This window comes from Phascolarctos cinereus, unplaced genomic scaffold, assembly GCF_003287225.1.
Source record: "Phascolarctos cinereus isolate Bilbo 61053 unplaced genomic scaffold, phaCin_HiC Scaffold_2;HRSCAF=192, whole genome shotgun sequence".
NCBI classification, from domain to species: Eukaryota; Metazoa; Chordata; class Mammalia; order Diprotodontia; family Phascolarctidae; genus Phascolarctos; species Phascolarctos cinereus.
In genome coordinates, this window is record NW_027555625.1 from 221,306,163 (window position 1) to 221,432,126 (window position 125,964).

Sequence of the window (125,964 nt, forward strand, 5' to 3'; positions counted from 1 at the left end):
GATTTAGTTCCAGAACAAATTTTGATCAAATCAAATCTGAATTTATAACCACTAATGGTAACATTTAAAATCTCCATTTTCCTAAAGGCCCACTGTTTTCAGTTAGCTCAGGTTCAAAATTTTCATGGTGGCACTATTTTTCTTTTTTTCCTTTAAAATCACCCAAAGAGTCAAATCAATTCCTTTTGTTTCCTCAACCTAACCCCACCCAGACAACCTTTAGAAGTTGGATAAAGGGCAAATCTTTCTTACCCTGAGGCTTTTCACTTGTAATCCCTAGGAAGGTCAAAGATAAAAGGGCACATAGCTAGGAAAAGCTATTTGATTAAAAATTTTTTTCTTTTTTTACAAAGCTTTAGCATAATTAGTTACATCAGACCGAAAACCCCAATATTTTCTTTACCAATCAGTTAGTTAACTAGCATTTTCTAGGCTCTTGCTAAGTGTCTTATTAGATAGGATAAAGAGAAGGGGGTGAGTTCCTGGACCTATTCAAAGTCCCAGGAGTTTTCTTTTGTAATCGTAAACTGATTGAGAAATGCACTTTATATATTTCTTTCATACTCTGAACTTCATTGAATTCAGGCCACAGAAAAAAAGAAATTAGTTTAATTTACCAGGACACAGGAAAATACAGATGATGCTTGCTGGCAGTCTTGCTGTCTGATTTTAAATTAGACAGACAAGACAGGTGGGGTGTTTTGTGACAGTTCTCTGGCATAAGGGAATCCCTCCTGGGAGTACAGAGAGTTCCCTTATTCCCCTTTCTATAACTGGGATCACAGTGCCATATCCCCCGCCAGCACAGGTGTGGCTGTCAGTAGGTTAAATCCTTGCCTGGATACTCAATTTATGTCTAAGGAAAAGCCTGTGAGCTAACCATAAGTGTCAGGGAAAATAATCCCATGAGATTTTGCAAACAGGCCCTGCACAGATGTAGTCTCTAAGATTGATCTCTGGCTCAAAAAGCAGAACTAACTGCTCTTGCTATCCTGCACGTTGGAAAAGCAGAACTTACTGTAAAAATGAGACTTAAGCAGTTAGAGATCTGATCTAAATTTCTAATTCTACTCTGGGATTTATGTCTGAGGGGGGCATGTAGTTTGGCTGAGCCCCTTGGCCCTTGCTTTCCCCTGAGGCTCAGGCAAGCTGGCCAAGTTGGGTCTTTGACTAATGATCTAAGTAAAACCCAAGAAACCTTTAGAGGGAGTCCCTCCTGGGGGTCCATGGTATTACATTTAATAACCCTGGACATCCAGGCTATTATCACAGTGCTATGCTCAAGACAGTCATGGATGACTTTTACTAACTGTAGTACCAGAACATTATGCCATGGCAGGTAGCCAGTTTATGAACCAAGTTGTTATGTAAGGGTAGGTTCAGAGACTGACAAACTGAAACCGAATGCAAGATAGACAGACAAACAAATGCTCTCTGATCCCAGCACGCAAAAGCACAGATAGATACACAGAAGCACTTGTTGGCAAAGTCCTCCTCCTTAACCCTTGGCAAAGTAAGAGTTAAGTCCTTATTAGCAGGAAGAGCTATTTGGCAAACTCATCCTGAAAGTCCCTTTTTCAGGCCAAATTTGGGATCTTTTAGTAGTTATAGTCTCATTATTTTAAGAGCTCCAGACTTTACTTTTGCTTTGTGCATGATCTCTGGATCTCAAGAACCTCTTATAAACTGGTATTTTTTTGGGTCCTTCCAGCTCTCCCAACAACAATGGCAGGGGAGGTGGGGAGAAGGCCTGCTTATTCTTTAACCCTTGTAGATGTTTTCTGGGACTTACATCCAGATCCTATCAGCCTCCAGACTACTGAGCAAGAGAGTCTAATTTTTTACCCTTGAAGAGAATTCCCCAAGCCTGCCTATTGCAGGTCTTATCTTGGCTCAGAAGAATTTGGATTGGATTTAAGGGAGAGGCCAACCTCAGGGGATGGAGGACAGTCCTCTGAAGAGAAGTCTCTTGGTGAATTCTTCCTGAGGTCTGTCACAAGGGATTAGAGTCCTGCACTTGAATCCCTTTATGGTTGCCAAGTGTCGAGAAAGAAATTCTGAGAGCCAAAGTCTGAGCGCAATCTGTTTATTAGCAAGGCTAGCAATTGCCAATAAATAGGGTCAATGGTTCGTCAATGACCAAAGACCCCAAGTGAGGACTGACAGGGTCTTTTATAGTTATTAATAAAATGTTTTCTGATTGGCTAGAAAATAAAAGCCTCTCACATTGATTTGATATTACAACAATTTGGACTTCCCAGTCTGAAACCCCTTAACCACAAACAAGACATGTGATTTGGGGAATGTGCGTGAGGGGTAAAGTTACAAGGGTGGAGGTACAAGTTGCAAGAGTACAATTGTGACCCAAGTGACCTGAAGTTACCACAGTAAACTTGCAAAGATAAGGAATAGCAATGGGGAATGTTAAGTCTAGCATGATTAAATCTTAACAAAATAGAATTAAAAATCAAATTTCAGTTTTGCATGACAAAACTGGGATTTGAACCCAGTTTCTCTGACTCCAAATACAATGCTTTTTCTGTTACATGATTCCTTCTCATTGATCTCAGAGGTAGATGGCAGCTTTTACTTCTTTTAGTCCAATCTGAATAGAAATTGCCTCTGTGATGTCCCTGACAAGTGGTTATTCAACTTCTACTTGAAGACCTCCAGTGAGGGAGAACAACAAAGCTAATCTGTAAAAACTAAATTGAAAAAACTTAAAAAATACATGCCTTCTCTTTCCCCACTTCCCTCTCTTCCTACTAGGAAATAAAGAAAAAAATAAAACCATTATCTAGTCAAGCAAAATAAAATCCTTATTGTCCATATATGTCCCAAATTATTTCTCTGTTGGGAGGTAGGTAGTGTGTTTCATCATGAGTTTTTTGGAACAGTGTTTGGGCATTGTGTTGATAAGAATTTCTAAGTCTTTAAAAGTTTGTTTTTACAATATGGTTGTTGTCATTTACATTGTTCTCCTGGTTCTGCTCACTTCACTCTTCATTAGTTCATATAAGTCTTCCTAGGTTTTTCTAAAACTGTCCCCTTCACAATTTTTTTTCAGCACAATAGTGTTCATCACATCCGTATTCCTTAACTTCTTCAATCATTCTCCAATTGATGAGTGTCCCTTAAGTTTCCAATTCCTTGCTGCTGCTATAAATATTTTTGTGCATATGGATCCCTTTTCTCTGTCTTTGATCTCTTTGGAGTATAGACCTAGTAGTGGTATCACAAGATCAAAGGGTATGAACAGTTGAATAACTTTTTGGCCATAGTTCCAAAGTGCTTTCCATAGTAGTTGGACCAGTCCACAGTTCTATTATCAGTGAGTTAATGTACCTGTTTTCTCACAGCTCCTCTGCATTAGTCATTTTCCCCTTTTTATAAATTTTGCCAATCTGAAGGATGTGAGGTGGAACCTTAGAGTTGTTTTAATTTGCATTTTTCTGATTATTAGTGATTTAGACCATTTTTCCCCCATAACGGTTATTTTGCTAACTTGGATTTCTTTCTCTGAAAACTGCCCAATAAACTGTAAGTTTTTCCTTATATCAAGCCTAAATCTGTCTTTATAACTTCTACCCTTTTCCTCTTAGCTTTAACCTCTGAGGCCAAACATAACAAATCCCTCTTCCACATGACAGGAAATTATCATACCACATAACCCACTTCTCCCATTTAAGCTAAATATGTCTTTTCCTTTAGTTAATTCTACTTCTCCCCAAACTGGACCAATCAGTAATTAGTATCCTCACTGTTCCTCCATCCTGCTCTCCATTGCCACTATGCTTAAAGAGTTCTTTCTCTCCCCTATTCTCTCCCTTCCTTTGAGGACCATCGCAAAGATCTTTGATTGTCTCAGTGCCCAGGGGTTTCAGAATTTCTGTATTTGCTGATATTTACATGTATTAAGTTCAACATAAACACTTATTAGGTGTCTTCTGTATGCAGAGCTTTGTTCTAGGCGCTGGGAGAGATAAAAAGTTTGAGATAAGCAGAGCTTATAGTTTTCCTAGTAGGATATATGATGTCTATGCAAATTACTATCATACAAAATAGAGCATGGAAAGTTCCTTAGGAGAAGGTGGGAAAGGACATTATTAATTGGGGAGAATCAGGGAGAGTTTCCTCTGGCTGGTGATATTTGAGCTACAGTTTGTTTTAAAGGATAGATAGGAATTCAACAGGCAGAGATATGTGTATATGCCTATGTTTGTGTAACTGTGCTCTGGCCTCACTCTCCCAGACTGAGGATGGCTACGTGATGCCCTCAGAGTTCTGTGGTACCCCTGAGGGACAGTAGGATGGCTTTCTTTATAATGCTATAGTCAGGTAGAATTCCTATTCAAATCTGACCTCAGACACTTACTAGTTATATAATTTTGGCTTAGTCACTTAACTTTTGTTTGCTTCAGTTTCCCCACCATAAAATGGGGATAATAGTATACTTACCTCATAGGGATGTTGTGAGGATCAAATGAGATAATATTTGTACAAAATGCTTAGCACGGTGCCGGGCACATAGTAGGTACTATGCAAATACTAGCCAGTAGTAGTGGTGGTAGTAGCAGTAGTAATAGTAGTAGTAGTAGTAGTAGTAGCAGTAGTAGTAGTAGTAGTAGTAGTAGTAGCCTTCATTCTGGTATGTTTCTCTTGCTGTTGGCTGCTAGCTATTGTGCCAGTTTCATTTGACCAATTAAAATCAATTAACTTTTACAAAGGGCTTTTTATTCAAAAATATAGCAGAAACAGAAATATAAGCATCTCCCCTCAACACCTAGGAATAGCTGGTTAGTCAATAAGCATTTATTAAGTGCTTACTGTGTACCAGGCACTGTTTTCAACATTAGGGATACAAAGAAAGGTGAAAGATAGTCCCTGCCCTTAAGGAACTTACAATTGAATCAGGGAGACACATATGTACAAACAAACTATTTCAGGTTAAATAGGAAATAATCAACAGAGGAAAGGCACCAGAATTAAGAGGGATTAAGAAAGCTTCCTGTAGAAGAGGAACACACTTCTCTGTATCTTGATTTCTGAAGAGAGTGAGCTCAGGCTTAACACAGTTTCTGCATAGCATTGGTCTCACCAAGTTCACTTTCAAATGCAGCAGAACTGGTGGGTTAACTGCAACTAGTCTGGATCCCAAAGATCATTCCTTGGGGCCTCCATGATGGACTGGATGGCTGCAAAACCCAGAATAGACACATGTCCCTGATATCTGGTGGCTTGCTCTCCTGACCTTTGGAAACTCAGAAGGTCGTAGTCACTTCCAATCTCTTTTCCCTAGAAGGGAAGAATGGACGTCAGGAGAAACAGCAGGGTCATGATTTCTCTGCCTCATGCCATCTCTGGGTAAAAAAAGGCCTGAGGTCCCTCCCTGATTTGGAGGCCTTCAGTAGCTCATCCTTCTCCAAAGTCAGCAAAGGGGATACTGGCTGAGAACTGAAGCTTCTGGCTCTCACCAGCTCTGCCTGTCCCTCACATAGGGCAGGGCCTTCATCACCAGTAAGGAGAGTCCCACACCAAAGGGCTTTGGTACAGGTGGAAACATTCCTATGCGTGCATCTTGGTAAGAGAGTGTGTGTTAAATTGTAATGGGCTTGAAGGGGAAAAGGGAAAAGCCTGGGGCAGGGGCATTGGAGTGGTTGGTTGTGTTTATGAAAACCTAGAGATGAGGAGCTGGCCTGATAAGCTCTATTGTGGTCTCTCTGTGATGTGCTGGCTTTCCCAATTGTGCCATGGCCCCTTTCCTCTAAGTAATTAGCTTCTTATTTCCTAGAAGCTATTTCCTTGCCCCTCCCAGCCCTTGACTGAATGTATTAAGAGAAAGGGGAGCTAAGGTTCTTTGGAGGATTTCTCTCCCTGCCTGGCTGGGAAGCCTCTGATTCTTTGTCCAGGCATAGTAAATGCCTTGCATTGGAATGACTCAACCATGGGTAAGTGGCTATTCAGAACCAATTTCCCTGTGGGCAGGAAAAGGCTCTGGGACCTGGTGGCATGGATTGGTGGGAATTGTAGTTGCTACAGACAATGTAAGTTCTTTGCACTGCTTTCCCCCCCATCCTCCAGAAAAGAAGGACCCTGAGTTTAAGGGACAAGTAGGACAGCAGCTGAACAGAGGCAGTCAGGGAAAAAAAAGCTCCTGCAAACATTTTGCAATGAGAATTCAGAGACTAGAATCTGGGCGTTGCAGGCTTGGCTCTAATGCCTTGACCTTTTATTAAAAAAAAAAATCTCTGATGGGTGTGGCCACTGCAGACTGAATGAAGCTGCTGCTGTTGTCCCTTTTGGAGATCTGTGAAAGGACTATGAGTGTTTGGATCCCTTCTTCACTTCCCTTGTGTCTGCAGTTGGCAAGCATTCCCTACACAATTTCTCCATTTCTTAAACTTTTCTTAATTCTTGATGTTTTCATTTATAGCTATTACTATATAGGTCACAAGTGCTATATGCCTGTTCTTAACAGTATACAGGGGGTTGCAATGAAGGGATCTAATGAATGCTTGTAGTACATAGAACTAAACTGGACACAGGCATGAAACAGTCCCAAACAGGGTTTTATACTGGCTTGGGGTCTCTGAGCAAAACTTCGGGTTTTGATTTTATCAGTAATTCTTATTAACTGCTAAATGGGAGAATAAATCAGGGAGTCATAGGATTATAGATTTAGAGTTGGAAGGGAGAGGAGAGGGGCATCAAGTCCGACGCCCTCATCTTTGCAGATGAGTAAACTGAGGAACAGTTAAGTGACTTACCCAAAGTTGCATAGTTTTGTTGTTTAGTGGATTAGTTGTGTCTGACTCTTTGCTTTCTTGTCAAAGATTCTGGAGTGGTTTGCCATTTCTTTCGGCACTCTTTTTACAGATGAGGAAACTGAGGCAAACAGGGTGAAGTGACTTGCCTAGGGTCACACAGCTAGTCAGTATTTGAAGCTGGATTAGAATTCAGGTCTTTCTGACTCTGGGGCTGGCACTCTATCCACCACACCACCTAGCTGCCCAGATTTTCCTAACTCTAAGTTCGGTACCCTATATGACACGCTGCTTATCTACAATTATGTCATTTGATCTTCATAACAACCCTAGAAGGTGGGTGCTATTATTATTCCCATTTTTCAGATGAGGAAACTGAGGCAAATAGAGGTTAAATGACTTGCTCAAGGTCACAAAGCTACTTAGTGTCCGAATCCAAATTTGAACTCAGGTCTTCCTGACTCTGGGCCAACCAGTCTATCCACGGTACTACCTAGCTGCCTTAAAAAGTACCAGAAACCTGGTACAGATGCTATTAAACCAGGTGCCTCAAAATTGACTTGGGACCATTTATCCCAGGCCAGTGGTTTTCCTTTTAGGAAGTTCTTGAGGTCAGTACTATTCTATAACAATACTGAAATATTATTTGACCATGAAAATATTCCTCCCTTTTCCAACTACATATCTGTTGAGGCTACATTTTCTTTGTATACTTCTGCAAGAACAACATATTACAATAGATTGAATGCAGAAGCAGGTATGAGAATCCAGTGGTCTTGTATCAAGCCATCCATTAAAGAAATTTGCAAAAATATGTAAAACAATGCCACCTTTCTCACTAAAATTTTTTTGTCTTGAAAATATAGTTATTTTTCCTGGGAAGACTTACATGATACAAAGTGAAATGAGCAGAACCAGGAAAACATTGTACACAGTAACAGCAATACTATGTGATGATCTGCTGTGAATAATTAATTAGCCATTCTCAGCAATACAATGATCTAAGACAATTCTGAAGAACTTATGGTGAAAGGTGCTGTCCATCTCCAGAGAAAGAGCTGGTGGAGCCTGAATGCTGATTGAAGAGACTTTTTTCTTTACTTTCTTTATTTTTCTTGTGTTTTTTTGGTCTGTGTTTTCTTTTGTAGCATGACTTACATGGAAATGTATTTTGCATGATTATGCATGTACAACCTAGGTCAAATTGCTTGCCTTCTCAATGAAGGGGGGTGGAGAAAGAGGGAGAAAATTTGAAAAAAGAATGTTAAAATTACTTTTACATGTAATTGGGGAAAATAAAATATTAAATTTAAAGAAAATGGTTATTTTTCATGAAATATTTATGTTAACATGTAATAGCTTTATTATTGTTATTTTTTTAATGAATTAATAAATATTTGGCAGTGGTTATTCTCCACATGTAGCATGTGGAAGTCATTGTGTGGCTCAAGGGAGGCAGAATAGACATCTCTAGCCTCTTCTTCCCCTGCCCTTTTCCAAGGTAAACTAATTCCTACCCAGGCGGGAAAGAAGGAAATGGGAGCCAGAAACTGACCACTCTGTTTTCCTCAGGGAGAAGGAGCACCAGAATTACGTCTATCTGCTCCCTTAAATATTATTTATCTAAGGGATGTGATTTTCAGGTTCAGGTTTTGCTGTTTCATTAATAGGAGAAACTGGACTCCAAGCTTTATAAACAAAGTTTGACTCTTTTTCTGCCTATTATCAGTTCCACAATGAACACATACATGTAACACTTAGCCAAGAAACCCATTTATGTAAATTGGTAGCAAAACAGAAATCAGAGAAAGTACACAAAAGAGAGTATATCCCAGACAATACAGAGTAAAGGAGCTGTCTCTTTCATTTGGAATGAGATGACTCAGCTCAACTAAGAGAGAAAATCCTACATCTCATCCAAAGGGAAGTTCCCTAAAGGCTCTAATGTAGCTAGCTGGGGATAGAAACATGATGGAAAATGGCAGTTCCTCTCATATCAGTTTCTTGGGATTGGCATCTTCCATCTTCTCTCTCAAAGCTAGAATCCGGAAGCTCCCTAAATCTAAAGAGAACTGAAGAGAACCAAAATGCTCCCCTCTGTCTTGTTCTCACTAACTCCACCCATCCACCACACCGGTGTGGGGCATTGATCTCTATTGGGGCATTGACTCTCATTAGAGAGTCCCATACCAATGGGATTTGGGACTGGGGTTACATAGACATTTTAAAAAGCTATCAGCTTTCATTTCTAATAAGGCAAATATCAGTAGATATAACTCATAAACAAAAGCTTTTTGGGATCCTCAATAATTTTAAAAGTGTAAAGGAGTCATGAGACCAATAACTTTGGGAATTATTGCCCTAAACAATTGGGTCATGAGTTCATAAACTTAAGAGGTAAGGCTGATTTAGTAAGAAGCAGAACATTTTTCTCTGAGGTCTATAGTTCAATCCCTACATTGTTCTTTTCTTCCAAAGCTGGTCTGTTGCTTGTTTCTGGTAGAGGGGCAAAGTAGAAATCTTGATTATGGGAGAGTCATACCCTAGGGCTGGCTAAGAAGGAGCTGGGGAAAGAGTCTGACATGCCAACAAAATCCCAAAGGTGGGGCGAAGGACTTCCTCTTCCTTTTGTTTTCATTTTCTGCCTACTGTATCCAGTCAATTTTGCCAGATAGCACTGCCTCCTGGTTACATGAGCAAATGAGCAGCTTTCTTTAAACAATGTGGAATGTCTAGACTGGTCCCTGGTGTTTCATGGCCTTTGAGGCTCATGGTGATTTGAGTGATTTCAGACACTCAGATATTATGCAGCCCTCACAGTTATTGACACTTCTCCTTGCCACAGCCAATCCCTTTATATGTGTACATGATCCCATGTCTTCCTGTATTCTCCAGCAGATTTCACCCTCAATCATTCTCCTCCCCTGCCCAAAGAATCTTCAGTTTCTCCCTGTCAACTGGTTCATTCCCTACTGCCTTCAAACATTGCCAAATCTTCCCCCATCCTTAAAAAAAAAAGCAACCCCTTCATTAGACCCTACCATTCCTTCAAGCTACTGTCCTTTAGAACATTTATAACTCTTTAGAACTCTATCAATTCAATGATACAATACAAGTCCAGGAGACTGAAGATGGAACATAATACCCTCTTCCTTTCTCAACCAAACTCTGAGAAAAATCTCTCTAATTTTTTTTTATACTTTGCGCTCACTTCTCAGCCTTTTGCAATCTGGCTTCCAATCTCACTTCTAACTGAAATTGCCTTCTCCAAAGTTACCAATGATCTCTTAATTGGCCGAATTTATGGTCTGTTTTCAATTCTAATCCTTCTCACCTCTCTGCTGTTGAACATCTCTTTCTTGGTTCTCTGATCTTTCAGAGTTTTTGTGGCACTACTCTCTCCTAGTTTGCTTATTACCTGTCTACCTTTTAATTTCCTTTGCAGTTTCACCATTCACATCAGTCTCCCTCACTATGGGTGTTCCCGAAGGTTCTGTCTAGGACTTTCTCCTCTCTCTCTGCATTCTCTCTTTGTTTCCTAATTAGTTTCCATGGATTTAGTTATCATTTCTATACAGATGACTTCCAGATCTACACCTAGGGACTCAGTCTCTCTCTCAGTCACACCTCCAATTATCTATTGGACATTTGAAACTAGATATCCCATAGACATCTTAAAGTCAACTAAAACTGAACTCATTATTTCCCCCTCTAAACCTTCCTTCTTCCAAACTTCTCAATTTTTTTTTTGTTGGAGACACCACAATCCTTTTAGTGTCTTAGATTGGTAATATCAGTATTATCCTGTACTTCTCACATTTGATCACCCTAGACATCTAGTCATTTACCAGATTTTGTTGTTTCTATCTTCAAAACATCTTTCTCATGTATCTCCTTCTCTTAGCCCTAACAGCTACCATCCTAAGTTCAGGTCTTCCTCACCTCTGGCCTAAAGTATTGCAAAATCTTCTCATTGGTCTCCCAGCTTCAGTTTTCTTTCCAGTCTATCCTCCATCTAGCTGCCAAAGGGTTTTTCTTTAAGCTTTTATCTGACCATATCATTTTGCTACTTAACAGACTCTAATTACTTCCTGTTGTCTCTAGGATAAAATATAAGCTCCTCTGCTTAACTTTTAAAGACCTATATAAACTGACCTCAAACTATTTTCCCAACCTTATTGGAAATAGCCAAACTGACCTACTTTCTGTTCCTCATTCACAACACTTCATTTCTGATCTCTGTGCCTTAGAAATGACTGTCCTGGAATGGGCTTCCTTCTTATCTCCACCTAATACCCAACAGATTCTTCCTCTTCATTTAAGATACAGCTTAGGCGCTAGCTTCTTTATGAAGCCTTGCCTGATTCCTCCAAATGCTGGTACTCTCACTCCTTCCCGAACTACCTTGTGTTTAACTACTTTGTATATCTTTGTATTTATTAACTTTATACTATATATGTCTTTATATGTACTTGTTGTCTCTTCTATTAGAATATAAGCCCCTTGTGGGGAAGAGTCCATGTCTAAACAAGTAATTGAGAAGGAGGAAATCCAATCTATTAACAATCATATGAAAAAATGCTCTTTATCACTAATAATTACAGAAATGCAAATTAAAGCAATTTTGAGGTCTCACCTCATGCCTGTCAGACTAAAAAGATGACAAAAGAAGAAAATGACAAATGTTGAAGGGGTTGTGGGAAAACAGGCAAATTAGTGTACTGTTGGCAGAGTTATGAATTGGTCTAGTCATTCTGAGAAGCCATTTGGAGATATGCACAAAAAATTACTGAGCTGTGTATACTCCTTGACCCAGCTATACCATTATGAGGCCTGTACCCCAAAGAGATAAAAAAGACAAGGTCCTAAACATGCAAAACACTTATAGAAACCCTTTACATAGTACCTCCAAATTGGAAACTAAGGGGCTGTCTTCCTGTTGGCGAATGGCTAGACAACGTAATTGTGATGGAGTATTATTGTGCCGTAAGGAATAGCAAAATAGTTTCAGAAGAAGCTGGGAAGACCTTTATGAACTGAACTTTATGAACTCTGCAGTGAAGGCAGCAGAACTAGGAGAAAAATTTACACAATGACAACAGCATTATAGAGAAAAACAACTTTGAAAGGCTTTAGAATTCTATCAATTCAATGATACAACATAAGTCCTGAAGACCTAAGATGGAACATAATATTCAACTTCTTCCAAAGAGATAATGAAATTAAAATGCAAAGAGAGACTTGAGGCATGACCATGTGAGGATCTGTTTTGCTGGTCTAGGAATGTTTATGATGAGTTTATTTTTCTTGTTTTGTTTGTTTTTGATTCAAAAGGAGAGACAGATTATTAGTACATGTAAAAATAAATAATAAAAAAAAGAAATTAAGTTACCAAAAGAACAGTAAACAATACCCTAATACAGCAGAAATTTGATTTTAGAAAGAATGTAAATTCATTGTATGCAGACACTGTATCATCCTTTGTACTTGTAGAGGAAGCTAGGTGGTACAGTGGATTGAATGCTGGGCCTGGAACCAGGAGAGACCCAAGTTCAAATTTGGCCTCAGACTCACACTAGCTGTGTAATCCTGGACAAGTCACCCAATTTCTTTCTGCCTCAGTTTCCACAACTGTAAAATGGGGATAATAATAGTGCTCACCTCCCAGAGTTGTTGTGAAGATCAAATGAGATAATACTCAACATGGTGACTGGCACATAGTAGGCACTTGATAAATATTTGTTGATTGATTGACCCAACTTGATGAAAAATCACAACTCATCACAGCCATTGTTCAAATGCTTTCAGAATCTTTGGCTCCTGTAGAAAAGAGGTTGAGGGAGATGTGGGTGGGGGTGGCTGCTGGAGAATGTAGTATACTTATGAAAGTGTTGTTATGGGTCATTCAAGACAACCAGAAACCTCTTTCTGTCACTTGTCCTCACTAAATTTAACTCCGTATTTGGGGTGAGAAAGCCATGATTTGAAAATCAATTTACTGAGGATATATTCTGGGAAGCTGAGACAGTGAAGGATGGAGCTAGGAGTGGCAGTGAGAGAGACACTGGACTTACTGTGATGGCAAAAGATCAATCATTCAGGGCTGGTCCCTGGGCTGTCTTGTCATTTAAATCTCTTGTTACTCTATGTGTTTTTGTCAATGTGCCCATGCTGAGAGTGGGAAATATGTCTGTTCCAAACAACCTCAGGGAAGTAAGGAGCAGCTCCCAAGATCCCTGTCTTCCTACCTCACAGATGATCACTAAGGCCCTATCAGTGACCTTCTTCTCTAGGGGCAGGAATGAGGTTGAGCCAGGTAAGAATGAATGAATGAATGAATGAATGAATGAAAAAAATTCATTGTATGCCAGCACTTATCTATATTGCCAGACAGAGAAACAGCAATTCACATTTATGTATGGTATAAGATAGGTAGGCCCACATGAGTTGTCTAAATGTAGAGATGTGCCTCATGGATGCTATGGATAGATGTGATCTGAGGCCTGGCCAGTCTCTACAGAGGGGAGGAAAGATAATGGCAATGATGGCTGCTGCTAGCACACCAGGTATAGGGGGAAGGCTGTTGTTGTTTGTTCTTCGTTCTTGAAGAGGACCATGACATCAGGGAGGTGATGACATGACATGCAAGTGAATTGGATTTAAGTGAGGGAGGGCTGTGCAAAGTCACCTGCCTCACTTTCTCCTCCGTAGCCATCTGGATCCAGTGGCCAGATATAAATCAGGACGACTGGAGATGGCCCTGAATGCAGCGGCAGACATTGGCCTTTTCAAGCTAAGGTCTTTAACAGGTCTCAGTTTGACTGAGGTGACTGCCCATTCAGTGATTAAGGCCAGGTAAGAAATGAGGCAGATAATGGCCTCTTTACTGAGTTAAAGGAAAAAAAAAATTCATCTGGGAGGGGAAGACCTTCAAGGTTTTCGGCCAAAACAGAAACAATTGCTACTTACATTCACCCTAAGCCAATCTGGCAGGCCACAAGTGTACTTCCAGACTGGGTTCTTTTTTTCTCCAGTCTCTGAGAAGGGTATCAAGCTAGAATGATACCTACCTGTCACACCTCAGATATCTGTCTGGTATAGGAGTATGAGTCTGGGTTTAGAAAGAAATCCATTTTCCTGGTCACTCTTAAATGGGGAGAGTGGCCCTTTACTTACCTCACCAGTTTAGTGTTTTCTTACCAAACACTAGTTACACAAAATACAGTCATAGATAGTAAATATTGAGTAAATCCATTTTCTTAGTCAAACAGCAAACAGAAAGCAGAGAAGTTATGCAGATCATATCCCAAAGAATACACAAGAGGGGCAACTAGGTGGTGCAGTGAACAGAGCTCTGGCCTTGGAGTCAGGAAGACCTGAGTTCAAATCCAGCCTCAGGCACTTAACATTTACTAGCTGTGTGACCCTGGGCAAGTCACTTAACCCCGATTGCCTCACCATAAAAAAAAATACACAAGAGTGAATGAGTTCTTTAGCTGGGAGGGAGTTAAGAACTCATTTCAAACAATGGGAGAAAGAACAATCTCATCCAAAGGAGGTCCATTCTGTCACCTCTAGAGATGAGGCTGGCTCCCCATGCGTGCCTGCCATTCCGAGGTCTTTTTCTTTCCTCTCTGCAGTGTCCTCCATCCACATGTCTCTGAAGAAGCTCTGGAATCCACTCAATTAGTCCCTTCAATAAGTTCTAACAAACTCAAGCATTCCCTCCACCAATCAGGAATCCTATCTCCTTCCATACTTGTCGCCTGCCGCTCCTCTCCTGCCTCACTTGGGTGGGAACCGAGTTGCAAGATCTTTAATGTTTGCAAATCACTTCCCATACGTTATCTCAAGGAAGCCTCACAAACCACTCTCTGGAGGAGGTGCTACTGATTATGTCCACTTTACAGATGAGGAAACTTCACTCAGGGAAGTAAGTGACTTGCCCAGGGTCTGATAGCTAGTAAATGTCTGAGAAGAGATTTGATATTTGAGATATCTAAGAAGAGATTTGGGCCTAGATATTCCTGACTCAAGTCCAGCACTCTATCTGTTATGCTCTACCACGTCCTAATGCTTAATAGCTTTCTGACATGATGACTGAGGGAACTTGTCTCAATACTCTCTCTAAAAGCAAAGGTGATATGGGTTAGTGATGGATTCAATGGTTAGAAACTTCACTAGTGGAGGCAGAAATAAAATAAAGGAAGTAGGAGAACTTTATTCCAGGAATGAATTTCCTCTGTGATTGTATCATATGGGTATCCCTCTGTTAGGTAAAGACTAAGAGGTGCTGGGAATGTGCTGGGTGCTTGATCCCAGGGCAGAAGAAGTACCAGGTGGAGTAAGTAACTCTTTGGCTGGATTGACCTTGAATTAAGTCTGTTCAGCACATGATTGTTTGCTTGGAGCAGCAATTCTTCCAGTGGTTCTCAAACTGTGGTCTGTAGACCCCTGGAGGTCCCTGAGACCCGTTCAGAGGATTCTCAAGGTCAAAACTACTTTGCTAATAATACTACATTGTTATTTGCCTATTAAAATACCTTTCAAACTATATAGCTCTGTGAGGCTGACTTTTCTTCAGATCTTTCAACCAAAATAACACATTACAACAGATTGAATGCAGAAGCAGATATGAAAATACAGCAATCCTATTAATCCAGACAGTAAAGAGGTTTGCAAAAAAGAGGTGAAATAATGCCACTGTTCTCACTATTTTTTTCTGTTTCAGAAAACATATTTTCATTAAAAGTTATGTTGACATGTAATTGATTTATTATTGTTATTTTTAAATGAATGAATAAATTTTTTTAAAGTTCACAACTTTTGGAAGTAGTCATTTCATGGTGTTGTTGGAAAATAAAACTCCTGAGAGACAATTTTCAGGTAATTAATAATCAATTAATTAGGCTAACTGCAGCCCATCTCCAGTCATCCTGATCTGTATCTTGCTCTGGGACCCAGATGGCTCACTCTGGAAAAGAGAGTGAGGCTGGTGACTTTGCACAGCCTTTCCTCACTTAAATCCAATTCACTTGCAAGTCATGGCATCACCTTCCTGATGTCCTGGTCCTCTTTGAGAACGAAGGACAAACAACAACAATAGGGTGTATATAACCAGAGGTATGCTGATAAAAGTTTAACAACTAGCTCTCCAAAACAAAACAAAAAAGTATGTGTGACAATTTTGAGTTCAATTTGCATCGTTAATATTTCCTCCATCACTTTCTTAAATCTAGAAATTGACAAAAAAAAATAAATCAAGTCCTAGGTTTCACCAATTTCCAAGGTGTAGATGCTCACACTGAAAATTTAACAATTAATCTGGCTTCATCACAGCCTTGGATATAATCCACACAAGCAAAAGCTCTTTGGAGTTCTCAATAATTATTAAGAGTATAAAGGGATCCTGAGATCAAAAAGTTTGAGGACTGTTGGCCTAGAGACCCCATTCAGCTCATATCACACCCTCCCCTATACCTTGAACAGACACCCAAAATAATTCATAGCAAAGCTCTTGGTTCAGGCTTTCCCTTCCTTAGGTTGTAGAATTCACTGGGTTGTGAATATGCTGGAAAATATATGAAAATGGCTGCGATGAAGTATGGGTATCTAGAGAATGCTAACTTCTCTTTTTATGTATACTTCAAAAAATCTTTCCCATAAGCCCACTAAGAATACACTCCACTGTACCAGAGCCCAGGGAGCCTTTGATATAAGTACTAATACACTCTCCCTGTTATGACTTCATTTCCTCATGCATACCCCACCAAGGGAGGAAAATGTTAGTTCCCTGTCTTTGTCCTTGCTGTCAGGTAATATCCTATGAGGCTTTCTCCTATGTGAAGAGGAACAAGGGGCAGATTGGACACTTCCTTGAATCCGCTGTATCAGTGATTAGAACCTATTGTCCATTTATTAGGCTTATCTGGTAAGAATGGGCAGAGAGTAGCCATGGAGACACAGTCTCTCATATTTTCCTTGTGGACAAGTTGAAGAGATGTGGGTTACATGATAGCAGTTGGGTGGTTTTGGAACTGATTGAATGAGTAAATCATTAATGGATCAATGTCAGCTTAGAGGGAAAGGCCTAGTGGAGAGCTCCAGGAAATCTGTCCTTGGCTCTGTGTGGTTTAATATTTTAATCAATGGCTTGGATAAAAACATAGATTCCGTGCTTATCATATTAGCATATGACATAAAGCTGGGAGGAATAGCTAACACATTGGATGACAAGAGTCAGTATCTAAAAAGATCTCAGTAAGCTAAAATGTTGGCATGAATCTAATAAGATGAAATTTAATGTGGATAAACCACATAATCTGAGTTGGAAGGGATCTCAGAGGCTATCTAGTCTAACTGATGGCTGAACTTGAATTCTCTCTAACAACATAACTGATGAATTTGTGTCCAGCTTTTGGAGAGAACTCTGGGGAGGAGGAGAAGAGATTGTGGAGATTTGGAGTGTTTTACAAGTGTGAAAAGATGGTCAAGGATGAAAATCTGGGAACCTGGAATTGGGGAGGACTGGAGGAGAAGAATACTTACAAGCTGTATGAATCCTTACAACCAGGAGAGGGAGAGGGAGAGGGAAAGAAGGAGAAGAAGAAAAGGTGAGGGAGAGGGGGTGAAGGAGATGGAGAGACAGAGAGGAAGAGGAAGAGAAAGATGGAGAATAGAGATCAAGAGAAAGAGAGAAAGAGAGGGAGAGAGAGAAGGAGGGAAAGAAGGAGGAAAGGGGGAGAGAGAGAGAGTAAAAAGAATAAGAATAAAAGAATGAAAACAAGATAGAGCAGTGGTAGTTGGGAGGGGGCTGACTCTCAAAGGAAGAACCAAAAGATGAGTCAGGAAAGGAGCAAGAGCCAAGGGAAGAAAAAGCCAGCTTTGCTCCATTTGCATTTCAATGAAGACCTGAGTTGGCCATTACTAACAGGCTTTTAGAAAGAATTCCTATAACCTTGTACCATCCTCCTGCTTGTTATTTTTATCTCTGGCCTGTTTCCCTGTATTTCCTGGCAGTAAAAAGCTGGAAAAAACTTGTAGAGGGGGATCAGTGCTCAGAAAAGACCAAGGCACCATGGTGCAACAGAACACACTGGCTTTGCGCTTTACTTCTTGTGTGACTTCAGGGGAGTGTCTGTACCTCTCTGGGTCTCCATTTCCTCATCTGTAAAATGGGAATGTTAGACCAGATGACATCTAAAGTCCTTTCCCAACTCTAAATCTATCCCTTAAGCTAAAGCCTTACTGACTGTGGCTTCTTCACATCTGAGGGGCCAAGATACCAAGCCTTCTGACCTAGGCAGCTAGATGGAGCAGTGGACAGAGTGGTTGGCCTGGAGTCAGGAAAGCCTGAGTTCAAATCTGGCCTCAGATACTTACCAGCTGTTTGATTCTGAGCAAGTCACTCTTAACCTCAATTTTCTCATTTGTAAAAAGGGGATAATAATAGCACCTACTTCCCGGGGTTGTTGTGAGGATCAAATGAGATAATAATTGTAAAGAGCTTAGCACAGTCCCTGGCACATAGTAAACTCTATAGAAATGTTACCTAGCATCATCATCATCAGCATCAGCATCATCATCAGCATCATCATTCTATAGACCCTTGTACTTTCCTCTAATCCCCAGTGACTGACTTTCCTTCTGCCACTCCCCTGTATAGGAGAGGTAGGGCGATTTAATTGAATCGATGTTGAATGGGGAGACACAGGTACTATTCAAATCGTTATGTGATCTTGGGCAAGTCACTTTATTCTTTGGGCCTCAGGCTCCTCATATATAAAATGAGATTGAACTAGATGACCACTGAGATCCCTTACAGCTTTAAATCTCTGACCTTGGAACTTTGCTTTTGTGCCCTTATCTTTTCCCTTTCTTGCCCGTACCATCACATGGTACATATTATAAGAGTGTATTCTCTAGGGTTCATTCATTCACAAAGAAAGAATAGGAAGCACATCCAAACAAAGAACTATGGAAGTCGAATTGCTATCACTTATTTTTACCTTCTGTTGAGTTTTGTTTCTTCTTTCTGATGGTTCCTCCTATTGGGTTTAACTTTTACTTACAACTTCACTAATGTAAAAATATGTTTAATAGGAATGTAAATGTAAAGCCTAGATCAGATTGTGCGCCATCTTGGGGAGGGTGGGGGAGAGGAAGGGGGAGAAAAATTGTCAACTCGAAAGCATATGGAAGTGATTGTTGATAAATCAAAATAAATTAACAAAATTTTTAAAAAAGAATAGGAAGCCCAGGTATTTAGGGGGCCAGGGAATGAGAAACACAAATAGAAGCGACTACTCAGTACAAACTGGGTAGTAAAAACTCTGCTAAGCTATTTTCTGGCTAAGGTTCTGCGGTCAACCTTGGGCCTATGCCTGGAGCTTAGGACTGGATGTTCTGTTTGAAGGACGGAAGTGTCTGTCTGCTATGTCTATTGTTAGAGTTGTATCCTTGACCAAAAATGACTATGTATTTGCTTTATATCCGTTTATCTGTGCATATGTTATCTTCCCCAATAGGATGTAAACTCTTCGAGGTGAGGGACTGTTGTTTTTGTCTTTATTTTCCTAGCACCTCGGACAGGGCCTGATACATAATAAGCTTTGAACTGAATTAAGTTAAACTGGCATTTGCCTGTGGATTGAATTCTGAGAAGTGATTGGGAACTTTTCTTTTTTAAAAAAGGGGGGCATTCTTAAGCTTACTTTCCCATCTCTAAAAAAAATTTGGAAGGCAGGATGGTACTGTGTGGAAATAGCAGTAAACTTGGCATCAGGGGAATGTCAGTCCAAACTCCCACTTTGTCCCTTACTACCTGTGTGACCTTGGGCACATTGCTTCATCTCTGTCCTCAGTTTCCTCATCTGTAAAATGAGGGAGTTAGATTAGATGACCTCAAAGTTGTCTTCCAGTTCTAGAACCATGATCTCATTTAAATATTTGCATTTCTTTGTGGGTCTGAGTAGGTTATAACACCTGACCACAGATGATTTATGTGAAAGATAGAGTCTAAAAACAAACATCAACTTATATGACAGGAAAATGAGGTGACCACATCTTGGAGTGAAAGTGAAGAATAACAGATGGACAGCTAAAGTAATGTACTGGTGCCCATGGAATACTAAAATGATAAGAAAAAAGGCATCCAGGATGTTGGGAGAATCCTCTATGGATTACGGCATCCTTCTATGTCATCTTGGAACCTGGACAGCTGTATTCTATCCTCCAATAGTCTTCAATAAATTCCAAGTGGATATGGTGTATTGGTCTCTGCTTTTACTTTTTACTGGTATGGTAAAAATGTTTAGTATGTAACTATGTATTTATAAAGCATTTGCTACTAAATGTTGAGCAATGATGGGGAGGCTGATCAGAATAAAAAGCATGGATTATAATCTGTACAAGGGGAGAGAGGACCCACATCAGTATCAAAAGATCTTAAGCATTTTCTTGTTCATCTCTTGGTGGAGGGAGGTGAAGTTAGATACCTATTTAGCTAAGTCTTATAGTTTTGGTACTATGATGCCATGAGTCTGCTGTGCTCTAAAGCAGGGTTTCTTAGCTTGGGGGCCATGAGATGGAAAAAATACACTTTTATTTCAACATAAGTGGCTTCCTTGATAATCCTATTTATTTTATGCATTTTAAAATATTATTCTGATAAGAAGTCTATAGCCTTTATAAGATTATGATAAAGAGGACTATAACATTAAAAAAGGATTAAGAACCATTCTCTAAGAAGACTTTATGATAAGCTGAGAATGAACCTGGGAGTGAATGGACCAGTGGCCTTAGTCCAGAGTGCCTGTGTAGATAAGTTGCATTTTCAATGTGAGTAAGTTCTAAACAAAAGATGTATTTCTTGGTTTGTGCCATAAGGCAAGCAGGTAAAATGTCCAATTATTCCTAAACCAGAGAAGATCAGGATAGCTAGGGTAAGCTGTAGCCATGTGTGGTGGAGGATTCAAACATAGACTAGCTTAGGATATCTGCTTTAGGACTAATGTTATAGTTGTTGTTGTTGGTTTGTTTGGTTTTTTGTGAGTGTCTTATGTGAGTATTGCAATCCATCTCTTGATTCAAAATGTCACTGGTGATATCCTGAATCTCTACCTATAGAATTAAATTTAAGTGATGACCTAAGCCCCTGAATGGGATTGAATACTTTTATTGCTTATTGAGTTTTGAAATTGCCAGTACAATGCCCATTTTGGGAGCTTTCCTTCCTCATTAGATGAAACACTTGTATTGTGTAATATGTTGTACTAATTTCTATTTGCAATTGGGCATTAATAGTTTTCTTTGAAGTGTACCATAGCCACTTTTAGTTTCTTGACTTACCCTTTAAAAATTCAATTTTCTTTTCTCTCTTTTGTAACTTTTGTGAGAAGCCTTACTGTGCAGCATTTGTCCTCTATTCTAAGATAATAACAGTTTCTTGGAGGACATTCTTAGGCGATTATGAGATCGTGAACTAGACAGTTATGAAATCATAGCCACCTTCCAAGATTGTTGTGCGTGTGCCAACACTGAGCTGCCCAAAAGTCCAATCAAGAATTCAGAAAGACTCTTCGTGAGTTCATCCATCTCTACCCTGGCCAAGCAGCACCCTCAAAATATTTAAGATCAGATTAACATGAGATTTTGCTGATAATCCCACTTAATATGAGAAAGAACAATCCAACCTCAAACGGCACCATTGCTGGAAATTCACTACTGCCTGTTCTTCCCAAATGTAGGAACTCAGTGCTATTGTAGAGAAATGAAGACTTATCGCAGGCCTAAGAGGAACATCAGAGGCAATAGCATTATGGCACCCTTCTATGTCATCTTAGAGCCTGGACAGCTACATTCTATCCCCCAATAGTCTTCAGTAAATCCTAAATGGATATGTTAGCTATGTACTGGTCTCTGCTTTTACTTTTTACTGGTATGGTAAAAACATTTAGTATGTAACTATCTATTTATAAAGCATTTGCTACTACATGTTGAGCAATAATAGGGGAGGCTAATCATCTTTCTGACCTCTGAAATTAGTCCCTGAATCCAGGACAACTAAGTAGACTTCTCTTTTAAAAATACTCCTGGTTACAATAGTCTGTTGTATTATTTATGAACTTTTATATATTCTTTCCATAGTTAATAAATCCTAGTAAAAGCTACCCAAGGATGATGAGTGGCAAAAAGTACTCAAGGATGATAGTGGCAGAGAAAAGGAGGCAAATAATTAATGTTCATATGTGACAAGTCTCTGAACTCAGAAAGCCAACTTTGTTCAGGGCCAGGAAGATCCAAATGGCTCATTCGGATTTCAGGAATTAGCTCTTCATCTAAAGCTACTTGCTTTGGATACCAGTACTGGCTCTGGATCATTGAAGGAAGGAAAGAAGGAAATAAACATTTATTAAATGCCTACTATGTGCCAAGCACTGTGCTAAGCACTTTACAAATATTAACTCATTTGATCCTCATAATTACCCTGTGAGGTAGCTACTATTTTTATCCTCATTTTTACAGTTGAGGAAACAGAGGCAGATAGAGGTTAAATCACTTGTCCAGGGTCACACAGCTAGTCATTATCTGCTGTCAGATTTGAACTTGGGGCTTCTTGACTCCAGGCCCAGTGTATTATGCATCGAATCATCTAGTTTAGTTCTGAAATTAATAACCTGGGCCAGGGGTGGGAAGCCTGTGGCCTCAAGGCCACATGTGGCCTTCTAGGTCCTTGGGTACAGCTTTTTGACTAAGTCCAAATTTTACAGAACAAATCCTTTTATTAAGGGGATTCTTTCTGTGAAGTTTGGATTCAATAGCCCAGGTCCTGGGCTATTGACTTTGACATCTGCTGTCAACAGCACTTCTATAGGATCGTAGATTTAGAGATTGAAAGGGGTCATCTAATCCACACTCCCATTTTACAGGTAAGGAAACTGAGGGATAAAAGGAGGAAATGATGTGCCCAAGGTCACATAGATAGTAATTAGAAGATCTGGGTTTTGAACCCAGGTCCACTGACTCCAAACCTGCCCACTGTGCCACTGTTTCTATGTGAAGACTCCTTTTGGATTTCAGCTGCAGATATCTCCCCCGGTTTTGGCCCCAACAGTGAGAACATTATCTCCCTGCCCTGCTTTATACATGGGGCCACAAAGGTGAGGGTGAGACTTTCCTGTCTGTAGCAGTAGCAAGGAAGGGAAGAAAAGGAAGGCACGGAGAGGATTTTCTGGCAGCGTTGTATTTTGGCATGGAAATGTTGTTCATAAGGTGAATGTTTTTTTAACCACAAAGCTTTCTGTTATTAAATATGTTGTTACATTTCAGTAAAAAACAAACAAAAAATGGAGAGGGAGAGGTGTGTCTTGAGGACAGCCTCAGACTGTGTGGGCCTAGTGGGGACAGGGAAGCCCTTTGAGGTATCTGAGAGGGGGAAGGGTCCTTCAAAGAACCAAGAGACCATATCCCCTGCTCCAGGACCTCAGAATTGGCTCTCTTTAACCAGGCCTTGCTGGAAGACTCCCTAAACTCAACCTTGTCCTTCCTCTTTTTCCCAAGTTCATCACCCGAGGGTAGGAGGCCAAGGAATCTTCTGCCATCCACAGACTAGAGATGGAGCACATGCAGCAGCAGGTCGCCTGTATAAACCCTCATCCTGCTCTTCCTTTCTCCTTTCCATATCCAAGGAGGCAGAAAGTGAATAAGCTGCCTGTGCTCTAGTGAGCTCTGTTTCTAGGAATACTCATCTTCTTGATTTTCTAGGGGAGAATCACCAGGGAAAGGGACCTGGAGAAGAACTATAGTCTGGACTACGAAGAGAAATCCCAAGGACATCTTGTCTCAGAGGAGATCAATATGACTAGGGCCACGACCAAAATGGAAGTAGGAGACTAAGCTTGTTCTATTTGGTGACCCCTGGTGGAGGCAGCAGGAGCAATGGCTGAAAGTTGTAAAGGGGCAAATTTGGGGTGGAGTTCAGGAAAATCTTCCTAACAAGGAAAGAGCTATCCGAGAATAGGACGGGCTGCCTCCAGGGGTGAGGGGGTTTTCCCCTTCTCTAAAAAGGCTTCAGAAGAGGCTGGAGTGCCACTTCTCTGATATGTGGTAGTGAAGATTCCTTCTCAAATACCAGCTGGATTAGATGGCTGCTCAGGTCCCTCCAAACTCTGATGTTCTATCACTCTATGACAATGATGGGGAATGGTGTTTGAAGTCTCCGTGGAGGATAATATCTCTGAGAAGAAGTAGCTAGGTGGTATAGGGGTTAGAGTGCTGGGCCTGGAGTTGGGAAGACTTGAGTTCAAATCTGTCCTCAGACACTTACCAGCTGTGTGACTCTGGACAAGTTGCTTACTCTCTGTTTGACTCAGTTTCCTCATGTGTAAAACGGGGATGATAATAATAGCACCTACCTCCCAGGATTGTGGTGAGGACCAAATGAAATCATAATTGTAAAGCACTAGCACAATGCCTGGCGCATAGTAGGTGCTAGAAAAATGTCAGCTGTTACTATTACCAGGAGTTTAGCTGAGATGAGAGGAAATAAAGACTAGACGCCCCAATCTCCATAAAGCTTAGCTAGGTCAGACCACCTGGTGGGAACACACATAGAACTTAGACGGTATTTGGGTTCAGAAAGGCACTTCAGGTGGTATGGTTAGAAAGAATCAGAAAAACCAAGTTCAGGTTATGTGTTCATGTCTCTGCCACTGGATAACCTGGCCCCAGTGGAGAAATCATTTCTCTTTGTTGTACTTAGTTTCATCATCTGTAAAGTGGGGAAAATAATCCTTATACAATCTCTGTAAAGAGATGGGACTGGACCTGTGATTTCCTTGGTTCAGAGAATGACCAATGAGGAAACTCCCTCTACCAGGGCCAATCAGCGCCTCTGTAATTTGCATAAGATACTCATTCTACCTGGGCCAATCAGCTTCTGTAACTTGCATAGGATACTAAGAGGTTAAGCGACTTTCTGAGAGTCACATAGCTATTGTATGTCAGGCATAGGACTCAACCAAGGTCTTCTTGGTTCCAAAACTGGCTCTCTAGCCTTTATCCTACACTGTCCCTTCAATATATATAATAGTATATGTAAAAGGGTTTACCATGACAAAGGAATAGGGATACGGATAGGAATTGGAGCTGCAATTTTAATGGTAGAGGGAACTCCCAGGGGAGAAAGTTCCTTCTATAGATACAGTGCATCATCACTTCAGTGTAGAGTCTTAGGAGTTGCCTAGAGCATTGAGATGGTGTTTAAATTACAGTTAGAAAGGCTACACAAATATGAGTCATTACTCTTTTTTTTTGGTGGGGGAGCTTTTTTTTTTTTTTCCCAGTGAGGCAATCAAGGTTAAGTGAGGCCCAGGGTCGCACAGCTAGGCAGTGTCAAATGTTGGAGGCTGGATTTGAACTTAAGTCCTCCTGACTCCAAGGCCTGAGCTCTATCCACTGCTCCACCTAGCTGTCCTCTGAGTCATTATTCTTCTGATCATGATTGTACCGTGGAGTCTTCTTCAGCAGCAAGGGGGGCAGGCCATATTACTTTGATGTAGAGTCAGTGTGCTTCGGTGAATTGGGACCAGGGAAGAATTGGGAGTCAGGAAGGTATGGGTCCTAATCCTGACTCAGATACTTATTAGATGTGAGACCCTGGGCAAGTCACTTTACCTCTACCTGTCTCATTTTCCTCCTCTATAAAATAAGGATAATAATGCCTACCTCCTAGAGTTGTGAGGATAAGATGAAATAGTATTTGTAAAGTGCTTTGCAAACTCTAAAGCCATATGTAAATGCTAGTTATTGTTATTGTCATCTTGTAAGGAAAAAAGCTGCTGGAGAGAAAAGAAGGGCATAAGGATGGAGCAGCTCAGCTTTGGGCTTTGGTAGGGCATCAGGGGATTAAGTAGCAGAATATTAGCACTACTTTTATCACTGAGTCCCTTAGTCACTTCCCCTAAAGCAGGGCATCAGAGCACTTCAGTGCAAGAGGAAGTCTTTGGTGGGTCATGGTGTCCTCACATTCCACACCACCCACCTTGCCAGTTGGAGACCAATTTGTGACATGGAGTGTGGAGGTACTTAATGACCTCAGTGTGGAGAAGACAGCTGGCATGTGGATGTGTATTGTTTATGTTTTCGGGTAGGGACTAAGGAGATGGACTATGGTCATAATGTCATAGGTTGTAAGAGGCTGGAAAACATTGTCAGAAGACTTGACCTGGTTTGAACTTGAGAGGTTGTCATCTGGAAGAATATTTAGATCTAACTTTATTTATTCTTTTTATGTTTATTCTTTATATACACATTGTCTCCCCTGATAGAATGTCAACTTCTTGAGAGTATGGGTGTTTCTTTTCTTTTTGTTTGTATCTCACAGGACGCACTTAATAACTGTTTGTTTGTTGATTGATTGACTCCAGAAGGCAGAACCAGGATGATGGGGGTAGAAGTTACATGGAGGCAGACCAGCTCAGTGTAATTAGGAAATGTCTAAGTAGTGAGATCTGTCAAAATAGGGAGTGGGCCACTTTATGAAGTAGTGAATTACTCATTGCTGGAAGTATTCAGGCTGAGGCCAGCAGATCACCTACCAGGATGTAGAAAAGATTTCTCTACCAGATAAGGTCAGATGGCCTCTGAGGGTCCCTCCCCCCTTTTATTTTGACTGGGCAATGGGGCTAAGTGATTTGCCCAGGGTCACACAGCTAGTAAGTGTCAAGTGTCTGGTCTGAGGCCAGATTTGAACTCAGGTCCTCCTGACTGCACTGCACCACATAGCTGCCCGTTGAGGGCCTTTCTAACTCAGAAATTCAATGATTATATTGGGAGGCAGTGTGATATTGTGGAAAGATCACTGACCCTCAAGGCAGAGGACTTGGGTTCAAATCACACCTCTGATGCTCACTGCTTGTAAACCTTAGATAAGTCACATAAGCCTTGGTTTCCTCATCTGTTAAGATGAGGGGGCTTGTTCTAGACGACCTCTAAGAGCCCTTTCATTTCTAAGTCTATGATCCTAATTCACTGGCCCTGGTTACTGTCTTCTCTGCCTGTCTCCATGTCTATCAGTGGAGAGGCAGATTGAATGGTAGTCCCTCCAGACATCCTTCTAAGGGATATATGGTGGAAAGAGTCAGTTGTCCTTGCTGTCAGAAGACCTGAGGCTGTGCAGTATCTTTTATGACCTGTATGACTTTAAGCACATTAGTTAACCTCTATGAGCTTTGTGTGGATCTGATCTGTTTTGGGCAAAGTACTTGTGAACTAAAAGTGCTCTAGATGTGAAAGGTACTAACATCTGAGAACTTCTGAGACTGAAGCTGCTTCAGGAGGCATCATGAGGTCTGTCTAGCTTTTCTCCACAGCCTACCTGGAGGTAGAAAGACCACCTTGGGAGGATACCTGGAAGTCACAGTAGTCTTACACTTGAAGTAGTTTCCCTGTTGGGTGTGAATGGAGGAGCAGGTTGAAGAATGTAAGAACTGCCTAACAACTTCGTAAGACTTGAGAACTTTGATCAATGTCATCACCATCCATGATTCCATATGACTAATGATGAAACAGGCAATCCACCTCCTGACAGAGATATACAATGCAGAATGAGATATACATTTTTGGACATGGCCAATGCAGAAATGTATTCTGTTTGATTATGCACATTTGTGACAAGGGCTCTCCTCCCCTTCCCACCTTAGGAGGCAGAGAGAGAGAAAATAAATGCTTATCAGTGGAAAATTAAATTACATTTTAAAAAAGTTAGGAATAACCCTGGGGTTTAGGAGTTGCCAGTGAGACAACCCAGCAGCTTGATCTAGGGTGTCTCATCCTGGCACAAGAGCAAATGGGGACAGCTGAGGAAACATGCCATGTTCCCACTCTCTCTCCTCTAGAGAGGATCTTCCTTGTTTCCTTGGTCACCCTGCTATGTTTTTTTTTTTAATGAGGTTGATTGTCAGGCAGCTCACCTCTGCCTTGGGAGTCCAGACAAGTGAGAAGAGGGGAAGATCCCAGATGGCAGGGATCTTGTCAGGTAAGCCCCACTGTTCACCATGCAGGAAAGGATGCTCAGTCAGGAGCATGCCAATGGATGAAACATACCATGAGAAAACCTGGGGATCCTGAGTCCTCAAAACAAGTGGGTTGTCTTGTGTTGGGTTAGATTAGTGGGCCTAAGGTAGTCAGCAAGAGAGCCCTGGGCTGTGGGGTGAGTGTGGGGTCATCCTGTTCCCTCTGCCAAACCTGACTGGAGGTCTAGCCTCCAGGGTAAAAGTGACACAAGTAGCCGGAGGCTGTCCCTGGTCTGAACGTACAGAATTTATTGGTTGCCATTCTTAGTGTGAAGATGGATAGGTAGGGAGAGTTGAGGGGATGCCTCTATGAGTCTCCAGCCTTCGGGAGGTCAGTGGTTTCAGAGGCTGGGAAGGGGACTAAGGGTGAGAATGGGGGGATTTTCCTATATGTATTGCATATTTAATTGGCAGTGTGCCTAGGGATAAGGCATCAGGGAAGCAGAGAGGCTACCTGCAAAAAGAGAGAAGTTTGAGGAGGGGGAGGTAAAGGGGGCAGGGGGATAGGAGAGAGGCACCATCACTTATCCATGTCTCTTTCATTCCTGGTTGAGGACCCTTGGCATTCTGCAGTTGCTCCCCTTCTCATCTGTTTTTCTTGTCCCATCATTTCCCTGAATTTGCCGGTCCTACGTATCTGGTCCTCCCTAGCGGAAAAGCGGGGTGCTCCACACGTCTGCTGTGCTGCTGGGAAGTAGTGGCAGCTTTCAAGGACCTGTGGGACAGGGCATCTCACAGAATGTACTATGCCCAGGATAGACACAGCCAGTCTTATAGATGAGACAAAGGGAGAGGCAGGAGTACTCAGGAGGGAAGGGTATCTCCCTGTGTAGCCCTCAGACACCCAATCCTTTCCTCACCATTTATTCTTGTGTCTCCTACAGGCATGTGGATAGCCAGCCTGGTAACAGTCACTACACACAGAGAGATTGATCCTTTGCACTGAGGAACGGGACAAAAGCTTTACCTTTCTCCTAAGCAAGGACCTGAGGGGCTCATGTGGACCACCTCCAACTTCCTGACTAATGCTTTCTTCCTGCCCCCCTCCACATCTGGAGGCACCTGTTGGTACTAGACTGTTGAGGCAGGGGGCTGTGGTCTCATTTTTGCCTCTTTTCCTTTCCCTGGGGCTCTGGTGCAGGCTGCTGTTGTAAGCAGACCAGTAGCCTCTTCCAACATATATGGTCAAAAACTTGAAAGAAATAAATCCTCAGCCTCTGACCATGGCCATCCGTACTAGATGTGCAGCCTGGGGCAAATCCTGCCTAATTTTTATCTAGAGGTCAATGTTGGTGACAATACACCCAGACTGGAGGCCTTGATCGTTGGAGTCAAGAGCTGCAACATTAGGAGTAGTGGTGGAGAGAGAGGTGGTGGAGAGAGAGGCTACCGCACAATCAAAAGGGAGAAAAAGATGCAGAAGGGGAGCACTCATGCTGAGGGTGTCTGCAGAAGAAAGGGAAGAACAAAGCTTCACTGCCAGGCAGGAGCCAGATTTATCCCAACTGCCCTGGGGAGGGGGGAGGGTCAGCAGCAGTCATGTGCTTACATACCGCTTGGATGTGAGTGCCTTGGGTCATTGCTGGTACCAGCAGACTGCTCCATCTCTGTCTCCTCCTACCTGCTGGTGCCCTGAGTCACCACATAGCTCTGCTGTCATTTGCTGAGATTCGTTCTATTCTAAGGTAAGGTACTGATTGGGATGACTACGTCGGAAAAAGCCTGCAGTATCTGGAGGCAGCAGGGAGGCCAGCCATGCTGGGGAGGTGCACACCCCCTCCCTGTTTGGCAGCTCTTCTCTCTGTTGAGCTTGAACAATTTTTCCTCCCCTGTCACTGGACAGACGGGCATCTATTCTGTACCTGAGGGAGCAGATGTGTCCACCTGGGCAAAGGCAGAGCCAAACTTTGCCTGCCACACAAAGGCTACAATCGACTGAATGATGAATCTGCCTCCTTCTCAGGTTTCCACTGCTATCCCTCCCATGGTCCCAGATCTCTGATTCCTGGAATCAAGATATCTCCTGGCTTGGTCCCATGTCCCTGCTCAGAAGCTGCTACAGCCTTTTCGGCTACATTGATTTGATCAGGAATTAGTGTGGGAAGTAGCTCAGTCCCAGGGAAAGAGGTCCTAGGCGGACTCCACTCTCCTGTTTCTGTTGTTCTCTGCTTTCCCCTTTCCCCTGTTTCCTTGATTGTAGATCAGCAGCTCTGCCTCTAGAATAGTTGGAAGACACTAAGGTCCCCTCACTGAGGGCTCCCCCACCACTATCAGCTTCACATGTGGATGTTCCAAAGGTCCCGTGCCTACAGAGGTGCTGCTCGGACCTGGGGAAGGGCCTCAGGAGCCTTGCTGACTGGCCAGTAGCTGCCTGCTCTTCAAAGGATAGCAGTGGTCAGGTCCCAGGGCCCCGAAACTGAATCACATCTTTGGGTTTTTGCTCCAGAATTGGTGACATGGGGATATAGGAGGTACATATAGGAGAGTGAGCAAAGAGATTCAGGAGAAATGGTTGGCTGAGTTAGCAAGGGACAGGCAGTGTATGGGTTTTGAGAAGGTATTGAAATGGGGATCACTACCCATTCCCACCTCCAAGGAAACACACTAACCCATTGCACTGTGAGAAATGGGACTGAGTTTTTCACTCAAAAACCTCAGCTTGGGTCTCAGACATAAGCACTGGAAGACATTCCCTTCGATTACTCTCTTTTCTGCCTCCTCTCTGCTGTATGTTCCTTCTTTGCAAAGCCATGCAAAAACAATATAAAACAAGGCCTGGGGTGGGGAGATTGTGAGGTGTAACTCAGAGCAGGACAGAGGTGACAGGGGAGCTGGGCAAACTGGAGAGTCTGAGGGGTGCGGCAAAAAGTCACTGGCCCAAGACAAGGAGGCAAGGAAGGACTTCACAGATAGGACAACTGTAGGACATTAATGCTGAGAGGTATAAATAGAGATGCAAACAAACACTTAACACAGAGAAGTCCCATTCCAGGAGGGTGGTAGTGAGGGAGGGGTAGGTGGATGGGCCTCTGAGAACAGCTGAGCCTCAAGGACCAGGCCCACAGCTCCTCAAATTTCCAAAGCTATCAAAGGTTTCCTCTTTGGACCCCTTCTGGTTCCCATCCCCCACCAATTTTCACATTTCTTGGAATTTTTCAGAGCATGGAGAGAGTACAGAAAGGTCTCGGATGCAAGAAGCCCCTAGGCATAGGCCCTAGGCCCTGGGCAGGCTGGTGGGGCAGTCACAGTTGGAGATCTTAGGAGAAGCCTAGATGCCCCCTACTCCAACACTGACTAATGGTGGGTGAGCAAACCTCTGGGCCAATGCCTGCCGATCCACCCAGACTGTGGGTACATAGATCCTATGGCCTCTTTGCCCACATAGAGACATGGAGCTTATTTCTTTAATAGATGATTTGAAGCAAACCTTTGTGGGTCCATCTTTTCCTACTGCTCCCTTACCCTCCCTCCCCACTTTCAAGGCCTGTGTGAGTGGGTTGGCTCCTTAGCCTGACCCACAACCAGCCCCCAGTCACACTGAGCTGCGGCGTTTCATGAGGCCACGGAATGTGGACAGGCTGTGCAGACCAGTGGAGACAGAACTGATGGCCGAGCGCTGGGCCGTGCAGAGGCAGCGGTGAGAAGGAGTGTCGACATAGCGGCCACCCCCGGGGGATGACTGGCTCTGCTCCACACAGGTGTCAGAAGTGGACAGGTCCCGGGGGATGATCATGGGGATGGAATATTGTAGCTTCTCCCGACTCTTGTACCACAGGCAGGAGCACATGGACTGGAAATGAAGCACCTCAGCATAGACATTGCGGAAACCTCCGCTCCCGGCGATGGTGGAGGATGCAGTGTCTGTGGTGTGGATGCTGCCTCCTGCCTGCCCGTTGCGGGTCAGTAGGGCCCGGTGCTCGGCGTCCCGCTTCTCATCCTCCGCGTTCATCGTCATGAAGCGTAGGACCACAAGGTTGAGGAAGGCTCCAATGACTGTCAGCCCCGTGAGGATGTACACGAAACTGAAGGCCACGTACTGGGGCTGAGTCTGCAGAGCCTGGTCCTTCTGCAGGGCCACATAGTCCCCAAAACCAATGGTGGTCAGGGTGATGAAGCAGTAATAATAGGCCTGGAAGAAAGTCCAGTGCTCATAGTAGGAGAAGGCAGCTGCTCCGATACATAAGGTACTGATGCAGGAGAAGAAGCCAATGATGACCATGTTGGCCATGGAGACATCCGACCGCCGCATCCCCAGCCCCTTCTTGGCTCTGTGCAGCAAATACTTCACAAAGGTGTTGATGCGTTCACCCAGGCTCTGGAACATAACTAGCGTGAGGGGGATGCCCAGCAGGGCGTAGAACATACAAAACACCTTCCCACCATCCGTGCTGGGGGCTGCGTGACCATAGCCTATAAGAAAAGAGAGAACAGACTGTGGTTTCTTCCTGTCTCTCCTGAGTCCTCCACTTTGCCCAACTTGAGCTGCCTGCTCCCCACCTGCACAGAGAAAGGAAATGGCTTGTGGATGGATGGAAGGAACAGAGGGAGGAAGGGGACAGTTTTATTCCATCTAGTGCTTTTTGTGGATGTGGTCTATTGAAATAAAAAGAGGGAAACTGAGGCCTGGAGAAGCTCCCAGAGGATTTTCCTTACTAGGATCCTCAATCTAAAAGGGACTTCAGAGGCTAGTTAATCCAACTCCCTCATTTTACAGGTGAGGATGCTGCCAGGGAGGTTCATAGGGTAATAGATTGGGAGCTAGAAGGGACATTTGAGGACATTTAATTCAACTACTTCATTCTACAGATGAGGAAACTGAGGCCCTAGAGAGGGGAAATGACCCCCCTCAGGTCACATAGTAGCAGAGCTAAGATTTGAGCTCAGTTCCTCTGCCTCAAATCACTTACTCTTTCTGCTTTACCACTCTTCCTCCTAACACTTAGAAGGAAGGTCCTTTTGGGAAATCCCTAAAAAAAAAAAAATTAACAAATGATACATCAGGAAAAGGTTCCGTGAGATTTGACAGGGACCTCAGATTTTCGGAGAAATGGGGAGAGGAGATTCGTGCTGCTGGAACTGGCTTCCTATAGTCTAGGAAATTCTCTCCCCTTCCCTCCCCCCATTAATAGCCTCCTCCCCCTACTTTAAGCACCGGTTCCAGGTTCTGTTCCCAGATGGGAGGTGACCATAGATTTCAGTCCTGGGGCAGGATCCCAGACTCTCACAAGACATTCTAGGTTCTGTAGGAAGCAGCTGGGCCCCCCTCCATCCCTAGCATTAAAGGCAGAGACCTCAGGAGGATTGGCTTGGGGCAGCCACAGCTGGGATGACAGCCAATCACAAATAGTCATAATCAAGAATTCTGCCTGACTCATGGGAAATTTGGGACTCTCTTCCAGGCTACTTCTTCCCAAGCCTTCCTTGATTTTCATGCTGTTTTTAAAGCCTGATCTTTGGCGTTTTAAGCCTCATTAAGAAGAAATGAAAATGCCGAAAATACCACCACCTCAGAGAAGCCTTCTCTGATCAGCTGAATTGAAGGGTCTCCTTGCACTTTGCTGAGACCCCTCCTATTCTACCCTGCTTTCTATTATACCCTGTACTGAGGCAGCTAGATGACATAGTGACTAGAGCACAGGAATTAGAGTCAGGAGTTCAAATCCTTAAACCCTCTCAAACTCAGTTTCCTCATCTGTAAAATGGGGATAATCATAGCACCTACCTCACAGGGTTGTGAGGCTCAAATGAGATAACATGTAAAGTGTTTTACAAATTTGAAAGGCCTATCCAGAGTGTTTCAAGGCTTTTGGAACATCCTGTTTAAATGTTCATTACTACTACTAATACTACTGCTACTGCTGCTGCTGCTACTACTACTTTGCTAGAACTTGAGCTCCTCAAGATCAGCATGATTCTCCCCTTCCCCTCTCACCTTTTCCTATCTCAGCCCAGAGAGCTAATGGGTCTTGTCCAATCAGCATCTTGTATCACTAGAATGAGGTGTAGTCCTTCCCCACTGGCCTTCTCCCAAAGGCATCTGAATCACAGTTAACATTTTCCCCAGTGCTGACCACAAAGCCTTACACATAGTGGGTACTTAATAAATATTTCAATCAGTCCATAAACAAACATTTTTCAAATGATTAATGAGTGCTAGTACCAGGAATCCAAAAGGCAAAGGTGAAACATTCCCTGCCCTCTAGGGGCTTCTACATTCTGAATAAGTGAATGATACTGCTAGGTCTCTAATCTTGGAGCTGGAAAGGGATCCTGAAGCTATCCATTTCACTTTTAGATAGTCTCGCTCCAGGAGATGGCTTTCCCCTCCCCATGCTTTATATGGGCCTTCAATTTGCCTCTCTGAAGATCTATTCATTGTTTCTAGTTCAGCCCTCTGGCACTAAGTCAAACACATCAGTCTTGTTCTACGTGAAAGCCTTGAAGGCAGCTATCAAGCTAACCCTTAATGAAAGAGCACGTGCCAGAGATCTTAGACTTAGAACTGGCACCTTAGAGGCCATCTAAGCATACCCCCTCATTTTGTAGATGAAGCAACTGAGGCACAGAGTGCTGGTGTTTTCACCAAGGTCACACTGGTTGGTAGGTGAAAGAGGAAGGATTTGAACCCGCTTTTGCTGACTCCAAGTTCAGTGTTCTTTTCCATCAGTGTACCACACTGCCAGAACCTTCTCTTCTCATGGCTAACCATCCACAGACCCTCATCTGGCACGATCTCTAGCCCTCCTAACTCTTTCATGGTCCTCATTCAAACATACTCCCGTGGATCTCTGGCATCCCTAAAGTGAGGCCACTAACTGTTACATTGTAGTCTCTTGACTTGTGGCCAGCCTGGCTTCTCTGGATCTGTGATCCTTGGGCAGCCTCTTGAATCTTAAACACCAAAAGGAGCCGGACAGCAGTCGCACCTGTGTGTTGGAGGGCCAAGGCAGTTGTGAAAAGCCTGTTTCAGCCATCCTGGACAGTCAGTGAAACAGGTGGCTGCTGTAGCTTCTCTTCCCTAGGTCTAGCCAAGCCCAGGAAAAGTTCAGTGTCTCTGATCTCCTTGTCTGGCTCACCTACAGCAGGGGAGAATGAGAACATATTGTGCCTACCAGCTCTTCGCCCTTTCAGCCAAACTACAGTTCACCTTGACAGCTGGGCTGAGCAAGACAGAAACTAAATGGCTCGTTCCTGCCCTTGGCCCTGGCCTTCCTCTTTGTTCTGGGCACCAGCACTGGGAGGGTTACGCATGTTCTGAGAGCTGGCAGCTAGCAATTCTGGTGTCTGAGGAGAATTCAACTGGAGGAAGAAAGAAGACCCCAGACCTCAAGACACAAGACCCTACTGGGGGAAAGACCCCATGATAACACTCAAGGATGCAAAAACAGAGAACAATATCTCTGGGAGGTAGGTGCTATTATTGTCATCCTCTTTTTATAATTGAGGAAACTGAGAAAGACAAAAGTTAAGTGACTTGCCTAAGGTCATGTAACTCGAAAGGATTTGAGGCCAGTTTTGAACTCAGATTTTCCTGACTCCACAGTCTATCCACTGAACTACCTAGCTGCCTCTAGGTAGAAGGAACATCTTCAAGAGGAGGTGTCCTAACTCAATAAATTGCAGATCTAAGAAATTCTTGCTAAGTACAAAACTCACCTGCTTCTATCTGCTAAAGGACTGCAAGTGTCATCATTGCCTTCTAATTTCATAATTCTAATTTCATGAAACAAAGCCCTGGTTATCCCACCATAGTTCATGCTGTGAAGAACCTATCTTCTTTCTATTTAAAAACCTGTGTCCTATCTAAATGTGTTTTAAAAAGTTAAATTCTGGTATTGGCTGAACTCGCACAGCACTTACAAGCGCTCAGTGATGCTGCTTTGTACTGTTAGTCATCTGCTTATGTGTATCTGGGTTCCCCAACTAGATGATTCCTGGGCAGTCCCAAGCTGCCTTGAGGCTTACAGGCCAAAGAGAGCTGGACAGCAACCAGACCCAGTAGTTATGAATGCTAGCTAGCTTACAATACTCCACATGCGTTTGATTTTCACAACACCCTCCTGAGGTAGGTAATGCAAATATTATTATTTCAGTTTTATAGATGAGACTGAAGCTAAGCAGTCAAACGAATAGCCTGAAGTTAATTAGTGGCAGAGCTAGACAGGAATCCAGGTCTTTCTACTACAGCAGACTATTTCTCAATACTTTTTGTGATGTAGGAAGTTCCAGACCCACCAAACATTTTCCCACCAGAGGCAAGTACAGTGAGAATAAAAGAGAAAGAGGTGCAATGGCCATCTTTAGGCTCATTTGAGAAATTAAACTCTACCACTGAGACCATGACATGGGTGAGCTAAAACAAAACCTATGGAGTTGTCCAAGCTGTGTCTTGGGAGCCTGCGGAGAGGCAGCAGGGGAAAACCCATACAGAGCAAGGTCCAGGCACTGGCTGACCTCCCACACCTGATAACTCTGGTATAGATAGACATGACTGACAGCTATTAGGCCTTGTTGGCCTCTGCAGTTTACCTGGGCTGCAGATGATGCTTTGGGCTGGTTTACTCTAGAAAGGGGACCGAGGAATCCTCCCCTTGGTCAGCAAGTCTGCAGCCATCTAACAGAAGTTGGCAGGGGTGAGAGTAAGAGTTGTGGGGGAAGAGATCCCTAGAGTTGTGGGGGAAGAGATCCCTAGAGAGGAAGAATTTCTGAAGGACTATGTCTAGATTCTCTGTCTCTGTCTCTGTCTTTGATGTTTAATTCTAGCTGTTTTATTCACAAGGTCTCTCTGGCTTACCACTTACTGAACATGTGCCTTCTTTCTTTTTTTATATATAATATTCTAAATTATCTTTTGAGAAACCAGAAGAGAATCCATTAGTGGGGGAAAGAGATACCATTCATAAGGAGCAAGTAAACTTTTCTGTTACTCCTTGGATTTTAACCCAAATCTTTGACCCTTGTATAGGGAGTCTAAGTGGGCAATGGAGGCCTCTTCTGGAAGATCCTGGTCATTCATTCGGCGATATTGTTTCAACAAACATTCATTAAGCTCCTACTGTGTATGAAGTATTTTCTAGGTGCTAGGAGAGATACTAAGTTTGATAAAACAGGATTACTGCCTTCATGAGGCTTACAGTCCAGTGTGTGTGTGTGTGTGCGTGTGTGTGTGTGTGTGTGTGTGAGAGAGAGAGAGAGAGAGAGAGAGAGAGAGAGAGAGAGAGAGAGAGAGAGATGGGGAGTAGGGGAAAGAGTCAGACATTTATACGTGTGTGTGTGTATGTGTGTATATATATATATATATATATATATATATATATATATGTATGTATGTATGTATGTATTATATATATAATACTCCAAGAGAAGTGCATTAGAAAATTGGAACTCAGAGCACCTAGGATGTTGTGTGTCATCATGTGCCACTACCACACAGTTTTTCTCTTCATTTCTTGTTGGTCATAAGAAGAGAGCAGGACTCTTAAAGGATCCAAGAGTGTCCTACCCACAATGTGACTTATTATAAGCTGTGAGCAGGTAAGTAAAGTTTTCTCTTGCTACAAAGAAATCAAAGACCGGATGGAACTTGCTTGCAAGAGTTCTTTGACGGAAATCTGTTCTGAAGCACATGAGAGCTCTGACTAAGGCTGAAAAGGATTTATTTCTGAGTAAGGAGAGTAAAGGAGAGTTAGAGCTTCTCAAGTCTATAGAAAAGCGGCAGTCATTGCTAGTTGAATATTCAAGAGAAAGATACCCAATTGTGCCTAGCTCATTTGTTTTTCTTTAAGTGTTTAAAATTGTGAATCGTGTGTTTAAAAATAGCCTTATTTAATATCTATACTACAGTTCTTTGCAGAACTCCCTAGAAGAGATGTATAACCATTCAAAAGAATTTGGTTGGAACATCTACTGGAGGAGGGAGGAGGGAGAAAAGAAAGGTAACAAACATTTATTAAGTGCTTACTATATATCAGGCCCTGTGCTCTGTGCATTTTCCAAATATTATCTCATTTGATCCTTGCAACAACCCTGAGAAATAGGTGCTATTATTATCCCCATTTTATAGTGAGAAAACTAAGGCAGACAGAGGTTAAGAGACCACTTGCTCAGGGTCACACAGTAAGTGTCTGAGGCTGGATTTGAACTGAGGTCTTCCTGACTCCAGGCCAGTGCTCTATGCATTGCATTACCATCCAAATTTTGCCATGAAGCAAGAGGGATAGTTTATAGAGTAGTCCATCTATTTAGGGCAGACAATGCAAATAGATGGTGGGTTGGACCCAGAATGAGAAAAGAGGAAAGGAATGGTTTGGTTTGCCTTCAGGAAATGGCACAACTCCTTTCACTATCCCAAACTTCTTCCATGAATAAAGGTCCATATTTTTAATATCAATATTCTGCTGGCATCATTCTATGGCTGAAAGTCAAAAATTCTCTAAAGAATTAAAGTGTATTGTAGAGGACAAAGGAAAGGTGAATGGTGGGGTGGATGTGAGCAGTCTGCAATATATAATCAACAAGGACCTTCAAAGAGGACCAGAAATTAAAGGATATAACCACAGAAATAGATGACAGGAAAAGAAGATGGGCATGTGCTTCACTGATATTCTTTAATTGTCAGGAGAAATCAAGGAATGCCCCCCAACACACTGGGTGAGCCTCCTGTGTCTAACTTAGGGGACACATGGACAAGGGCTGAACAAGATGGGCAGGCATGAATGGGTTGCAATCTGTATTACTGGAGCGAATACCCAAATCAAGGAGGTCATAGCTCTATTAGAGCCCTTTGAGCACTACTGTCCTTTAATAGTTATGCTGTGTTGATTCAGTATTTTCTATCTGAAAAAACAAAAACATCATCACAACAAGACATTGTCTCAGTCTCAGTTAACCACATCTTTGATGTCTGGACCTATTTTTTGTTGTTGTTCAGCCATTTCTCAGTCATATCCAACTCTTTGTGACCCCATTTAGGGTTTTCTTGGCAAAGATACTGGAGTTGTTTGCCATTTACTTCTCCAGCTCATTTTACAGATGAGGAAACTGAGGCCAATAGGGTTAAATGATTTGCCCAGGGTCACACAGGAAGTAAGTGTCTGGGGCCAGATTTGAACTCAGGAAGATGAGTCTTCCTGACTCCAGGCCCAGTACTCTATCCACTGTGCCACCTGGTTGCCCCTCCCCCCACACTCTAGAAACTAATGCCCCAGTGGTGGCAGCTTATTCAAATTTCAGGTGTAGCACCTAAGTTTCAATAAATTCTTATGGCTACTAGCCTTGCAAAGCCCAATTTTGTGAAGTGATAGTAAAGTCCTACCCGTGAGGCCTTTTCCATCTTTTCCAGGGCTAGCTCAACTCTAGGAAAATGGTTCTGTCTTATTAACTTTGTTTCTCTAGTTATTTCCTCCCACATATAGACGTATTATTTCTTTGCTCTTAGACTGGATGAACTTTAAGGATCTTTTTACCCTTAAGATCAAGATTCAAAGACCCCAGTTCATAGAATTTAGAGTTGAATAGGACCTTAAAGAGACCCCATCATTTCAGAGAGAACGCTGAGGCATGGAGAAGCTACAAGATATGTGCCTAAGATTGAACAGGTATAATGGAAGAAAGCTGGACTCTGAGCCTAGGGCCTCTTGTGCCAAATCCAGTGTATTTCCCATTATATCACAGTACGGTCCTGCAGCTGGCTCTGGTTCCTATGGCCCCTAACCCCAGCATCAGTCAGCTAGAAGGGCAGTGTCCCCTTTCCTAGAGAAAGGTTTATTAAGTAATGTCCATTTAGATTATCAGCTTGTCTACTTTTCAGCATCTTGTGTCTCAGGCTGGTCAGAAATTGGCAAGATGGATGAAATAAACAGGATGTACTCACCAGTAAGGCGACATAGTCTATTAACAGAGGAAAGAGGTTTTTTTGCCCTTGTCCTTGAATGTCAGATAATCAAAGTGTGTCCTTAAACATCCAGTGCTGGCACCCAAGGACAACAAGATGACATGTTTTCCTTTCTGTTTACTGTACCCCAGCTAATAGTCCTTCCTTTTACAAGAACTATCTCTCTCCTCTTCTATCCCAGTACAAACTGCTGTTGCCTTTATTCCTGCCTCCCATTCTCCCGTTGCTGTTTATTTCCCTATATGCCATATTAATTCTTGTATCATTTCTTAGTATTATTTCCTTTTGCTGCCACCATCATCATGCAATTCAATTGAACAAACAGTTATTAAGCACTTCCTATGTACCAGACACTGTGCTAAGTGCTTCTAACAGAGACAAAAATAATAATAGTCTCTGGGGAGATACAAGATGTACACAGATTAGCTAATGCACAGTCATTTGAAGAAAAAAATATTAACAAGTGGGTAGGATCAGGGAAGCCTTTGTGTGGGAGGAGGCACCTGTGTTGAGGATTTTTGACTGCAAAGGAAGTTAGGAATTCTAAGAGGAGGAGGTGAGGAAGACGCGGATTTCAGGCCACAGAGGTGGGAGATGGAATGTAAAATTCAGGCAACAGCTAGTATGCCAATTTGGCTGAAACGTAGTGTGTGAAAGGGAGTAATGTTTAAGAAGTCTGGAAAGGTAAATCAGAGCCACAATGGGGAAGGTTTTAAATTCAAGGTTGAGGATTTTGTACTTTATCTTAGAGGGAAGAGGGAGCCTTTAAAAACTGTTGAGCAAAGGAGTGACAAGACACCCTTATTAAGATTATCTTGACAGTCTATATAGATTTGGGGTATAGATTGGGGTGGGAGGGGGAGAAAGGAAATAGAGAAAACCATCAGGAGACCATTGCAGTAATCCAGGTGAGAGGTGATGAAGGACTGAACTAGGGAAGTGACTCTGAAAGTGGAGAAAGGGGGGCAAAAATGCAAGAGATGCTGTGAAGGCAGAGTCTACAACAATTGACAACTGATGGGATACAGGATGGGAGAGAGAGGGAAGAGTCAGGGATGGCTCAGAGTTTGCAAACTCTGGTGAATGATAGCGCTCCCTCATTCTATAAGGAAATTTGCTGGAGGGGCAGGTTTAGGAGCAGAAGATAATTAGAACTATTTTGGACATGCTGAATGAAATGACTAAGGACAGTCAGGGGAACCCGTCCATCAGGATGATGATGATGACAAATAACAGGACTGGAGTTCAGGAGATATATTAGTAGAGAGGTCTATATTTATATATAGCTCAACAAATTTGTCATCTATATAGAGCCATCCATATAGAGGTGATAATTAAACCCAGAGGAGATAATGAGATCACCCAGAGAGCTTGGAGAGACCCAGGACAGAACCCAGGATAGAGTTGTGAGGGGACATTCATGTTTAGGGGAAAGGAAATGAATGATGATTCAACACAGTGAATAAGGAGAGATCATATAGGTAGGAAGAAAATTGGGAGAGGGCAGTGCTATATAATCAGGAAGGATAGGATATTTCTGAAGAGGAAGTGGTCTGTAGAATCCAAAGCTGCAGAAAGGTCAAGAAGGATAAAGAAGGTGAAAAGACCATTGGATTTATCAGCTAAGAGATCACTGGTAATCTGTTAGAGAGTGGTTTCAGGAAAGGAGTGACATCAGAAACCAGTCTGAAAAGAATAGAGAAATAAGTGGGTGGTGAGAAAATAGTAGGCAGTGAGGGCAGACAATTTTCAGAATTTGGCAGCGAAAGGGAGAAGAGACACAGGATAGTAGCTGGAATGGATGGCAGAAGGGCAGAGGCATATATATATATATATATATATTTTTTTTTTCTTTCTTTTTTTTTCTTCAGTGAGGCAATTGGGGTTAAGTGACTTGCCCAAGGTCACACAGCTAGCACATGTCAAGTGTTTGGTCTGAGGCCGGATTTGAACTCAGGTCCTCCTGACTTCAGGACTGGTGCTCTAGCCACTGCACCACCTAGCTGCCCCGACATATATATTTTTCACTTAACAAGCATTCATTTTTTTTTCTCCCTCTTCCCTCCTTCCAACCTCTACATCAAAAAAAAAAAAAGACCAGGTATGTTTGTAGGCAGAAGGAAGGAACCAATAGAGAAAGAGATATTGAAGATAATAAGAATGCATAAGATAAACTCCCAAAATTAGATGAGATCATGGGCACAGGTAGAGAGGCTGGCCTTGGCCAAGAAACTGGAGCAAAAGAGAGAATAGGTTAGGGTATTATAGGATTTGAGATGTGAAGCAGAGGAGAAGAAAGGAGTGGATGGGATCTATTTTCTCAGGAGATGAGGGAAACAGAGAATAGATGGGGTGGGAAACCTGAGGAGAGAGGAAAAGCCTTAGAATGTCTGCTATCAGGAGTATGATAAAGCCAATCTGGGAAGTGCAAAAGTAGTAGGGCACAGGGGAGATTAGACAACATGAATTTATAATGGACCCATTTAGCTTAATTGCATGGTTTCTGGTAGCAGTGTTGAGCAACATCGAGTAGGATTGGAGAAGGTGGATGGTGGGGCTAACCTAGGGCTCAGATTGGCAAGATATGAGCTTCAATAGTACAAGAGGGCAAGGGATTCAAGGGTAAAGGACAGAGTAGTTGAAATGGCCAACCAAAGTGCTGAGGTTGTGAAGGGAGGAAAGTGGGGTCCAAGAAGATGAAACGGAAGAGGAGAAAGGGCTGGTGGGATTGGAGGTCACAGTAAACGTAAAGAATAGGTTCAACCAGGCTCTTTGACTCCAGAATCAGGGCTCTTTCCTCTTCACCACATTGCCTTTTATTATAAATGTGGAGTTAAGTTCAACGTATTGGTCTATGGTTATAACTGAGAAAGAGCCATACTAAGCCCATAGCCAGATTACTTTAGGAATCAGAGCCTGGAGTCTCAGGATACTTGTATGGCCCTCTGGACTTTTCAAAATGCTTTCCTGTGTATTAGCTCATTGAAGGCTCACAACATACCCAGGAAGGAAGGAGGCTTTGTCATAACTCACTGTGTGACCTTGGGCAGGTTCCATCTCTTCTCTAGAGCAAGCATTATTATGTTCATGTTACAGACAGAGAAACTGAAGCCGGGATAAGGGGAAAGCACTTGCCTAAACTTCCACAGCAAATTAATGGCAGGGCTAAAAATCTGAATAAAAGTACCTTGACTCTCAAAAAAAAAAAAGAATAGGTTCAAGAGGGGTGAAAGGGGGAAGAGAGGGAAGGACAAGAATTTATTATCAGTGTGGAGATTCTTAGATTTCTGGATCACAGAGACAGAACACACATGGTTGATAGCAAGATATAAGTTGTAGCGATTCCCATGGATAACTGAAGTAAAATGAAAATATAGATCAGCAGAGTGGAGGAAGTTGATGAACCAGGCTGCCAGGGAGTTTTCAGGGAACAGACTACCCTCCATCTTAGACCTGCACCCCCTTTGTGGAAATTACTTCTCAAATGTTTTGTATTTACTTATATGTGAATATGTTGTTTCTTCCCAATAGGATCCAATTTCCTTGAAGTGAAGGGTGTTTCATTTTTATCTTTTTGTCTTCAGTTCCTAGGATACTGCCTGGCACATAGTAAGTGTTTAACAAATGCTCATTGAGTTAAAGTATATGTTGAAATCCCTGAGTATGAAGTCAGGAGTTGTGGTGGAGAGGAAGACCATAAACCAGATGCTGAACTCTTTGAGCATGGAGGGAGAGTGACCTGGGGATCAGGAGGCAACTGTACCACATTTTGATCTTGGTAGACACCAAGGGCTGAGAGGCGCAGCAAAAAACTCCTTTCAGAGCCTTCATTTAAAGAAGCTTCCCAAATCAGCTATTTCTTCATTTCCCTCCCACCTGTACTCCTTTGGACTAGACTTCAACATAAGCGACAGGGACCTCTTCTCAGCATCCTTTTATGTGTGCTCCACCTTATTGGATTGTAAGCTCCTTAAGGGCAGGTACTTTCTTTCTTTCTTTCTTTCTTTCTTTCTTTCTTTCTTTCTTTCTTTCTTTCTTTCTTTCTTTCTTTCTTTCTTTCTTTCATATCCCCAGCACTTAGCATAGTGCCTGGAACATAGTGGGCACTTAATAAATGTTTATTGACTAACACTGTCATAGTTCTCAGTTTTTTATTGTGATCTGGAGGGGTGACATACAGGGTTGAAATGAATCTCAAAGAGAAGATATTGCTAAGTAATGCTCTCAGAGGATGGGTCTGGAAATGGCAGTGAGGAATAGGAAGCATGTTTCCTTCTCCTCCTCCAATGTGTTATATGAGAGAAGTACCTGGTATGGTACTCCTGGTATGGTACAGTGTGACCAGGGACGTAGTGTCTTCCAGAGGGAGCCAGATTTGCATGAATGCAGTAAGGTGGAAAGAGTGTGAAAAGAGGAGATTGAGGATGAGGAAAGTTACTTAGTAATGAAAAAGAGATTTCAGAGGGTACAGTGGAAGAATATAGGGACAGGAGGTATGGGTATAGTTAAAGTGGAGGGAGATGAGAAATTAGAGAGATGGTGGCAGTGGAGAGAAGATAGTGTTTGTTTTGGCAGAAACAATTATGCTTTCAATTATTTATCGGTGTAGGATTACAAAACACTTTATATACATTGTTCCATTTAATTCTCACTACAGCCTGTGAGGGCAGCTAGGTGGCACAGTAGATGGAACGCTAGACTTGGAATCAGAAAGATTCATCTTCATGAATTCAAATCCAGCCTTAGACATGCACTAGCTGTATGACCCTAGGAAAATCACTTGGTCCTATTTGCCTCAATTTCCACATCTGTAAAATGATCTGGAGAAGTATCTTTATCAGTATCTTTATCAAGAAAACCCCAAATGGGGTCACGGAGAGTTGGACATGACTGAAAAATGACTCAACAACAGTCCTGTGAGGTAGTTAGTGTAACCTAACTTTACAGATGAGATCGCTGAGGCTCAGAGAGATGAAATGAACTATGGAAGATGACACATTGATAAATACGAGTGCTGCACCTCAAACCTATGTCTTCAGATTCCACGTCCAGTGCTCTTTTCCCCTTCCCCATGCGTCCTCCAAGGACTTTCTGTCTGCTCCTCTTACTGTTGCCCACGGCGCCCCTCACACCTGGCCCTCACCCTCTGAGCCCATTCTGTGATTAACTCACCTTCAGCCCAACACTTGCCTTTGATCTCTTTACCCATCCTTTCCTTCTCTTGGCAGAGCCTCTGCGTGTGTGTGTGTTAAGCACAGACCTTGGCCCTGAGCCACTCTCTGGAGAAAATAACAGCTCTGCTGTCATTGCCTCTGGGATGACAAGGGAGAAAGAGCAAAAACATCTGCCCACTCCAGGGTACCTAATCCCTCAGAGGTGAACAGATGTAGGGTGTGAGGGGCGCCCCAAGTAGATACAGTGGGAGCTGGAGAGTCCAACCTTGTTAGCTAGCACTGCCAACAGACTCCTCAACTTTTGCTGAGAAGGCCTTGCCAAAAACCTCAGTTTCCCTCCAAGTATATTGGGAGGTTGTATCAACTTTGCTGACAGTATGCATAGGGCAAGAGAGATATGCAGCATTGATGACCAATAATCATCCCTGGTATTTGCACATTTCTTTATCATTCAGAAAGTACTTCCATAAACTATTCTCTTTTCTGATCGTCACAATAGCCTTGCAAGCCAGGAAAGTACTACTATCCTAACTTTATAGCTGAGGAAACAAGTTCAGAAGTTGGTTGATTTGCCCAAAGTCACACAGCTGGCCAATGACAGTAAGCTAGGACCCAGGTCTTCTTCTGACTCTTAGACTAGTGCTCTTCCCATTGCATCATGTTTCATGTCCTAAGGAGAAGTCCCTCTGATCCACTCCCAGAGCTTTTATCAAATGTCATGACTCTTGGTTGCTAAACATTCCAAGAAACAAGTTTTCAAATGCAGGCATCCCCAGACAAGAAACTGAGTCCTCAAAGTGGGACATTCTTTCCATTCAGGACCATAAATTGGGGCAGTGGCTGGGCATGAATCATAGGATCCTTCCCTTCAGCTACCTAAATATGTCTATTTCCAGCCCTGGGCCTCCTTCCCTTAGAGACCACTGTCTTCCTCCTCCCTTAGGCAGGATAGAAAGAAATAGTGGTGGCTGGATACAAAGATCCCCGCAGCGCCCCGCCCCCCCCTCCCCCGGGACATTCCACCAGCTGCCGGGCCTGGGATCTGGGTCAGGGTCAGAGTTCTACATTCCCTCCTTCTTGGACCCTTGCATGTCACTTGGGGAGAATCTGAGGGAGGGCCATGAGGAGTTGCTGACGTCCATTTGCTGCCTAGAATGACTCTAGTCAGAGCTGAGTGGTTCCCATGAGGACTCATGAACTTCTGAGAAGTCACTGGGAATGCGACAAATCCCACTCCACTGCCAGCAGGCCAGACACCTCCCTGGTCTCTCATCACAAAGGACTGGGATTTATGAGCTCAAGTCAAGTGAAGGGTGTCCATGGTCTTTGCTTGAGGAGCAGCTCCCAGGACATTCCACCAGATGCTTGGGTCAGGGATCACTCAGGGATCGGTGACCTTTCCCCAGCCCCTAGTCCTTCCTCCCTTCCTGCCTGCTGCAATATTCCACTGCGTGAAAAGCCCAGGGGGACTCTAACAAATCCTCCGTAAGAGCTGATCTTTGGAGTAGCTTCTCTACAGATTTCACCATCCTGAATCTTCATCTTTCACTCCAAGCTCCAGGAAATGATTCCCTGCTGCCTGGTTTGTCTAGCCTTCTGTTCCTTGACCTTAATACTCATTCTTGCTTCTTATGGATAGCAAAGACCATGGACACCCTTCACTTGACTTGAACTCATAAATCTAGATCTAGAGCTGGAAGGGACCCCAGAGGACAGCTAGTCCAGTCCTCTCCTTTTACAAATGATTTGCTCAAGGTCATCCTGGTAGGAAGTATTTGGAGGGGTATTTGAACCCACAGTCCCACACTGCAACTGTGCCTATAGCTAGGTCTCTGGACTGCCTTTCACAGACATCACCCATGATGTCATTGTTCTTCTTGAAAGGACCACCACCACCACCACCAACAATGACAACAATTCTAGGATTTATTTAAAGACTTGGTTATCTTGGCCTGACTTCCATTTACTACCTTGAACAAATCATTTCAATCTCTCTGGGATTCAGTTTCTTCACATGTATGTAAATAGTTGCCTACCTCCAAGGATTTGTGAGGACTAAGTGAGAACTTTAAATGCTAACAAAATATAAGGAATTGATGTTAGACAACAAAAATGGGCAGGTTACTTAGGTCTTCTAAGCCTCATTTTCTACATCCGCGAAATAAAGACAATATTAAAGTGAAGAGGCAAGATGGTACATTGGAAAGAGTGCTATATTTGGGGTCCAAAGTCCTGGGTTCAAACCCCTGGCTCTGTCACTTACTACCTGCGTGACCTTGGGTAAGATACTTAACTTCTCTGGCCCAAAATGTCCCAATCTTTAAAAAAGGGGAGGAATTGGCAATCTGTAAGGTCCCTTCCATTTCTAAATCCTAAGCCAACTGTAGCCCCATTCTGTCACAAGTATAAGGTATAGAGAAAGCTACTATCTATTGCTATCTTCCATGGGGTAAAGATGTATATATGGGGGAGACTCGGAAGATGGGCTGGAGATGGGGAAGAGTCACCTTGGAGAAAAAAAATAGAACTAGGTTTGAGAGGAGTCTGGCCCCTAGAGGGCAGAACTTGGAAATTGGAGAGGCACATTTCAATTCAGCGAAAACAAAAGCTTTCTAACAAAGTTGTCCAAAATTGAAATGGGAAGGTTAAGATTGCAAGCTCCTTGAGGGCAGGGCCTGTCTTTTGCCTCTTCTTGTATCCTGGTGCTTAGCACAGGGCCTGGCACTTAGTAGGTGCTTAATAAATGTTGATTCATTGATTAATAGGGGGTCCCATCCTGCCCCCCTCACTGGAGGTCAAGCAGAGACTGGATGATTGAGTATTCTGGTTGACACAAGTAACTCCAGGATAATCATAGCTGACATCTATCTACCATTTTGAGGTTGCCACCATCCAGATGTTGACCATATGGTGAAGGGATTTCTTGTTCTTAATTTGTTGATTCTGATTCTTTGACCCTCTCTCCCCTTCTGAGAAACACCTCTCTTAGTACTGGGCAGCTAGGTGGTGCCATGATGAGTGTTGGACCTGAAGTCAGAACGACCTGAGTTCAAATCCCGCCCCCCTCCAGATACTTACTGTGACTAGGCAAGTTACTTAATCTCCCACTCTGTTTCCTTATCTGGAAAATAGGGATAATAATAGCATCCACCTCCTAGGTTGTGGTGAAGATAAAATGGGATACTTGTAAAGCTAAGAAGTGCTATATAAGCACTAGCTGTTATTATTTAGTATTGTATATTGTAACTCCTTAACCGTAAGACAAATTTATAAAATGTAAACGTGAGCTTTAGATATGCTAATGTTTGTGTTCAAATCAGTTCAAAAAAAAAAACAGCTGTTAAGAAGTGGAGAGGGGATTAGCAGCTACCTGAAAGGCCAGAAGTTAGCTGGCTTTTGTGGACTGGGATGTGGGGTGTGAGACGTGATTGAGTGAAAATGGAACCTGATGAGAGTAAGTTAGGAAGGGGTGAGAGAAGTGGGCGCAGGGATGAGTCTGAATTGTCCTAGCTTTTGAGTCTGCAGGCACAGCTGAAAAGGGTACCAACTGACCAGAGGTGAGAAAAGACTTGTCACTGAAGGAAACATATAATAATAATAACTAGCAATTATGCAGTGCCTTAAGGGATGCTATTGTTGGGTCATTTTTCAGTCTTGTCTCACTCTTTGTGATCCCATTTGGGGTTTTCTTGGGCAAAGATACTGGAGTGGTTTGCCATTTCCTTCTCCAGCTCATTTTACAGAAAAGAAAACCAAGTCAAATAGGGTTTGTTCAGGGTCACACAGCTAGTAAGTGGCAAAAGCTGTATTTGAACTCAGGTCCTCCTGACTCCAATTTCAGTGGTTTATCCACCATGCCACCTACCTGTCTAATTTTTTAAAAAAATCTGAAATTTATTCTAGGAGATAGGAAGTTCTCAGGAAAGAAAGAAGCTGGTTGTGGGAGGCAAGAGTGTAGCTGGATGAGAAGCAGATTTGAAATAAAAGACCTGGTTTTGAGTGCTTATTCTGACACTGTGAGTCATTCAATTTCCTGAGTCTCAATTTTCTTATCTATAAGATGAGGATAACTGTATTTGCCATTGGAAGAACTACATGAAAATGTTATGATAACTTCCATTTATACAGGTGTGAAGCACAGGTGGTGGTAGGGAATGAAGCTTGAGGTGATTATAAATGCCACCTCAGGGCATTAAGCCAGGACTGAGGGCATTAACGTGCCCCCCCCCGCCAGACCCACATAAAGCAACAAAATAGCTCTGCACACTAGGTGGTTGACTGCCTCCATCTTGTCCAGGCAGACCCGCATGAGTGGCTGTGTGGTGTAGGGCACAGACCACTTAATTTGGCCTCAATATTATTGTTGTTCAGTTATTTCAGTCTTGTCCAACTCTGTGACCCCATATGGATGTTCTTGGCAAAAATACAGGAGTGGCTTGTCATTTCCTTCTCCAGCTCATTTTACAAATGAGGAAACTGAGGCAAACAGGGTGAAGTGACTTGTCCAGGGTCACACAGCTAGTAAATGTCTGAGGCTATGTTTGAACTCACGAAGATGAGTCTTTTTGACTCCAGTCCTGACACTCTAGTCACTGCGTTCTAATTCCATAGCTAACCCTTAATACCTGTGTAGCCAAACAAAAGGCAAGTCACTGACCTTTTAGAGTCACTTCTATAAAATAAGGGTGACGATATCTATGATCTGACAGAGTTGTTGTGAGGCTCAGATGGGATTGCAAACCTCAAAGCACTGTAAAACCACCAGCTATTGTTATATACAGAAGGCAGCTGGGACTAGAAGACCTGCCTTGTCATCTTACTTGTGACTGTACTAGATGGGAGATCCTTAGCAAGTTCCCCTTCTCTCCCTCACCCCCACTGTCTTAAGACCATAAATTACAGAGCAATTACCGTCTGTACTATTGAAGGGAACCCCCATACTGGGAGTTCCATTCACAAATGAAATCTTCAATCTGGGCTAAAAGACCCCATTTATACGAAGACAAGGCCCTTTTGAGAAGTAAAAGAGGAAAGACTTCCAAGTTCTTTCCAAAGAAAGAACTTCCAAGGACATAGCCTCTGGAAGAGAATTCCTTGAGTTCTATGGTGGCTACTGTTTTCCCTCCATGGTGAATCAGTCACAAATCAGCAAATAGCACCACGTGCCTATTATGTACCAGGTACTGGGGATATAAAAACAAAATGGAAACCGAGAAGCTTTTTTGTTTGGGAGGTGCTGCAGGACCATTCTGTCATTTTTTGTGCCTCCAGAGCTAAGCCCCTAGACCATATGCTTAGCTTGACTCCCCGAAGTTATGCCACTGCCTACATTCTTTCCCTGTAACCCCACCCCCCTTGGCTTTTGACCCCTTCCCTCCCATTCCCTGGGAAATCTTGGGCTAGTGATTGTTCTGGCTAGAAGAAAGGCCCAAGAGAACCAAAGCCTGATATTTCTTCCCCACCCCAGCCTCTGGGATTGACTGCTCAAAACCAGAGGCCTTCCCCTCCTCCTCCCTTTCCCACTTAACACAGTACCCCTTTCTCTGGCCTCTTCTATCCTCTTTACAATCTCATCTTTTATCTTCCTCAGCTCCACTCTCTGTCACACTGCCTGTTCCCCCCCTCTTTCTTCCCTTGCCCCCTTTCACTAACTGATCTCTCCTGTGTCTACAGGTGTCCTGAGTCCCAGGCTTCCAGGGCCTTAGGGTGTAGGCTAGCCCTTCCCCCCATCACCCACCCTCCCTAAGCCCATGTGGGGCTGCAGAGGGAGGGTGAGGGGATGGTGCTGGTGTCATGGAAAATCCCTCCAGCAGCCAAGGTCAGTGTTTGCAGACATAGTCTGGCCCTGGGCCAGGCCCAGCCTCTCTCCACCCAGCTCCTTCCAAGCCCTTTCTTTCCGCTGAGCTCAGAAAACCTCCCACTGGTCTGGGATTCACAATTTGCACTTGAGTCCTCAGGGCAATTTACAAGGCCAGTCCGCTTTGCCCAGGGAATGATGGGAAGGGATCTGAAAGCATGAAAATCAAACTCCAAACCTGGAGGAGACCTTAGAGATAAGCTTAGCCCACTTCTTTACAGGGGAGGAAACTGAGGCCTAGAAAGGTGTTGCTTGAGGTCACCCAGGCCGAGTTGAGATAAGAGCTCAGCCCAGCTTTCTTTCCAATAGACCTGTCCTGTTGTCTGCCTTTCCTGGTTTCAAATAAGATTCCAGCCTTCTAACTGGCTTCTCTGGCAAATCATCCACACCCTGACAGCCTGTGACTGATCAGCCCAGCTAGGTATTGTAATCTACTATTCTATCAGCAGTGGACAGCTGCCTTCAATGCTCTTTGACTTTTGTGCCCATCAGTCATTAGGGGATGCCCTGAAGCTTCCTTCCACTGTCTCTGGTTTGTGGGTGAAGCTTTTTTGTGTGGTATTTTGGGGAGTCCTATACACTAAAAATTAGGAGACAGGTAGTGCAGTGGATAGGGCACCTGGACTGGAGTCAGGAAGACCTGGGTTCAAATCAGGCCTCAAATACTAGCTGTGTGACCCTGGGCAAGCCACTTCACCCTGTTTGCCTCAGTTTCCTCTTCTGTAAAATGAGCTGGAAAAGGAAATGACAAACCACTCCAGTATCTTTGCTAAGAAAACCCTATACAGGATCATGAAGAGTCAGACGTGACTAAACATCAAACACTCCCCGGTTTAGTTGCAGCAAAGGCTGAATCCAAGGGCCTTAGGGTATGAGTTAAGGACTCTCTATAACTTCCAGGATCATATGTCAAGTCCTCTGGGTATTAGCTCTTCAACACCTGGCCTTTTCCCACCTTTTCAGTCTTCTCCCCTCTGGTACTTTAGGAGTCAGCTATAATGGCCTTCTTGCCGTTCCTCCAACATGAACCTCTGTACCCAGACTCTATACCTTTGTCCTCTTGTGTCCTCACACCTGGGATGCTCTGCCTCTTAGCTTCCCTGGCTTCCTTCAAGACTGTGCTCAAATCCCACCCTCCAGCGAGAAGCCTTCTGCGTTGAGATGACCTTTTATCTACTCTATATATCCTGTATGGTGCTAGTTAATTATATGTTGATTATATGTTATCTCCTGCATTAGTATGTAGGTTCTTTGAGGGAAAAGACAGCTCTTTTTGCCTTCCTTTCTAGCCCCAGCTCACACAGACACAGACACAGACACAGACACACACACACACACACACCCCTACAGTATATGTAGTTCTATATAGTATTTGTATGTATATAGTATATATATAGTGTGTGTATATATATATATAGTGTATATATATGTATGTGTATATATGTGTGTATGCATATATATATATAGTGTGTGTATATATAATATCTATGGTGTGTGTATAGTATACATAATGTGTATATATAGTGTGTATATGTATATATGTGTGCATATATATAGTATATATACAGTATGTATGTATGTGTCTATAGTGTATGTATAGTATATATAGTGTGTATATATAGTATGTGTATGTATGTGTATATATGTATGTGTATGTGTGTGTATATAATATCTATAGTGTGTGTATAGTATGCATGGTATGTGTGTGTGTATATATATATATATATATAGTGTGTGTGCATATATGTGTATGTGTGTGTGTGTGTGCATAGATATAAAAATCCCTTAATAAATGCTTGTCTATAGACAGGGTCAAGGCTGACCTGTAAGCTGGGAGGGAGGACACAAGTAAAATCAGGGGAAAAGGAGCACAGAGAATATAGGGGAGAGACTGGAGATGAGAGAGGCCCAGGGAGAAGTGGTAAGGGATTCTGAGGTGCTAGAGGGGGGCCTGGGATGGGCCAGGAGCCCAGAAAAATGGAGAGGGATGCAGAAGCTATGGGAAAGGCTCTGGAATGGAGGGGGCAGGGTCTCAGAGAAAGAGGGTGAACAGAGATGGGTGGAGGTAATGGAGAGGGGACTGGGGTACAAAGAAGATGGAGTTAGATCCCAGAGAACTGAAAAGGGATTCAAAGGATTGAGAAGGAGCCACTGACAGGCGGGAAGACCAAAGAGAGTGGGAGGGGGGAAAGGGGGGGAACCCGAGGCCCTGAGAGAGGTAAGGGGTGGATTTGGGAGGAGAGGGTACAATGAGCGTATGAGGTTTGCTCATCTCCAGCTACCAAGCATTTGTTTGTAGCAGCACTGGTATTGAAGGTTTGTGGGTGTCATGGTAAGCAGATTCTGTAAATACCCTGATGTCTGAGCAAGCTTCTCTCTCTGTACCCAACATAGATGAAGTGGGACAGGCAGCTCCAGCTCATAAGGGTTCCTTCCCTTCCAGCTTCTCCATCTTCAGGACTGCTCGTCCCGGGCACAGAAAATACTAATTAGGTCTGGACTGCAATAAAAAACAGTGGGGCAGGGTGAATTCTGCTCTCTGGGGAGCTCTGCTTGGTCACCCAGCGGGAACTCACAGTTCCATTTGGCTAGGAGGGTGAGGGGCTGCTACAGCCGGCTAGAATGAAACCTCCTGCCTCTGGACAGAAGGTGGGGCTGGACATCCTGAAGGCAGCAATCCCATTCTCCAGGGGATTCAATCAGGCCCCCTCAGAAGCAGCTTCTTTGTGAGTCACAATCCAGAACGAGGCAAGGGAGGGCTGCTAGCAGCCCTTCTGTCCAGGCAGGGCAGGGCCGGGGGCTGAGGGGAGTTGCAGCTCTCTTTAATATCCCTGCATGTGATACGGAAGTCAGCAGCATGCTAACAAAACACTTCAGAGGGATGCTAAATATTAAATCATCTTTTGTTGAAAACAGACCATGAGACCAAAAAGGAAGTTGACTTTCAGACAGAAAAGTGTGAGGTTAATGCAGTGCTTAGAGTAGTACCTGGCACATAGGAAGTGCTTAATAAATGCTTTTTGATTGATTGAGGAACATGGATCTGGATGTCCTTGCTCTGAAGTTGCCCATGTGGCTGGGTTCCCGGGCTAGCTGTGGTTTGGGAGCAGTCTTAGTAGTCGGATTTGGGTTAGATTTCTTGGGTCCATTCAAGGATTGCCACATTGAAGACCCACCCCGTGGGAACAGTAAGACTTCCCCAAATGCTTTGATCCAGAGTTAACCCTTCTATCTTTTCCCATTGGTTTTCATTCTCCCCAAAGAGGGAGTGGACAGGCCAGGTCCTTCCTCAGTTTCTTCCTCCATAAAATGAAGAGGTCAGATTAGAGTTTTGGATTTTGAGTCAGTGGAACTAGTTTAGGTCCTGACTCTGAGTGACCTTGGGCAAATCTCTTAATCTCTCTATGCCTTGGTTTCCTCATCTGTAAAATGAAGGAGATGTGGATTTAGATGGCTACTGAAGCCTCTTGGTACCCTAAATCTTTAATCCTGTGACCCCCTGCCCTGTCTTTTTAAGTCAACTTTTTTCTTCTTTTTTTGTCTTCTTTTTTTCTTAGGCAATTGGGGTTAAGTGACTTGCCCAGGGTCACACAGCTAGTAAGTATCAAGTGTTTGTTCTGAGGGCCAGATTTGAACTCCGGTCCTCCTGGCCGGTGCTCTATCCACTGCAACACCTAGCTGCCCCTTTAAGTCAACTTTTAAAATGGCTCCTGAATAGTCTTTAAAAAAAAAGTTTCATTGATACCTTTTGTTTTTTAAATCATTGTTGTTTTCAAACTCATCTGTCCCTCCCCATCACATCTCTTACCCCACTAAACTTTACCCCGTGACAAAAACAGTTCAGCAAAACCAACAGACACAGCAGCCCTGCTTTTTCTAATATAGAACATCTTTCTATAGAAGATCTTTCTAACTGCTGTGAGCTTGCAGATCTCACACCCAGTCTCTCTCCTGGCCCTCCTTCCTCCCACTAGATTTGGGGGACATGGATAGATTGGAGCCAAGTCTGGCCCAGGATGGGAAAGAGGTCTTCTCCAAGTACCAGATGCCCAATGAGGTGGAGGGAGAGTTTCAAGGCTGCTACTCTTCTTCCTGCTGAATTTTTGTTCTTGCTTGATTGGAATCCACTGTTGGCTGGGGGTGACGTAGTCTCTTTTCTCTTTATTCTTTTGACCTTCGCAATGTTCTATTTCAATAGTGGTTGGCTCCAAACTAATGCTAGCTGTCTGCTTGGCCCTGAATATAGTTACAAGCGTACACTATAGCTCTTCTGGTAGAGTGTAAACTCCTTGAGGGCAAGGGCTATTCCTTTTTTTTTGTTTGCATCTTCAGTGCCTAGTACAAAGCCTGGCACAAGTGTGCACTTAACAAATGTTTATTAATTGAATGGGAAGAGCTTATAAAACCTGCCTTCAATGCCCCTGCCTTCTACTCAATTCATTTAACATTGGTAGTCTATACCATGTGGTGCAGTGGAAATTGTGCTCAATCAGAGAACTGTGTTGGATTCCTGCCTCTGTTAGTTGCATGACTATGGACAAGTTACCTAACCTCTTTAGGCCTTAGCTCCTTATCTGTAAAATGAGTTTAACCTTTCAGCTCCAAATTTATGATATTATGATCCTAGTCTTAGCATTTATTAAGTGCTTTCTATGTCCTGGGCACTGTGCCAAGTACCAGGGATATATAGAGAGGCAAAAGACAGCCCCTGCCCTCAAGGAACTCACAACTTAATGGGGGAGACAACATGCAAGTAACTAATATCTATCCATCTATCTATCTATCTATCTATCTATCTATCTATCTATCTATCTAACTAATATCTATCTATCCACTTATCCATCTATCTAGCATATAGATATAATGGAATATGTAGAAGTAAAAACAAATATATTACATATATAATAAAATAATATAGATATATATAGAATATAATAAAATAATATACATACATATATACACACATATACCTATATATAGTTGTATTATTACCTGTCTTACATGGTACAGTGGTAGATACTTTGATGAATAAAACTCTTTTAAACCAGATCGGTGTAGGAGAGTTTTGGTTTTTTGTTTTTTTTTTGCAGGGGAGGGGGGCTGTCAGAGTGCAACACTCTCAACACTCAATATTCTCAACAGTCCTGTGTAGGCTGGAAATAACAGCTCTGGAGGGGTAGTGGTCACAGATACAGGACTCTTGCGGAGGCTGAGGCCACGCCTTTTCTTAGGGGCGGGGCCGTATTTTTGGGGACACACAGGTTGGTCAGCCCGGGAGCAGGTTGTTCTCTGGGGGAGTCCAACTCCGTTTCCTGGAAATAAGGAATGAGGAGAAACTGTGGGGAAGGAGAGCTGTTTGTAGCCCCACCTGGGGAGGGAAGTGGAGGATGTTTTTGGGGCAGCCATGGGGTGGGAGCCTTCTCTCTATGCCGGAGGAGTCTTAGCTCCCAAAAGGAGCACGGTGAGGGAGCATGAGGATAGGAAGAGGGAACCCCAGATATGAAAAAGGGGTTTTTTCTTTTCTCCAGGTCACTTTTGTTCCCTGCTCTTTTTCCTCTTCCTTTGTTCTCTCATCCCCTCTATTGTCTCAGCCTGCTGCATTGCCTTATCCCTAATCCCTTTACTCTTTCTCCTATCCCCTTACCTCTTCATCCCTTCATCCTCTTTCCACTGCCTCATCCTCTTTATTTTCTCATCAATAGATTGATCGTAGATCAATAGATCTATCAATAGATGCATTGTCACATCTACTCATTCCCTCATCTCTTATCTTCTTTGCCCCTCATGCCCTCATTCTTTGATGCTTTTATCCCCTCCATTCCCTCCTGCTTTCTATCTTTCCTCCCCTGCATTACCTTAAGCCTTCACTCCCTCATCCCCTCTCTCCCCAGCCTGTTAACAACATCAAGCTCCCTAGTACTGGTGAAGTTCCTTTGCTTGTTATTCTCCTCTGTCTCTCCCTTTCGGTCATGGGCAGTGGCCCAGACAGCCCTGTGTTGGCAGGGATTTGAGGAGCAGATGCCAGGAGATGTGAATGGAGGCTTTTCTTGTGATCAGTGCCCTCCCCAGGGCCCAGGAGCTCAGATGGTGTTGGCTGGCACTGTGCCTAGGATGCAAGGGACTCCAGGCAATAGGGATTCAAGCCTAGAGGCATCTGCCAGGACCTTCTCTCCCTCTGTGCCAGTACTAAAGGTTTGATCCTCTTTCTCCTAACATATTGCACTGAAGCACACACAACACACACACACACCACACACACACACACACACACACACACACGGCACAGCAACTTCTAAGTTCTTGGGCAGGGAGAACGCAGAGACTAGATGGACCAGGGATCACCCTCAGGTTAGACTGCTGCTTTTTGGACATCTCAAACTATACCTGCCATAGGTATTTCAACCTCAACATATCCAAGACAACTCACTCTCTTTTCTCCAAAACCCTTCCCTCTTCTATTATTGTCAAGGGTACCACCATCATTCTGGTCTTACGACCTAATCTGTTCTGGAGACCTAAATCATCCTCAACTCCACACTCTTGCTCAACCCACACATCCACTCTGTTGCCAATTTTTGTTGTTTCTACCTTTACTTAATCCTTCACTTACCTCCCTTCCTTTCCTTTTACACAGCTACCGTCCTACTTTAGGCCTTAATCAATCATATCTTGACTGAATTGTTGTATCAAACTTCTAAATGGGTTCCCTGCCTCAGCTCTCCCCATTCCAATCCATCCTCCACTCAGTTGCCAACTTGACTTTTTCTAAATCAAAGGCCTGAACAAGTTACACTACACCTCTTCTCCCTCAAGAAACTCCAGTGGCTCCCTATTATCTCCAGGATCAAATATAAAATCCTCTGCCATTTAAAGCTCTTCACAACCTGGTCCCTTCCTCCCTTTCCAGGCTTTTGACACTACTCTCCTCCATATACTCTTTGATCCAGCTCCATCGCCTACTTTCTATTCCTATAACACGATACCTCAGTACTCTAACTCTCATCTTCATACCTTTGCACTGCCTGTCCCCCATGCCTGGAATGCTCCGTCCCCTCACCTAACTCCTCATTCCCTTCGTGGCTTCCTTCAAGATTCAGTTTAAATTCTCCCTTCTGCAGGAGGCCTTTGCATGTCCTCTCATGTTACAAATGCCTTTTCTCTTGAGATTACTTTCCATTTACCCTGTATAGGTCTTGCAGGGAGAGAGTTCTTTAGGCATCTTCTCCCATTAAAATGCGAATTCCTTGGAGATAGTAACAGGTTTTTGTTTGTGCCTTTCTTTGCATCTCCGGCACTTAGCACAGTGACTGGCACATTAATACTAGATAAATGCTTTTTGACTAATACATCAAAGAATGCAGAAAACCCTAAAGAGCAACCCCTTCCTATCCTCCAAGTTCCCCCAAAAGGCAATGCCCTTTACATGGCCTAGAGGCTGGGGACCATGGACTCACCAAGTTAAACCCAAGGCCATGGTGTTCTGGAATCCAAATCACAGGAACAGAGATAACATAGGATGGAACCTTGAGGAGTCATCTAATCACTTCCCCACCAGCTGCCTGGGATGTGAGACTATGTCAAAATTATAGCAGTCAGAAGAGAATTTGGATTTTGAAGAATTTGTAACGTACGGTGGAAAGAGAGCTGACTTTAGTACTTGGGACCTGGGTGACCTTGAGTAAATTGCTAAATTCTTTGACCTTAGCTTCTCCATGATCTTCATCTGTGAAATTAGTTGCATTAGGTGACCTCTGGGGTTCCTTTCAGCTCTAACTCTACAATCTTGTGATAAGAACTCTTAGAGATCAAAGATTTTCCATAACTTCTCTCGGCACGTAGTAAGTACTTAATAATTGTTTATTAAGTGACTAACTGAATCTCACTAACAGGAAACTTCTGATGCGAATTAAAATCCCTTTGGCTTAAACCCTTTCTGTTCTGTCCTCAGTTGAGGTGGATGTTGGTTTGTCAACAGCCTATGTAGAACAACTCAACCCTTTATAAATGGAAAGACTACCACTTTTGCCTCTCATCAGATCCCATAGTATAATGAAAAAGAGTTAGGTGACGTGGGATTCAAATCTTCCAGGCACTTGCTAGCTGTAGGATCTTGGACAAATTTAATGTCTTAGAGCCTCAGTTTCTTGTCAAATGGTGGCAATACTACACTACTTGCCTCACAGAATAGTTGTGAAGAAAGTTCTCAGGATCAGAGGACCTGAGTTCAAAATCTACCTCTGTGTTTTACTACCAACATAACCTCGAGCAAATCCCTGGAACTCTAGGCTTCAGTTTGTTTGTCTGTAATAAGGAGATTGGACTAGATGTCCTTCCAGCCTTATATCTGGTTCATGGAAAAATAAGCTGCCATTCTATAAGCTTAGGCCTTAATTTTTAGCCTTTTAATTACCTTTGTGACCCTGGACTATTCATCCAAATTCTTCACATAACTATTTGGAGTTCAAAATTGGACCCTGGGGGGGCAGAGCCAAGATGGCAGAGTGAAAGCAGTGACTTGCTTGAGCTCTCCTCCAAACCCCTCCAAATACTCATAAAAAATGGCTCTAAACAAATTCTGAAGCAGCAGAACCCACAGAAAGACAGAGTGAAACAAATTTCCAGCCCAAGACAACCTGGGTGATTGATCAGAAAGGTGTATCGCGTCGGGCTGGGAGCACAGCGTGGGCGCGCAGGCCGCAGCAAACCTGGAGTAGGCCTCAGAGGACTGAATCGTGGGCAGCTGTGGAGGTTTCCAGACTCCTCAATCCACCAATGCCAAAGACAACTTAGAAGGTCAGTGGGAAAAGTCTGTTTCTGTCGGTGCTGAGAAAGGAAGGCGGGGTTTCAGCTCCATTCCCCAAGAGCGTGGCCTTGGGGGGGGGCAGCTGCTTCCCGAGCTTCTGGCCCACAGACTGAGGGGGAATCCAGTGGCTGATGAGAGAGGGACTGCAGGGATCTCTTTGCCACTGCTGAGGCAGGAATTTCTTGCTTTGCCCCTGTTTGGATCTGGGTCACAGTTCTGAGCGGCGGTGCTGGGGTGAGGAGGAATGCTGGTGTGGTGGAGTTTGGAGTGGCTGTGGAGAGGAACCCCTCCTCACAGTTACAGGACAGAAAGGAATACTTGTGGTCACAGGCCAGGAAAGGAGTAAACACCTCGCCCCTTATCATACCACCTTGGAAGAACTGAAAATTTACAGGTCCCTACAAGTATCTCTGAAAACAGCTGTACAAACCCCTGAAGCTTGGGACAGTACATCTCCACATTGGAAGCAGACTCTTACCTTAACAAAGAGTTTAAAACTCAAGTAATTGGCTGGGATCATGAGCAAGCAGCGCAAAAAGAGTCAGACTATATTATCTTACTTTGGTGAAAGAAGATCAAAATACAACCAGAAGAAGACAACAAAGTCAAAGCTCCTACATCCAAAGCCTCCAAGAAAAATATGAATCAGTCCCAGGCCTTGGAAGAGCTCAAAAGGGATTTTGAGAAGCAAGTAAGGGAAGTAGAGGAAAAACTGGGAAGAGAAATGAGAGTGATGCAAGAAAATCATGAAAAACAAGTCAACAGCTTGCTAAAGAAGACCCAAAAAAATACTGAAGAAAATAACACCTTAAAAAATAGCCTAACCCAAATGGCAAAAGAGGTCCAAAAAGCCAATGAGGAGAAAATGCCCTAAAAAGAAAATTGGCCAAATGGAAAAGGAAGTCCAAAAGATTACTGAAGAAAATACTTCCTTAAAAATTAGAATAGAGCAATTGGAAGATAGTGACTTTATGAGAAATCAAGACACAGTAAACAAATCCAAAAGAATGAAAAATTAGAAAACAATGTGAAATATCTCATTGGAAAAACAACTGACCTGGAAAATAGATCCAGGAGAGAGAATTTAAAAATTATTGGACTATCTGAAAGCCATGATCAAAAAAAGAGCCTAGACATCATCTTTCAAGAAATTATCAAGGAAAACTGCCCTGATATATTAGAACCAGAGGGCAAAATAGAAATTGAAAGAATCCACAGATCTCCTCCTGAAAGAGATCCCCAAAGGAAAACTCCTAGGAATATTGTAGCCAAATTCCAGAGTTCCCAGGTCAAGGAGAAAATATTACAAGCTGCCAGAAGGAAACAGTTCAAGTACTGTGGAAACACAATCAGGATAACACAAGATTTAGCAGCTTCTACATTAAAGGACCGCAGGGCATGGAATATAATATTCCGGAGGGCAAAGGAGATAGGATTACAACCAAGAATCACCTACCCAGCAAAACTGAGTATAATCCTTCAGGGGAAAAAATGGTCATTCAGTGAAATAGAGGACTTTCAAGCATTCTTGATGAAAAGACCAGAGCTGAATAGAAAATTTGACTTTCAAATACAGGACTCAGTGGAACATGAAGAGGTAAACAGGAAAGAGAAATCATAAGAGACCTATTAAGATTGAACTGTTTACATTCCTGCATGGAAAGATGATATTTATAACTCATGAGACCTTTGTCAGTATTAGGGTAGTTGGAGGAAAAATATTATATCTATGTATGTATATGTAGATAGATAGATAGAGGGCACAGGGTGAGTTGAAGATTAAGGGGTCATATCTGGAGAATAAAATTAAGGGATGAGAGAGGATTATACTCGGAAAGAAGAAAGGGAGAGGTAGAATGGGGTAAATTATCTCACAAAAAACAGAAAAGTCTCTTACAGTGGAGGGGAAAGGGGAAGGTGAGAGGGAATGAGTGAATCTTATTCTCATAGGATTTGGCTTAAGGAGGGAATAACATACACATTCAATTGGGTATGGAAATCTGTCTTACCCTACAGGAAAATAGGGGGAGAAGGGGACAAGAGAGCAGGGGGATGATAGAGAGGAGGGCAGATTGGGAAAGGGTAATCAGAAGTAAATACTTCTGAGGAGGGACAGGGTCAAAAGAAAGAATAGAATAAATGGGAGGGCAGGATAGGATTAAGGGAAATAGAGTTCGTTTTTCACAACATGTCTACTATGGATGTATTTTGCATAACTGCACATGTACAACCTATATTGAGTTGCTTGCTTTTTCAATGAGGGTGGGTGGGGAGGGAGGAAGAGAGAAAATTTGAAACCTAAAGTTTTAAAAACATATGCTTAAAAAAATGTTTTCACATGCTACTGAGAAATAAGAAATACAGGAAATGGGGTACAGAAGTCTATCCTGCCCTACAGGAAAATAGAAGGGGAAGGGGATAAGAGAAGGGGAGAGAAATAGAAGAGAGGACAGACTAGGGGGAGGGATATTCAGAATGCATGCCATCTTGGGGTGGGAGGAGGGGGAGATGGGGTAAAATTTGGAATCAAAACTTGTGGGAGTGAATGTTGAAAGCTAAAAATAAATAAATATATATTTTTTTGAAAAAATTGGACCCTGGATTCATCCACCACTGGATATATTGGGAGGATGACTTCATGGTTTCTATTTTATTCCATACAGCACTCCTAAACCTTGTACTGTGCTGACTTTTTACATAATCAAGCAACTCCGGTAACACCACTGCCAACTCTTGGACTGATTTCAATCAGTCAATGAAGCATTTATTGATTTGTTCAGCACCTAGTACATTTCCCAGCACCTAGTAGGTACTTAATATGGATGTTTGTTGATTGCCTGATTAAGTATCTTCCACCTCCTAGGAGCTGTTATGGGTACTGGGCATACAAAGAAAAAATGATCTTTGCCCTCAAAGACCTTACATTTTCCTTGAGGGGAAACACTATGTATACATAAGTGAATACAAAATATTTAAAAGTGACTCCAATTAATAGGTGGTGCTTGCAGCTGAGAGGATCAGGAAAATTCTCTTGCAGTAATTAGATAGTATTTGAACTGAGCTTTGAAGGAAACTAGGAATTCTAAGAGGCAGAGGCAAGGGAAGGGTGCATTCTAGGCCTGGGTACAACCAAAGGCGCAGAGATTGAAGATAGAATGTTACTTATGAAGAAGAACTAGGAGGCCAGTCTAGTTGGGGCTTACAAGGGGTGAATGGGAGTAAAGCATAAGAAGCCTGGATAGGTAGGCTGGGGCCAAATTGTGAAGGACTTGCTTTAAACATCAAACATACGAGTTAGTATTAGATCCTGGAGGTAATAGGGAGCCATGGGAGATTTTGAGCAGGAGAGTGTCCAGTCAGACCTGTGCTTTTAGGAATATCCCTCTGTCAGCTGTGTGGAAAATGAATTGAATAAGGGGGGAGACTGAAGGCAGAGAGAGAAATTAATAAGAGATTGCAATAGTTCAGGCAAGGGGTGATGAGGGCCTGATGATGCTGGTGGCTGGCCAAGGATGTGACTGATGTTTCGGAGGTAAAATTGATAAGACCTGGAAACTGATTGGATATGAGGGAGAGGGAAGAGTCCAGGATGGCGGCGCAGTTGAAACATGATGGTTTCTTAACCCTGTGATGAAAGAGATGGACGCTGTGACTGGTACAGCTGAAGTCCTCCTCAGCTGGAAGAAGCAAATTGTATTTGCTTTTAAATGTTGGTTACCAGCTCCATTTATCCTGGTCTCCAAGTCCAGCCCAAGAAGCAGAGAGAGGGAGGTGAAAAGCCATTATTCTGTGCCTCAGTTGTGGTCCATGACTGGTAAAGTAGGGGTGAACTGAGAATCTGAAGAAACCCTGGGGGCTGAGGGGTATGCACCGAAAGAGCTTAGCCCATCTGGAAGCCTTAGTAGGATGGCCTACTCAGGAAAGGGCACAGCTGAAGATGGGAAGAAGAACTGGAGGAAGGGAGTACCATGGTAATGATGATAACTAACATATAATACTTTAAGGTTTACAAAGCTCTTTATATTTATTATTGTATTTGGGCCTCACAACAATTCTGTGAAGTAGTTGCTATTATTAATCCCATTTTACAGATGATGAAACTGAGATTGAGAGAGGTCATGTGACTTGCTGGGGGTGAGGCAGGGTCGGCCACACAACTGGCTTGTCTGAGCCAGGGGCAAAGGCCTGATAGGCTGAAGTATCAACCCGCACAAAATATCATTTGTCCTTATACTACATATAGTTGGAACATATGGAAAGAAATTATTTAATTCATCAATGAGAAACAGCAGGATACTTAAATTATATTTTCCCCATCCATGGAGAGGGACAATTTAACTTGTCACCAATGAGAAACAATAGGATACTTAAATTATATATTTTCTCTCCACAGTCTATTTAATAGATGTTTAATAATGGAAAAGACATCTGGGACGAGTCATAACTGAAGAATTTCTACTCTGATCTCCATACTAAATATCTTTAAAAATGCAAATTACATATTACTAATTTCTTAAATCAACATAATTAGTTTTTACAAAGAAATATCAGCTTTTTGGGGAGGAATCTGGACCTGTGATTTCATTGCTGTAGGGAAGGACTGCTAACGAAATTCCTTCTGTTAATGCAGAGCAATCCCTGCCCTACAACCTTAGAGTGGATCTAAGGTACTAAGAGCCTGAGTGATCCGGCCAGGGCTAGTTCCTATTCCGGAGTGACCCAGCCAGACTCATCCTACCAGTATTTGTCTCAAACTCACATTTTCCAGTCTCCAAGACTCTCTTAAAACCACCCTGCCTCTTTTATAGCTAGCTAAAGCCAATAAAAGTTAAATAAAGGGTTGTTAAGTCAGGTAATGTTATGGATGAAATGTATCTTGCCCTAACCTAAGAATTTCCATTAATTCCAAATGAACATTTATTAAACATGTGCTAGCTTCTGAGGATACAAAAACAAGCAAATCTACCTACCCTCAAGGTACTTCCATTCTACTAGAGCTTTTACAAAATAGTATGCAAAGTAATTTGCAGAATTGAAGAGCGTTAGCAATTTGGGGGGATTCAGGAAGGCTTCACTGAGGAGGAGGCACCTGATGTGGGGTTCAGGAGAAGAAGAAGAAGAAGAAGAGAAGAAGAAGAAGAAGAAGAAGAAGAAGAAGAAGAAGAAGAAGAAGAAGAAGGAGAAGGAGGAGAAGGAGAAGAAGAAGAAGAAGAAGAAGAAGAAGAAGAAGAAGAAGAAGAAGAAGAAGGAGAGGAGGAGGAGGAGGAGGAGGAGGAAGAGAAGAAGGAGAAGGAGAGAAGAAGAAGAAGAAGAAGAAGAAGAAGAAGAAGAAGAAGAAGAAGAAGAAATACTACTACTACAACAACTGAATGCTTACTAGACTGGGCTAGTTCCTATTTCTGAGCTCTGCTTCTGGTCCTCTGGACTCTACTACAGTATCTCAGATGCTTTCGCACTCTAACTTCCCTCCGACCTTGCAATGCCCTTCTCCCATCGGTAGGTTCCTCCCAGGGTTTCCCTTTTTAGGAAGGATCCAGGTCAGACTTCTTTTTTTTTTTTAGGCAATGGGGTGAAGCAGCTTGCCCAGGGTCACACAGCTAGTAAGTATCAAGTGTCTGAGGCTGGATTTGAACTCAGGTCCTCCTGAACCCAGGGCCAGTGCTTTATCCACTGTGCCACCTAGCTGCCCCTAGATCAGACTTCTTTCATTCCTCTCTCACTCCACTTCTGACTCTGGACTTTGACACCATGTCCTAACATGGGTGCCTTCCCTTTCCTCCACTCCTTCCCCAACCCCTCCTTGTCCTTTCCATCTCTTCCAGGAACCTAGAAGTTCACTCTTATCTTCAGTCAGTCCTATCTGTGGACTCTTTCACTGATGTCTAAATATGTGCTCAGATCTATCCCACCTTTTTAAAAAGTTCACTTGACCCAATTGCTCCTTAAGCTATTATAGCCCCATCTTTCCCCTTGCTTTTACTTCCAAACTCCTAGAAAGATACCTCCATTTCCTAAGCATCTATTTGTTTCTCAATCTCTTGTAATGTAGCTTCTCACTCCATCATCAGACTGCAACTCTTTTCACCAAGTTTACCATCCACCATAACCCTTAAACCATTTAAAAAAAGATATAACAACAAATTGCCAGTGTACCCCAAATTTGCATTCGGGAAATTTGGTTTTATGGCACTGGACCTTCTTAAGTTTACTAGATGTCTCTCTATTTTGGCAGCTAGGAATTTCTCTGTATCTTTGCCCCAATTCCTTTCCAAAATTAACCTTTCTTCTCCTATCTTATTCCTTTTTCATGTCTTCTGGGATCTTACTCTATCTTCTTTATTCCACCCATAATACTCCATCTCTCTCCCTCTGCTAGATCCATTCACATTGGCTGCTGCCCCTTGGGTTGCCAATCTTATTTTTTTCCCTTCTCCAAGGGTATGGTTTCAGCATCTGATACAATGGATCACTTATAGCCTGAGGCTTCAAATAGTACTTTTACTAAAAATATATCCCAATGCTCTCAGATAGAAGCATTTCCCAAGATAGTTAAAAAGAAGTCTGGGAAGAAAAACAAACAGACAAAAGCCACTGGTAAGGAGATTAAAAGCAGTAGGCCATGAGGTTCTCTGAGATATCTGAAGTTTCCTGACCAAATTTCTTTTTTTTTGTCATTATTAATGGTTTTTTTAAATTTGGTATTTTATTTTTTCTCCAATTACTTGTAAAAAAACAATTTTTAACATTCATTTTTAAAACTTTGAGTTCCAAATTCTCTTCCTTCCTCCCTGCCCCCCTCCCCATTGAGAAGGCAAGCAATTTGCCTAGTTATACATGTGTAGTCATGCAAAACACTTCCATAATACCAACTAAAAACTGCCTTTTTTAATTCTTCTTGCCCAAAAGATCCATAATTGGGTCCCATATCAATGCACCTGGGGACAAAGGTAATCCAAACTGCTGTAGGTTTTCGGCACAATTTCTTTGTGTTAAACAGTGTTGTGGAATTGTGTGTATTAGGGATTTGGGAGTGGGTTGATTCATACCCCCTCTATTCTATTAATATTCCTACAACAATACCTTCCTTTGCCTGCTAAGCTTCTTTCCCATAAACTTGATCTTTCATTCCCCATCACATTAGTAGGAGGTAAGTATCTTGTAAGCATGGACTGTACCATATTTGTATTTACAGAGCATGGGTGGGTATTGGCCTATGTGGCTGATCCCTGAAGCATGCATGGATGCATCCTACCTGATTCTAGTGAGGCAGGATTCTTCTGAGCTGGTCACCAGAGCTGAGTGGACAAGGGTGGCAGGCCTAACTCCCACGCTTCCATGGTAGATATGAGTTCAGGGCCACCTCCGTCTGTCTATGTTCACTCTCTCCTCAGCTTAGGTGAATGAATATTTTCAGATGGAAGTATACAGGAATCCTTGGAAGTTCTGGAGATCCAGAGGTCCCATCAGAGGTGCCACTGGTAGTCAGAGATGGATACTGATAGTAACTATAGCCACTGGAGCAGCAAATGAAATACTTGGTATTCATTGGTATTTTTTAACTGTGTATTTGTATCTCATTGTGGGGGAAGGGAATAAGCATTTATATAGTGCCTACTAAGTGCCAGGCAGTGGGTAAGCACTTTTTACAAATATTGTCTCATTTGATCCTCATAGCAATCCTAGGAAAAAGGTGCTATTATTATCCCTATTTAGTAACTGAAGAAACTGAGGCAAACAAGTTAAATGACTTGCCCAACAAGCAATCAATTTGTCAACGGCAATTAGTCAATCAATAAACATTTAAAAAGTGACTACTATGTGCCAGGTAATGCGTTAAGTTCTGGAGAATACAAAAAGAAACAAAAGACAGTCCCTGACCTCAAGGAGTTTACAATCAAATAGAGGAATTTATAATCTAAGCGTCAGAAGCTGAATTTGAATTTGGGACTTCCTGGCCCAGCACTTCAAAACGTGTGCTACCAGCAGCTGCCATTCATTAGAATGTAAGCTCATTGGGGCAGATAAGGAGTGTTTGATTCTTTGTACTCATATCCCTACTTAGTACAGTGCCTGACACATAGTAGGTGCTTGATAAATATGTGGTGATTAATTGATCACCCCACTCATGCTTTGCCTTTTATAATCTGGCTTCCATTTTCAACACTTTACTAAATCTGTACCTCCAGTGGTACCAATGACCTCTTTATCCCTGAATCCATTGCTATTTAAAAAAAAAAAACAACCAAAACTTTTCATCTCCCTTGATCTCTCTGTAGCATTTAAAGCTATTGACCTGTTCTTCCCTCTTAAAAGCACTCTTCCCATGGCTTCTGTGTCCTCTCTCCTGGCTCACCTATGTCTTTAGTCACCTGCTTTTTCTTTTACTTGTTCACTTTCCTTCTCCTTTCCTCTCAATGTGGGCATACTCCATGGAACATTTCTTGGCTCTAGTCTCTTCTTAACTGACACTCTCTCCTTGGGAATCTCATCCATTTTCACAGCTTCTTCATTATTGCCTCTATGCAGATGACATCCCAATCTACACCTCCAACCTAATGCTTCCTGAGCTGTCGTCTGCATCCCCAGCTGCCTGCTAGACATTTCCACTTGGGTATCCCACCGTCTCTTCACATGCAACATGCTTAAAACTGAATGAGTTATTTTCCCCTTATAACAGGGGCAATAGTGGGGGCATAAGGGCAGTGCCCTTGATTGCTTCCATTACAACCTCACAATCCACCCTCTTGTCCATGTTCCAGGCTCACTGGCTGGAGTGGGCAAGCTTACATTACCACCACTTCCTTCCCTTGGCTCCCACCATGAGAGCTCAAGGAGATTCATGAAGGTCATTGTAGTTCAAAGAAGTTCCATAGCTGATGGAGGCTTGAAAGCCTAGCACCAGCTAGTCCTTAATCAGGTTTAAAAGTCACATGTGCCCATGAGGTGTTCAAATTTGACAAATTAAACCCATGCCTATTATCTTGCTCAACGTTTCGTCTATCTTCTGGAACAAAAGTCGTAAACCCTGAAATATATACCTTGACTCTTGTTAGACTCCTTCTTAGACCTGGTTTTAAATTCCTACTTTTGACCTTGCTTCCATTTTCAGCACCACCTCCCACCTCTGGCTTCTTCCAGTTTGTTTCTTGTTTGCTTGGCAACTGGTATAAGCTTATGTTTATTTATTAAAGTCACTTTTATTGATGCATTTTGTTTTTCTATCTCAATCACTTCTGGATATGGCCCTCTCTTCTCATCCTCTGTTCCTTCCCTTTTAACAAAGAAAAAAGTTAAGCAAAACCAACCAAATGAATGTGATCATGACCATGCCTGGCAGCATATTCAATATCCCATACTCATGGTCCCTCACCTCTCCATCAAAAAGAAAGGGGCGGGGAGATGCACTCTGACATCACTTCTTCAGGGCCAGGGTTGACCATTAAAATTCTGGCATTGACTTCTTGCACCATACTCACCACTTCATCTGAGTTGGAACATTCTTTAATAACCTTCCTTCCCTTTTCCTGGAGGGGAGGATACAATCAACAACTCATATGTCTGTAGTATTTCCTAACCTCTAGCAACTGGAGTAATCCAAATGGTATGTGCTGCCTCTGAAGGGGACAGATTCCTCCCTGGGGGTCTTCAAGCAAGGACTGAATAGGCACTTGTTGGGTGAATTATGGGAGGGGGAATCCTTGCATAGCTATGGATTGGTTGAGATGCATCTGAGGTCCTTCCCAGGCCTAGATCTATGATTCTATGATTCCATTCTCTCTCATCATCTTTTCCCTTCCATTCCCACTGCCATGGTGCCTAATTCAGCCCCATCACCTAGAGTGATACCACACAGAGTATAGCAATTCTCTTCTAAATGGTCTCCCTGCATCTAATCTCCCCTACTCTTAATTTATTTTTCAACCACTTTACACAAAGCCACCTAGGTAGCCCTCAATAAACACAGACTCGGCTAATAAATGTTTCCCTAAATTCCTTAGTTTGGCATTCAAAAGTCCCTAGAGTCTCACTCCATAAGCTTATAATACTTGATGGGCAGGAAGATTGCAGCAGAGGGTGCTGGGGTGGGGATAGGAGAAGAACATTATAGGAAACCCAAGACCACCTAAGCCCCTGACAGGATATTTGTTTATATGATTTCCCCATACCCCTACATGTAAGAATCCATTCAATAATTCCTGCCCCCCCAACCCCTGTAGCCCGGAATTTGGCCTTTCCTTGAACAGGTCCAGGGATAAGGACTTTACTACACTACAACGAAAGCAATGTTATTGCTGTTCAGTTGTTTTAGTGGTATCTGACTCCTCATGACCCTATTTTTTTTGTTTGTTTGTTTTTGTTTTTTTGGCAAAGATACTGGGCAGCTTTAATTGTTAGAATGGTCTTCCTTAAACTGACACAAAATTTGTCTCCCTGTAACTCCCACCCATTGGTCCTAATTTTGGCTCTAGAAAAAGTCTAATTCTTCTTCCCCATGACAACATATTTAAAGACACCCACCACATCACCTCTAAACATTCTCTTCTTCAGGCTAATCTTCTCTAGTTCCTTCAACTGGTCCTCCTTTGATATGGTTTTCAGACTCATCACCATCCCAGTTGCTGTCTTCTGGATACATTCCATCTTTTTAATGTCCTCAAAAGTGAAGTTTCCAGGACTAGACAAGACTTGAGATGTAGTCTTACCAGCATAGAACCCACTGGGACAATTCCTTTTCTTGTTTTCCATTCTGTTTCTATCAATGTAGTCCAAGTCTGTGTTAACTCCCAGGCAGGCAGGATGGTGGAATGAAAAGTGCTAGAGGCCTGGTTTTGAATCCTGACTCTGTTACTATCCCCATAATTTTTGGTGTGATCACTTACTCTCTCCAAGTCTTGGTTTTCTCATCTTCAAAGTGAAGGAGTTAGAATAGGCCATGTTTAAGGTTCCTTTCAGCTACCACCCAATGAATCTGAGAGTCGTATGTTTCATATGAAATTAAACTCCCATAGGATAGTCCTAGCTCTGCCACTAACTCAGCGTGTGATCTTTGAGCTTAGAGTCAAGAGAATTGGGTTCTAGCTCTAGTCCTGACACTTCCTGATTATGTAACCATGGGGTGTGTTACTTAATCCTCTAAACCATTTGTAGAAGGGAAAGTGGAACGGGGAAGTGGGCTGTATTAATAATTGTACCACCTACCTCACTGGATCATTGTGAAAAAAAGTATTTTATAAACCTTAAAGTATTATATACATGTTATTATTTGAGGCAAACTATTTTCCCTTTCTGAGCTTCAGTTTCCAAATCTGTAAAATGAGGGTGATTGGAACAAAATGGCTAGACTCCAACTCTTCTAACTTTAAAGTTGGATCCTGTGACTAAGTCACTAGAATGTTTGGAGGGAGAGACGTTGGAGCAAAGGTATGACAGTATGTGACTGGAGCTAATTCTAGGGGTGTGGGTATAGGAGTGGAGTAGCATTTTATATTGAGAAGATGCCAATATGGCAAAACCCAGGAGCAAGAGGAGGAAAGCATGGTGGGAAAGAATTTGGATGAAGTTTAATAGAGGCAGAAACTGGAGTATATTGTTCTAATATACTATAGACCACCTGGGCAGGAAGAAGAAAGAGATGAGGAATTTAGAAAACACATCATCACAAGCCTGGCACTGAGACATGACTGAGTAGTGATGGAAAGAAACTCCAACAATCTGGACATCTTCTGGAACCAATGAGGGGAACTGCTATTCTGAACCGATTCTAAATAATAACAAGGAACTGGTTCCTGATTTTAAAATGATGAGAACTTGGGTCAGGGGAAGAGGGAAGAAAGAGATCATTTCACTTTATAGAAAGAGAAAAACCAGTCACAGTCTGACACACAGTCTATTTATCATTGGATTGCATCAAAAGGAGGGTAGCCAGTGAGGTGAAGGTCCTTGAGATCATGCCATATGAGGAAAAGTGAAAGAACCAGGGATGTTTAGCTTGGAGAACAGAAGTGAGGCAGGGAGATGATATTTGTCCTCAAGTATTTGAAAGGCTGTCAGTCAGAAGAGGGATTATACTTGTTTTCCTTGGCCCCAAAGGGAAGGTCTAGGAGTGATGGATGGGTGGAAGCTGCAAAAAGGTATTAAGCCTGATGAAAGGAAAACTTCCTAACAATGAGAGCTATCCCAAAGTGGGAAAGGCTGCTTCAGAAGGAAGTGAAGTTTTCCCTTGCTAAAGGTCTCCAAACCAAGGTGAGATGACCACTAGTCAGAGATGCTGCAGAGAGGATTCTTGTCCCGGTATGGATTGGACAAGGGACTGTAAGGTCACTTCCAACTCTGAGATTGTGTCATTGCCCTGCCTATTCTCCAGAAACAACTGACAGGGGGACAACATGGTATGATAGAAAGAGACCTGACTTGGGACTCAGAGGACCTGGGTTCAGATCTTGCCTCTGTTATCTATGTGGCCAAGGAAACATCACTTAATTCAGTTTGCAAAGGCCCGTCTGTAAAATAGGGGGGTTGGACTAGATGAACTGTGAGATTTCTTCCAGTTCTAATTATGACCCTAATTCCAAAATGTGGCCAAAATTTTGCCTGGACCTCTGTAGATATGGAAAGTAGGGATCCCATCTGAAAAGGAGAGATTGTAAGCCAAGGGTAGGACTCTGGTCCCAGGCATTTTCTTGAGCTCTCAGAGTAAAATAAAGGACTTGGAATATTACCAGAGGTGAGGACTCCAGGGAGAGGACACTATTCTACTACTGCCATGATCTTTGTGCCTTATGCCAAGATGCCAACTTGGTCAATTTCTCTGTCTGTTAGCCTGATGTTACCAAGTAGACTACAGGTGGGTCAGACTGAAAGATGGAAAACGAGGGAGACAATTCCACCTTGTAGAGTTGAAGGTGAAGGAGGGACAACTGGGAAGAGACTAAGTGTGATACAGTGTTACCACAAGTATTAGAAAGAGTATTAGCTTTGGAGTCCAGAGGACCTGGGTTCAAATCTCAGCTCTGCCATTTACTACCTGTACAAGCTTGGGCAACTCACAAACTGTGGAACACATGGTAGTAGTGACTAGCCTTCTAAGCTCCCTTTCAGTTCTATATCCATGATCCTGTGATCTTTAACTTTGAGCAGAGGACCTCCTTGGATGCCGGACCTGGGGATATGTTTAGATGGGTTCCATGAGCTTGGTAAGAGGGTGATGGATGTGTGTGTGTGTCCCTCACTGGTCCCTAATTCCTTCCCTAGAGTCTTCTATGGGCTAGCCCCAAGATGTTGGGGGATAAGAACATGGGAGATGGAAAAGCAGACCTTAGAAAAGGAGATCCCTTGAACTTACCCCTCTTTTCTATTAGTCCAAACTGGATCTGGCACCTGTAAAGGGCAACCACGTGGCACTTTCACTTTAAAAATAAACCGGAGGAATAGGAGGCAGCTTAAAAATAAAGCAGCTGAAGGGGTTGGGGGTGGGTATGTGTGAGGAGTTAATTACTATTGCAAACCCTTTGTCAGCATCCTGGGGGCGGGGGAAGGTTAGACTCTCTCCAGTTTCCCAGAGATATGGCGCCTCCTCTCATTCAGCTACCAGGTGACCCAGGTAACGAGAGGGAGAGCAGTAGAGCTACTCTGGCAAGCCTGGGGAAGATGAGAAGTAGAGATGACATTCAGTGTGTGGGCTGGAGAGGAAGTCCCAGGTTAAAGGTCCCCTCCAAATGACACAGGACCTGTGAAGGGTTGGGCCAGGGAAGGACTGGTTAATGTTATAAACCTGAACACCAATCAAAAGAACTGAGCTGGGTGGATATTGCTTATCTCTGTGAATAATCTTTGCTTCCTGATTCCTTTCCCTTGTAGTAAAGCTTAGCCTGGCGCCACTGTGTGTATTGGCTTATATGCACAAAGGATGTGTGTGTGTGTGTGTGTGTGTGTGTGTGCGCGCGCCTGCTTGCACTTAGGGAGGAAGTGGGAATGGGTTTTGGGCAGATTAGCCAGGGAGGAGGAAGGTTGAAAAGCCAGGATCTCAAGAATACAACCCTGGGGGCAGCTAGGTAGAGTCAGGAGGACCTGAGTTCAAATCCAGTCTCACACCAGACACTTACTAGCTGTGTGACCCTGGGCAAGTCACTTAACCCCAATTGCCTTGCTGGGAAAAAAAAAAAGGATACAACCCTAGAAGAGTAAAAATCCCTTTCTTCGTAACAACTCACATGGAGGCAGCACCTTACAGTTTCAAAGCACTTTCCCTGAAGCAGCCTTGATGAGGTAGGTAGTGTATGTGTTATCCCCATTTCATAGATGAGGAAACTGAAACCCCCAGAGGTTAAATATGTTACTTGTTCAAAATTACATGGGTAGTAAGTAGCAGGGTGAGGGTTTGAACTCAGGCTTCAGCTCCAAATTGGGCAGTTTTTATCGCACTGTACTGCCTCTTGAGTTAAACTTAATTTATAATTATCAAGATTAGAGTTACCTAGTCTGAGACAGTGAGGTGGGTAGAGAGTGCTAAACCTGTAGTCAGGAAGACCTCAGTTAAGACCTTGCCTTGGATATTTACTTGCTGTGTGACCCTGGGCAAATCACTTAATCTTTCTAACCTCAGTTTCCTCATCTGTAAAATGGGGGATAGTTTCAGTGTTATTGTGAGGATCAAATGAAATAATAGCTGTAAAGCATTTTGCAAACCGTTTAAATTCTAGATAGTTATCCAATCAGGCATCAGGCAGCAACTTTTAGGAGTGCCCTAAGTAATGTTTATATCCTGACAGTTATATTTATCTTCCTTTTAACCTTTCCAAAACTCATGTTGCCTAGAAAGACATGTTGGGTAGAATGGGAAAGTTTCAAGAAAGAAGGGAGGAAAGAAGGAAGGAATGGAGGTAGGAAGGGAGGGAGGGAGAAGGGAAGGAAGAGAAGGAAGGAGGAAAGGAAGGAAAGGAAAGAGGGAGAAAGGGAGAGAAGTAGGGAAGGAAGGAAAGAAACAAGAATTTTTCAAGCTCCTACTATGTGCCCTGCACTGTGCTAAAGGGCTTTTACAAAGAAAGTTGTGGGTGGTGGTGCTAGAGGCATCTAGATAGTGATGTGGGTTTGGGGTACAGGAAGCTAGAAACTAAGGCATTGCAGGATATCAAATATAGACTAGTCCAGACTTTCAGCCAGAAAGAGTGGATGTAGCTGGGACCCTGTGCTTCCTTGGAATGGATCAGTCTGGGAGATCCAGCATTAATCACAAGGAGAATGACAGGATGTTGGGCCTGAAGTCAGGAATTCCTGGGTTCAAATCTGCCTCAACACTTGCTAGCTGTGTTACTTCAAGTAAGACACCCTACCTTTCTGGGTCTCGGTTTCCCCCTATATGAAATGAGGGGTGGGGGTTGGATTTTATGACCTCTAGGATTCCTTCCACTTTTGCAGGTGTGGTCCTGTCTCATGCCTCTTCGAAGTGACAGCTTTTCAAATACTTGAAGCTAGCGGAACAGGTTGGGCATGGCATGAAATGGGGCTGGAGATGCCCCGACAATTTCAGATACCTTCATGTCTTGGCTAAACCTTTGGCAAGTGTCCTTCATTAACATTACAAAAGGGGCCCTAGACCAGGTTGAGCTGTGGGTTAAAGACTGCAAAGTTGTAAGGGTGGAGAGGGCAGAGATTATGGCTATTGATAAAGGATGAAAGATCAAAAGACGGTTGACTGGGACCTGAGGGCAAGCTGAGGAGAAAGTGGAAGAAGGGAATGAAAGGGAAAAAAGGGAGAGTAGAGTGGAGAATATAAAGAAAAGAGCAACAAGGGAAAAGAGAGGAAATACCAAAGATTTAGAGCTGGAAAGGACTTTGGGAAGTCATGGAGTTTCCCCCTCCCATTTTGAGATAAGGAAACTGAGGCAAGAAGGGTCACACAACTAATAAATGTCTGGGGCAAGAATTGACCCCAGATCCTCCTAACTCCAGTGCCCTAAGGGAGTGAGAATGAGGAGAAAGGGAAAGGAGAAGGAGAAAGAGGACAATATGGATAGTGGAGAAAGGGGCAGGAGGAGAGGAAATACAAGAAGAGGAGAGGGACAAGGGAGATGGAGAAGGGAAGGAGAGGAGGGGAGAGGGGAGATTGTGAAAGGGGAAAGGGGACAAATGAGATGGGAAATGGAGGCAGAGGAATAGAGACAGTATGTGCAGATTTTTGAAAGTAGACTTGAAAGAGTTACTCAAAAAGTGATTCATGAAGCCCTGTAAGAAGGAGTTTCCACTTCTTGGTCCCAGTTGGCACTGAAAACCTCCATCTTATTGACACTGGCAGGCAAACCAGAAGACCCCAAGACTAACAGGCCAGTGGGAGGCAGTGACTCAGAGCTCATCATGTCCTGGACCCCTGCCTCTACCTTCTCATCATTTCAGTGGCATAGTGGGGCCGAGAGAGCCCTGGGCTAGTGTTTGTGAGGCCCTGGGGTTTGGGTGCCACATTTGTCATTGTATAACTGTAGGCGGCTCACTTCATTTTCTTGGCCTTTAGTTTCCTTCACATTGAAGGGCTTAGATGAGATGATTCTTAAGGACCTTATTGATTTCCACATTCGATAATCATTCTGATTCAGTCCTTCAAACCTCAGGGTTCCAGAAAGCAATAGTCTGTGGAATCCTAGGGACAGAAGCCTAGGATGGATTCAGGATTCCTGGGTCTGCTTTGGATACACCGTGTCCTATCCTGAATCAGTCAACTGGGGAAAAGGGCTTGGCCTCAAGCCTGTTTCCGGGGAAGTTAGACAGTTAACAGATGGCCCTGGGGTCACTTAGCTCTCATTACCCTTCCCCCACCCCAGCTTCTGCTTTCCCTTTCTGGAATTACCACAGGAGCCCCCCCTCTTGGAGAGATCAGCCTTCCCCCCCAGGAGATCTGCCTTTGTAGGGTAGGAGACTATAGAATCCCAGCTGTCCTAGAAGTAGGAGGGAGGGATGAGTTTTGATGGTTCTGATGACTTAGCGGGACCCTGGTCATAGTTAGAAACACTTCTTAAAAAACAAACAAGCAAACAAACAAACAAACAAAACAGAGGGATGACTTCTTCCAGAAGGAGGCCCTGGGCAGAGGACCTGAGTGCTTTTCTTAAGCCTGGATGCTTGGGTGGTGGTAGGGAGAGGGGAACAAAGGAGAAGTATCATAAATTTAGATTTAGTATTATAAATTTAGAGCTGTGAGGGATTAATATTCAAGCTCTGCTACTATGCTAGGAAGATAACGTTTATATAGGACTTCAAGGTTTGCAAAGCACTTTATAAGTTATCTCATTGGATAAGTCACTTAACTTCTCTGGGCCTCAGTTTCCTCATTTATAAAGTTAGGAGGTTAAGACTGGATAGCTCTAAGTTCCCTTTGAGCTTTAAATCCATGATCATATGACCTAGTCCAACCCCTTCTTTTTAAGGATGAGGAAACAGAAGTGTTAAGATTTGTCCAAGGTCACAGCAGTAATTAGAATTCTGTCCTCTGATGCTGGCTAAATCCAGCACTTTTTCCACTTGTAGGGTGGGTGGTGGTGGGTAGGGATGTTTTCTACCCCTGTCAGGGCCTACAAGGAGAGTGTAGGGTTAAGGACTGGGAGGCTTTAGGCCTGGCCTGAGTCTGCTTTTAGTTGGGTTAGGGGCAGGGTGGGTAATGGGAGTGAGGAAAGCTTCATTAAAGGTAAATCAGAGAATAGTGTAGTTCTGGCCCGGCTTGCAAAGGCCAAATCTTGTTTCTGTCTTCAGAACATCTCTTGTAAAAGTCCCCTTCTCTCCACCCACACAGCCACTTATCCACATTCAGGACCTTATCACCTCTCACCTAAACTATTGCAACAGCCTTCTGATTGGTTTCCTTGTTTCAGCTCTCTCATTAATCTCCCTAGTCCCTAATCAGGGCCAGCTAGCTGGAGAATGTAGTGCCAAGATGGAATGCCAGGCCTGCAGTAAGGAAGACTCATCTTCATGAGTTCAAATCTGGCCTCAGACACTTACTAGCTGTGTGACCCTGGGCAAGTCATTTAACCCTGTTGGCCTCGGTTTCCTCATTTGTAAAATGAGCTGGGGAAGAAAATGGCAAACCACTCCAGTATTTCTGCCAAGATAGCCCCAAATGGGGTCACGAAGAGTTAGGCACAACTGAAAAAGGACTGAACAATGAAATCCATTCTTAGCTGTCTAATTGAGTCTTCCTACAGTGTAGGTCTGGCCCAGTCATTTCTCCTTCCTCCTGCAATAAACTTCAATAGTTCTCTATTACTCCACGATTGAATCTAAAATACGATGCTTTATATTTAAAGCTCTTTATAACTTGGCCCCCTCCTACCTTTATAGCTTGCTCACATTTCATTCCCCTCCGTGCACTCTATGATTTAGCTACAATGGGCAATAGCTTACTTGCAGTTCCTCCAACTCAGTGCTCCATCACCCATCTCTCTGTGCTTTTGACTGGCCATCCCCCATCTGTGGAATGCCTTCTTTCCTCACTTCCACTTCTTAGTTTTCCTGGCTTCCTTCCAAGGCTCAGCTCAAATGCCACCTTCTACAGGAGGCCTTTCCCTGTCTCCCTGTCCCATCTCCATCTGCTAGTGCCTTTCCCTTTGAGATTTCCTTCCATTTATTCTGTACCTATCTTGTATAGACACAGAATGTATATAATGCGTGTAAATATATATAACAATATATAATAAGTAATATTATATAATAATATATAATATATAATATAACGATATATAATAAGTAATGTTATATAATAATATATAATATAACAATATATAATAAGCAATGTTATATAATAATATATAATATAACAATATATAATAAGCAATATTATATAATAATATATAATATAACAATATATAAGTAATATTATATAATAGTATGTAATATAACCATATATAATAAGTGATATTATGTAGTAATATATAATATAACAATATGTAAGTAATATTGTATAATATATAACATAACAATATATAATAAGTAATATTATATGATAATATATAATATAACAATATATAATAGGTAATATTATATAATAATATATAATATAATAATATAATTTCCATGTCAGTCTCCTCCTTTAGAATGTGAGCTAGTTGAGGGCAGGGGTTATTTTTGCCTTTCTTTGTATCCCCAGAACTTATCACAGTGGCTGGCACATAGAAATCATTTAAAAAATGTTTGTTGCCTGACTGATTGACTGGAGGGAGGCATCCAATTCAGCTCAGATTTGTGTAGTCCAGCTCAGACCTGCCCCACTCCCCCCAGCCCAGCCCAGCCATAGGATCTGGCCTTGGTAAATCTGATAGAAGAGGGAAGTGTACACAGAGCACCCAATAAAATGTGCTCATTTTCTAGATTTTTTTAAAATAGAAATTTGGGCATGGACCTTGATATGTACGAGAGATAGAAGAGGAGAGAACACAGAGGCTGGGGTAGGTGCCCAAGAAGTATGCTTGGCAATCCTCTCTGGGCAGGGGGAAGCATTCAGACCCTGACAGAGAGCAGGTGATCAAAGCAGACTTCAAAGCCAGAGAGCTGAGGGGAACGGCTGCGGCTAAAATATTGCTGGCCGTGGCCACACAGAGAGTCTAGACGTGCTTCACCCAAGCCTAGGCTCTCCCTGGCTTTTCCTAGGGTAGAAGTGAGAATAAGAGGTAGGATAAATGTTCATCAGGGCCCAGCCCTTGCTTTATTACAGAGCCTTGGAAGATCTGCTCAGGACCCTTCCTGTTTGCCCTTTATAATGGAAAATCTATGAATCAGAGCCATGGGGTGAGTGGGTCACACTGAACACTGCCTTGCCAAGTTTCTTTCCATTTGTTATGTTCCGAGTGAACAAGTCTCATGTCTCACATTAGGGGCCAAACAGAACTTCACCCTGCCTCCCTCCTGCCTCCCTTCCACCCTTTCCCAAGCTGAAGATGTAAAAGAGAGACAGACAATATGTGTAGAACTAAGAAAAGAGGCATTAAGGCAGGGGCGCGGTCACTAGTAGACCTCTGGAAGGGTGGTTGGGACTTAGCCCTTACTTTGAGCACTGCTAGGCTCCAGGATAACAAGAACCCAAGTAGCATGTAAGTTTCCTGTGGGCATCCAAGAAGGGTCTCTCCAGCTCCAGGACGCCCAGGGGCACTGTGGCAAGGGCACTAGAGAGTCCTTCGATGGCTTCCAGTGGGAAGGGCAGCCATGGCCTGGCAGCCTCTTTCCCCTGGGGAACTTAGGAGATCATATTTACATAGCTCTTTGTAGTTTACAAAGTCCTTTCCTCGGTAGCAACCCTGTGAGACCGTTGTGAGGAAGTGAACACACAAGGAAACTGAAAACTCTGTGTCCTGTTTGGGCTAGGGGTGGGTGGGTGGAAACTGCATCCCATTCAGATCACCCTGTCAGCTAGAGCTAATGCAGAGATCTCTCCACGTCACTGTTCACACTCAAGAAACTCCAGTGGCTCCCTATTGCCTGTAGGATCCAAGGCAGACCCCTCTGTTTGTCATTGGTAGCCCTTCACAGCCTGGCTCCAGCCTATCTCTCTGAACAATCTTCCATTACCTGTCTCTGTGACTTTGTATTGCTTGTCTGTCATGCCCAGCATGGGAGACAACTTCTCTCCTCACCTCCACCTTTTAGAATCTCTAGCTTTCTTCAAGAATCAGCTCAAAGAGCTGCTTCCTACATGAAGCCCTCCCGGATCCCTGTAGTTTTTAGGGTCCTTCCCTTCCCACGTTATTCCATGTACATGTTTTATATAGATTTTATATTGATCTGTGAACACAGTTTTATTCCTCCCCCAGTAGAATGTAAGCCCCTCAAGGGCAAGGGCTGTCTTTGCATACCCCAACATTTAGCACACAGCACTTGGCACATTCGTTGCTCTTCTTTAGTTGTTTTTCTGACTCTGTGACTGCATTTGGGGTTTTCTTGGCAAAGAAACTGGAGCAGTTTGCCACTTCCTTCTCCAGTTCATTTTACAAATGACGAATGGAGTTAAGTGACTTGCCTAGGGTCACCCAGCTAGACAGATTTGAACTCATGAAAATGAGTCTTCCTGATTCCAAGCCTAGTGCTAACTAAGACCTGGGAAAGACCTTAACTTAAAAAGGCCAAGGTCTCCTACTGCATCAGGGGCCATCTCCAATCATCCCAATCTATATCTTGTCACTGGGCCCAGATAGCTCTGGAGGAGGCAGTGAGGCTGGTGACTTTGCACAGCCCTCCCTCACTTAAATCCAACTCACTTGCAAATCATGACATCACCTTCCCAACGTCATGGTCCTCTTTGAGGATGAAGGACAAACAAACAACGTGAAGATGAGTCTTTCTGATTCCAAACCCAGTGTTTTATCCACCCTACCACCTGGCTACCATACTTGGAACTTAGTAAGTGCTTAATAAATGCTTATTGAATTCAAGGCTACCAGTTCTGATACCTGAAACCCATGAATTCGGAAGTACCTGGATCACTCTGTTGTGTTACCAGGGAGACAATTTGGTGTGGTGGAAAGAACACTGGCTCTGGAGTTGAAGAATGTGGGTTCAAATCCTGCCTGTGACACTTACTTACTTGCATGATTGTGAGTAAATAACTTAACTTTCAACAGCCACAATTTCCTTACATATGAAATGAGAGAGTTAAACTAGCCGGCCTCTGAGATCCTACCAGTTCTAGATCCATGATTCTCTAATTTATCATCCTAGGTTGGGGGTATGGAGGCGTTAGTAGCCCAGCAGCAGTCCCCTGCTTAACTCCACCTCTGGCATCCTCAATCTTTTTCCTATGGAGTAGATGTTCGCTGTACTTCCTTTAATAAATAGCTGTGGGCTTGAGTTTGGTGTTTGTGTATGTCTGTGAGCTGCCCACCCACTCTCCTGCTTCACAAACGAGACAGGATCAGTACTTTCCTTCAAGCCGAAGCCAGTCCTGTCTCCGGAAGATCGGAAGCTTAGATACTGTAATCATTCTGCTGAAAGGTCTACAGCCCTGGCCCCAGAACGGAAGGATCTCTCCTCCATTTTCTGTAGTTGGGCAGCTGTCTCTGGGCCTCTCCCATCTTCTGGGGGTAGCTGGAGCCTAGAAGGCCACAGCTGGAATGACTTTTTCTCAACATGTTTAATTTGATTCTTTCTGAATGAGAGTTATGATCAGGTAACCAGTACATTACCGAGCAGGGACACCGTGTCCACAGCCACGCCAGAGCGTTTAGAGCCAAGGTCCTCCTGAGATACCTGAGTATTCAAAATAGGGACTGAGGGATAGATAGACCTGAGGGCAGGAGTAGAGGTGTGTCCATGGAAAAAACACATGTAAATAACACTCAGTGTCACACACTTACTATTTAGACACATTTTCTCTGGATTGACTACACATGGTGACCTTCCGCCCAGAAGAAGAACCACCAAGAGGCAGGGGTGGGTCAGCATAGGGAGAAGAAAGGTTGGGGGGTAGGCTGGGGAGGAATAAGTCTTTGCCCCTGCTTCAATTCTGTTCCACCTCTGTAGGATGGCCAGAAGCATCAAATGAAGACCATGGCAGCTAGTGAATAGAGTGCTAGATCTGGAATTTGGAAGACTTAAGTTCAAACCCTGCCTCAGACATTTCCTTAGCTTTGTGATTCTGGGCATGTCATAAAATCTCTGTCTATCTCAGTTTCTTCATCCATATAATGGGGACAAATAGAGAGTGTTTCAACAGTCAGTGCATTTTTAAACTAATAAAGTTTAAAACTGTACTAAGATTTTTGGAACACCCTGTAATCACATCTACCCCACAGGATTATTATGAGGATTAAATGAGATAACATGAGAAAGCACTTTGCAAACCTAAAATTGACATGCTGAGTGTTATTTCTATTGGCACTATAGAGTTAGAGGTGGAAGGGACTTTAGAGGCTGTTGGATTTAGTCCAACTCCCTCAGTTTAATGATGGAAGAAACTGACTCGAAGAGGTGGGTGATGTGTCACCCAATTACCTCATACCTCGACTACTGCAATAACTTGCCGGCCCCTGTCCTAGCCTCGAGTGTTTCCTCCCCCAGCTGTCTCCCCACAGTGGGTGGCAGTATTTGAAGCCACCTCTTCCTTGTTCCAAATCCAGCACTTTAACCAATTAGACTCACCCGGCGCAGCCTCTCCAAGCATTGGTGTTTTTTTTTTTTCAATCCATCTGAGGCTAGACTGTGTCTGACTCCATTCCAGATGAAAAGTATCAGCAACGTTCTTGGGACAGTTTAGACTAGCCCCAGGTCAACTTTGAGGCTGAGGAACAAACCGGACCCTGGAACCAAACTGACAACCAGGTGTCCCCGAGACTCCTTGGATAAGGGAACTCCGTGGAGCTTTTGCAGATTAGGAGAGATAGGCTAGGTCAGACCCTGGCCCTGGGTATGCAGCGATTCTTAAACTTCTGAGTATCAGGACGCCAAAAAAGCTTTTGTTTGTGTGGTTTATAACTATTGCTATTTACCATATTAGAAATTAAAATGTCTTAGTATTATTATGAAAATAGTTTTGACCTCATAGACCATCTGAAAGGGTCTTGGGGTCTCCCAGGTCCAACCACATTTTAAGAAACATTGCTTCACATCACCAATGTGAAGATATGTTTAATAGGAATGTATATGTATAGCCTACATAAGCTTGCACGCCGTCTCGAGAAGGGAGGTGGGGAGGGAGGGGGAGAATAATTTAAAACTCGAAAGATTATGGAAGTGATTGTTGATGAATCAAAATAAATTAATTTTTAAAAAAGAAACATTGTTTTAAAGAGAGGAAAAAGGGCATATTTCCTTCAGAGTGGCATAACAGAGATAACACTGATTTCTTAGTAAATATGTGTCGCTAGATCATAGACTTACAGCTGGAAGAGACCTCAGAGCCCACCTAAGCAAATCCCCTCATTTTGTAGATTAGGGACAGAGGTACATGAGGTACAGAGAAGGTAAGAGACTCACCAAGGTCACATAGGCAGTAAGTAGCAGAGCTGAAATCTGAACCCGGGTCCTCTGACTCCAAATCCAGCCAGGGATCTGGGTTCTAATCCTGGTTCTGTTACTTTTCTGTGAAATGGGGATATTTGTGCCACCTACATCTTACTGGATGGTTGCAAAGACAATGCTGAATAGACCTTAAAGGGATATATAAATGCGATAGGATTCTTACCAAGTCCCAATGCTATAAACTTGTCTTCAGTCTCCTAATAATAATAATAATTAATAATAGTAATAATATTCAAAGAGCAAGCCAGGGAAGATCTTGACCAGCCTCTCCTGCAAAGCCCATTGTCAGGGTCATCTGGACTATCCTACTGCCTTTTCTTTTCCTCCTCCCCGACTCACGTCCTCTGCAAACATGTTCATGCCCTTCCCCACCCTGAGACCATTTCTAAAGCCAGACTCTATGCCAAAAGACAATGAGATAAAATGTAAAGAATGATGGATTTAGAGTTAGAGGTTGTGAGTTCAAATCCTACTTCTACTACTTACCTGTGAGACCTTGGGCAAGTCACTTAATCTTTTGGATCTTGGTTTTGTTATCTTTATCTTTATCCAAACCAGGAGGGGTTTGGACTCGATGACTGCTAAAGTTTCTTTTAACTCTAAAATTATCCTGTGACTGAGCTCATGGACTAAGAGCTCATGAAGCCTCTCTCCCCTTAGTCAAGAAATTAAGGAAATCCCAAACCCATGAGTCTAGAGGACAGGCAGGAAGTGCCTCCTCCCACTGTACCTTATGTGTTTTTCACAGGGAGGTGACATCAATAAAAACTCAGTGATGTAGGAGCAAGAGTACTGGCTGGGGAGGCAGAAGCCCTAGATTCTAGCTCTGACTCTGCCACTGACTCACTCTGTGACCTTGTCCTTGGGCAAGTTCTTTAGTCCTCAGTGTCCTCTTGCAAAAAGTAAAGGTAGCCAATGTTCTCTAAGCTTCTTTTCATCTATAATATTCTTTGACTCTATAGTCAATACTGGGGTATTTTCTTCTTCTTTCTAGTTTAGGTAACTGGGGAAAATAAAAAGTGTTTGCTCTTAGCATAGTGTTTGGCATACAATAGGCATTTAATAAATGCTTGCTGATTGTGCCTGAGAAAGCGGAGGATGGGGTGACCATGTTGGTGAGAGGGGAAGAATAGGGAGAGACAGGGCTGGGGAGAGACACAGACAGACAGACACAGAGACAAAGACAGAAAGACAGAAAGAGACAGACAGTGACACAGAGAGAAAGAGATAGAGAGACAGAGACAAAGAGAGACAGGGACAGAGAAAAAGAGAGAAAGAGAGAAAGGGAAGGAGAGAGGGAGGAGAGGAAATGACAGAGAGAAATAGACACAGATAAAGAGACAGAGACAGAGAGACAAAATGAGAGGCAGAGACAGAGGAGAGACAGAGACAAAGAAATATACAGAGAAAGAATAGGGAGAAAGAGGAGAGAAGAGGAGAAAGAAAGGAAGAGAAGAAAAGAGAAAAGAAGAGAGAATATCCCTCCTTCTCTTCGTCCTCCTCTGAGCAGCAGGTAGCGGTGGACTCCCACAGGACTAAGCAGGTCGGGGAGTCCTCATACTGAGGTCTGTGGTTCAGAAGACTTATTCACATCTTTGTTAGGGATGTGGTCCCTTCCAGCTCTACATCTGTCATCCTATGAATGCCAACTTTATCTCCTTCCTTTTAATAAAAATTTTGATTTTAATATTGTGAACATTGATAGAATATAAACTCCTTGAGGGCAAGGACTGTTTTATTTTTGTCATTGTATGACCAGAACCTATGACACACAGTAGGTGCTTAATCAATGCTTGATTGAATTTTGTTCACAAGTGGGGAATTGGTCTCACTATTCTGCAAGTACCTTCATACACCACCCCAGATTTCCTGAATGGGGGCTATGAGCCAAGAAAATGAGAAAATTTCCCAGAGTATACCATGGACTCCTTATGTCATGAGGGTATCTGACACAAAGATTACATTTCTGTGTCCCTCTAGCAAAGGCATACACTTACTGGATACCCTCCTTCTCCTTGTTCTTTCTTCCCTCCTCCCACTCCTCCCGTGGTATGGCTAAGCCTTCCACATTTACTTGAGTGACTGGGCAAAGCCCCTGCAATCTGGCTGGCTCTCCTACTCTCCCAGCCCCACCCTTCCACTCTAGTTCCAACTCTGGTCTCATTCTGGTTACAGCAGCAAATCTCTTGCCAGGACACTCTGGCTTAAGTATCAACTGGGAACCTGGCGTCTCCTCACTCTCTCGCTCCTGGCATTTTAGAACTCCCACTGTTCCACCCCAGCCTCAGGACAACTGCTGCAGCCTCATGAAACCAGAGCTGGCATCATAGATAGACTCTCAGCCACCCTGTCTGCTTTAGCTCTAGGAGGGTGTGAGTGGTGCCAGAGTGGGGTGGAGGTAGCAGAATGTGATGAAAAAATAACACTGGGTTTGGAATCAGGAGGCATTGGTTTGAATCTAGATTTGGCTACCTGTGTGACTGTGGGAAAGTCACTTCATTTCTCTGGTTAATCTATTTCCTGCTCCAGTTAACCTGTTTCCTCATCTGTAAAAAGAGGGGGTTGGCTTCATATGATTTCTAAGGTTCTCTCTAGCAGTCTTATGATCATATGGTAGCTGGCCAGGGGTAGGTGTGGAACAGAGCCCTGGGAACAAGAGCAGCTGTGGTGGGGACGACCGTGAAACACAAACCAGATGTCTCTGTGCCCAGGACCACTGGTGACAATTAGGGGTAACTCCTACTTTGGCTTACCCTGTTTCCCAGTAGCTTGGAGCCAGACTATTTCTCTTGTTCTGGTTTCTTAGAAGCTCACACAATTCTCACTAACGGTGCCTTTGAAATTGGGGCTGAGGGCCTGGATTTCCTCTTTATGTGTCTCCTCTGCCTGTACTAGAAGAGAGCAAGGGGCCAGCTGCAGCGTGCCCCTAAATGGGAAAGGGAAGGGAGAGGCCTGAGCTCAGCCAGAAGGACCTTAGTAAAATGGGAACACCACCAGGTGGGGAAAGGAGGCGGGGAAAGGAGCCTGGCAGAGCTCAGGCTGCATCTTCTGGGCATCAGAGGCAGATGCTGCATCTGGAAACAGTGAAGGATGCAGTCAGGTGGGTCCCTCCATGGGGGATGGTGACATTGGCTAGAAAGCCTGGAACAATCTCAGTGAGATGGTGGTGTCAGGTATCAGATGTAAGACCAACTCAAATCAGAGCTTGGCCCTCATGGTTTGGAGATCACAGACGGAATGGTAGACAACAGCATCACAGAATGCCAGAAAGGGTGGTGGGAGTTGTGGGATAGCATGGAAATTAGTCTGGTGTCTTCCTTCACTAAGGGCAGTGCAGTAGAGTGGGACTTGAAGCCACAAGAGCTGGGTTCATGTCTCAGCTCTACCTCTAACACTCTGTAAAACCTTGAACATGGACTGGGGCCTGTTCTATCTGTCAGATTCTATGACTGCTCTATCCCAGGGCTCTTGTTCCACAGATGTCATTGAAGCCAGGGGCCCAGAAGGGAAAAACTACAACTGGCCCTGGGGATTGGGGCCACTGTGGCAATCACAGCACCCCAGAAGTTCCTGGTCTGGTCCCTGCTTGGGACTGACCTGGGGGTTGGGCAGGGAAAAGAGCTTTGGTGTTTGGGGGAAAGTTTTTTTTTTTTGCTTTAAAATAAATCAACACGCAGATCTTCCACTTGAGCCGCCAGCTGAACTCCATTTTTAGTGACAATTTACTCTATATTCATCTGCACTTGTTTGTGTTTCCCTTGTGAGCATTTTAATGTCTCAGCCTGATGTTTCGCCTGTCTCCCTTTTGGGCTGGGGGCTGTGTCTCCTCTGACCGTTTGGTCCCTTTTTGAGTAGCAGCTTGGTGTGGTAGATAGAGCTCTGGATTTGGAGTCAGAGAACCTGGATTCAAATCCCAGCTCTACCACTGTCTCTCTTGGTGACTGTGGTCAAGTTCACCTCTGTAGACCTCAGTTCCTTCATCTGCAGAATGAAGGGATTGCAGTCGTTGACTCATTTCAGACTCTTCGTGACCCCGTTCGGGGTTTTTTTGACAAAGATATTGGAGCGGTTCGCCCTTCCCTTCTCCAGCTCATTTTACAGATGAGGAAACTGAGGCAAACAGGGTTAAGTAACTTGCCCAGGGTCACAGCTAGTAAGTATCTTAGACTAGATTTGAACTCAGGCTCTTTTGATTCCAGGCCCATTCCTCTATCCACTGCACTACCCAGCTGCCCATTGCCAACTAGCAGCCCATAGGGACGGTACTATGTGGCTACTAGGATTCCTTCCATCTTGTAATCTATTAGCCTTTTAACTGGCTTCCCTGACAACATTCTCTTTTCTTCAGTCCATCCTCCACACAGCTGTTAGAGTGAATTTCCTAAAGCACATGTCTGATCATGTCATTCTCCTACTCTAAATTCCAGTGACTTCTGGTTACCTGTGGGACCAAATATAAACTCTATTAAGAAAATCCCTCCTGACCTGGCCCTAACTCATTTTCTCAGCCTTATTACATATTACTACTGCTTGTGCCTATTTAATGTTTTTTATACACATAGACATGTATGTGTTTTTCTATAGCTATACATATATATGTTGTATATGAGAGAATGCAAGCTCCTTGAGGGCAGGGTCTGTTTCATTTTTGTCTTTGTCTCTCCAGCACCAAACACCAAGCCTAGTTGAACAGTAAGTGCTCAATAAATGCTTGTTGATTGGTTGATTGATCCTATAACACTCATACCACTATACAAGTGGACAGACTGGCGTGTTTTTTTTTTAAAGTGACAACTGGTGATACTCTATGTACCCATCCAGAAGAAGGTCTGAACAAGAGACAATGTGACACTGGGAACAGGACTTATAGTCAGGAGTTCTGGGTAAATCCACAGTTTGCCATTTAATCACTGAATCCAGACCTCTCGCATCTTGCAGTTTCTTGAGCTTTCAGTTGCTAAGCTGATGAGTGGCTAACACAGGTCTTGCTGTCCACCAGTCACAAGGTGGCTCACAAAACTTCCTAGCCTGTGAAATGGGGATGATCATAGGATAGGGCACCTTGTAGGAGCCACTTCACAGGACTGGGGATGGTAAAGCTCAAATGAAATAATGGAGCACTTTGCGAAACCTAAAAGTATGTCAACTATATTATGATTCTGATCCCTAAGGTTTTTGCTAGCCCTAAATCCTATGATCTCATCCATGATCCATTATTCCCCAGGGCCCTCCCAGCTTGACCCTGTTCTATGGTATTGAAGGGGAGAAAATGTAGAGATAGAAGCTGCACCCTAGTACCATCAATCTAGAGCTGGAAGGAACGTTCAGAGGTCATTTAATCCATACCTACATCGTACAGATGCAATAGCTGAAGCCCAGAGAAATCCTATAACTTGCCCAAGGTCACTCAGTTCTTAAAAGCAGAGCTTGGACGGGGACCCAGGTCTCCTGCCTCGTTGAGCAGTACTCTGACTGCTTGGCCACACTGCTTCAGCTGCTGATCATTGCAAGGTGGTTGTGAGGCAAGAACTTGGTAGACCTTCATGTACTAGAGCAATGGAAGCTGTTGTCTGTCTGTTGCATGACAAGATCCGACTGGAGGATCTCTAAGATTCTTCCTTGATCTAAAACTGCCGTGACTCTGGATAATAGATTAGCTAAACGCCCTCCTTCCCTCAGAAAAAGCTCATACAAAAAGGAAAGGGTCCCCCCCCCCACCCCATAGCCTGCCAGTCCCAAAAGAGGCTGGCCCCCTGTATATGCTAGAAATTGGGGGTCTCTGATTTTTCATAAAGCACACATCTGACCTGTGTTACTCCCTACCCCCTCTCTGTCCCCCAAGAAGAGTCAGTGGCTCCCTATTGCCTTTAGGCTCAAACAACAGTAATAGTTAACATTTCTATAGTGCTCTAAGGTTTGCCAAGCTCTTTACATATATGATCTCACTCAGTTCTCACAAAAACCCCCATGATGTAGGTGCTATTGTTATTATGTCCGTTTTATAAATAAGGAAAGTGAGGCTGAGAAAAGTTAAACGAATTGTCCAGCGTTACACAGCTAGTAAGCTGTCTGAAGTGGAATTTGAACTCATGTCTTCCTGAATCCCGCTTAGGCATTCGATCCACTAGATTACCTCCTTTTGGCATTTATATACTTTACAATCTGGTACTATACTATCTTTCCAAGGCAGGAAGCTTGGTATAATGGAAAGACGTTGGGATCCTGGTTTTAGCACGGTATCTGCCAGACTGAGCTCTGTAACTTTGGGCAATCAATTTATAAGAATTTATTAAGTGCCCATTATATGCCAGAGGCTACAGACACAAAATTGCAATGGTTTTTGCCTTCAGCCTAGCAGCTTCTCCTCTCTGTGCCTCAGTTTCTTCACGTACAAAATTGGGGGGTTGGGGCAAAGGATTTTTTAAAATTGTGAAATTGTGAATCATGAGTTTTGACCTAATGATTTCTGCATTCTAGCTGTTGATACATAGACACTACCTTCTGGGAGATTAATAACTCAGAAGTAATACAGTTAAGGTTCCCATCAATGAACATAGGTAAGGCCAAAGGGAAAGTTTTTCCTTGGAGGGTTTCTTTCTAGACTAAGACCCCATGAACAACTCAAAGAGTCGCTAACACAGATCTTGCTGTATCCACCAGTCACAAGGCCATCCATAAAAAACTTCATCTCACAATGCACGGGCCCAGGCTCTATCTGGGAGTGGTAGCATATGGAAAAGGCTGCTGGGGCCATCCAAGGGACACTCAGAAGGGAAAAAAGAAGGATCATTTTACATAGATCTGACTCCTGCTGTTTTGGAAGGTGGCCCACCCAGGCTGTCAAAGGGGCCCTGAAGCAGAAGCAGCTGCTGCCTCTGAGTTTTCTATCAGTCAAAAATTGAGCTCCCGGTTGGAAATGCCCAATAACAGTACCTTTGTCCCACTTCTAACCCTACCCCCGCCCCAACCCCCTACTCCCACACTAACCACTTGCAGGTACTCTGTGAGAGTTTGGCACAACATGGAAGTTCCAGATCAGACCTAAGATGGCAGGTGCAGTGGGCCTTGGTGATCAGAAAGGGAAAGGGGAGGAATAATTAAGGGGCTAAAGCTGAGAACTAAAGGATGAGAGGGGGAGCATGGGACAACCACGGTGCTGGCACATTGCCCTAATGCTGTTTGTCCTCTTACCAAAAGCATCATAAATTAATAATCACCAGAACCACATATTGTCTATCTCCCTCTGGCTGCTTTTAGTCTTTTACTTCCTGGAGTATAAGGTTCTTTTTGGAAAGTAATAAAGGGGTCTGGTTTCAGGGTATGTGTGAATGTCCATTGTTATCCCTGTCCCTCCTCATTATTATCATGTTAACTTCTTTGTCTTGAAATTACTTTTTATTTTTTAATATATGTTTTTATCTTTCTGAGTATATCTTCCCTCTACCATATCATGTGAGCTTCCTGAGGGACTGTTTTTATTTTCATTTTGCTATTGCTATTGCTTAACACAATACCTTGTACTTTATAGGCTATTAATAAAAGCTTGCTGAATTCAAGTGGGCATGTACTATATGCAAAGGCATAGGGCTACAAGTTTAGAGCTAGAAGAGACCTTTGTGGTCATCTAATCCAACTCTCTCATTTCATTCTATTTTTTTAAAGTTTCATTCATATTTTTTTTTTGTATCATAGTTTTTCCCAAATATACTTCCCCCCCCAATACTCAGTGAACTTTCTCTTGGAACAAAAATTTTTCAATGAGACTGCCACACATTAACCTTGGCCATCAGCATTTGCAATATAACACACTCATGGTCACCCACATCTCCAATAATAGGAAGGAGGTGCATTTTCTCACCCTGGGACCAAACATTAACCCCTTAATTTTACAAATGAAGAAACAGTGGCTCAAAGAAATAAAGTTACTTGCCCAAGATGACATAGGGAATAAGCTGCAGGACCCAATCCTACCTCAGATCTTCTGACTTTAAATCTAACATTCTTCCCGCTATACCACAGAGGCAACTAGGATTTGAGTGGGCAAAGAGGCATGAATCTGTTTTCAAGGAACTTATTGTATAGCTGGATGAACACAACATATAAATAACAATGCTGAATAGCATAAGCTAAGGGTCAAATGTCAATATGAGCTCTGTCATCCTTTTAGTCAACCAGATTTCCTACTTCAGAGCCATCCTTGACAATTTCCCTTAAGTCACCGGCTCTTTCTACAAAATATCCCACATCCATCCCATTCTCTCCATTCAGAGAGTCTCTACCCTGGTTCAGGCTTTCATAGCCTAATTGGTTTTCCTGCCTCCATTCCCTTTCCTTTCCAATCTTCTCCACAACCAGATAAATGGTTATTCCCAAAATGCAGACCTGAACATGTTACCCTCACCAATCTTCAAGGATACTCTACTGTCTCTAGGACAAAATGCAAGATCCTCAGCCTGGAATTTAAAGCCCTCCCCTAATATGTCTTCCATCTATATTTATATTCTTGTTACATATGATTCCCCTTCAGGCACTCTCCATTTCAGTCAAACTAACCTTCTAGGTGTTACTTGTTTATCACATTCTATCTCCAGTCTACATGCCTTAGCCAAGTAGTCTCCAATATTTGCCATATACTCCCGCTTCAAATCCCTAGATTTCTTCAAAGCACAGCCCTGGTTCCAACCTCCTATACTCAACTTTTCCTGAACCCTTCCATGCACTTTCTCTTTCTTCAAGGGAATTGGAACAGGACTTCTGATTTCATTGGTTTTGGAAACTCCCAGGAAACACTTTCTATACCAAAACCAAGTATTTCCTCTGCACCTTATAGTAAAAGAGAGTTTCCTAGGATACTGAGAAGTTAAGTGATTTGTCTAGGCTCACACAGCCAGCTTGTGCCAAAGACAGGACTTGAACCAAGATCTTCTGGAGTCAGAGGCTAGCTCTATCTATAACAACACACTCCTCTCCTTCCTCTTGAAATGATTTTATACATGGCTTCTCAAAAGTCTTAAGCTATTAAAGCTTAAAACTGCACCAACACTTATGAGACACCCTATATATACTTGGTATTGACTTACCGGTGTGCATATTCTATCTCCCTAGTAAAATGCAAGCTACTTGAGGCCAGGGTATGTGTGTATGTGTGTGTGTATGTATGTGTTTGTGTGTTTGTGTGTGTTTGTGTGTGTGTGTGTGTTTGCCTTTCTACTTCCAGAGGCAGTGTCTTGTACATAGTAATTACTTAATCAATATTTGTTAAATTAAAATGAAACAATACAGTTTATCTGGTACAGGCTGTAGCAGTCTAGAAGAGGTGATCCCAGTGAGTTGGAGAGGAGGGTAAGAAGGCTTCCTGGAAGATATGAGATTGATCTGGGCCTCCAAAGTAGAATAAGACTTAGAGATGCACAGAGGAAAGAAGGAGACATATCAGGCATAGGAATCAATATGAACTGGGGACAGTGGGCTGGGAATTTGCATGGCCATTTGGGCAAGCATTAAGTAGACTAGAATGGAGGATTTCTGAAGCAGAGTAAGAGAAAACAGCTTCACAGGATTGGCCTGGGTCAGATAGCAGATCTTGAGTGCCAGGATAAGGAGTTAAAACTTCATTGTCAGTAGACAGTGGGAAGCCACTGAAGGATTCTGAACAGGGCAGTGGTGCTTTAGAAAGATTAATCTGGCAGCCATATGCAGGATGGATTGGAAGGCAGAGGGAGGAATATTGGAGCCAGGGAGATATGCTAAGAAACTACTACTGCAGTATAGATGTGAGGGAATTGAAGGCTAGACTGGGTTAGGAACAGGGGTAATAAAAAAATAGGGGATTGAGGGGAGTATAAGAGACACTTCAAAAGAAGAATGGATAGGATGTATTAACTGATTATATCCGGAGGTGATTCAAAGACCTTTAACTGGATCCCTAGAACCAGTTGGCCAGGTGGTCTCCAATGTAGGTAGGGGTAGGAAGAAAGAAGGAAAATAATAAAAAGATGGGGATCTAGACCAACCTGGTCACATCAGTTCTGATGGAGGTGGCCTTCTCCCCAGATAACCTCTGGTCCAGTCATCCTAACCTATCCCACAATATCCAGCTATAACTGTGGAATGAGATTTATTTCCCGTATGACTACATTGGCTCTTGATGACATATCCCTAATCTTCAGAAAGAAGCAACTCCCCCCCCCACCCCAAATCAGGACTGCTGGCTCCCATTATGCAGGGGTAAATACTGGGGCACCAGGACTTGCCTGTGGTTCCTCAGCAGGCCAGGAGCTCAGTGAGAACAGAAAATAGACCAGTGATCAGCCTTTGAGTCCTACTAATTACCCACCATATTACACTACTCCTCTTTGATTTCAAGGAAAATACCTCAATCCCCTTCCCCAGTCCAAACCTGGGAAATGGGACGTGAGAGTTGGTGGGAGATCAACATCTGTCAGGGAAAGGATCTGTAAGAAAAGGTGAGAATGAGGGTGATGGAAGGAGAAACAGAGGTTCACCAGAGGTTCCTAGCTCCTGGGAAGGAACTGGAGGATTTATGAGAAAGAGGAGTGGCAGGAGTTATTTTCTCTAGCCTGGTTCCCCCTGGATGTTACAATGGAGCATAAACTCTTCCTCTAAGATATGAAGAAGGGAGCAGAAAGGCCGGCAGAAGGCTGGGCATGCAGTGGGAAAGGTGTGTGTTCCTCAGAGAGCCTCCCTGCCCACAGAGAAAACTCCCTTCTCTCTCTCCACAGTCCCCTGCACTATCCTGCAGGCTTGGCCCTGTTTAAGAACATTTTCCTGGAACCAGCCTCCCTAAGGGAGGAATGACTGTGGGTGTGGGTCTGTCAGTCTGCACTAGCTGAGAAGGGGAGAATTCTAATTATTCTTACAAGGTGATTCTCTTCTGGGACAGCAGGAAGGAAAGGAGAGTAGAGCTGGGCTGGGAATTCCAGCTCCAGGCAGTCAGTCCCAAGAGAGATTTAAAAAAAATTGCACACCCATTTCCCTTTCACATACATGCACACACTAATACAAATACAGTTACACACCCTTTAGCACATACAGAGTCCCACGCAGTCTCTTATTCTTACAGATGCGCTGGGTGCCATGTCTAAGATTTCAAAAGCCTTACAAGAAAACCTGTCACTTTGCTTTTTTAGTTACAGCTCCGACATTCACACACCTTCCGTAGCAATAAATAAATGAAACCCACGTTCACCCCCAGCTCCCAACACACACACACACATACACACACACAGAGTAACATATAGAGAAACAACCGCACAGTCACTCTGACACGCTCACTTTCACTCACACCCCCTAACGGTGGTACATACATTGGAATAGTGTCTTTCTCAAACAGAGGGACAGTTTTCCTCTTTTCTGCAACCCCAATTCCGGGCCTCATGAACTCCCTTGCTGGGCCTGAGCCAAGTTCAGGGAGGTTGAAAAGTGAGGCTCATGAAGTCGTCTAGCAGAGCTCAGAGCCCAGGAGCAGGATAGTCTTGCCCTGCTCCCTCGTCCCCGTTTTGCTTTTTGCTCTCCCAGCAGGCAGGGCTCCCTGAGAGCAGACTGGCAAACTACGAGTGCGCTAAAAGGGAAGGGTCTTAGTCTATGCAGAGGCGGCTGTTGAGGGAGGGACTCTCAGCTCTCCCTGCCAGGAACTAGAGGCTCCCTGCGTCCAGAAAGAACTGAACTACCATAGCGGTCCCGCTTTTTTGCCTCTTCTCACCTCGGCACTCAGTGCCTACATATGTTCTTGCTCTCGGCGCCACCTCTCCTCGTTCCTTGCTCGGTCTATTCTTTAGCACCCCATGACCCCAAGGTCCTCAGCCTAGCTCACCGTTCCCGTCCCCAGGGCCCTCTCTCCTTTCCTCCCTCCACTCCCTAGAGGCTAGCTCTCTGGTCTTTCTTGCCTTCCCTCGTGTCCGTGGCCGACCGCTCCCCTGGGGCCCCGTCCCACTCCGCCCCGTCCCCTCCCGGCTGGGTTACCGATGGTGGTGATGACGGTGATGGCGAAGTAGAAGGAGCCCGCGAAGCGCCACTGCACACCGGCCTTGTGTGGCTTGAGCAACAGGACCACGCGTTCCAGCTCCTCGTAGCCGCCCTGACTGAGGTTGTAGCGCGCCCGGAGCTCCAGCTGCTTTCGCTCCAGCCGCTGCCGGTCCGTGGTTTCGGGCTCCGACTCGAGCGCGTCGAACACAGCGGCGCCCACCAGCAGGTAGGTGAAGGTGCAGACGATCAGCGCCAGCGTGCGCACGTTCTGCCGCTTCATCGTCCCGCCCGAGCAGCGGACCTAGAGCCCTGGCCTCGCCGGGCTCCCCCGGCTCCAGCCGCCGCCACCACCACCACTGCCGCTGCCCCTGCTGCTGCTGCCGCTGCCCCGCAGGCGGCCTGGGGCATGGCTGCGCTAGGCTTCTCCAGCGCTGAGGGGACCAGTGGCTCCTCCGCTGCTGGGCTCGGCGATCTGTCTGTGGCTGCCGCCGCGGCCGCGTCGGAGCTGTCCCTTCAGCACCACCCACCCTCCCTTCTCGGCCCTGCCCCCCTAGCTCCCTGGCGGCCTGGCTCCCGCCAGCCCTCCCGTCCAGCCAAATAAGGACTGGGGAGACGCACAGAGGTAGGCGAGGGGGATGGGGGAAGCAGAGGGGAAAGAGAGAGGGATAAAAGGAGATAGAGATTGACTCGCCTTCACACACACATGCATTTATGAAAACACACACACACATTGGCATACACGGCCCTGTACACACAGAAGCCAGCACCAAAAAAAAAAACAACCCCAAAACAAAACCCTGTTCCTATAAAATTATTCTTCTCCCAGAGTCAGCAAATAATCTGAGACCCATTAGGTTGACAAGCAACCCTACAAAAGAACAAGCCTTTAGACACATTCTCCGCAAATCATGCTTCTTTTTCTACTCCAGGTCTCTTGGGCCTTTCTTGGTGGGAAGAGTGCATGTCCTGGTTACCAGGATGGCTGGTACAGAAGGGTCTGTGGAAGAAAGGACTGGTCTGGCTTCTGGGCAGAGCCAGGTTTGAAACTGGGTTAGATTCCAAGTTAACTTTGAACAGCAGGCTTGGCAACAGGCAGGAGAAACTCATGGCCAAGACTGTTCATCCTGAAAATGCCCCTGAAGAGTTTCTTGCCCTTCTCCTTCCCCTCAGTCTCAGTTTCTTCATCGGTCAAAGGGTGGTGGTGGCAAAATATATGTTCATAATGGGGGATGTAAGAAGGGGCAGGGAGGAAAAGGGTACATAACACTATGGCCTCCCCTTTTTCTTTTCTTGTGGCTGTGTGTTATAAGAATGACTGAGATACACTATACTGTAATGAAAAGACTCAGTTGGAGTTGGAGTCAGAGATTTTAACTACTGGATGTGCCAGTCTTTAACTTGCCATATGACCTTTAGCAAACTACTCTTTGAACTCTAATTTCCTCATCTGTAAAATGAGATATTTTGCAGATATAAAAAGGAGACAGCTTAGTATAGCTGATAGAGAACTAGCCTGGAAGTCAGAAAGATCTGGGCTTGAGGTATCCCTAGTAGGGATTCTACCTGCTAAGTACTTTAGAGGCAGTGCATTATGGTGGAAAGGATATATGCTTTGAAGTCAGAAGGCCTAAATTTGACTGATGGCTCTACTACTTACTCGTATGAGTTTGGGCAATTTACTTTTTCTCCTGGTGCCTCAGTTTCCTTATTTATAAAATGAGGGGTTTGGTCTAGGTGATACCTAAGAGTTTTTTCCACTCTAAACTATTACTACTCAGTAAGGGGAAAAGTTTACCTACTGACTCCAGTGACTTGCGGGTGTGGTGAAATATCTCTCTTGATCAACAATGCATCCTATTCCTAGCTATATCCTTTGACTGAAATTCCCAATATTTCCTTTTACATGACAAAGGGAACTTCTGTTTATAACTATTTTCTGGAAAGAATAACAAAAAAAATCTAGCATTAACATCTTCATGTGAATTAATTTCTCAGAGTATTCTCACCTAGGAGGTTTCTGGGCCCATAGTTAACCAAAGGGGGTAAAGAGGCATGGAAACAAAATTCTGTTATCTTCCCAATACCCCTAGTGTCAGCCCTGGATCTGGAAATTTGAGGAAAGCTCCTGGAAAGCTTATAGAGTAAATGTATAGAGGAGAAATCATCAGTTACTAGCTCCAAGTGGCTATGCAAGGGAAGTATTAGATGGGAGGGGAGAAAAAGGAACAAGCATTCACTTTTCAATCCTTTGAGTTAGGTACTCTAATTACCCTCATTTTGCATTTGAGGAAACTGAAGCAAACAGGTTAAGTGACTTGACTAAGGTCACTCATCTAGTAAGTGTCTGGGGCTGGATTTAAACTCAGGTCTTCTTGACTCCAGGCCCATTGCTCTCCCCACTAGGCCACTTAGCTGCCTCAGAGCACTAGAAAGTCAAAGTGGAGGTGAGAATATCAACTCTTACCCTGATCTCAGGTAACCCCACATCCCACTAATAGCACTGAGTGAAGAGGTATACCTTTCAGAAGGCTATATGTTTTGGCCCATGGAGCAGGGCAGACAGAGGCTACAGGGATCCTCATGGATTTCATAATAGAGGAAAGAATAGTAGATTTGGAGTCAGATGGTCTACATCCAAATCTAAGCTTTGCCTCTGTGATCGTAGAATATTGTATCGATTATGAATCATAGACTCTGAGGCCTAGAGGTCTTAGAGGGCATCTATCCACTTAGTGGATAGGGCCCTGGACTTGGAAGCAGGTAGATCTGGGTTCAAATTCATCTTCAGGCACTTATGAAGCCATCAGGTCTGACCCTCACATTTTACAGGTGAGCAAAATGAGGACCAGAGAATTGACTTGATTTGCCCCAAACCACACAGCTAAGTAAGTGCCAGAGCTGAGACTAGAACCCAGGACCAAGATTCATAGGACCTAGTAGTACTCTTGTTTCTATACCAAACTAGCTCTAACTAGGTGGAGCACAGGGACAAATGCAGAGAAGAACATCAAAGTTCTAGCTCCCTGACCATGACCCAGTGAGGTAAAAGTAAGGTGAGCCTGATATCCCTTGCACATATATCTCATTACCAGGGGACATACAAGGGAACTAGACTAGATGGAGGATTGAGAATTGAGGTCGTGTGGTATGGGGCAAGATTGAGAAGCAGAAGGTCTGGGTTTGTATTCTAAGTTCCATTACCATCAGGGTGATCTAGGGTAAGTTACTTCTGTCTGAAAGTTGGGTTCCTCATCTGTAGAAATAAGGAGGCTCAACTAGATGAGATGATCTTTAAGGTGCTGTCTCAATCTAATTGATACACAATGTTTCCAAAGTGTCTACTACTCAGGAACATTCCCACAAATGTAGGAATATCTCAGACTTAGATTTATTTAGGCAATCATATTTGGCTTCCCCCTTTTGCCAATGACTCAGCCAGAGGACATTTTCCAACCCTCCAACATGGAGGCAGTGCTTATCTCCTAGTTTACCAAGACCTCTGCTCATTTCCTTCCAGGATATGAAAAAGCATGATCCCATCCATGGGATGCAGAGGAATCCAAGGAGTGTACCAAACTGCACATGGAATTTTTTTTTGCATTCTTTCACAGAATTGGTTTCCTTACTGCATCACTCTCCAGAGGCCAGGCTTACCTGAAATTTGCAAAGAGTAGGAAATTGGTTTATAAGAAATTGGTGCAGCGGGAAAAGGCCATGAACTCATGGTTTCCATGTCATTTATGATTCACAGTGTTGCTCGGAGGAGAAAATGAGACATTATATGTGAAAGCACTTTGGCAGAGGAAAAAGCACTGTACAAGTGAAAATGTATTATTAACTTTTACGATGATCACATGAAGTATTAGGATACTGGCCAGGGATGACAGCTCCAAATGCAATCTAAGTTCCACTAGAGACCGGTGGGTGATCAACTAACTTCCTGGAATGGCCAGGAATAGTGCCCTCAGTAGATGCTTAGCATTCCACAGGTTCATCCTGGAAATTCTGGAAGTCTGAATTGGGACTCTTTGGGAAATTTCTTTCAGTTAATACTGCCTTCTCCTCTTTGGCTTTGTTACCTGTGGCTCAATGTGGAACAAACAGATACCCTTAGGTTGCCCCCTCCCCACCTCCTATCCCCATTCAGTCCCACTCTCTTGGGTCCTTTTCTTCCAAAGGTAATGTAATAGTAAAGGAAAAAGTACTCCATTGGGAGTCAGTAGAGTTGGATTATGTCCTTGGCTCTGTTATCAATTAGCTGTGTGACCTAGGTCAAGTAATTTCATCTAGGGTGTAGTTTATTTGGCTGTAAAGTGAGGAAACAAGACCAGATGACCTATAAGGTTTCTTCTAGCTACAAATATTGAAAAATTCTTCTTTACAGTTGTGCCTTTTGTCACAGGAACTGAGATGGCTTCTACTATGGACTGGACTATATGACTTTTGAGATCTTTTGTAATTCCAAGATTCTAGGATTCTGAGATCCTTACCATTGTTTGCCTCTTCTTAGCACTTCCAATGTAGACTTGAGTGCATAGGTAAGAGGACCAGACTTTCCAAATCAGGCCCTGTGCAGTGAAATAGACTCATTGTCTCTTTCCTTGGGTGATTATCACCTCAGGCCTGTGCTCAATGATGCAGGGCTCTCTCTGCTGTTCTATTATAGTCCAAAGGCAACTCTCTCCTTTTCTTTTAGATAGTGTAGCACTAGGATAGACTTGGACTTGAATTCAGAAAGACCTGAGTTCAGATCCTACCTCAGTCACTTACTAGCTGTGAGACCCTTGGAAAATTACTTAACCTCTCTCTATCTCAGGTTTCTTATTGAATAAAATAGAGATAATAAAAGCACCTACCTCTTAGGGCTTTTGTGAAGATAAAATAAGATAATATTTGCAAAGCACTTTGCAAACCTTAAAGCACTATACAAATGTTGTTACCCATCATCATCATCATCATCATCATCATCATCATCATCATCCTACACAGAAACTTCTTCCATTTCCTCAGGCCCCAGAGCATATATGTCATTGTACCACTGGGAGAAGACTCATTTTAACCGAGGCCTCTTCCAGATGATATCCTGGTCTCTGTTGTTTCAAACTAATCCATGACTATAACTGTAATGGTGGAAGTTTCAGGCTGGTGGGAGAAAGATTTTGGGGGCGGCAGGACTTTTCAGACCTCTCATGTCACCACTATTTAGTCTCTAGTCTCTAGGCTCTGTTAATGAGTATGAATGAATGAATTAAAAAGCATTGAGCACTTCACTTGCAGCAGACATTATGTTAAAGACAAGAGATATAAAAAACAAGACATAGCCTGACCTCAAAAAGCCTACATTTTAGCAGGGGAGGCAGCACATATAACAGAATGGTGGCCTGGAAGAGGTTGTCTTGTCAGGAAGTCAAAGAGATGATGATGATGATCACACACACACACACACACACACACACACACACACACACACACACACACATATATATATACGTTTACATATATATTATATATATATGTATATATGTTTATATGGGGGGAGGGGAGGGAGGGAAGTTGGAAGCAGGTAATATGCACCCACAATATAGCGTAAAATGGCTAGTGAGCCTGTCCCTTTGAGTGTATGTCCCAAAGCCAATGTCCAATACAGACACCAAAGAGATTCTCTCATGTTTCCCATCCCATGGAGACAGGAGAATTTTGATGGGAAAGCCAACCAACTTTCTATACTTTTTAGAGAGACAGAGGTCATTTTGTGGCACTCACTGTCCCAGCTCTTTTTGTTCACCTTCCTCATTCTCTACTCCTGAGTCTGAGGATTAACTTTAATTCTCTCAAAGCAGGGAAAGAAAGGTTTTGATAATTTGAAGATCTGGCATCTTAGGAAGAAAGAAGAAAGAGAAATGATTAAGGTTAATGTGGTAAGAGTAATCAATCTTATATTATGCTCACTGAATATAAAGAGTCAGGTTGAGTCCATGAATAGAAAGTGAGCCTTGAAGACTAGAAGACCTGAGTTCAAGCTCACCTTTGACACATCCTAGCTGTGTATGACTCTAGGTAAGGCATTTGATATTGCAGTACTTCTGGGTAATTCTCTAAGATTGTTAGTTGCATAAGAATTGTCCATCTGATTTCTCAGTGGGAATTTTCTCACCAGGAATTCTCCACACCAATTAAATTATAGTTTCCCTCAAAAAAAGGTCAACTTCAGAAGATCCATGATTTCATTAGTGAATGCTGAAGATCAAAAGCCCTCTATGTCTTAGTAGATGAATGTTCTTTCTGAGTTGCAATGACCCAAGTCATTTATCTCTTGGTGGCTGACTTTTTGGTAAGGAGCCTTTTCCATCTTAGCAAGGTTGCTCCTTAGGCCACAGATACACAACCCATTACCAAGATTGTACTTGAAACCTTTACATCTTCATAGTATCTGCCATGCTTGGGGCCTGTTAGTAATAACAACAGCATTAAATAACATTTATAGAGTGCTTCAAGGTTTGCAAAGCGCTTTACATGTTATCTCATTCACTCCTCACAATGACTCTGTTAGGTAGGTGCTGTTGTTGTTCCCTTTTACGAATGAAGATACGGGAGCTGAGAAAGGTAAGTAACTTGCTAGTCATGAAGCTAGTAAATGTTTGAGGCAGGATTAGAACCTAGGTCTTTGTGACGTGTTGGACAATTAGTAGGTGTTGTAGTTGATAGAACAGTGGCTTGGAATCAGAAAGATTCATCTTTCTGGGCAAGTGACTTAACCCTGGTGGCCTCAATTTCCTGGAAATTGAGCTGGAGGAGGGAATGGCAAACCGCTCCAGTAACTTTGCCAAGAAAATCCCAAGTGGTGTTGCAAAGAGTAGGATGACTGAACGACTTTCTGACTACAAGTTCAATATTCTGTACATTTTGCTACTGAACTACCTTAAGAACCCAGGGTCACCCTTTCTTTCTTGAAATGGCATTGGACAGTAGGACTTTGTGGAGTTTTATTATTATTAATTATAAGAATACGATCTATTAACCAACATTATTATTATGCTACCATAAACATTATTCTTTAAGGATATAATTAATAATCATCATTAAGACTATAATCAACAATAATCATAATTAATAATAATTATTGTTATCATTGATAATAACAAGAACAGCATTTAAAATCTGCAAAATGCTTTCCATACATTAGCTCATCTGAGCCTCCCAATAGCCCTTTAATGTAGGTAATAAGGACTATAAAAATCTCTCTTTTTCTTAGCATAGACACCTATCTTGTCAGGGGCTGGCTTTACCTCTTTTCTTTCCCTTTTAGAGATCTTGTGGGATACAGTCCAGAAGAATTTGCATAGTCCCACCCAGCTTCCTTGGAGGAAGATGAGAAGCAGAAAAAGCAAGTGGAGAAGTAGGAGTGCCTTCCAAACCTCAAGACTCTTTTGGGAGATGAGCCAGAAGCCATCCAGGTGCTACAGGAGGGAAGAGGGAAATAACTAGGGAATCACCACAATGTTAACCATTTAAATCAGACAAAAAAAGAAGTGTTCCTGCTGACCTACAAGAAACCATTTGTGTAAAGGGTGGGATCACGTGGTAGTAACATAAAAGTAGTTTTAAATATGCTGGAGGCAATTTATTCCTAAAGATGGGAAAGAACAGTCGAAGCTCCACTATAATCTCTTCACGGTCTAGTTGCTGGAGAACTGGCACTGCCTGCCAGAGGACTACCAAACATTGGAGAACAATGTTCAGAGGGGAAGGACTGGATAAAGAAAACACACATATTGGCCAAGCACTTTTCCCCTGACTGTAGCCCTATTCACAGTAGTAAGGTGGTCCACTTAAATGAGGTGTCTCTTGACTATGGATTTTGAAGTGTACCCATATCCTTCATGTGAGAAGGGCATCTCTGATACAAGACTTTCATATAATTTTATTATTGTTATGCCCTGGCAGTGGTGTCAAATTCAAATGGAAGTGGGGGGCCAATCTAACCATACATAAGGGTACTTTATTGGTCAGATACTGACTTAGAAAAACACATGTTCAGATTATCTAGGTTTTATGATATTTTTATTTATTTTGTTAAATATTTTCCAATTGCATTTCAATGCTGTTCAGGCTACACTTGGGAGTGTTGTGGTTCATATGCAGCTTGTGACTGAGTGTTTGAAACCTCTTCTCTAAGTGATCTCAAGGCATTGAGAATAAACTTATGATGTTCCAAGGTAATATGGACCCACTATCCTAAGAAAATCACCTTCACAAAGAAGTGGAAGAACTTTTGAAATCATCTGTTACAGGTGGATATAGGCAACCTGGAGAAGAGGATCAGATGCCAACTTGGTTCTGTTTGTAGTAGGATCATATTTCCAAAGACCTGAGCCATGGTTGGTTGAGAGAAGACGGGCACATTGTAGTTGGTCACAGTCCAGAGAAATAGAATTTCTAACTATCCCCAGTTGGTAATGTCACAATCTGATAGAGGTCAAACTACGTCAAAGGCACCTTCTCCTTCTGGTCTGAGCCAGGAGTCCTCATTTGGTTTGACTTGGCTTGGCTCATTTGGTAAAGCTTGAATCTGACTCAGGATTTCATGGAAACCAGTCATAGCATTTGCAGCTGCTCTAGGCCAGGAGTCATTTACCTTTTTGTGTCATGGTCTTCTTTGGCAGTCTAGTGAAGCCTATAGATGCCTTTCCAGAATAATGTTTTTAATTACATAAAATAAACTACATCAGATTACAAGAGAAATCAATTACTTTAAAACACAGTTACCAAAACACTTTTTTAAAAAGCTAAGTTCCTGGACCCTAGGTTAAGAATCCTTGATCAAGGCCAACTCCACTCATTATTTGCTGTTCTTGAGTTGTTTTTCAGTCGTGTCCAATTCTTCATGTCCCCATGTGAGGTTTTCTGGCAAAGATACTAGAGTGGTTTGCCATTTCCTGCTCCAGCTCATTTTATAGATGAGGAACTGAGGTAAACAGAGGTATGTGACTTGCCAAGGGTAATATGGCTAATAAGTTCCTGAGGCTGGATTTGAACTCACAAAGAGGAGTCTTCCTGACTTCAGCCCTGGCACTCTATTCACTCTGTCCTCTAGCTACCTCCCACTCATGACAGATGAGGCCTACAGAGATGAGATATCCTTTCCCAGTACTAGACAGGTAGCAAATGGCAATGCTGAGGTGCAAAACAAAATCATCTTACTCCGAATTTAGTGCTCTTTCTAGTACACCATCTGTGGACTAGACTGTAAGGTCCTTGAGAGAAGAGACTGTGCTCCTACATTTTGTGTCTGCTGTAGATTCCTGCAGAATGCCATTTATTATTTCATTTGTGTGTAACTAGGCATAGCCCTTCTCCCTAAGACTCTGGGGTCATGTAATCTAATCCTGACTACAGATCCCAAAGGATCAATTTCTCTCTTTTGGCTTATAATACAAATTAGGTATTAATCTGGAGCTTAGGTATTGCTCTGGTTCCCCAGATGTGAACGACATGGGCCTCAGCTCCTAAAGGAACATTCCACAGAGAAAGTAGAAAGTGAAAAAGATGAATAAAGTCCTATAAACAAATACAGAAAACATATCAATCAAAAAGTCTCAGGCTCCCAGAAGCAGATATGAAAAACACATTTAAAAAAAGCTTATAATAGTTTCCCTTGGGAGTAATTGAACTTGGGGTTGCTATCAGGGCAACCCCATGATATTCTGGTAAATCTCTTTCTGCCACAGAGTTCTATATGATTTCTAGAAAACTTGTCATGTCACTCTCTGGTTTAGGTCCTTCTCAGGAGGCAAACACACATTGGGACTGCTTCCCGTGAGGTCTTCCCTGTCCAGATATTTCAGTGTAATAGCAAAAGGCAAGTTTCAGACGCTTTGCTTCCCAAAGTTGTGTATGAAGCTTACTGTTCAGAAAATTTTCTGCTTTCTCAAGAAGAACAGGTCTCTGAATTCTTGATTTTTGGGATACCTTGAGGCAATCTCTCAGTCTGGTGCCATCCTAGGAATCTTCCTTCTATCTCTGGAATGCTGAATTCTGGAATCATGCTGCCTAAGAAATTGACATGTTCCCTCTTTTCTGCAGGAGGTTCAGAAACATTTTTTCAGAGGGGCAGCTAGGTGGCGAAGTGGATAGAGCACCGGCCCTGAAGTTAGGAGGACCTGAGTCCAAATCTGGCTTCAGACCAAACACTTGACACTAGCTGTGTGACCTTTGGCAAGTCACTTAACCCCAATTGCCTTTAAAAAAAAGAAAAGAAAAGAAAAGGAACATTTTTCAGAAATTCTCCTGATTCAACTGGACAAACACACGTCTGCTTTTGCCATATTTGTCTTCACAAATTCTGTCATTGACTGCTCCTGTTGTTGCATCTCTGAGGCTGAGAGATCCCACTCTTGGGGACTGTCCTCTTAAACCAGCATGTGTGTTTATATACACGTGTTTACCTCCACCATGTGCTTCTTCTGCTGCTCCAAATGGATGGGAGATGATCAAGGGGTAGGCATGAATGTCTGGGAGCCCAGTAGCAGCTGGAGTGAGAAGAATCTCAAAGTGGATGAGAGAAGAAATGCTTTTGACATGTAGGTATGGCTCAAGAGGAGAAAGTGAGGCTGGTGGCTTTGCACAGCCCTCCCTTACTTAAATCCAATTTACTTGCATGTCATGGCATCACCTCCTTAACGTCATGGTCCTTTTTGAGAATGAAGGACAAACAACAACAAGAACAGAGCATGACTTTTGACCCCATGACTGTCCAATTGTCCAGCGACTGGAAGTGTTAGTCACAGAGACTTGGACCTTGAGTTAGGGTAGTCTGAGAAGAACTGCAAACATTTTGTGAGTGAGTGAGGTTTTACTTGGCAAATCTCTTTAGGATAAAATTAACGGATTAGTCTGGGTTCATTAAAAAGATAACAGATTTCTGTGCTGCCTTCGAGAGTAGACATCATTTAACATTAATTAAATCAAACAGGAAAGGTACAGATTATAAGAAAGGACAATCTTGGCACTGGAGTTCCCAACACTATGCCGGGAACTAAGAGACCTAGCACCCCTTCAGGCACCTAATACTGAGAAAAAGGAATTATCAGGGCTTGTTGGCTTCCTTATGGCTGAGGCTGACAGCCTGGCTTCAGCCACACAGTTTGGCCACAAATTAGTGGCTCAGATAAATATCGTGGCAGATGTTCAGAGTTGAAAATAGGGGCCCTGAGGGCTGGGAATCAATATCACTGTAGCCCCACACTCTCAAGTTGGGGAGGATGACACAAAATGAAGCAAGCTTCTCTGCTGCTGCTAAGAATTCTGTCACCTGCCCTCCACTCTCTTCCCAACCCCCTCCAGATTTCTGTTGGTTCCTTCCTCTCCCTTTTCTCTTGGTTGGAGAAATTTGTAAGTTGGTGGTGGGAAAGGGGCAGGAGGTGGAGTAGCTTAGTCAATGCTACCGCTTTGGTCACTGAGAAGGCTTCTTGGTGGTGACCATGGGTGGTTAGCAAAGCAGGGATGGAAAATGATGTCCTTCAGTAATGGAAAGTATCATAGGAAGGGCCAGATTGGCCAGCTAACCAGAACCCCGGATTTCTACCTCTCCATTTCCTCCCCTTTGCCACATCTACCTCCCAGATCTTCTCCTAAGTGTTATGTAATAAAAAGAGCACTGGATTTGCTGTTAAAAGATCTGAGTTCAAGTGCTGACTCTGATAGAATGTGATCTTCTTGAGAGTAAGGACTTTTTCATTTTTTGTCTTTGTATTCCAGCACCCATCACCATGCCTGGTGCTTTATAAATGCTTATTGATTGATACTTCCCAGCTTTATTATTGGGAGGAAGTCCCTTAACCCCTCTGAACCTCAGTTTTCTCTTTAACAAGAGGGATAATATCTATGCTGCTGCCTCAAAAAGTTATTCTAATGAAAGTACTTCGTAAAACTGCAAAGCACTGAACTGTTTTTATTATTACTATGATATCCTTCTCCTGCTTCACCTCCAAATCCTGCCCATTCCTTGCAAGAGGTAATGTAAACTATAATTTCAATAGTGGGAATGCATATGACATGGCAGGAGAGGATACTGGAAAAGTGGAGAAAGCACTATGCTGGGAATTAGGAGATCTAGGTTCTAGATCTTACTGTGTCACAAAATAACTGTGTGGACCTAGTAATAATTACTGACTTTTCTTTTTCTAATGGATAGTTATTAATATCTTTTGTTTTTTACATAATCTAGGTTTTCTCTTATATCCTTCCCCCTTTCAGAAATGAATCCCTTATAATAAATAATTTAAAAATAAAATTAAGAAGAGAAAAAATAATATATCTAAAAATCTGATCCCTCTTTCCCCACTTCCTCCCATTTATGCAAAGGAACAGAGGATAGCATCTTCTCAGGTCTCTTTTTGGGGACCACACTTATTATTTGCAATTTCACAACATTGATTTTCAGTTGTGTGGTTGTTACTCTTTCTGTGTATGTTGTTGTGGTCATTGTGTAGATTGTTTTCTTGGCTCTGCTTACTTCAGGATGTATCAGTTCATATAAATCTTTCCATGTTCTTCTGCATTCATCATGCTCATCATCTCTTACAGCACAGTGATGTTCCATTACATTTATGTACCACCATTTGTTTAGCCATTTGTCAATAGATGGGCATTTACTCTGATTTCCATTCTCTGTTACCACAAAAAGTATTGCTATAAATATTTTGGTGTATATGGAACCTTTCTTTTCATCAATGAAGTCCTTGGGGTATATGCCTAGCAGTTAAATGTCTGGATCAAAGGATATGGACATTTGAGTCATTTTATTTGTGTAATTCCAAAATGTTTTCCAGAATGGTTATACTAATTCACAACTCCACTCACAATGTATCAACCCCTTCTAACAATCCTAACACTGACTCTGCCCAGCTTCTGTTATCTTTGTCAACTTTCTGGACAGAAGGGGAAACCCCAGGTTGTTTTTGATGTTCATTTCTCTTATTATTAGTGTTTTGGAGCATTCTTTCATATGGTCATTAATAGTTGCAATTCTTTTTGGAACTGTTCATATCCTTTAACTAATTCTGTCTTAGGGAACTGTCTTTGCTGACCTTTAATTAGCATGGTGCTTAACACATAATATCAGAGTTGAGCCCCACAACTTCCCAAGAATGTAGATATCAGAGGAATTATGACCTTCATTTTACAGATGAGGAATATGAGGCTCCTTAAGACTAATTAACTTGCCTCTGGCCCCACAGCTAATGAAAGGCAAAGGTAAGATTTGAACTCACGTTTCCTGACACCAAGTCAAGCACTTTAACCATCGTGTCATATTGGCATTCAGGTTTCCGTTCCTTTCACCACTCCTAGCTTTATTTCCTCATTTATAAAATAAAGCTGAAGATTGGAGCATAGGATTTGGAGCTGGAAGGGAGATGATCTCTTAAGGTTCTTTCCAGCTCCAATGTTATATGATATAAAGTAAAAATGGGTTAAATTTATATCATGCTTTATGGTTGTTAAAATACTTTTTTGTACCTTGTCTTATCTGAATCTCAAAACAGCTTTGCAAGGAGGTACAATAGGTATTATCACTCCCATTTTACAGATGAGAAAACTGAGGCTCAGAGAGGCCAAATGACTTGCCCTTGGCCACACAGCTAGCATGGGCTAACATGGGGTTTAAGTCCAAGTCTCTCCAGATTCTGAGGCGAATATTCCTTCCGTGACAACATACCTCCTCACCTTAATTTTCTGAGTTCTTTCATACTTTAAAGAAAAAAGAAACTGGTCAGGTGATTTCTTTGATGTAAGGAATTCCCCAGGAGGAAAATACCTTTTACTAATGCAGATCACCGTCCACTCTGCTGTTTACATAGTCTTAGAGAAAACACTGAGAAATCAAGTAATTTGCCCCAACTCACACAGCCAGTATGTGTCACCTGCAGGATTTGAACCTGGGTCTCCTGACTCAGAGGTTAGCTATTATTAAACTGTGCTGCTTCTCAAATTTTCTGAGCTCTCTACCAGTTTGTGAAGCTGTTTCCTACGCATGGGGAAATGCTGCAGTCCATATGTTACTCATCAGTGTTTTGGGCTCCAGTAAGTCAATCGGAAGTCAATAAACATTTATTAAGCACCTACGGTATGCTAGGCACTGTGCTAAGTGATAAGGATATAAAAAAAGGCAAAAAATAACCCCTGCCATCCAGAGCTTGAAGTCTAATGGAGGAGACAATGTACTAACAACTACATACGCACCAGATAAATACAGGATAAATTGGGGGTTGTTGTTGTTGTTTGTCCTTTCTGGAAGAGGACCAGGACCATCAGGAAGGTGATACCAGGACTCGAAAGTGAATTGGATTTGGGAGGGGAGGTAATCTTGGAGAGAAGGCACTAAGATAAAGATGGATTGAGACAAATGGGTGTGTTCTAGTAAATGTTAAAAACGGCTCTCCAGGGGAAAAAGGGATCTGCAGGACACACTTTAAAGTTTAATCTGCGTTATCATTCACACTTTCTTAAGTCTAGACAATCAACAAAACAATAGATTTGAAGGGATTTCTGATTTCCAAGGAGTGAAAGTTCACTCTGAAAAGAAGCTTCCGCAGACCAGGGCCTGAAACCTCCTCACCTGCTCCCGCTTCTGCCCCAGCACTTGGGCACCTTCTCATTCATAAGTTCTCCATACATACCCATGCAGAGACCGGGTGCCCCCATCCAAGGAAACGGTGCTAGGCCCTGCCTGCCTCGCCACAGGAAAATGGAGCCATCTCAGGCACTGAGCACTGATTCTATTAAGCAGGTAGCTCACTCCAGGCAACGCAATTATATCCATGCAGTAGTCAGAAGGGACAGCCAATGCAGTGTGATAGATGAGGCATCTAACCGAGTTCGAGCCTTCTGTGCTCCATTGAGAGTAGGCTCCCTACCCTTAAGGTTTGGGGGAAGTGGAGGAAAAGTGTCCCTTTTGCCCTTTATTTCTGCTTTTCTAATGACCACATCATCCTAGATCAAAGTAGAGATCTGAGAGACAGTAAGTTTGGGTCCTTTCCCTAGAATAAAGGGGGAACGGGGGAGTGGTTTGCTTCTCCGACACTTTCAGCCAAATGCGCTTTCCCCATGCTTCGTCCCTCATCAGTATGGAGCAAGTACTTTGGTGGCGAGACAAGGGTTGCCTGATTTTTTTAAACCTTGGAGTGAGATGTGTTTTTTATGCTGATGCTTCACTTGTATCTATTTCTTTTCTTCTCTTTTTTTAAAAAAAGCCTGTAAAACATGCTTTAAAAAGCAACCATTAACATTTCTGGTCATGTCTGTTCTTAACCTCAGTGTCTCTTGGGAAAGAGTAGGCTGCAGACCAGATCACTAGCCAAATGCCAACACAGAACAAAGAACTAGACTCTGAATATCAGAACTGGATGCAATCTTGCTGCTGCTATCAGCTAACAGTTATGAAGCGCTTCAAGGCTTGCAAAGCATGAATGCAACAATCCTGGGAGAGAAGTGCTATTATTATCCCCATTTTACAGATTAGGAAGCTGAGCTGGTAAGTAACTAGGGAGGATTTGAATTCCCAAATCTCTCATTCTATTCATTATGCCCTAGAGCAGGTATCAGTAAACTATGGCCAGGTATCCCATTTTGTGCTATATGAGACTAAAGAATGGTTTTTACATTTTAAAATACAACAAAATTTTATTTTAAAATGTAACCCCCCCAATTTTTTGGCTAGGCAATGGGATTAAGTGACTTGCCCAGGGTCACAAAGCTAGTAAGTGTTATGTATCTGAGGCCAGATTTGAACTCAGGTCCTCCTGAATCCAAGGGTGGTGCTCTTATCACTGCTCCACCTAGCTTCCCCAAAAACTGTTTTAAACTTGCTGGCTGAACAAAAATAGACAATTTAACCTACCAGTATATTTTGCTGACCCCTACCCTAGAGCAAAAGTTCTTATCCTAGTGTCTTTGGACCCACAAGAGGTCCTTAGATAAATTTCGGGGAGTCTATGAACTATTAGTACTAGTGTCTTCCCTCTATTGGTTATCTACAATTTATTATATATGTGTATATATATATATATGTATATATATATATGTATATATATATATATATGTATACACACACACACATACATACATACATATACCTAGTTGTTTGTGTGGGCAGCTGGGTGGCACAGAGGATAGAGCACCCATCTTAATGAGTTCAAATCTGGCTTCAGACAGTTACTAGCTGTGTGACCTTGGGCAAATCACTTAACCCTGTTTGCTTCAGTTTCCTCATCTGTAAAATGAGCTGGAGAAGGAAATGGTGAACCACTCCAGTATCTTTGCCAAGAAAACTCCGAATGGGGTCGTGAAGAATTGGACACCACTGAAACTACTCAACAACAATATTGTTTGTACATAGTTGTTTTCATGTTGTCTCCCCCATTAGATTTCGAGAAAAGATCTATCTTTTGCCTTCCTTTGTTTCCCAGGTGCTTGGCACATAATAGGTGCATGCTGAATGCTTATTGACTGAATGATTGACTGGATGGGAAAATTGCATCTCCATTTTCACAAATAGTTGGTTTCCTTTGTAATCCTGTCCTTTATTTTATGCATTTAAAAACATGATTTAGAGAAGGGGTTCATAGAAAAGGGCTTCACCAGATGATCACAGGGTTCCATGATACAAATAAGATTAAGAACCCTTACTCTGGGGTTCGACAACTCCATTTTACATAAGAAGAGACTGAAATTCAGATAAATTAAGTGATTTATTTAAGGTCATTCAACTAGTAAGTATTATCCGTCAGATTTAAACCCCAATCTCCCGGACTCTCAAATCTCTCCTTCTATCCAGTATGTCCTAGTGACCATCCAGTCCAATGCCCTCATTTTACATATGAGGAAACTGAGGCCCAGAAAGATGAAGTGATTAGCTCATGGTCACATAGGTAGTAACAGAGCTAAAACAAAAACTGATTCTCTCTGACTCAAATGACTTTGCTATTTCCATGATTCTGCAATTGGTTCTCTACCCAGAACTGCCACTAACCTTTGTGACTCTTGGGCAAGTCTCTCTCCCTCTCAACCTCCAATTCTCTATTGGTAAAAGGAAGGGGTTGGATTGGCTCTCCAAGACCCTTTTCTATAAAGAATCTAGGATTCTAAGCATCCTGCCCATTACTGCAAAAGGGGAGATGTGTGAGTTGTTTGTCCTTCGTTCTCGAAGAGGACCATGGCATCAGGAAAGTGCTGCCATGACATGCAAGTGAATCGGATTTAAGTAAGGGAGGGCTGTGCAAAGTCACCAGCATCACTTTCTCCTCCAGAGCCATCTGGGTCCACTGGTGAGAAAGAAAAAAGAAAGGAGAGAGAGAGACAGACAGACAGACAGAGAGACAGAGACAGAGAGACAAAGACAGAGAGACAGAAAGACACAGAGACAGAGACAGAGAGCGAGACAGAGACAGAGAGACAGAAAGACACAGAGAGAGACAGAGAGAGAGAGCGAGACAGAGAGAGAGAGAGAGAGAGACAGAGACAGAGAGAGAGAGACAGAGAGAGACAGAGAGAAGCTGTGTTGACTAACTGGCTAGTTCTAGCTCGGCTTTCTGCTCATAGAGTTGCTGTTTGTCCTTCATTCTCAAAGAGGACATGGCATCAGGCAGGCGATGCCATTCCACAACTCTCTTTCTCTCCAAAGGAAGATCTCCTTGATAAAATTCTATCAGACAGATGCTATTGGGGACCATAGGCCCCCAGGAAAGTGGGGATACAGAGAATAAGTGAAAGAGTAATTTTCCCGGCTTTTAATTTTTACAATTTGAGAATTTATCAGCAGATTTAATTTAAATTCTGTCCTACTGTTTATAGCCCACACTCATGTCTCAGTCTCAGAAAACATTGCAGAAGCCCCCAAACTGATGCACCTCCTTTTTTTTTTAAACTTTGTGTTAACAAAATGAGATTATCTTCCGCAGAACAGGCTGTCCTTCCCTTTATTCTTTCCCTGTAATTCAGGAATTGCTTGGTTCTCAGAACCATTGGAACTCAGAATCCAAGGGGACCTTAGAAGCTGTCTACTCCAAATCATGCCTGAGTAAGGTTCCCCTTTACATCATACTTATCAAATGGTTACCCAGCTGGACAAGGTCCAGTGAGGGAGAACCTCTCATCTCCACAAGTAGCCCATTATATGCTCTAATTTGTTAGGAAGTTTTTCTTAACCTTAAGCTTAAATTTGCTTTTTTCACCTTTCACTCATTTCTCTTAGTTTCGACCCCTGGGGCCAAGGCGAAGAAGTCTAATCAATTTTCTGCATGATAACCCTTCAAAAATTTGTATGTCTTTGCAGTAGCAGTTTGTAGGACCCAGGTTTGGGAGGACGGCATGGAGGGAGAGAATATCCAGAGTTCACTAGATGACTGTTGAGGGGCCCACAAGAGTCAGAATGGGGCCACCACAGATGCCAAAGGGGTGAAACCATCCTTCCTTTCCTATCTTTGCCTCAGGAAAAAAAAGGTATGATAGCTCATGGCTTTTGGGAGCCTTGGTTCCTTTGGTGGTCCGCACCCCTCCCCTCCTTGCTTCCTTTGGGAAGATGAAGATATGAACTCAACCATTAACACAGTAGCTGTGGCTAGGCTCCCAGAGGGATTGATCCTGTTACTCTAGCAGTGTGATAAGTAATTTGAGAGTCTCAATATTATGTTCTGTTCCAGTTCTATTTGGGCAATAAATGTACCTAAACTATCATCATTAGTGTCTTTTTCCTTTTAGTCATTCAAGGCTGGCATAGAGATGAAAATGTTAATGGGGAGATGAGTTTGACAATGTATGTTTGTAGATTTCCCACAATTTCCAGGGTGGGGACAAAGTATGAGTCAAAATTGCAATAGATTTATGAAATATTATGTACAAATAAAATGCTAGGTCGGGCCTAAATGACCCAGAGCAAGAGTAAAGGGAGGTGGGAGCAGCTGCAGTTTGGAAAACCTCCTGTTTTGCTAGATGGGTGGGGCAGATTGCCATACTTTGCTTGCCTACCTTTAACAATGGGAAGAGAGCCTTCATCTCATTGGGATCTACCCCTATCTCTCCATGTGGGATGGTCCTTGTTATTATTTCCAGGAGTAAAATGGTCAATAAGGACACCCATCTTGTATTTTTTTGCTTGAATAAATGTTCTACTTGTGGCTGGCAGTGTACCTTGTAGTCACTTAAAATGAATGTGTCTGGCTCTTTGTTCTCTGAATGCTCTGAATGGGAATGGTTTAAGTACATAACAGGAGAATGGAGGTATACTGAAAGCAGTATGGCTTGGTGAAAAGATCCTTGGAGTGGGGTCAAATGGATCTGTATTCTGATACCAGCTCTGCTACTTACTACCTGGCCTTCAGCAAGTCAATTTGCCTTTATAAACTTCAATTTCCTCATCTGGTAGGGAGGGAAAAACATTTATTAAGCACCTACTATGTGCCAGGTGCAATATTAAATGCTTTGCAAGCATTATCATATTTGATCCTCATTACAACCCTGGGAGGTAGGTGCTATTATTATCCCCATTTTATAAGTGAGGAAACTGAGACAGACAGAGGTTAAGTGACTTGCCTAGGGGCACATAGCTAGACAGGATTTGAATTCAGATGTTCCTGAGTTCAGTGTCCAGCACCCTATGGACCGTACCACTTAGATGTAAAATGAGGGGGTTTGATTGAGGTGATCCAACTGCAAAGGATTAGGTTCCAAATTCCACAGTCTGAAGATTTACCTGGAAGCCTTCTGCGAGGTGGATTGGAACAAAGAGCTAAGGGGTGGGGAAGACCATTAGAAGGCTAGAGCAAAAGCCCAGAAAAGAGGTGCTGAGACCTCAAATATAGAGACAAAGAGACTTTCACAAATTGTAAAGTAATATTAAAAATAGCTAGCATTTATACAGTGATTTTAAGATTCGTGAAACGCTTTATAAATATAATTTCATTTTATCTTCACAACAACCGTCAGGAGGTTAAGTGCTATCCTCATTTTGCAAATGAGGAAACTGAGGCAGAGGTTAAATGACTTGCTTGAGGTCACACAGCTAGTAAATGTCTCAGGCTGGATTTGAACTCAGGTCTATCCTGACTCTGGTCCAGCACTCTATCCACCATGACACCTACATGCCTACAGTGGAAAGGGCAATGAAAAAGGGAGAGGAGGAGGTAGATTGGAGCAAAAGAAGCAAGAAGGCTTGGCAACTGATGAGAGGTGGGGGATGGAGGTGAAATCAGTCCATGCAAGTCATTAAAGAACAGCATATCATCAACAGGAAAAGTGAAAAACAAATGTAGTTTGGATCTTCACAATCTCCCCTTCTCATTTCATTCTGCTCTGTGGCTACAGTGTGGTGTAGACTCAGCTTGTCTCTGCGTCTTGGAGCTCTAGGGTCTAGGGGGAAAGAATTACTAGGGGCAAGCTGCAAACTGCAGCGAATGGAAAAGTGAGCTGATCACACTTGAGGCAACTAACATAAAAAAGGAAAGTAACCATGACAAAGATGGGAAAAGTGATGTCACAGAGCAACCATTTGGGGCAGTGGAATGTGCTATAAGGTGAAGAATCTGAGAACAAATGGAAAATTAACTGTCAGACCCCGAGAGCTATCTCCCACCTCCCTACCTTGGCAAGGTGCTTCATTAGGCACCTGGTTGGACCTTCCGGGGGGGGGGGGTGTAGCAAATTACAGCCTAGGCAGGATTAACTGGCTTGGGGACCCTGGGCAAGTCACTTAATGTCCACTTTCTCCTCTATAAAATAAGGAGATTGCTTAGACTTGATAAGTGGGAAAGTCCTTTCCAGCTCTGATATTCTGCAATTGGACACTTATGCCCTTGAGATCTCCACAGTCTTGCCTTCTACCTCTCCTTTTTCCCCTTACATACACATAATTCCTTACCTTACTGTTGGATAAAGCACTAGAATTGGAGTCAGCGAGACTTGGGTTAGAATCTCAACTAGCTTTGGCCTGACTCTGGGCAAGTCTCTGTTCCTCAGTGTTTTCATCTATGAAATGGGGATCATAACTTCACAAGGGTGGCATGAGGATAAAATGAGATAACATATGTAAAGTGCTTTTCACATTTTAAGTTGAGTGTTAGCTATAACAAGACACTTGTTGAATTGAACTGAGTCTAGAGACAGCTCTAGAATAGAACACTAAATATGCCATCAGGTGACCTGGTTACCAGCTCTGCTGTGCCATTTTGGGCAAATGATTTAGCCTACTAATATCTAAAATGGGCTTAATATTTGCCTGACCTACCTCACAGGGTTATGGTAGAAATTAAGTGCAGAGATAGACATAATGACTTTTATAAATTGTAAAGTAATAATAGTAATTATTGTTGTTGAGTGGTATCTGACTCTTCGTGATTTCATTTGGGGTTTTCTTGGCAAAGATACTAGAGTGGTTTGCCATTTCCTTCTCCAGGTCACTTTACAGATGAGGAAACTGAGGTAAACAAAGTTAAGTGACTTGTGCGGGGTTACGTAACTAGTAAGCATCTGAGGCTGGATTTGAATTCAGGTCTTCCTAACTCTGTATTACCTAGCTGCCCTGTAATAATAATAATAGCTAGTATTTGTAGATTGCTTAAAGGTCTGCAAAGTGCTTTATAAATATCATCTCATTTTATCTTTACAACAAACCTGGGAGGTAAGTTCTATTATGAACTTCATTTTACAGATGAGGAAACAGAGACTAAGAGAAATTTAGTGACTTGCCCAGGGTCACACAGCAGAAAGTATTTGAGGCTGGGTTTGAACTCAGGTCTTCCTGATTCCAAGTCCAGTGCTCTCTATGTACATGCCTACAATTTATCAAGTAAATTGTAAATGTCAACTCTTATTATCATCTATTATCTCTGCCCTAAAAGCAACCTACTGTAATGGAACGAAGGCCACTTGAAGTCAGGAAGACATGGGTATACAAGTCCTGCCTCTGTCATTTGGTAGCTGGGTGACCATGGACAAATCATTAAATCTTTCAGTACTCTGAGGCAACTCTCTAAGTGTTCAAGTCATAAAAGATTTCTGAATATTTATCAACATCAGAACAGGGGGGCTGGAGTTAGAAGGCATCTCCGGTGCTGGCACCATCTAGACAAACTCACACCTGAAAGAAGAATCCCCACTGCAATCCACCCAACAAATTGTTACCTGCTCTTTCCTTGAATACCTCTGGCAAAGGGAATCTTATTGCCTCCAGAGATAACCCCTTTTACGTTAGGAGAACTCTAATTGTTAGGAATTTTTTCTTAACAATTAGGATAGTAGAGCCCTGAATCCAAATTCAAATCTGGTCTCAAACACTTATTATCTAATAACAACTAAGTTCAGGACATTTTGTTCATACTTAGATGTGGTGAAGTGGATAGAGTGCCAGCCTTGGAGTCGGGAAGACTTATTTTCATAAGTTCAAATCAGGCCTCAAATACTCACTAGCTGTGTGGCCCTGAGCAAGTCACTTCACTCTGTTTGCCTCAGTTTCCTCATCTGTAAAATGAGCTAGAGAAGGAAATGGCAAATCACTCCAGTATCTTTTCCAAGAAAATCCTTAATGGGGTCACAAAGAGTCAGACGCAACTGAAACAATTGAACAATAACAATAATATTGACCTTAAGGAAAGACATGGAAAACTGGAGCATCTCCAGAGCATGGCCACAAGAATGGTGAAGGGCCTTGAGTCCCAAACATATGAGGATCAGTTGAAAGAAGCAGGCGTGTTTAGCCTGGAGAAGAATAGTCTGAGGGAACTTGAGAGCCTTCTTCAGTTACATGAAGTACTGCATATATATATATATATATATACATATATATACAATATGTGTGTGTGTGTGTGTGTGTGTGTGTGTGTGTGTATGTGAGATTAGGCCTGTTCTGCTTGGCCCTGGAGGACAGAGCCAGGAGCATCTGGGAGAAGCTGCAATGAGAGAAATTTAGGCTTGGGGGGAGGGAAAAGGAGGGTGGGAGATGAGTACTAGCATTTATTAAGCACCTACTATGTGCCAGGCTCTGTGCTAAGTTCTTTATAAAGATTCCATTTGATTCTAACAACAATCCTATGAGGTTAGGTTTCGTTTTGAGTAGGCTTTCCTTTTTTTGAGTCAAGACTGATTTATTTAACTGATAGTGGGAACTCTCATGAGGAAACCCCTTCCTCAAATACAGCACTGCTCTGTCTCTCAGAATCCTAGAGTGTTGTCTGGCTTGGAGGGGTTAAATGACTTATCCAGACTGATACAGCCAGTGTACATCGGACGCTCAGCTTGAGCCTGGGTCTTCCTGACTCAGGTGCTGGCTCTCTCTCTACTACACCGTACTATTTCTTGAGGTAGGCACCAGCTAATTTTTATCCCCAATTTACAGGTTGGGAAAATAGAGGCTCAGGGAGGTTATAAATGACTTTCTTGGGGGTTACACAGCTAGTAAATGTCTGAGGCAGGATTCAAACCTGGTTCTATCTGACTTTTAACTGACCCAATGAGTAGTGGCATTTTTTGTTTGAAATAAAATCCCATAACTTCAAACCCTTTTTATTACAAGTGAAAATCTCTGCTTCACGACACAACGGCCTCTCTTTACCCTCTGGCTTATTTCTAGCAGTATGAGCTGAAGTAAGTTAAAGTAAGAAAAGTAGCTGGGCAGTTTTGTGGAATTGGTTGTAACTTACGGAGGGCTGGCCAGATTCTACAGAATGTATGGATCAGCTCAACAGTCTATCTTGAACTGTTCCTGTGAAATCTGATAAACCTGGGGGAGACCCAGCAATTGCATTTGCAGCTGAACTCTTAATCACCAGATCCTGGAGCAGAGATGACGCTTCCAAAGCAAAGGGCCAGAGGCAGCATGGCGCCGCAGCAGATAGGCAACTGGACGTGGCATCAGAAGAGCCTGAGCTTGAATCTTGCCGAAGATAATCTAGCCCCCTCAGCCTCATTTTCTCATCTGTAAAATGAAGATAATAATACATGTAAAGTGCTTTGCAAACCTTAACGTGCTATATACATGCTTGCTATTTGATTATTTTTAAAAGGTCCACCCCACTCACGTCTCCTCTGGTTGTCATCCTCATAATCATCCTTCTGAGGATTGTTATTATTGTCTTGTTCAACCTTCTTTTCTCCAGGCAAAATCTTTTCAGTTCCTTAAATTGCAAATTGTATTTTTAAATCCTCCATTATTTTGAAATGAGTCAATAAGCCTATACTCAACACCTGGACCAACAAACCTTACCACCATCCAAGGCAGAGAGTAGGGAGGAGGAGAGAGGTTATCAAGGAAGAAGCCTAGAAAACTGTCTAGAAATATCATTGCCAAGAAGGGGAAACTGAGGCATGAAGCTAGCCAGTGACTGAGCAGAGGACAGACTCTGGATATGTCATCTTCAAGTCCTATATAAGGGACTGAGAAGACTATAGGGGTAGACAACAGAAGGAAAAATATTATGTCTCCTCAGAATTTCAACTGGAATTGAGAATGCCAAATCTTCTTTGAATGAAACAGAAAAGGGATTAAGAGACAGAGAGAGAGAGAGAGAGAGAGAGAGAGAGAGAGAGAGAGAGAGAGAGAGAGAGAGAGAGATTAACCTGCTGAAACAGGACACTTCCACATAGAGATTAAATTCTTTCCTAAGCATTTTTTTCATTTTCATAAACATCTTAAAAATCTATCCTCACATCATAGGCTTCCTGGATTATGAATGTATGGATGGGTGGCTTTATTTCAAAGACACACATGTGCACGTGCACACGCACACATACTCATGTACACACAGAGACTCGAGAAGAGGAAGGCAGGTCTCTTGAGTGGAGGGGCTGCTGCTGGTTAAAGACAGAGAGGCCTAGAAAATCACTGATGTTTTTAGAGCTGAAGGAAACCTTGCGGATTATATCCTTTTCTCCCACTCCCTCTTCTTTTATTTACAGGAAATCAGGCTGGATGACTATTTGCTGGGTATATTGTAACAATGATTCCTTTTGTATATGAGTTAGACTAAATGGAAGCTGAGATCTCTTTCAATGCTGAGATTCTGTGAAATTAAAAAGGAAGTTGACTTATTTGAAATCAAACAGATGTTGGCAGAGCTAGGATTAGAACCCAGGGCTCCTGACTCTAGACCCAATGCTCTTTTAACTGTACTGTGCTCCAACCTTCATTCATTCATTTATTCATTCCAACCATCACTCATGAGCACTTACAATGTACAGAGCACCATGATATGTGCCAGGGGAGATAGAAAGACAGTCAATACTTGGTCCCAGCTCTTATAAAGCTTATAATCTAGCTGGAAGGGAAACAACATATGCTTAAATATTTTAAAAAACTATAAATTAGGGCATCAGGGGACAGGTTTATGAATTGATTATTGTCTATAATCTTTCTTGTCTGGCCTGACTTTTCTGCTAAGTCCCATCTCTGTCATTGTCCCAGACACCTGCCTTACTCCTATCCTACCATAGGCTTGGGTTTCTCAGCCTCTATCTCTGGCTTGTCTCATCAAACACTGGTCCGACCTCATCTTTAGCATTGGCCTTCCATCACTCCTAGGTCCCAGTCTGATTGGGAAAAGTCCCTGGACCTGACGTAGGACAAGTCCTGGGGCTCATGCTGGCTGCCCTGGGGTCTGACCAAGCACCCAGAACTATTTCTCTGAACCAGAGTCATAATTAAGAGTGCGGAGTCAATTCACTTGAATTTGGAGGGAAGGTTGGGGTGTCTTAAGGAATCACTTTTGGGTGTGATTGAAGTAGATTGGAGAAAGAGGTCATGGAAGTTGAAAGGAGGTTGAGGAACTAGGAGGCTAGAGTGTTCAAAGATGGCAAGGGTTGGGGCTGAGAAGACCATGGGCCAGTTACTGAACTTATTGGAGGACGAAGGAGAATGACCTGAGTGAGTATGGATGATAAATAAGGATCTCTCTATCTGGAGGGGATGGTGTGACCTTGAAAGGAGGGGAGGTGGTTGTGGAGTGATATAGTAGAAAGAGAATCTGGAAGGAGTAAGGAACAAGGAGTATGCCAGCCCCCGCCTCCCCTTCTGTGTGTCCAGGATGTGAGAGGAGCAGCCAGACTTGGAAAGAATGCTAAGTGATGTGGCGTCTTCAGGAGAGATTTGGCTTTAGTGAGCAAAGGAGGATGAAAGAAATGTGAGAGGAAGTGCTCTAGTACCATAGAATGGAAGCTAGGGAAGGAAGCTCAGAGATCAAATAGTCCTCCCTCCTCATTTTACAGATAACTGAGGCCCAGACAGGTGGAGTGACTTGTCCAAGGCCACACAGGTTATAAGTGGCAGATGGGGGTTTGAACTCAAGTCCCCTGGACTTCACTTCCAGTGCACTACAGCGAAGGTTCCAATAGGTATAGTGGAAGGGAAGGAGGAGGGAATGACCAGGGGAGGGCTAGGGCTGAGTCTACTGTGAGGGAGGGATGAAGGAGAGGGGTAGGTGGTTACAGAGGTCAGCATTGAGCTACCTTTGCATCCTCCCAGCTGATCCTTGACTCCTCATGTGGTGTGGGTTCCCAGACCATGGATGGAGGAGAGTTACATGCTTACCATCCCCAGAGGACTGTAATGGTCATAGGAACGTGGGGGCAGAGAGGAAAAGGGCTAGTGGGGAGGGGGCAGTGACTATACTGGTACTGGTGTGCGTGTGGGAGAGCAAAGGAGGGAAGCAGAGCTGATAGAGAAGAGGAAGATGTATAGGAGTCCCAATCTGCTACCTTGTCCCAGTAGTCCATACTGGTTCTGGCTATGTTCTCAATCTCTCTCATCCACTGTAGAAGAAAAGTTCCTTTGCAACTGTGTGTTAAGGTAGAAGACTACTATCCCATCATGGAACCCAGACCTTGGAGAGGCAACAATGCGGTGGAGAGAGTGCTGGTTTTGTAGTGACAGGATGATAGTGATGGTCTTGGGGACTCAGGGTCAGAAAGGGTATGGGTTAACGGGGGGGTTGAGGTGAGTAACCTGGTACTGGGGTGGAGCAGGGTGAAGGAGAAAAAGAGAAGGGGAGGAGGACAGCAGTTGGGTATAGTCACAGGAGCTGGGTTCAAATTTCAGCCCTTTTTCTTCTTGTGCAAATTTGGGCAAACCACTTAAATCTCTCTGGGTCTCAGTTTCCTCATCTGTAAAATAAGAGGGTAAGACTAGAGGACCTTCTGAGGTCCCCTTTTGCTCCAAATCTATGATGCTTATGATTTGGGATGCAGATGGATTCTGACAAATTACCGGGGTAACAGATGGTTAGTGCTTCAGGTACTGTGGAAAAAAAAGAGAAGCTTACTGAGATTCCAGCTTGGACAACACACCTCGCCCCCACCCCCAGTTTCCTCACAGAGAGTAAACAAGGTTTAAACAGTGTTCTGGCCAGCCAGGAAAGCACTGTCTAAACACACAGTGGGGCCTGCTGGTCTGGTTCTGGTTTTCTGGTTGTCACTACTTGGCCAGGTGAACCCATTGACACAGAACAGAAATTTTCCATTTGCATAGACCCCGGAGGCTTCACACTTTACTCTCTGTCTCTGATTCAGATCCAAGGCATTTTCAGTGCTTCTTGTAAATTCTACTTGCCAGTCTCTTCTCCCATCCCCCACTCTGACCCCCAACCACATCACCACTCCATCCCAATCCACTCAACTTTGCTTCAATCCTGCAAGTACCTCTTCAGCTCCAGTTATGTGCAGGGCACTGTCCTAGGCACACAGGGGAGCTAGGAGGTTAAATGAGACTTAGTCTCTCCAACTACACAAAATGGATAGTCTAAAAAAAAAGAAAGCCTCTTGTATGAATCTTAGTCCTGCTACTTAATCCCCAAGGCTGCAGAAGAAGAAAGGGCCCACAAAGGACTAATTCGTTACCAAGTGGGAGTGGCCAGCCTCTCCCTGCTTAGCTTAGCTAATTCTAAATAAGCAGATACAATCTGTTACTGGGACTATACTGGAAAACTCTCCGGCTTGGTAGGACCTGTCAGAGTTTGTGCAATGCTGGCATAGCCCTTGAGAATGGTGGTATAGTGGGTAGGGTGCTAGACTTGTAATCAGGAAGACCTGGGTTCAAATCCCACCTCAGATACCCACTAGCTATGTGACCCTAGGCAAGTCCCTTAACCTCTCTGGGCCCAAGTCTCCTCATCTGTAAATGAAGGGGTTGGATTCAGTAACCTCTAAGGTCTCTCTCAACTTTAAATCTGTGATCCTATGAATCTAGAGTCACTGCTGTTCCATAATGTCAACTTGGATAACCAATGGATAGCCTACATATTCCGTTGGTATCTTTGCTCTGTCAAGAGAAATCAGCAAAGGCCCTCAGTATGCTAGGTGGACCCTTAGTGGTGTATTTCCTGGAGCCCCCAGATAAGAGTGGCCCAGAAGGGATGGTCAGAGATGAGCTGCCATCTGCATCACTGCATCATTGAGCTCATAGGTGTATTGGAATATTTGAGCCTAGACTCCGAGAAAGAGTCCAGTAGGAAGGAAGAACTTAACAATCTAAGGCCTTGGGTCAGCTGCTTCACAGCTTACAGGTGTTATTTATCCTTCACTTTCTTTTTTTATTTATTAAGACTATTTTTTGACATATTGAATTAAAAAAATTTAAAACCGTTTTTATTTAAAGTTTTGAGTTCCAAATTTTATCTCTCCCTCCCTCCTCTCCCCCTCCCTGAAATAGTAAGCAATCAGATATAGGTTATACATGTGCAATTATGTAAAACCTTTCCATATTAGTCATTTTGTACAAGACTTGAATAAAAGAAAAAGAAAGAAAGTAAAAAATAGTATTCTTTAGTCTGTATTCAATCAATATCAGGTCTTTCTCTGGAGGCAGATTGTATGCTTCATCATTAGTCCTTTGGGATTGTCTTGGATCATTGTATGGCTGAGAATAGCTAAGTCATTCACACCCCTTCATTGAACAATATTGCTGTTAAGTTGCTGGGTACCATGTCCTCCTGATTCTGTTCACCTTGCATCAGTTCATGTAAGTGTTTCCAGGTTTTTCTGAAATCATCCTGTTCATCATTTCTTATAGCACAATAATATCCATTATAATCATATATCATAGCTTGTTTAGCCATTCCCCAGTTGATGGGCATCTCTTTGATTTCCAATTCTTAGCCACCACAAAAAGTTGTTATAAATATTTTTGTATATGTGGGTCCTTTCCCCATTTTTATGATCTATTTGGGATACAGACCTAGCAGTGGTATTGCTGGATCAAAGGGTATGCACAGTTTTATAGCCTTTTGGGCATAGTTCAAACTGCTTTTCAGAATATCCTTCATTTTCAAAGAGGACCAGTGACATCATGGAGTGATGTCTTGACTTGCTTATGAATTGGAATTAACTGAGGCAGAGTTGCACAAAGTGATTAGCCTCACTCTCTTCCAGAGTTATTAAAGTCCTGTGGCAAGACAAAAGTCAAGATGACTGGTGATGACGTGGGATGCAGGAGATGACCTTGGCATCTTTGATGTCTGGCCAAGCTCTAACTGCTCCATGGGGCCTACTTCAGCTGCCTTCACGGCCGTTTGTGACCATTGGAACAAATTGTCCTCATTTGCCCATTCTTACGGGGAAAGTCTTCACATACTTGGAGTGGACATCCCCCTAACTCACTAACAGGTTTGAGGCCTGTCAGTTTCTCTCAACCTGGCTTAGCCTGTCTGCAGAGATGGTTTGACTAGAGTGTGGCCACTGTGCATGCTACAGCTTCTTGGAGACACAGGTGAGAGCTGGGTGAAGGTGAACATCAAAGGTGGATGGTCAGCTCTCACATCAGAGGTGCTAGTCCTCCCTGCCCACCCCATATACCCCCAGCTTTCAGGTAGATCTCCAGGGATCCCCTCTGTCCCCTTTACCCAGTAATTTGCCCTATCAAGCCTTCCTCAACCCAGCTCCCACTCTTTTTCATGGAAGTTCTGGGCAGCAGTGGGGAGAAGAGGATCCTCCAATGATTTAATCCTATGTGTTGGCTCATTTCCTTTCATTTGGAGTACAGCAGTCCACGTTAGCTTTGTACTGTGCAAAGAGATACAGCAGGTAAGAGGGGGAAAAATCCTTCAATTTAAGGAAAAATGTTTACCACCCAGCACATTTACCTTAATACTTTCACAATCATTTATGGTCCAGGTAAAAGTGTTTGGAATGCATCTGGCCTTGCCATAAGCACTTAGAACTTCCCACCACAATGTTGTAGGCATTGGAAACCTATCAAATAGTCTCATCTACCAGACTATAAACTTTATGAGGACAGGCACCAGGCCTGATTTATTTCAGAAGCCCTGACAGCTCCTGGCATGGTGCCAAGAACACAGTAGACATCCAAAACTATTTGCTGAATGAGAACCAGCTGACAATTACCAAGTGGCTTAACGTTTATAAAACCCTGACATACGTGATCTCACTTGAGTC

The 125,964-nt window shown here is 43.1% G+C and overlaps 1 protein-coding gene across 1 annotated transcript; it reads right to left on the reverse strand.

Moving 5' to 3' along the window:
- Window positions 1–26,022: 26,022 nt before the first annotated feature.
- KCNK3 (potassium two pore domain channel subfamily K member 3) lies at window positions 26,023–96,036 on the reverse strand. The gene is made up of 2 exons (XM_020983907.2): window positions 95,536–96,036; window positions 26,023–32,248 (listed from the first exon to the last, which is right to left on the reverse strand). The coding sequence occupies exons 1-2, from the start codon at window positions 95,816–95,818 to the stop codon at window positions 31,371–31,373; spliced, it is 1,161 nt and encodes a 386-aa protein (XP_020839566.1). The 5' UTR covers window positions 95,819–96,036; the 3' UTR covers window positions 26,023–31,370.
- Between the last annotated feature and the right edge of the window lie 29,928 nt (window positions 96,037–125,964).

Bases quoted from the DNA above. Each gene is read 5' to 3' on its own strand.
- KCNK3 (XM_020983907.2), bottom strand. From the start codon at position 95,818: ATGAAGCGGCAGAACGTGCGCACGCTGGCGCTGATCGTCTGCACCTTC. The intron at 32,249-95,535 runs GTAACCCAGCCG...CTTTTCTTATAG, and splicing joins CACCGTCATCACCACCATCG to GCTATGGTCACGCAGCCCCC.